The sequence below is a fragment of the Sturnus vulgaris genome, chromosome 13, assembly GCF_052056855.1.
Source record: "Sturnus vulgaris isolate bStuVul1 chromosome 13, bStuVul1.hap1, whole genome shotgun sequence".
NCBI lineage: Eukaryota > Metazoa > Chordata > Aves > Passeriformes > Sturnidae > Sturnus > Sturnus vulgaris.
In genome coordinates, this window is record NC_142255.1 from 498446 (window position 1) to 610960 (window position 112515).

Sequence of the window (112515 nt, forward strand, 5' to 3'; positions counted from 1 at the left end):
GATAGCTATACAGGCCAAATCTTCATTCACATACCAAAACACAAACTTTTTAATTGAAGTGCAACCTTCAATCTGGTCCTGAAACCAGTTCAAAGTAGAACACCTCTCAATGCTCTAACTGTTTTTACAGATGGCTCAGGATCTTCTCATAAATCTGTAATGACTTGGAAAAACCCTGTGATAGGTTGACTTAGGAAGAAGAAACTCAGAAGAGATTCTTCCTAAGGGAATTTCCTCTGTGGGGGTTGGGATACCTGCAACAGCCAATTAGAGAAAGTTAGTTCGCTCCGCGAACACACATTTTGAGGAAGGTAATCCGGAACTGACCCTCTTTGTCTTCCGGCAGTTGAGCAGGTAACATCAACCCGAGCTTCCCCCTCTCCCATGTGGGGGGGGAGGCTCGGGAGGCCGCTTGGGCCCCGTTTGCCAACGAGGGGGACCCGATGGCCGGAGGGAGAAAAAGTTGTGTGATAAGACCTTCACGGCTTCCTCCTCCACGGGCCTGCGGCTCTGGCGTGGGGGGAGGCTGACTCTTGCTGCTGCCGGCCGGGCCTGGCCTGCCCGGGTGGTCATGAGCAGTGTGGGGCTGCAGCCCAGCCCCAGAAAGGCTCATTAACACCTCAGCCGCCCTCCCCCAGCACAGCCTGAGCCTGGCCCAACTTTAGTAGTTGTGTTAAACTTTAACTCTTTAGTGCTCAGATAAGATTTGCAAAGCCTCCAGCCTTTCCTTTGAATATGAAAGGGAATAAGAAGATTTCTGAAGTCAGTGATGTAAGAGCTAAGTTTTTAAGATGGAAAGAGAATGAGAAGATGCTGAAATGGCTGAAAATCTTTTTGTGAAATTGTAGGAATGAACTGATGTACTGAATATTCCTATAAACCATGGAAGGAGACATGGGGGGATGGAAATGTTCCATTTAATAGATGATTTGACTAAAGAGCACCTGTGTTGAGAATTTCTGTCCTGAGAAAAGAAGGGGATTTTGGTTTTCTGAAGATGAAGCCTGAGCAGAGAAAAAGGAGACAGAGAGAATCTTTGCGGTTGAACATTTCATTCTTAAAAGTAATACCCCATGAGACAGACATGGCCCACATCTACAACTTTGGGACGGCTGTAGAGTTGGGAGGAGCGTCACGGTTGCAGGTTCCCGGGCGGATGCAAATCGTGAAAAATAAAACCACAAGAGAACTGTTTTTTTCCTTCTTGTGGGAGAAATCCCTACAACTTCAACAAGAAGAAGCTTCTCTCTCCAGGAGTGAACTGAGAAAGACTAAATTGGGCACTGACCGAAGTATTTGTTATATGTTTGTTTTGTTGTTATGAAGATTGGGAGAGGGAGGGAAGGAGTGATCTAAAAAAATCTTATTCTGAAATTTTTTTATTTCCTCTCTTTTTCTTTGTGTAGTTAATAAATTTTCTTTTATACGCTCTCAAGTTTTAGGCCTGCCTTGCTCTTTTGCTCCTGGTTCTGTCTCACAACAAGAAAAATAAGTTTATTCAAATTGGCAACTCAAACTCAAGACAAACCCCAAAACTCAAAATTGGGAATCTGATGTCCAAATTGTGGAGGGGTCTCCACAAATTGTCAAATTAGCAGCCGTTGTTAGAGCCTTTGAGAAATTCAAAGACAAATCCTTTAATCTGGTCACAGATTCAGCTTATGTGGCCGGTATAGCCATGAGAGCAAAACACGCTCTCCTCAAAGAAGTTTCCAATCCAAAATTACACCAATTGATTTCTACATTAAGATGCCTAATATCCAACAGAAAACAACCTTACCATATTATGCATGTAAGGTCACACACCGACCTCCCAGGTTTCATTACAGAAGGCAACAAGAAAGCAGACACACTGGCCGTGCCAATGGAAATTGCCAACGTTCCTGAATCTTTGCTCAGGCCAAGCTGTCACATGCAATCTTTCACCAAAATGTACCTGCCCTCATCAGAATGATCAAGCTCCCAAAGCATTAAGCAAAAGTTATGTTGCAACATATCCAAACTATTAAAATTACCAAATACCCTCTATGGGTACAGGAGTCAATCCCAGAAGCCTGAACAGTTCTCAACTGTGGCAAACCGACGTGACTCATTTTCCATCATTTGGAAAGTCAAAATATGTGCAAGTGTGGGTTGACACATTTTCTGGAGCAGTTTTTGCATCAGCTCATGCAGGAGAAAAAGCCATTCATGTTATTAAACTTTTTCTTCTTGCATTCACTACTCTAGGAGTCTTGAAAAAGATCAAAACTGATAATGGACCCTCCTACACCTCTTGAAAATTAAAAAAGTTCCTCAATGAGTGGGGAATTAAACACATGAAAGGCATTTCTGCAAATCCCACAGGACAATCTATTGTAGAGAGAACTCATCAAACCCTGAAAAGAGTCTTCAGCCAGCAGTGGAGAGACACAGAAATTTTATCTCTGGTTGAAAGATTCTGCAAAGCTCTCTACGTTTTCAATTTTCTAAATTGTTCAACATCAGAACCTGGCTCACCAATACTCCAACTCTTTGCAAACTCACCCCACATGAAGCTCACTGAAAAACCACCAGTGCTGATGAAAGACCCAGAAACACATCAGGTCTCTAGACCTTTCCAATTAAGTACTTGGGGAAGGGGGTACGCATGCATCTCCCTGCCATTTGGACCAAAATGGCTTCCAGGAAAAAACATAAAACCATACCTAGGCATGGGGAAACCTACTCCAGCGGACAACAACAAAAATTCCCCAGAGTCAAATACAAGACCTCCTCAAAACCAGACCAGTTCTGCTTGGAGACAAAGATGCCGTCGAAAATCCGCATATCAAAGAAAAGACCTTCGTGTCATACGACAGCAGACGAAACAAAAACCTAAGCAGCACTCAGCTGCGTCAGGCAAATCATAAGCCAGACATGGCCTGGCCACAAAGTAATCTTTAATTAGATGTTACTACTCTTACTGAAAAACCATATTACTCCTCCCTGTAACTTTTACTAGAACCCCTACTACTATATTCACTCCCCTATCTTTAGGAGAAAAAATTAAAAAAAAAAAAGAGGGAGGGAGGGAAAGGGACAAAAGAAGGAGATGAAGGAGAAAACCCTAACCCTCTCTCCCCCCACTGTAAAGATAAATAATTTTACTTATATTCCCTATAAGAAGCCCCATCCTTGTCCAAAGATGAAAATTATCTCTGTTGATGCTGCCCTCACTGCTGCCTGGATCCTCTTCACCATGCCACATGCCTTCAGCTGGATCAGTCTATAACCCAAATACAATGTCTGAGTGACTTTAGCAAAGACATTAAAACAAGATAACATGTGCCTATCCATGGGCAACCTTGATAACCCACTTTCCACATGTTCGGTAGGAATTTTTTTGTAGCAGATGACTGGCCCGCCTATGACTCAGAGCTCCTCTGCACCACAGGTGTCCTAGGGTGATGTTACGGTGTTTGTATCTCCAATCGTGTGTTCTGTTTATGTTTGGTATTATGTCCTGTGCTTTCAGGACTGACTCTGAAAGTGAAGCTTTGTTTTGTCTTGTTATCAGCTGGCTCACATTCCCCATGGTCTACGTTTAGGGGAGGTTTTAGCTTTGCTTGCTTGATTGCTTGTTTGTTTGCTTGCCTGCTTGCTTGCCTACTTGCTCGCTTCTGCCTCTTTTTCTTTCCTTTGCTTTCCCCTTGCTTTTGCTTATTAGTTAGTTCAGCTAGGCAGTCCAACTTTTTCCCTGGACTGTTTTTTCCCACCCCCCCCTCCCCCGTCCCCCCCCTCCTGGATACCATCTGAATATGTTCCGAACGGGGACCCGGGAAACACCAAAAAACACTGGGAGTCTGCATTCTGTCACCTGCAGCAGTCATCCCCAGCGCCAGAGACTGATAACTGGGCGACCACTCGCCGGAGAGACTCTCTGAGTTTGTCATCCCTTCAGAACGGTGAAAGAGTTTTTTTGTCAGCTGCTGTTGTTTTTTCTGTGCTGGGGAGTGTTTTGCTTGTTAACTAAACAGGGTTTTTTCCACTCTTCTCTGAGGAAATTCTTCCCAAACCCAGTGGTGGAGGGGAGGATTCGTGGGGGTTTGCTGTCTGGGGGCTCCTTCTGGAGGTTTTCCCCCAAATTTGCCCTAAACCAGGACAACAGGTAAAATGCCCAATCCAGTCGACACTTGGGACCAGTGGACAAAAATATTGCCAAATGCTCCAGAGGAACCCCAAGAATTAGATTTGCTGGGGTCCTCCAAAGCAACATACAGTGTCAAATTCTACTTCAAAAGTCCAAAGCAAAACTGGCCAGGATTAAGTCAAATAAGAAACACATATCAAAAAGACATATCACCCATTAACAAAGCCTATAATTATCCAAATTGGTGCAATTACACCACTCACGTACTTTCTGAATCCTCTCTCCACCCCAAAACATTACCCCGGGGAATGTTTCTTATCTGTGGTGATCGAGTTTGGCTGGAATCCCCTCTCATCTTCAGGGGGGACCCTGTAGCCTTGGCAAGCTTTCTACCTTCACCCCCAATATTACCTTATTACATAATTGGAAAAAGAAGAGCGAATCAAAATGCAAAAAAAAAGATCTTACACTGAAATTGATGAAAGTTGTGACCCTAAATTGTACAATTGGAACAAACCCACAGGGCTGCTGTCTCCCTGTTCTTACCATGGGTAACTGCAGCAAAGGCCCTTGGTGAAATTACTCATTTGGGGTGTTGGCTCAGTAAGCAAGCCAGTGTTACATCTGCTGCCTTGAGTGATCTTTTAAAGGATGAAGAAACCACGAGACACTCATCCCTGCAAAATTGAATGGCAATTGACTTCCTGCTGCTCGCCCACGGACATGGCTGTGAAGACTTTGAGGGGATGTGCTGCTTCAACCTCTCTTCACGTTCAACATCCATCCACAAAAACATCCAGAAACTGAGGGACCTTGAGAAGGATTTGAAAGTGGAGACCACCCCAGACTGGCTCAATGACCTTTTCGGACAATGGGGACTGACGGGGTGGGCTGCATCTTTGGTCAAGGGACTTTTATGGATTTTGATTGTAATTGTCACTGTATTAGTTATGTTTGCATGCCTTGTTCACTGTTTTTTAAAAGTTGCCAGGAGTGCCATTTTTGTAAACACAGAGAGGGGAGAGAGGCCCCTGTGGAAAACTTAGATAAGAAATCGTTTACTTAGAGTGACTAATACCAAAAAGCATCTCCCCCCTCTGTAGACCCCTATGCTATCTTTCTGTAATTCTAGTGGTCCATTTTTCTCTTAGATAATTGGTTCTTTTTCCTAAAGTCTTTTGTAGATTGGTTAGTTATAGAATTCTTTAGTTTGTTGGTTCAAATACAAAACCCTTAAAACCTATAAAAGTCTCCTTAGAACCCCACCCAGAGGATTTGCTGGACAGGACCCCCTTCATAGAAGAAATAAAGATTCGATGGAATCTCCTCAACTGCATTTCTCGGTCTCCTTCTCTGCTGACTCAGAGGTACTTGCAAGCCTGATTTCACAAAAGAGCTGAAAGCCTAACTCCAGGCATTGCTTGCACTTGTACCTTGTAGTCAGGAACTGCCTGGGACTCCAGGGGAAGCTGTTCCTTGCGGGATAACTGACTCTGGCTCGAGCAGGCAGTTTTAGGGTCTAACAAAGACCCCCCCCCACCAGCTACACCAGTCCTGTTTAGTTAGCTGATCCTCAGGGAGGGCCAGTCAGGCTGCATACCAAAACAGATCAGTGTCTAAAAGTGGAGTCACTTTCCAGAGATGGTGTCTATAAAAGGGATGCAGATAATCAGACTTGGAATTTTAGTGTGGCTCAAGAAGTGTTGAATCTCTCCTTTGTTTTCTAACACCTGCACTTAGCCTCCTTGGGAATGACCCACATCCTCTCAGCAACACAGGACGCATAAAATCATTACTCTGAAAAGTTGTTTTCCACCATCCATGCTATTTCAGGCTCTTTGAATGGAAAAGCAACATCCAGGAAAAAGAAAACAACCCCATGTAGAAACATCATAAAAGTAGGTCCAAGAGGAGACTGGGGCAGAGAACCATGCCACCCATTTAGGATGCCACCATCCCAGCAAATGTGGGTGATTTTTGTACTCCTGAGAGCTGTCCTGAGGCCTTTATCTTTGTAGGAACTGTTAAGTTCTACATCAAATTTAATCATCAAAGCACCCAGTATAAATCCCTATATGAAGGGAGGCAGGCATGTAGGTCATATCTGATTGCATCCTGGTGCAGAGGAATCAGTTGAATTATAGAATCATGGAATCACAAAAGGTTTGGGTTGGAAGGGACCTTAAAGTGTTCCAATCATCTGTTATGGAGAGGGATCCTTCCACTAGACCCCAAACCCTGTCCAACCTGGCCTTGAACAGGGATGGGGCAGTCATAAATCTTGCTGCTTCACTTGATTAGAAGTGGATTTCACTGATTTCACTGCAGAACTTCATATTATTTCTCCCTATAGATAGTAAATGAAGGTCTGAGATTTTGTTCTAAATTCTTTTCTAGGAAGATTTATCCTGTTGTTCTTGACACCCACTCTGAGGATGAAAGGAGGTCAATAGCAGATATTCTTATCCTTCTCCATCAGCTACAGATAGATCCTGAGTGCTGACCTGAGACCAAGCTCTTGACTTGTAAGCTGCTAAAAGTTAGGTCAAGGAAGTCTTCTTCTAGGGAATATTCACGGGTAATTTCTGCAATTTTACTTGTAGTCCATTTCCTACAGAGTCTTAGTGCCAATTACTCCTTAGAAGAGCATGGAATCCTTCTTTCTGAGGCATAGCCAGCTCTGAATAACATATTGAGAATTTCAGAAATCAGTAATTGTCTGTGACAGTTACAGCTGGTGTGTAAGCTGCACAGATAGACAGACACCAACTCGACCAGCCAAAGCTCATTAGAGAATAGTAGTAAACAAGCTCCCAGGTATGATAATGATAGGTCAGAATCAAATTCAATCAGGGGATCACAGCCAATCCCATGGAATCATGAATGCATACATATCATTGGCCAGTAAGCTGGGAGGAGTTAAGACATCAATCAATCCTGTGTAAGCACAGGAAATGTGAAGCCCCTATAAAAAGGAAGCGCACATAAATAAACCTTGGCTGTTGCTGCATGAACTTCAGTGTGTTTTGTCGCATGCCTGTCTCTGAAACTGCAACAGTTGTCGGTTCTCTTTGGCAGAGATTTCCCACGAAAGCAAAAGAAAGCAAAGAAACAAAACTCATTCCACAGAATCCCGCTTCATGAAAGTCCTTTTAGTCTTATATTCATCCTCTGATCATAGGAAGAATATAGTAAGGAAAAACTAATCCAGCCCTCCAGAAAACAGCATGAAAATATGATTTTTCTGCCAGTTGTGCTGCAAGGTCACAAAAGTTCTCCTCTACAGGTTAAAGAATACAGCAGGACAAAGACTAGAAGTGGTTTGTTGTCTGTCTACCAGCTTATCTTGTGGTTCTTGACAAGTCAGGTAATTGGCCAGATTTATTTTGGTTAGTTGCTGTCATTTACCCTAAAACAAAGGATTTTATCTTGTTCATATCCACTTAACGTCTTAATGTTTATTTTATGTTTTCATAATATTTTATTTGTAAATGAAAAGTTGTTGTTTTCAAATTGAAAATATACAATTCTGATAATAATCATAGTTTTTCCCTGAATTTTAATCCATTAATTTAGTTGCTAAGAATACTTTTCTAAAATTGACTAAAATCTAGCATATATTCCCCATGATTCTACAATTATATCTTTCATTTGTTGAAAGAAAAGGTCCATATATGCATTACAGTTTTGTTCTTAATACTTTAGCTGGCCTGCTATCCACTATGATTTCTTTCTCTGCTAATACAAGTTCTTATATCCCTGCCTGTCTATGTCTCAAATATTTTTTTCCACTAGCTTGATACTTGTCTTACAAAATAATTTGTGTAATAATTTAAATTCTGGGAGTAGTACCATCACTGAGCTCCACCTTTGGTCTCTCTTGGAGGTTAGGATTTGTTGCTTTTTTCCCTCTTAGGGAATTTTTCTCCCATTTGTTGCCTAGGAAACTGGAACAATGCGTGGATGCCTGGAGGAGGCTGTGATCCAGTGGGAGACCTGGTGGAGAGAGAAGGTCCCTGTTACCAGGTTGGAGCAGCCTGTCTTTGGAGGACTGCATGGTGTGGAAGAGTGATCCGTGTTGCAGCAGTTTGGGGAGGACTGCTGCTCATGAGATTGGAACTGTGCTAGAGAAGTTCACGGAGAACTGTCTCCTGTGGAAGGGATGCCATGGTCTCACAGAGGGAGGATTCATTTCCTGGATCAGCAGAAGAAGATCTCGGTGGTGAACTGACCAAAACCCTCATGCCCTATCTCCCTGCACTGTCTGTGGGAAGGAGGGAGAGGCTAGGGGGAAAAAGGTCTTTTAAGGGCTTATTTTACTTCTCATTATCCTCCTCTGATTCTATTAGTAATAAAATCACTTTGCAACTTAAGCTGAGCCTGTTTTGCCCTTGAAGTGTTTGTCCTGTTCCTTAACTCATGAAGCTTTCGTTATTTTTTTTTCCTCTCCACTGTTCAGCTGTGGCAGGGGCAGGTGAGAGAGCAGCTCTCATGGGTGCCTGGTGTTGGGCCAGTGTCAAACCACGACAAATATTTAAGAAGTATTTTCTATGAAAACAACAACAAAAAAAACCATGGAAAAAGGTGGAAAACATCACTTCTTCATCTTCCATGTGTCTTGACATATTTTCAAGGAGAATCTGGTCCATCAACTTATTAGGCACAGAAAGATTGACTGATCTGTAACTCCCCATGTCTTCCTTATTTCCCTTCTTAAAACCGGGATTGTGTTGCCCCTTTTCCAGTCAGTAGGAACTTCACCAAACTGCCATGATGTCTCAAATACACAGCTCTTTCCATAGTTCCCCTTGGAGGCATCTTGTAGATCCCATGGTTATGTGCAACTCCAGGTTCCTGAGAATGGTTTCAAACCTGATCATTTCACACCTTCGGCGGTTTGTCCTTCTTCCAGTCCCTGCCTTTGCCTCCTGTGACTCAAATGGTGTGGCTGGAGCACTTGCTGGTGAAGACAGAAGCAAATGTGATTGAGTAGTTCAGCCTTCTCCATGTCCCAGGTAACCAAGTCTCCAGTATCTTTCCAAAGACAGCCCACTTTACCCATTGTCTTCCTTAGACACTTAAAGAAACTTCTCTTGTTGCCCTTGATGTTCCCGCCGGCTTTAATTTATCAGGGCTTTAGCTGTCCTGTGAAGGCCTTCTGGCACCAAGAACAGATAATTGCTTTCTGCTGTGTCTTGTCCTCCAAAGTAAAGCCTCTGTATAACACCCACACACAGAGACCATGGGGATGAGGTAGCTGAGCCCTTCTGGTCGAACAGAAACATTTTATTCCTTCAGTAGAACAGATACAGTGGCTACTTGGTGGGAAACCACGGATATCCCATGGGAAAGTCATCAGGCAGATTTTGTAATTTTGAGACAAATTTATTCAATATCATGTTATCAATCAAAATGGGTAACATTGTGGCCCTGTATATCAGCAAGGATCAGCTCTGTAGAGGCTGAAATCACTGTGGTGGAAATTGGTTTTTGCTGACTGGTTTGACTACAGTCCCATCTAGTGGTGTTGCCTGATACAACTCCCTCTCAGATTTGGGAGACCACTTTTTTTTTATTTAACATGGTCTTTGAATTTTCCCTTCTTATTATCATATTTTTAATTTTTGAGGTTCACCAGGTAGACAAAAAGTTGTGCTTTGCCAAGAGATGTATTTATTCATCAAGCTGTGTCTGTCTGGCCTTGCAGACCAAGCAGCCTGAACACCGTCTAACAAATAGAGTCCACCTGGCCTCAAATGCGAGCTAGGAAGCTGTGGTTAAAACCTAGGACCTGGAACAGTCATCTCACTTGTTTGCAATACACAGCTAGATCACAGTCACCCTGCAGGAAAAGAAGATGGAGCAGCATCTCCAGAGGATGCCTGGAACAGCAGCACAGGCACCTGCCTGGTGTTAAGTTCAGGTTTAGATTTCCACACATCAGTGCTGACTTGATCACAATGATGACCATCATAGTAATCTTTCACTCAGTTGTTGTCTTATCTATCCATCAAATTCCATCCAGGCCCAAATGTAGGCTAGGAAAGTGCTTATTCCAACCAGAGTACACAGAGAAAGAATGTTTATTTAGATTCATATGAGGCTAGTGACAATGACCTCTCCAAAACTTTTGTTTTCTTGATTATCCTCTGGGCTGTTTCACTGGTCTTAGCTCTGAAAAGGTTTTCAAGGAGCGAGGTGACAGGAAGAACATTGAGTGGAAGAGTTGGTATATTCTGTTGACTAAATAAAAAAGGAAAATATGAAAATTATGTGAGAGCAACACATGATACGTCTTTACCAAACAAGGAGCTCTAATTCTTTTTCTTTTAAATTTTTCCTAAGAAAATCAAGATTATGAAGACAATAAAGATGGATACAAAACCTTGAGAAGGCAAGCTGGATTAGCTGGATTTCAATGTTCCTGTAGTTTCAGGAACTTTAACAGTGTTCAAGGGTTGCTTGACCAACACAGAAACAGGCCATACTTCAAATATTTTCAGTGGTCAGATGTTGTCAAATTTGCTAAAAATTAGAGTTTTGAATGGATAATAGTTTAAGGGGAAATCAAAATTAAGCTCTGTGGAAAGACAACGTGTAAGTTTTGCTAAGTTATTCTATCATAAGTGGTCTAGATTTAAGTTCTTGGGGGGCTGTCCTTATAGGGCCTTCACTGCTCTAACAACTGGTAACCTCCCTATGGTATCTTAATATTGTAATAAATCATGCATGACTCCATTTTCTTCATGCGGGAAAAGCCAATTCTTTATTTACACAACTCATTTTATACAGTTTTTACAGATCTCGTGTGCAAGTGACAAGCCAGCTATTAATTTAGCAGAGCAAGGCCTGATTTTATGAGGCCTTTCTCTTTTAATTTCTCTACCTGTCTGTGACATCGCCCCTTTTCATTGTTTTAAAAAAGGTTCATATGGAAAAACATAAGGAAAAACAACGTTTTGCTGAATTGAATCTATATTTGTAGGGGTTAAATTCTTAAATTTGAATTTGCATCTTATTAAGGTTATTACCGGTTATCTATGAGATATGGGATAAGATACATAAAAGACCAATTACAATCAATAGAACTTATTAAATCAAATCATGTCATTGACACAGGGTCTTGTAGCATGGGAAAACAAGACAATGTCCAATGTCTCCTAGGAAAATAGAATCCATTGACCATTGTTTTAAAGTCCAAATAGCTGAGACTCAGGAATCATGCTGCAAAGGTATGATGAATTTCATTAGTTGAAAATGCTGACCTTAATATCATTGAATATCTTTTTTTGGAGCCTTTATTGATGATTGGGTTATTTTTTTTTCCACCAGGCTTAATTTTTCAGAAGTGATCAGTGTCTGATTAAATGAGCAAGTGACCACTTTGAACCTGTTGGTTGTAAAAACACATACATTCTTTCTAAGTTAGTGAATTAACTAGGCTTTGCTATTGTATACTTAAGTGAAAATCTTTACATAAAAGACTTTAAATTTTTTTTATAAGTATTGCATTATTGAAGCATTCTTGAGACGCCAATTCCTTCTTTTTGTTTTAAAAGAACTAATATGCATGCCTCTTCATATGAACATAAAGGGAACATCAAAACAATATATGTACTGAAACCAAAAATTTACAGCAATTAGGAATAATTCAGATAATTAATAACACATATGAAACTGGGTAATTAGCAATCTCTGAAACACTGTGTCATCACCCCAGAGTCTGCAAACAGCTGAGAAGCCTCAAAACAGCTGAGAAGCCTCAATTCAGTGGGGACCTGGGTAATTGCCTCTGGATGATAATTTCCAGGTTCACTGTAAAAATAGATTCAGTTATCATATATATTATTATATGTATGTGTATATATATATATATACGCACAGTTTAATTGCCAAGTAAAAGTGGCTTGAGTATGGTTTTGATGCAGAAAACACCTGAGTATGTTGGCAATTTCCCGTCCAGGCAGAGCCAGGGCACAGCCAGAGCCCAGGCCCTAAGTGAAAGAGAATTCACTGCCATATTTTAGAAACAAGACTCTTAAGAAAAGAAGTTATGAGTAAAGGTCTTGGGGCGAAAGACTAATCAAACCTATCCAATAGCCGGTTTCCTCCAAAATTTTCCTTAGGATAGAGATGCCTCAAAAGCACCAAACTGCTGGAGTGCTGTGGGAATGCAGCTAGAGAGCAGAACTGCGAGCACTGCTCAGCTTGTCACAACCAACATGGATGTGTTAGCCACAGGAGGCTGCAAGCCTTGGCAAGAGTAAGCAGGATTTTAAGAAGGAATGCAAGAGATAAGAAAGTGCCTGGTATGAGGTGCTGAACTTTCAATATTATGGAATATCACACGATGTACCTGGTCACCTTACAGCAAAGCATAGATTGAGCAATGTTGTTTAGTTACGAGTAAGCAATACACCTTGGTAACACAAATATTATTGGTGTGCTATTTTTAGCAATAGTTGAAAAAGGTATATAAACTTTGCTTTGTGTATCAATAAACGGCTTCATGCATGCAACTTATGAAGACCCCGTCTCTTCACTTCCACCGCCGTCAGAGTGCTTCTGTAAGAAATGACTGGGATTGCATTTGAGCTCTGTCCTCTCTCACAAGGACCACAAAACCATTAATTTAGAGGAGGCTTTTAACGAAGCTCAGATAATTTCCCTGGAATTCTGAAAATACTGAAAATCACAAGACAACACAGAGGTAGCCTGGTTAAAGGAGATGCACATGCAACTGGACAAAAACAAAGAAAAGATCCTGAAAATGACACATCTCGGAGATAATTACACAAAGAGATGTTAAAGCATATGAAAAATCCAACTATAAATACAAAATTAAATCTTATGAATTATGCCTATTATAAAATCAGTAATTTCACACCATGCAGTCAATATTGTTGCAGCAGACCATCCATTTGAGAGAGAAATTAATGACTCTTGTTCAACAATGTGGAAAGGTCCTGGCTTGTTCTTCATCATAACTCAGCCTTCCTGACAACTAATCACTGACTGACTGCAGCAAACTCCCACTGTAGATGTCATTTGCAGACTCTGCTGGTTATTTCCTGCTGGAATATGACTGCAAGCATTTCCTTGCTGCCTCTGACCACAGGCTTTCACCTTGCTCGACTCTGACTGCAAGCATCCACTGCAGGGTCTAACTGCAGACCCAGCCTGACCTCACAGCACATTCCTCACGGCAGCAAGTCTTTCTCCCATTTGCTCAGTCCTCCAGTCCTTTTGAAGCGTTCCTTCAGTACCTTCAGTTCCTTCTTTCTCGGGATTGTCTCCTGACTCGCCAACCCATCCTTTTATCATGCTCATAAGAGAATGTAGCTTAATTATCACTTCAGTAGAACAAAAGCACACTTAAGAGAACTCAAAGTTAATCATTATTAATACTGAACATAACATGATCTAAATAAAACTGAAACAGAACATTGTCCAAACTTAACGATACTGAAACTTAACAGAAATGAAATAAAAATTTCATTAATATAAGTTCTTAATAGAACTTAAGACTTAGTTAAACTTAACATCTTTTAAAAGTTAGAGACATAATATATCCTAATGCTATTAATATAAAAGGCACATTTTGTATTAATTTATATTAATCTAAAATTCATATAATATGAAAATTCAAACCATCCATGCTTAGAATAACAGCATGGTGAAATTACTGGAGGGTTTAAAAGAAGAGGTGTGATAAAGCCAGTGTAATTTTATGTCATGTAGATTTGGGTATAAAGATGAGCTTAAAATTAATTACTGCTGCAAATATTGTTTGGTATATAAATTTCTGATTATTATAGTAAAAGCCAATACCACTGTGCCACAGTGCACACAGTTTTTAATTCCTCCAGTAAAACTATAAAAATCACTTTTTTTCCCTTTTTTTTCTTTTTTTCTTAACTGTGAATTGTGAGAAAGGGATTTGATGAGACAGCCGCCTCTTGGCTGCAGTAAAGAGAGGTAGTTTAAAAGCCTGTCAGAAAAAGTTGGGAGGGCAGCTTCGCGCCACCGCGGGGGAAAATCTGGAGCCTGTGCTGCTGGGGGAGCGAGGCCGCCGAAGGAGGGCGGGGAGCGGGGTGGGGAAGCGGCAGGGGGAGAAAACTCAGGGTGCCACTATCTTGTTGCCACTACCGGGGAAAGGGAAAAACCTTTTACTGAATTGCATCTATATTTGCTGGGGCTAGATTCTTAAATTTTAAACGACCAGGCAGCGATGGCGGTAGAAGCCATGAGGCCCTGCTCTCCGCCCATGAACTGAGCTCGCCACAGCCGGGCCGCTGCACGCCCAAGCATGCGTGGTGAAAAAGAGGCGGGGAAAAGCAATACAAACCAAACTCTTAAACTGCACTCAATAGCGGGGGGAAACACTGAAAAACGAACGCAGAAAAGGCTAAAAGGGCACAAAGCGGCTGCGGCTCTCACTTCTCACCCCAGAGCCCTCAAGCTTCCCAGAGAGGGGCCGCTGATTGAGGGGCTCAGCCAGGCAGAGGTGCTGGGTCTGCTGAAAACCTCGCGCACTGAGATTAGGAGAGAATGGGATTGGAGCTTTTTGCTCCGAAAAAGAGTTATGTCGCAGGAAATGTTGTCCGCTTCCTACCAGCATTAGAGCCCGGGCGCTCTGTGCAGGGCTGGGGCGGGGGTTTCTGGAGGACAAGGCCTTCCCGGATGGCCACCACGCCACCGCCCGCCGCCCCCTGCAGCCGCTGTGGCTCCCCAGAGGTCTGTCCTGCGCTATCCTGGGGGGGAACTAAATTGCGCCCGAGTTATTTCTGCAAGGTGCATGCACTTCGAGTTCCAGTTTCGGGCTTCTTTGCTCTTCTCCATGCATCCTCAGACGGCTGGATTAAAACCAGTTTCAAAAGGGATTATAAACTTTTTTAGCAGTCTTTTCAACATGAAAAACTGACTTAAAAGGTAATTTCCCCGTTGTTCGTGGGCAAAGGGAACAAAAGCGGACCGACAGACAGGGGCAGTACCGACCGAAGGGTCTCTGGAGCCAGTGGGTGGAGAGTTGTAGCAGCGGCTGCAGTCCCTCCGCTGGACTGTAATTTTTTCAACGAATTTTTAATTTGATACCATATAGGTAGCGATTTTGTGGCTATGTCCTCCCCTATGGCCACTGCCCACAAAACCCGCCCTAATTCGTCCCACCTCTCCATAGAAAAGGCATTTTATACATCTATTCTGAAGCTACGTTTTCTACACCATAGCAATAAAGTTGGCTATTTCTTTTATCCTGTTTCATCCCTCGTTTGCTCAATGTAAGTGCCCATACATATATTACCGCTTTTGCTTGTTTCAGCGACAGCAGCCGTCCTGCAGCTGGCTGTAGCCCTAGCCTTTTGCTACTTTGCATATTCGCTGCTTGAATTTCGTTTTCGCTGCGTTGATCGTGCGGCAGCAGCAGATCTGTCATTTTCCTATATTTTTGCCTGAAAGCCCCTTAATTTTAAAGTTGTAATAATTTGGATGGGAGTCACATTTTCCATTCCAAGGGAGGTTCCCACCTTTCTTGGCAGACACGTGTCTTTCACACCAAGACAGCTGAGTAGAAGAGTTCACTCAGAAGAAAAAAAGAAGTGAATTTTCTGTTCAGTTCCTTTCATAGAATCACAGAACAGTTTGGGTTAGAAGGAACCTTAAAGTTCATCCCATTCCACCCCTTGCCACAGGCAGGGACACCTTCCACTCTCTCAGGTTGCTTCAATCCTTATCCAACCAGACCTCAAACATTTCCAGAGATGAGACAGCCACAGCTTCTCTGGGCAACCTATTTCAGACCCTCACCACTATCTCACCACAGGGAAGGATTTCTTCCTATTCTCTAACCCTAAGTCATTCCCCCTTTTCCTGTGTCCAAAGTCCCTCTCCAGCTCTCTTGGAGAGCATTTAGGCACTGGAAAAGACTCTAAGGTTTCCCTGGAGCCTTCTCTTCTGCACTCCAGTGCTATCAGTCTGTTTTCACATCCTGTGACTCGGACAGTGTTGCTGGAGCACTTGCCAGTGAAGATCAAGGCAAGCACGTTGTTGAGTCCCTCAGCCTTCTCCAAGTCCTGGATAACCAGATCTCCTATCTTTCCAGAAAGAAAGGCCCAGAGACAACCCACATTTTCCTTTCTTTTATCACCAATGTACCTATCGAAGTTTTTCTCATTGCCCTTGGAGTCCCTGGCTAGGCTTAATTTTATCAGGGCTTTAGTTCTCCTAACTTGATCCCTGTTTGCTCAGACAGTTTTTCTGTATTGCTCTCAGGTTACCTTTCCTTGCATGCACTCTCTTGTCCTGTGCCAGCACACCCTTAAGGACCATATTGGGACTAGCTTTAACTACTGAATTTTTTTAAAGAAATCCAGAACAATTCCGTCAAAGCCTCAGGAATTTTGGAAAATCAGACTTACAAGGCAATCTAGAGAAAGCTATTATGCCATACACGAGGCAAAAATAAAAGAGAGCACTATGACAAACAGTAGGATTTATCTGAACTGTATTTTTCTGATTAAGTATCTGGCGACTAAAGTCTCTCTGAGTTCTTAATGACAAGAAATAGGTACTTTTGGAAGATGACTTACTCTGTCTATTTTAGCTGAATTAAACTCCATAAATTTGGTGTAATTTGTTCTATGAACAATAAACAAGACTGAAAGTTGAGGTAACTGTGAAGTGCTTTTGTTTGTGAGTGTTTCAGGGTTTCAGGGTGTGGCAAGGTGGACATATGCTGCAGATGGTATAGCATCCTTCATATTTATTTACATGGATGGAAGTTGGATGTTTTTTTAACTTTCTTCAAATAAGAAAGACCTCCATGTTCTCCACCTTCATTAGCATCTGCAGTGGCCCAGTTCTTGGACCCAAAAGTGTCTCAGAGGTGAGAGGTCCCTTACTTTGGACATACCTCAGTACTGAAGGGGGCAAGATACTGATGGCACAAGGCAGAAACATCTTAATAGGGTCGACAACTTTTGGGGGATGTTTATCCCAGGACCAAGAAAAGGAAAAGGTTTAGCCAAAAAAATCCATGTAACTCCATTGTTGCAAAATACCAACCTCCCAGGGGTCCACCCCACTTCCTTGTGCCTGATAGAAAGAGGCCGTGGGACTGAAGAGAGACGAAGTCACAGCCAGCAATCCCTCAGGGCAAAACATTCTCTGTGCTGAGTAAGCACATGGGTGACACCCTCAACTTCTCCTCAAAATGAGGAGTCATATCGCAGTACTGACAGCCCATCCTCTTTTTGTGTCCGAGTCCTGCTGCCACAGGGCTGCTGTGAACACAGTGGCGTTGTACAAGGCAGACACAAGGTGTATGATGTGCTGAGTAGCCCCAGTCCCAGGCTTTATGTTCTCATCTAGGTTTTTCCCCAAAATACTTGTATCTCCCACTGACAGCAATTTGGGAAACCATGCTCTCGAATTTGTGAGAAATGTGTGCAAAAATCCACCCACCTTCCTTCTTATATGTTCCCTGTAAGATGCTTGCCTGTTTTTCTAAAATCTGTTGGATGGGTGGTTGTATATGAAAGGTGAATGGCAGTTCCTACCAGGCAAGCCAAAAAGCAGAAGATACCAGATGGGCTTTGTCTCTGTTCTGCTTTCAGCAGCACAGTGGGGACTTAGCCTGTGGTTCCCGGGAGGAGGTCAAATCTGTAACAGCAAGTGGGGCATGACAGTGCATTAATTAATTGTCCCCCATTTTGGGGCTAACAGGGTGTTCTCATCACTGTGCACGGGCTGTTCGTGCAACCACTACCATATACCCTGGAGCAGGGTGGAATTACAGATCCCAGTTTGTACTTGTAAACGTTTCTCACAGCAGCAGCAGAGTGGCGCAGCGGAAGCGTGCTGGGCCCATAACCCAGAGGTCGATGGATCGAAACCATCCTCTGCTAGTGCTATTATTATTTCTCGGGTGGCGGAGCCGTTGCCGGGCCACCAGGTGGCAGCATGGAGACAAAGAGCCGTTATGTGGCCCGCAAGTTCAGTTCGTTAGAGTGTGGTGCTAATAATGCCAAGGTCGGGGGTTCGATCCTCTTAGAGGCCATCTTTTCCCAAATTTCAATTTTTTTTTTCCCATCCTGCTCTCCTTCTTTTTTGTCAATAATGGTACAGGGAACTAGTCTGTAGGAAAAGAGACTCTAGTGATCCTGCCTGCAGTGCTCATCCCTGGTGGATGGTCCAATGGGAGAGCTCCTGGGCTCTTTACCTGTTTTCCCTACTCCTCCCTTGGCAAGTTTTCATTCCAGTTTAAGGATAAACTTCACTGGGTGCTTGTGGCAGGCACACCAGCTCCAGCAGCCCTCCAGACCTGGGACTGACCTCGGCCATGCCATGGCTGGATTCAGGTGTGCAGCAGTAACCATTGCACCTGCTGGTGCTGTGGAGGGGCTGAAAGTCAGATCCCGGTCAGCAAGGTTTATTGTGACCATCTGAGGACAGATAAGACAGATGGAGCTGTGGTGGGCAGGCAGGACAGTGGAGTCAATTGCACTGAGAGGACTGTTGGGTGTCCCCCCTTGAGCCAGAATGCTGCCCAGGGTCACTCTGTGAGACTGAGAGCCTTTAATTTATTGGGTGAGTGTTTGCATACTCTGTGTAACCCTTCTAAAATCTTGAGAATTCTGAAGTCACTCAGGTAGTACAAATTGCACTTGACATCACACATCTCTGTGCAAATATTGACAGATATTAATTGGTTTGATTTTCTTATCTGCTTTAACTGCTTTATAAAAGAAATCTAATAAAATTATCTGAGGATTTTATAAGCCTTCTTGGCAATGCTACAGTCAATATTGCCCATTTAAACAGTGAATAATTGTCAGAAACCAGATCTGCATAGAATGTGCATCAGTCAGTGTCCTGCCCATGTACCTGATTAAGCACCCTAAGAGTGACAAATGTCCATGTCCCCTGCTTTCAGCCCCCAGTGAGGCTCAGTGTGTAATGCCAGGAGGCACAGTCTATAATCCCAGACTGGTAGACGGGCATTAGATGCCACACAGGCCATCATATCCTTATCCCTCTATTTTCCCACATTTATGGCTCCCCAAAACCACCCTGATCCATCCTTTTCCCCACCTTTAGCTCCTCCCCTGAACATCCCGTAAGTCACAATACAAAAATGCTCTTCCCTTGTATCCCATAGCGTGACCTTTGCCCCTAGTGAGGGACCATTGCCTCTAGAGATGTGACCTGTAGAGACCATTCACTCTCTGGATGGGAGCCACTTCTGAGCCCAACAAGGGCCTTGGAAGCAGCCGGGGACAGGGAAGCCCTAGCACAGTGGAGGTTCCCAGGGCTACTCCACCTCCTCTTGCTTGTCTTCATTCCAGGAGATGAGCTTTTAACCACATAACCTAAGGCTGTCTCATGGGGTACGAAGGTTCCCTGCAGCCCTGGCTGACCCTAACACCCCTAAAAAACATCCCATATCCTGTCCTGTCCTTTCCAGTGTCCCTGGCAACCTCAGGGGACCTACAGCCCCCTGGACATTGAACTGAAATGCAACAGAGGACACCTAAGGTGGTGCACCCCAGTCAAGCCCCTACTCACTGCAGCCCCCAGCAACATCTCCAGCTCTGCAGAGCCTGGAGGGAACAAGGCTGAGGTTATGAGAGGAGTTGAACATGGGGTGGGCGGTGACAGGGGCCAGGGACGTGGCTCGAAGGGATGTCAGGGTTGTAGCTGGAGCTCAGGCATGGGATGCAGCTCAGGTGGGACCACTCCTGAGCACTGATATTCTAGACTATCAACCTTCTTCCTTGGGTGCCACTTCCTTGTAGAGCTTGATCCCAAGAGACATTATCAAGCAGATCCCCACAGAGGCCAAAGTCCACTCTCCCGATGCCCAGCATTGTGACCATAACTTGTGCCTGGCTACCTCCCTTCAGGCCTCTGAACTCCACCACCTCAGTTTTACTGAGGGGAGCAGCTGCACCTCATTATTTGATAAGAGTAGGAGAAACCCAGATCTTGCAAATCTCATTTTAGCACCCGCTGAAGCAGGCCTGTGAGAGGCAGATCTTGAGTTTAGGAATCACCATCTAACTCACATGGAATGGAGGCACTTTCTCCTAATTAGGGACATAGAATTCATCAATAGCCATTAGAAGGCACCCTCCTGCCTGAAGACCCTCTGGAACTATGCATGCTAACACTTGAGCTCCAAGTGTTTTTTAGGTACTTGTATGTGTCTTGTTCTAAGTGATGGAGTTGTTCCCTTCCTTATCTGGCACAATCTCCTCATTTGACCTGGCTCCTGAGGCAAAGGGGGCTGTAACGCTTTGTAAATGAATAATCACATCAGCACCACTGGGAGGACTGAAAATGGGATTATGTCTTGGGAGAGATGAATGTGGTCTCAGATATAGGTGCTAGAATGCCATGAACAGGCACATGGGGAAGCAGGGCAAGCCAAATGCAGGAACATTTCCTAGCAGTCTGCATGGCCAAAGGAAGTTTTGGAAATGAAAACCAACAGCTCTGTTTCCAGTGTTACAAATCATGGTTTTAGGTTAATACATATAACACAAGCAGCTTTAACAAGCACAATTTATATACATTGTCAAGCATGAAAATACATCTGTTCTAAGGCCTTATTTAGGTACTGTTGCCTCCCCCGCTGTTCTTCCCAGAGGTTCCTGCCTTCTGCATACGGCTTGCACTTGGCTGTCGGGGCATCCTCTGGGCAGATCCTTCCCGGTTGCTTCTTTCGGCCAGTATCTGTGACCCACTGACAGCAGAGCTGGTTTTATTTCTCCCTGAATAAACAAATTCATCCATTAATTTTCACATCCCAACCCAACCATCACCACACAGCAGCTAGTCACAAGCTTTCCCTCAGGAACCATGCAGGAGGCAAAATTCCATTAGATCTCACAATCATCTTCAGCATCCAGTGCAGAAAGCAACTTGGTGAATTCAGCCCAACAGGTATCAGTGCCACGAAACCCAAAGAAGTTACAGTAGAAGCATTTTTAATTTTCATGAGGTTTAATCTACAAAGTAACCAGCCAGTTTGTTCCAGTCATTCCACACAGGAACAGCAGCATAGCAAACAGCACTACTGCAACACCAAGAGCTTCCAACACCTCAAGCTGGGATAACTGAAAGGATGTGCCAGTGTCCACTGGTGTCTGAGACTGTTACCACATCATCAGATCACACACACTTCTCTCCATATAACTTCTGTCACTCAATGAGCAGATTTGAATTCCCTGTCATTTTCTGGGGTTTTCAGGAACTCAGACTTCTACACAAGACTTCTACATGTTCTTACTGAGTTCAGGAGGTGAGAGTTCCCCTCCTGGAAGCACAACTGACGGGCTCTAAGAGGCAGAGTGGGAGCAGGGAGCAGCAGTAGGTACAAAGGCAAAAGCTGAAGGAGGCAAGGGGCAACAAGATCCTGTCAGAGGAGAGAGTGACAGACTCACTGCTGCTGAAACAAATGTCAGGAGGGGATAAGGGACACTGACTTTTCCTGCCACTCCCTCAAGTGAGAAGTAGGATTCACTTTAGAAAAGAGAATAAAAGGAACATGAAGTACAGCTTTTACTAAAGATGGCAACCTCCATGAAGCATCATAAAAATGAATAACAGCAACAAGAAAACAAAACAGGAATACAGTAGGCTGTAGTTATACGCATGCAATTAAAATGAAGAGTGACATTTTGGCAACCATTAACAGTGCAATTTGCACGATATCATCAGCTGCTCTGCACTCTAGAGTCTCCACGGACATGGTTTGGAAATCATTATCTTGGATCATCTGTGGTATGGACAGTGCACAGTTCCTTACCAGACCATCCCTTCTCCTTGGAGTAGCTGTCTGGGAACAGGACTCACATCAATACTACCAGTTAACACCTTGATGCACCAGAAAGACAATCTGAGAACTTCCAAGTAGGAGCAGGTGGCCATTATTAATATGTAAAATTTGTGTGGTACAAAAATCCATTCACTTATCCCAGCCAAGCCAAGTGCTCTTGAAAAACTCTTGTCTTGTCAAGCATGGGCAGTGATGTGCCAGCAGTCACCATCCCATGTCAGCCAACCAGCCTTGCCAGCTGTGTTGTAGCTCGGGCACTTTAAGCAGCTTCCTAAAGCAAGTGCTGTTCATGAAAACAAACACACTGCACAAAAGTTATATGTGATCTCACAGTATTTGAGAGAAAAAGTGGCAGGAATAAAAGCATTTTTCACCATGATGCTTTTAGCAATCCTGGACATGTCCCCAGGTGAATGTCCTCCCCCTTCTCTCATGCATGTCTGCTGAGAGGGCAGGTCCTCAACCCAAGTACAACTCCTGCTATATGCACACACACACAGGTACCCTTAAGCACTACAGGCCCTCAGTGTTCTGACCCAGCTGAAACAACCCGGGGAGAATGAGTCATCTGACTGAAGAGAAGCTGCACTCAAAGCATGTGCCCTCCATCCCCCTAGCCTTGAAATCACAGTAAAACAAAGCAGTTAAACTGCATAAATACCCAGACTATTTTTGGAAGCAGCCTGTGCAGACCCATGTACCAGACAAGGACAGCTTCTGAAGTGTGCAGGGACAGGCATGGTTTATACTTCCCTAAGTTACACTATCAGAGATAACAGATTCAATTACCACAAAGCACAAAAGCAGCTCAACGACCATAAATTCTTTGTAATTCAAGTACTACAGATGAAAAAATTTATTTCACTGATATTTTCCTTGGAGACTATTATGGTTTGACACTGACCAAATGCCATTCACTCACCCTCCCACATTACGATTGGGCAGAGGAGAGAACAAAGGGTTCATGAGTTGAGTTAGGACCGGAAGAAAACACTTCAAGGGCAAAACATGCTCATCTTAGAGACACAAAGTGAGTTTATTACTAAGAACATCTTTTTTTCTCCCCCAACCCCTCCCTCCTTCCCACAGACAGCACAGGGAGATTGGGGATGGGGGTTTTGGTCAGTTCATAATCCAAAGTCTTCTTCTGTTTGGCTCAGGGAGAGGTCGTTCCCCTGTGAGACTGATAAGAGATTCTTACCTTGAATGTGTCTGGCTGCCACAGAATAACTGCACCCCAAATAGCTATGGAAGCAAGAGACAAGTCAAGAGAGAGACTAATCAAATACCTGCCCCCGCAAAGATGCAGGAGCTGTTTATCTCCTCGAGAGCCAGGCACAGTTTGGGAAGAATGGTATGTGCACACAAGCAGTCTTAAGTACCAGAGAGAGAAAGGAGCACTGCCTTATGTCAAGCAGGAGGCAAGAGAAGATCAATCAGCTTTAGGAAAGAACAGAACCCCAACCCCAAATATGCTTTCAGAAGTAAAAATCTAAAGCTCTTCTCTTTCAGTTTCCTCTCTACTCAACCTCCTGCTTTCCTCAAGGGATCCTTTCCTGCCTCTTAGCAGTAATAAGAACTACAGATTTTTCTCTCATTGGTAAATAAATAAATAAATACATAAATGTCTGTTGGTACATTCACTTGTAGCACCATCAGGCTTACCAGAGCTGCAACACTCTCAAGATATCTCCTGCAGTGTATATTGACATCAACCCCACAAACTGTCCTCTTCTGCAACACAATTCTCAGATCTTCAAAGCTGCTGCCACATCTTCAACAGTTAATACATAACCTGGGCTCTTTGCAGAGCCAAAACATCACTCAAGAGTCCAAACCATTCACCTCTCCTGCTCTTTTGATAAATGGCTCCCTTCAAGACTGCTCAGCAGAGCCACAGGAGCTTCTCTCCCACCACTGATCAACATGAAACACACCAGCCTTTTTCCTACAAATTCTCACATGTCCCTGGTTTCTCCTCATTTTGCTAGTTTTCACCACCACACTTGGGATATCTCTTTTTCTCTCTTTCTCTTGCACATAAGATTACAGAAAGAGAAGACAGGGAAGAAGTCCCTCACTTTTCTCTGATAGCTCTATTGAGTCTGATTTTTTGAATGTTTCTTTGGTAGGGCAGAGGGAAAGAATGAATTGTTACTCAGAGTTATCATTCAAACTCATATTTCATTACTGTGCAACAAAACCACACGACAAATCTGGCATTTACACTATTCCTCTAAATCCCTTTCCTTTCTGTCAGGTCTTGCCTTGCAGAGCATGAACAAGAGAAAAAAAAAAGCTTAAAAGCTTGATAATCAGCCTGAAAAGACATATTGAAAAAATTATCTCAATGCAGCATTTAGCTCGATGTCCCACAGAGAGGAAGCTCAGAGCCTCAGGTAACCTTTCAAACCTCCTGTGGGAAAAGTGTGACAGGAGAGAGACCTCCTGTTCTTTTGGGTTGTGAGCATTCCAGCCTAGACTTTTTGCAATTTATTCCCGGAATAAGGAAGAACAAAAAAAGCTGTTTGTCTACTGTTTCTGCTGAAGTAGAAAAGACTGCTTCACTACCCATCCCCTGTATTTTGAGAGAATCAAAATTTATTATTACCTCCTGGGAGAGAAAATGGACAGGAACTTTTAACCAAGGCAATTTCAGCCATCCAAGAAAGCACAGTACAGCTGAGAAATATTTTGTCAGTTCTAAAATAACTGGCATAATGAAAATTTCTGTACCAGAAGATAATGGAGGTCTATAAATTGAAGCTAGTTGGTCGCCTATAATACAGAAAAAATATTCATTTTGGAATGTGAACCTGGGAGGAAGGGAGAGGAAGAGCAACATCTTTGCATCAGGAATGTTTTGTGCACAGAACTTGTCCCATGTATTGTCACAGTATAGGCTGGCCTGTACTGGGCAGTTAATCTGACTACTGATCGGATAAGTAGTCTGGCTGAAAAAGCCAGCCCCCAAAGAACAGAGACAGGACAGGATTAGAGACAGACAAGGATTTAATCCAATGAGTTCCAGCCCTGGCTGCAGAGAGCTATTGGTCAGAGGGCTGGGCAGCCTGACCTGGGAGCCAATCACAGACGCTTGCCCGGGAACATTGAAATGGGTATAAAAACCGAGGTCAGAACTGAATAAAGGCTTTTTGTCACATAGATCACAGAGTGTGGAGTCTTCTGTCTCGGATCCCACGCCGCCCGAACTCAACAATGTATTTACTGTGTCCATTATTTCACAAAACATAAATCAAAGCCTCTAATTCAAAAGGCTTAAACTCTAATGTGTATGGTAGGAAAAGCTGGAGGGAGTGAGAGTTGCAGGATAAGATCCAGAAGGCAACCTAACTGCTCCTCAGCGACTGTAGGAAATCCACTAATTGGAGTGGTATTGATGGAGTGCTGGAAAAAACCTGAGTATGAGCAATTAAGTAAGAAAACCATGATCAGGACTCTATTAGTCCTTTAATTAGCCCTATATAAGTCACCAATAGGTCATTCTACAGATCTTTTTCTCAGAGAAGACATGCAGACCACGAAGTGTCTGGGAATATTTTCAGGTGCAAGGCACACATTGCTGCCACTCAGATCCCATGCAGATATTTAATTTACAATTAAAGCATAATAGCCAGTATAGCCTGCAGAAAAATTCACTGTATGATGTATAAACCCCAGATTAAATAAGATAAATCCTTTGCATCTCCAAGGGAATTCCCTCTGCCATATCAGAGCTTTACACAAGAATTCTCCTTGTCAGCATTATCCTTACCTCCTTATACAGAAGTCTACACAACAAATCCCACATCAAGTTGAACCCTGAGATAACTCAAGACTGAGTGAAAGAGTAATGCAAAGCAGCTGGCACAGCCAGCCCGCAGCACCCAAGAGTGCTGACAGTCACCACTCCAAAAGGCTGGTCACAGCTAAAGACAGACTGCACAAAAGGAAAGAAACAAGTGAGAAAAAAGGATAGATAAAAAGGGAAGGATTAAAAAAATGCAAAGATTGCAAGAAGAATACATAAGCACAAAGTTGGTAACAAGCTGTGTAATACACGGAGGAGTGTTTGCAAAACAATTGAACAGCAACACTTAAAATTCTGAGGCCTTGACTGTATCTAGGTATTTACATAGGAAGAAAGTAGTTAAAAATGCAGTGGCAGAAAAGGACCTGTGATTGTCCACAGCATATTTTTCTACAGACCATAAAAACTCTCTGTGTGAACATTTGACAGAGCCCATGGCTGGTGATGGGCTCAGTGTTTTTTCCAACAGGCACTGGAGTTTGTGAGAGTTTCCCTGGGCAGGAGAGCAGCCCAGATTCTGACCGCAACTATGCACAACTGCTTTCTTCCTGTGTGAATTAGTTCCTTGCAGCCCTAAAATCCACCACACCAAGTGATAGGCTCACAAAGGAGACAGGTTTTGAAAAGCAAGCTCATGTTAACAACACATTCAGAACAGGAATTAGCTGGGGCAAAGCTCTGGTAAGTAATTTTATGGGAAGATACTCTTTCTGGGGAAGCAGGAAATGTGAAAAAAGAGTTTAGAGTGCAAAGAGTGAGAGAAGCATCAAAGACTATTCAATAGCCCAAAAAAAAGAGCAGGGTGTTGACATATGCGTGTGTATAGAGAGGTAGAAAACTGCAGGGGAACCAGCAGGGACTTGAGGGCTGGCTGATGGAAACAGAAAGCACAGAAATAGTATGTGAGAAAATGGGATACTTAATTATACATATGTCTAGTCTAGGCCAAACTCAACACCACTGTCCTTAACAGAACCTTCTCCCTCAGACACACAGAAAGGATATCTGGGAAATTCTATTTCAAAGCAGCACTTTCCTTCCCAAATGAAATACTGAGGCACCATTTTGAACGTAACTCGAATTAAGCTGCATCTAGCTAAATATGCCAGATGGATGCTCCAATACCATACACAGCAATTTGCAGGCAGCTGTCATAGATTCAGTTACCAGCCAACACAGAACACCACGGCTGTGTTCTGTGGGAAAATAGAGAGCTACTAATTTCAGACTCCCTGATGCTTCATCAGCACAAAAGCTGAAATAACTACAAGGCATCCCCCCCACCAATAGTGCTGATCAGAACTGCTGCATCAGCCTTATTTTAGCTGTTTTTAAAAGCCTCCCTGCACCATGAGGCACTGGGAAGCCTAAGCCAGAATTTCATTACTGATACAACTGGAACAGTGCAGGCTTGGGTGATCTTCGGTGAGACTAGGTGATTCCTTCAGCCACTTGTCTGCCTTCTGACAGGGGATGAAGTGCAGGGACTGAGCTGAAAGGCATGAAGCAGCTTGAGAAGCTTGCGCAGGACAATCGCTGTTCTTGTTACAAGCCCAGAACTTGGACTGTAACCACACAAACAAGTCCCAGCAATGCAGAAGAGGCATCTCCCCTAGCCAAATGCCTGGTCCTGCATGGAAGCTGCACTGTCCTTTTCTTAAATGGAAGCAGCATCTTCCAACAAGAGATTGCAGAGCCAACAGCAGGTAGTACTAAGGATCCCCTTCTTTAAAGGAGCTCCTAAAGGGAAAGGAGGCAAGGCAAGGCAAACCAAACACTCCTGCAGAACAGATCCAGCCCCGAGGCCAGCCCCAGACACCCTATTAACACTTACCCAACTCCTGAAGGATGGACTTGGACTGTGCCCAGAATGAGAAAGCTCAGAGAAAGAGAAGTGGTTCTTTTTCAAGCTGAAGGATGGTAAGTTTAGATCAGGTACTGGGAAGAAATTCTTCCCTGTAAGGGTTGTGACGCCCTGGAACAGACTGCCCAGAGAAGCTGTGGCTGCCCAGTTCCTCGAAGTGTCCAAAGCCGGGTTGGATGGGGCTTGGAGCAACCTGGGATAGTGGAAGGTGTCCCTGACCATGGCAAGGAGTGGAATGAGATGAGTTTTAAGGTCCCTTCCAACCCAAACCATTTTCTGATTCTGTAATCCTTACAAGGAGGACTGGACAAAATACATCCTTCATATTAACAGGATCATACCAACATTTCTTATACTCACAGAAATGAAAACACAGGACTAAAGTTGTGATAAGCCCCTGCTAAGCTTAAATTCTGCCTAAAGCATTTTCTGAGCATTAACTTTTCAATGATAATTTCATTCACAAAGGAATTAGCTGATGTCAGTGGGTGCTGTGTGACAGCAAAGTCACCTGGGCTGCCAGAAACTAAAAAGAGAAGCTTTCATTCAAAATGAGTTAAGGCTCTAATTTAACACAAGCTTATAGAAAACAAAAAACGTTACACAGCTGGGAAGATCAAGCCTTCAAGTGCTTGTCCATCAGAATTTGGACAGGGATGAATGTGAAGAGAAAGAGGAGGCCCAAATGCCTCTTTGTCACCATTACCAAGCAACAGCTTGCAAAGAGGGTAAATCCAAGGTCAGCATTTAATGTCTGACCATATCTACAGCAAAACTGTGGCTTGATGGGCACGATCTTCCTGTTTCAGCAATTCCAGGGCATTAACTTGCACTGAGGACATATTTTAACCTTGAGACATAAGGCAGCAATTGGCCAAACTGGCCACTGAAAGCCAAACTAATACCAGATATATTTACCGCAAGCAACACCATCTTTCCCTGAACTTCACTACATTTCACCTTTGGATCCAAGGGCTTGTCCCAGAGCACTCCAGGATATCAACATATAAATTTTAAAGGGATAATACAAAGAGAAAACCCTGGCTGGACACACTAGGACTAAAATCTGACTCAGATCAGGAGATGCTCTACTAAAGATGCAGAATGAGCACCAAATTAACCTCTCAAGACAACTACTAACTCCTGCAATCTCAGCCTCTCTGTGGTGCCTGCAGCAGGGTGGTAGAAGGCAACAGCTAAGGGCATACCAACTCTACCTTAGGGCTTCTGGCTTTTCCTCTTGAGAAATGTAATGCTGATAAAAAAAAACAAGTGGCAATTGGCCTGTCTCAAACCTGAGTGAGCCCACTACTAGCTAAAATTAGCTCACAGCAGTAGCCCAGTGCTAGAAAGTACCACTCAAAAAGCATACACAAGAGAACAAAAGCTGCTCCACATTACAGACAGACTGGAATAAAAACCTCAGCATTCAACATTCCTTCATAGTTTGAGCTTCCAGCCTGTAACAGCTGGAGCACCAACAGAGAAGAGAGAGCGAAATTTAACATAATCTTTTGTTCAAAATCTCTGCTCTTTTGGGATGTTTCCTCTTAATGTGGTACCAGAACAGCTCACTGCTTCACACTTGAAAAAATCCAAGTGCTGCACCTCTCCCATTTTGTTTAAGAAAATGTAGTCAGACAGGTGTTTTCCCTTGCCCCATGCATATTTCAGAGTCATTTCTCAGTCACATGTGAGGCGGTTCTCTTCACCACAATCACTTTCTCTACAGGAAATCCTTAACCAAGATTATCTCCTGAGAAAGGGAAACCTGTTCATGGTGAGTCCAAGGAGTCCTGGACACTTTACCCATACACTCCATCAGTTCCCCTCAGCTGCTCAAAGACACGATTCTCCTTGAGCTCTGCCACTAAGAAGGTGCCAGGTCCCCTTTCTGACACACTTTTGAGCACAAGAGAAATGAACTTTTCCACTGTGAACCCAAGCTTAGTGACAGCAGACTTACTTTAGTTACTTATTTTTAAACCTTTTGGAAGTAATCCACAGCACTGGCAAACCAATAGTCACTTCAGGGAGTATATAAAATTTTTATTAGAACTGGTTAGGAATAGAATTATATATATATATATATATATATATGTATGGCACAAGTTCAGGTTGTTACTCTCCGTGGACATTAGAGTAATAAGGAGAGATAAATGCATTCAAAAGCAGTAAGTATTTTAGCTGACAGTCTCCCACAGCCTTCTACTTCATCTTCCCACACAAGTACCATCTCTAGAGGATGGAAACCGCTGGATGACTGTTAGAAGCCACCAAGCACATAGGGACAGAATAAAGGAAGCAACACAGCTCTCCTCCTTTTCCAGAGACTCCTCATGGCCCGGAAACTAACTTTTTTAAAGTTATATACAGACAAAGCAGTACTGAATAATATTGTAGGGTTTTTTTTTTTTCTGTTAAGGGCTTGGCGAGCAGAGCCAGGAGGCTACAAAAGGCAGCACAAGTACTGCAGGCAACCTCCCCCCCGCTCCCTCGCTACCTAAAAGCGATGAACATTAGGCCAAACGGGGCGCAGGTAGCGGTCGGGTCGGGCCGGGCCGGGCCGGGTCGGGTCGGGTCGGGTCGGGTCGGGCCGGGGCTCACACCGAGCGGGCCCCCCGGGCTCGGCCGAGCGACCCGCGGGCCCCTTCCCGCGGCGGCCTGGACGCGGGGCAGCGCCAGGCGCGCTCCGGGCCGCGGCAGCCGCAGTGCGGAACTAGGGGGCGGCGGGTTCCGGCCATCCTCGGGGGGCTCCGCACGGGAACACAGCGGGGAAAGGCCCGGCACCGGCACCGCCCCCGCCCCGCCCCCGCTCAGCGCATACCTCGGGTGTCGGCGGAGATCGGCATCGGCGCCGGCGCGGCGGGGCCGCTCTCAGGTCCAGGTGGGAGCCGCTGCCCGGCGCACATCGACTTCAGCACCTGGAACACGGCAAGCGGCGCCACGTTCATGCGCAGCAGGTCCAGCAGCACCCTGGGGGTAGACAGCCGGCACCGGGAGCACCCGTCAGAGGGGCCTCCGGCGTCACCAGCGGCTCCCGCGGGGGCCGCCCCCGCCGCTCACCGGAACACCTCCGGGTCCAGCCCGCTGCCCGCCGCCTGTGCCAGTTCGAACAGCTCCGCCTCCTCCGAGCTCAGCAGCTGCTTCCGCCGCAGCCGCGCCTCCGCCATCGGCACCATTGCCGCCATTCCCGTCGCCCCCTCCGACATGGCTGCGCGGCCACGCCCCCAGCCGGGCCAGGCCTCCCCACACCAGACCACGCCCCCGCACAGTTCGGCCCTGCTGCTCCCGGCGCGGCCGGCAGGCGGCAGCCGCGCTCCAGCCGCGCCCCCCTGCTTGGTGCCGGCCGCAGCGCCCGCGTAGTGGCAGTGTGCGGTGTCCCCTATCCACCTCGTTGCCCCCCGCACTCGTGGCGCGGCCTCCCCGCGGGCGCTTCTGCTCCAGAGCAGGGCAGGACCCAGCGGGGACCGCTGAGCGCACAAAGGGTAGTGCAGCAGGTTCGGGTGCGGAGATGCTGTGGGGACCCACGGAGCTACACAGAATCCGTGTTCTCACCCCCAGCTCTCCCCTGGGCCGGGCGGCAGCTCCCCGGAACGCGCTGTAGTTCCTGAGCCCAGAGAGCGTCTGGCGTTGTATGGGGAAGAAAACTGGAAATTTGGGTCTTGAGATGCACCGTGGTGAAGAGCTAGCAAACTGAGATTGAAATTCCTCTATCTTAAATGGAAGTGAGCTGTTGCCATCAGGGAGGGATGGTCCGTCGCCACTGCCCCTGGCTCAGCACACACAGGCCCCGGAGCTGCGCTGTTAATGGAGAGCAGAGCAGTGTCCTGTGGGATACTGTGTCCTGTCCCCCTGGCAAAGCCATGAGAGACCCCATCCCATCCGTACACCAAACCACAGGAGACAGATGCTCCCACTCCACATCCCAAGCAACCTGTGAGTCTGTCAAAAGGTGACCCGACCTTGTGCTCCAACGGCCCTGGTGACAGATATTTACTGCAAATGCCAAGGCAGGAATGACATTGATGATGATAAAAGAAACATCTTGCTCTTTATGGCCCCAAGAAGGACCAGCTCAGCAAGAACAATTATGGCTGTGTTTGGAGTGGGAGCAGCTGCTGCCAGCACGAATTACTGTGCTGTCTGCAGGGCTGCCAAAGCCACAGAGCCTAAGGTTGTCCCAAAAGCTGGACTTTCAGAGCTCTCAGCTGAGCAGAGAGTACAGGTCTGTGATGCAGGGAGACTCAAAGACTGTGCTTGCTCTCTTGCCTGTTCTGGCATATGATGAGCCGCTTCCTTTGGGACAGGCTGGAAGTCGAGTACAAATGCAAGAGCCCTCGTTGTGTGGGTGATGCAGTCTCCAGACTTGGTCCCATATGGACTACCTCCCCCAGCCAGTGGCATGTGAGCGTTCAGATGCAACTCACAGCAGAAGGGAGCAAGATGCTTTTTAGCTCAGCCCTTCTCTAGGAAAAAAAAAAGAAATTAAAAAAAAATAAAAAAGAGGAAAGCCAGGAACCACCTTCTGTACAACAAACTGGACAAGTCTCAGCTTGAACCTCCCTCTGTCCCAGCCCAATCTGTTCCAGCTGTCAGCTCTCCCTGCATGCTGTGGTCACCAGCATCACAAACAGGGCTGGAGACTTTCCCAGGGCAAAGGACAGGAGACCCTGTCCCTCCCATAGTGCCTTTATAGGTCACGGCTGTGTCACATCTTCCCCACATTTCTTGATGTAAGCCTGGATGGGCCTAGTCTGCAACTTGGAGTGACAACCCTCTCCTCTGGACTTCAAGGCTTTCTCTGAAGCATTTCTGGGGGCTCTGTTATCTCAGTTTCACCCTCTTGCTCTCCCGATCCAACAGGTCAGTAGACTAAGTCCTTGGGAACCCATAAACTTCCCCTGAGAAGGCCTCAGTTACTGGAGCAGCAGTCTGGGACTCTGGCTTAAAAGACACTGAGCAGGACCCCCAGGTCTTGAGGCACTCTCCATTACCTCTGGCAGGACTTTAAAACCTAGTCACCACTCAGTCCATAGTTTCCAGAGAACGACGAGCCAGGACAGCCCGGGATGGTGATGCCAGGCTGCATCTCAGCCTTTGCAGGACATATTTGTGAGAGGGGCTGAGCAGATGGGGGCAGGGGAGGCTCAGACATCCTGCACGTGCAGAAGGAAAAGAGAGTTAGGTGCAGCAAAGAGCCTGCAATCCTTACAGCGAGTTACCAGAAAGAGCCGTGGGTTGCTCAGACATCAGCCTACATGGAGGCAAAGCGAAGCATGAGCTTTCCCTGTCAGCCAGGACATGCTGTGAATGTGCAGAGGTACCTGCGGGCAGAAGCTGCGACACTGCACTTGGGCAGTAAATCACAGTGCACTGTGGATGTGCAGCAAGGCACAGGATGGGAAGAGGGGACATGCAGCAAGCCTGCCAGTCCCACACAGGCAGTCAACACTTGCCATTTAATGGAGAAAAATATAGCACACACACGTTCATGTGGAAATTAAGAGAAAGATTGGGAGCTGTACAGGTTATCAAGCTGAGTGAGATAGGAAGGACAGAGAATGCCCACTGGCTGAGGGCACACTGTGAATGCATGAGATCAGGCTCAGCCAGGAGGGGCTGCATGACATCAGGGAGGGAAGGAGCAAGGTCACCTTCCTATGAAAGAAGGGCCAGGTTTAAGAAAACCTGGATATGGCTCAAACCTCCAACAAATGCAGCCAATGTGCCTTCCACATCCAGAAAATGGAAAAGAGGGATTCAAACAAATCTGGACTTTGATATTTTCTGAGGCTTTTTTGAAAGAAACCCAGCTCCCAGACAGAAAAGCGAATGTAAATAGAATTTATCACAGATACATTGTCTCAGGATAAGGTAATGATTTCTCTTTGATAATTAACTTTGACGAGGTGATGCAGAGCATTGTAGTAGGTGTCTCTGCCCATGACAGAGGGCTGGAACAAGATGAGCTTTAAGGTGTCTTCAAACCCAAACCATTCTATGCTTTTATGATTTAGCCTGATTATATTTAAGGAAGAAGTTTGATTTCCACCCAGTATGAACCAGTTTCTAGTGCTGGAAGTCATGGGTATGGATTTAACAAGAGGAAGAACCAGCTAGCCAAGTAAAATGCTGGGCTATGTTAAAGGAATGTCTCTGAGCACCTTCCAGCACTGCTCCCCACCTCAGTCTTGGGATGCCCCCACTAATGTTAATAGCAAGAACTGCGGAGCTGATAGTGTGGAATCATCATGCCTGGGATGTTTTGGGGAGTGACACAGCCACGCCACTAGCAGGTATTGGGATGGTCTCACCTGCAGGATCACAGAATCCTAGGTTTGGGTCAGAAGGTCATCTAGTCCAACCTTCTATTGTGAGCAGGGACATCTTCAATTAGATCAGGTTGCTCCAAGCCCTGTCCAATCTGGCCTTGAATGTTTCCACACATGGGACCTCCACCACCTCTTTGAGCAACCTGTATTAGGGTTTTACCACCCACACTGTAAAATACTTCTTGTGTCTAATCTAAATCAGTATTCCTTTTAGCTTAAAACAATTTCCCCTTCTATGTGCATGAACATGGTGGTTTGGAGACAGGCCTCCAAATTGTCCATGGAAAAGAACTGCTCATAGGGCTAGACTCAAAATTAGGTGGAGGCATCCAAGCAGAGATGTCTTGGGACAATTTCCAAACAGGACACCAGGAGCAAGTAAATGGTTGGGAATGATGCTGAGAACCATACTGAAGGGACTGAGTGAGGGTGGTCTCCAAGTCAGAAGTTGAAACTTGTCCTTTGGGCCAAACATTTGGTCTCTAGGAAAAGACTAGAGAGGAAGCATTCAGCTGGGCCATGTCTGTGCCAGTGCACATGTGTGCTATGGATGTGCTACCCTGCACATTCCACTGGCAGCCTGAAGGGATCGGGAGCAAATTTCTCTCCTTTGCTCTAAACTCTGGCAGCTGAGCTGCCGAGTTATCTGATCCTCCTGTAGATTGCTGTGGTTGGAGGCAAAACAGAGGGCACAGCATTCTCAGCTGTGAGCTTAAGCATCCCTGCTAGGGCTGGGGTTTCAAACTAATCACTAGGCTTGGACTTCAAGGAACTTCTCCAGGCCAGAGGGGCAGGAAGGGTGCATGGATAACAGTGTGAGGGTTTAGCCCAGTCCCACAAGGATCAGTTGCTGGTTCTTTCCAACCTCTGAGGTATTTAGGAGCCTTGATGACTTGTGCTAGGATGGGTAACGTGAGGCTTGTCACTAACCAAAGGGCTTCATTTCTAGCAGGTGGGAGACATGAGGGACAGAATTCAGTGAACACACCCCAGATTCCCAGGTGGGGAAGCTCCAATTCTACCCTCTATCAATCTATCCCTCTTGGTTTCCTCCATCTTCCAAAACTACATGTTTTCATAGAATCATAGAGTTGGAAATGACCTTAAAGAACCTTATATCATTTGGGTTGGAAAGGACCTTAAAGCTCATCTGGTTCAAATCCCCTGCCATGGGCAGGGACACTTTCCACTATCCTATGTTGCTCCAAGCCCCATCCATCCTGGCCTGGAACACTTCCAGGGATGGGGCAGCTTCTCTGGGCAACCTGTGCCAGGGCATCACTACCCTCTTAGCCAAGAATTAACTTTTATCTCATCTAAAGCTGTCTTCTTTCAGTTTAAAACCATCCCCCCTTGTACTGTCACTCCAGGCCCCTGACCAAAGTCCCTCTCCAGCTCTCTTGGAGACCCTGAGGGCACTGGAAGGGGCTTTAAGGTCTCCCTAGAGTCTTGTCCTCTCCAGGCTTAACAGCCTGAACTCCTTCAGCCTGTCTTCGTGGGCAACAGCCCTGTGAGCATCACTTTGGTCAGTGATGTCCTGTGCAGGGGTAACACAGCCCCAAGCTGACTCACAACCAGGCAGAGTGGCACAAGGCCAGGGCTCCACCAGCTAAGCCCCGACATTGTGCACGAGCTGTTCCTAGCAGTGCTAATCCAATTACAAAACAAACTTCCTTCCTCCATTATCAGGACCTGCAGTATGCTAAACCAGCCCAGCGATTATGGAGGGCTTAGTGAAGGACTAGTGATCAGGCAATGAATGTCAGAGCTGTTGCACATACCAGGAGGACGGATACAGAACACAAGCAGTTGGGAGGACACGGGGGATTGCTGGGACAAGTGGATTAGGAATTATTACAAACAAAGGTCTTTGGTCTAACGTTATGCTCCAAACAGGGTTAACCTTAAAGCCATAGAAGATTGTTCACGCTCTTGTCCCTCCCGGGGATTAGCATCCTTATGAATGGAGATCCCTGTCACTTCTCTAGCCCTATTGGATGCCTGTCCTCACCAACCCCATTCCCAAACAATGCTCACTTCAGTCACAGGATGGCAAAGGCAGCACTAAAATACCCTTTCAAGAGAAATTCAGTCCAAATTTTCTGGGGAGCTGCTGTTCACCTCCCACCACTAAACTGCTAGAACTGGAGTCATGTATTTTTGGTGGTCAGGACAAAGGAACGGGTTATTTCCCTTGATCTAGCATTGGTGAGACGGCACCTGGATACTGTTTCCACGTACATGGAGAGGAAGAGAGTCAGAGAGTCCTGCTGAGGATGATCAGGGGCAGAACAAGGGAGTTTCACTTCTTTAGCCTAGAGAAAAAAGGGCTCAGGAGGGATGTAATTCCCACAGCAGTGATCAAGAGCTACTTTGCTGAAGCACTTGGACCCACAGCCCAGCTGCAGGGCAGTCCTGCTGGTCCATGACTGGTTCTAGGGAGCTGGTGCAATGCACACAGGTCTCATCCCTCTCATCCCTGTGCTCAGCAGGGATACTCCTGAGATGGAGCCAGGCTGCTTGAGCAGGATTTCACCATAAGGCTGCACAGCCAGCACTGGCTCCCAGGTAGTTTGCTCCCTGCCACAGCTCAAGAAAACAGCCCCACACTATGTGGGGAGCTGCATGGACACAAGAAACCTCTTCTTTCCCACCTACAGCTTCCAAGAAGGCAGAGGATCCCCCCACGATGAGCTCTTCATTGGAGCCATCAGGACACAGCAGGGCTGCTAAGTGGCACTTGAAACCTTCAAAGTGCAGAAAGGGCACCCAGCAGCATCACTGCAGATTTCTGCATCTCCAGCCCTTCCTGCGTGCTCTGGGAGAAAAGCCCTCTCACTTGAGTCACCTCGATCCCCACAGGACTAAGTGCCTCCCTGGGATGGAGAGAGGCAGCCAGAGCTGCCAGCAGCCAAGTGGGCAGTAAGGAGACACCGTCCAGCTCAATCCCCTGCCTTTTAAGGAGTGGCAGAGGCTGAGGCATCCTTGAACAACCCACCACACTTCTGCAGGCTCCCAGTCGCGGGGTGCATTCACAGACCACACTGGCCATGCCCCGTGGGCCCCACAGCAGCTCAAGACTGTGCAGGGCAGCCAGGACAGCCAGCTCTCAGCTAAGATCGAGTATGAAAAGCCCCAAAGCCCCGATAGCAGAGCAGGGTTCCTGCAGTGGATGCAGCACTCACCCACACAAAGTGCCCCCTCAGCAACCAGCAGGGACAGCTTCTTCTGGGGAGCAGGCGGAAGGATGATGCTTTTTCACAAATCCTTCATCAAGCTACTGCTAACTCATCTCACCGATGCCCGAGGGCTTTGTTCCACTAACAGAAAAGGTTTTGCTGGTCCAGCAGTGAATTTGCTGCTGTCATCCCCACCCAGAGAGCAGAGGGCAAAGGTAATGTGCTGCTGGGGAGTAACAGCAGGATGGAGCTTAGGCTGAAGCATGGATAGAGGAAATGTGCATGGGTATAGGAGCAACACCAGGAACAAGATTAAAACACACAGTATGTATGAAAAAGTACACAGCACCAGAGAGAGGTTCAGCCAAAAAAAAGAGCAAGCTGACCCAAAGACAAGATGTCAAGAAGACAAACAATAGGACTGGAGCCAGTAAATTCTCAGAGGAGATCAGGAGCTCTGTGAAATTCAGGGACTTTACCTAAGATTTATGAGAGGTGAAGGAAAACAAGGATCCCAAAAGAGCACCCTCTTCTACAGGGAGTAACAGGCAAGTCCAAAAATCAGCTCATCACTGCCCACAAAGGGTCTCAAAGACATGGCCAGGACATGACCACTACCATCCTTTGTCCCCTGTGACTCAGAGGAGTGCACTGGCTGGATGGGCACACCAATCTCAGTGTATGCAAGGGCAAAGGGAAAATCAATTCCTTTAAAGCTTTTGTGTAACAAAATTTTCCTTTCCACTGCTTTGCTACACTGATCCCCCACTCGTAGTGGAATGTGGGCACACAGTCCCATGAAGCAGGAGACAACAGTGCACCGCTTTATTAGGCAGTGGTGCTGCACAGACAGCCAAGGCTGGTCACTATTTACGTTTGGCAAAGGATGGCAGTGAGTACTGAGCACCAGTGCAAGTATGGGCAGCCTTGCCTCACACTCTGCATGCCTTGCTGGCCCCAGGCAGGTCCTGCTCACCCCTGCCAGCCTCCTTACCTGCAGGCACAGCCATTTAGTCTCTCATGGGTAGAGCTAGGCACCCTCATGGAGGTACCTCAAGCCTGCTACCAGATGATTTTATCCCCGTACTTGCATACAGTGCCCCCCTCCCTGGACTCTCCAAGGTCCCAGCTCCAGTCCTGGCATCCCAAGCTCTGCCAAGGAGGCAGGTGTGGAGATGTGGACAGCCGGCAAGCCCCACTCAGCTCCTCGCACAGGGGATCCTTCCAGCATGCCAGCACGCAAACCAGTGCATGGGAGCCCCTGAGAGAGCAGGACAAGGGGCCCGGCTGCAGCAACCCCCAACAGCAGCAGCTGTGCCCAGCAAACTGCTCGTGGGCTGATGGTCTGGAGCCCATCCTTGGCATGGCAACGCTCAGCCCTGTGGCCAGTTTTGGGTGCACCCAGCCTTGAGCCTGGCTCGTGGGGGTGATTACTATAGGGTTCGGATAGCCACCGGGTAAAGCAAGGACATGTGCTCAGCCCCCTTGATGGGCAGCTTGCGGCTGGCGTAGTGATGGATGATCTCTGGCACGCTGTCAAAGGGCGGGCTGTGCTGTCCCAGCACGTACTTGTTCTCCTGTGTCCGGGACAGTTTCATGTGCATGAAGCCCTGGCTGCTCCTGCAAAGACAGATTAAGGCAGGGTTAGGGAGTACAGTTGGCCCCAGCCTCCCCTCATCTTCTGACCCCCTGACCCAGGCAGCCTACCCCTGCCGCTGAGGGGGACACTGCTGGCTCCTGTCTGCAGCCACGGCTCTGCCTGCACCATCCTGCTCCTGGCTGACTCCGACAAAACCCACAGAGCAAAGGAGGGACATGTCGAACAATGCTGCACTGTGTCCCCTTGGGGAGCGCTCCCATGCAGTGGGGTGTGTAGGGCCCATCCAGGGTGAGTGTGTGTAAGGAAGGCATCACCTGGGCAAGAACAGTAGGGACACTTGCTGTGGGGTCACTCAAGGGTAGTTTTTTTTGCTCCTTGCACATGACAAAGCCCCTTTTGCAACTGCTCTGGCTCTCACAGGATCCTCTCAGCTCCTAGGACTTCAGCTCCCAGATCTCCAGCCTCACCACAGCAAACCAGTTTTTTTTTCCTTTGGCCCACAGCCAAAGGATTTTCTCCTTCCCCTCTCTCCTTGCCACCAGTGCAGGCTCCATAAAACCCACTCAGCATAGCAAGACCATTTCCTTGCACAGCACGGGCACCAAGCCACGCCAAGCTGTGCAGTCAGATCCTGCCACAAACACTGATTCCAAGTGACGGACTAATGGCCCCGTTGCTATTAATTTGCATCTCTGAGGAGAGCTGCAGCCTGTCTGGAGCGTCTGGATTGCACATTATAGCAAAATATTGATGACTTAAAAGCAGACAGGACCTCATCAGTGACGCTGAGCTGCTTCTAGTGCTGCACAGCCCAGTCCCATCCCCTCAGCTGGAGACAGGCCATAATGGACAGCCCAGTTGCATTAGCAGAATGGGTTTGCAATCCATTTAGAGACAGAAGCAAGGAGCCAGGTGTCCTGGGAGACAGCCACAGCCCCCCAACATGGGCTGAGGAAAAGCAATAGCTTGGCCGTGTTTTGTGTCCCAGTGGCAGGGAACCAGAGCACTGCCACATAGAACTATCGAGAGATGATACTGGTGGTGTTTTGCCCAAATTGCTCCACAGATATTTGTCACAAGCTCAGGGATGTGATGAGATCACAGCCCTAGAGAGATGACTGAGCAAACAGGCTGCAAACACCAGCAGCCAGGAGAAGGGGTGGATACTGTTCCTGCTGAGCACTTTTGCAGGCACAAGGAAGGACACAAAGCTTTGCAGTGTGGCCTCAACCACTCTTGTGGAGGCACAAGCCAGGAGGGACTCACTCTCGAAGCACCTGAGGCAATGGATTGACCCTGTCCATGAGAGGCAGCCTGAACTAGCCAGGACTGTTAGGTTAAATCCCTCCAGCTACCTGATCTGCTCCTGGCTGCTCTCTCTTGTGCTTATTTTCCTTTAAAGCAACACCAAAGAACTTTAGGTCAGCATTGGAACACTTTTCAGACCATCTCCTTGGCTATGCCTCCTTTCTCAAGGAGAGAAAAAAAAAAAAAAGAGTTAAAAAAAAAATAGAGCTGCAGACAGCCATCTTACAGCTATATAAAAAGCATCCCATGGGATTTTACTTGAACAGGCTCTACAGGGAAAAGCAGTGGAGTAAAAATCCTGCTCCCAGGGCTGTAGGTTCTTTGCAAACTCCACAAGGACAGGCAATGCCCATGTAACTTCTTGATGGGCTGGGGAAGGTAGGATACCACTGCACACCATGGCCTAGACACACATGCCATCTGAGAGGAGGATTTTGCCATAAAACTAAGGATGATGGCTGGAAGTAAGGGAAAACCACTAAGAAACAGCTTGTGGAGAGGTGATGGAATGCCACCTCCCAGGCTCTCCAACACACATGCTGGCTAATGCCACTCACAAGGCAACGGCGAGACCTCTCACAGCTTCAAATGCAGCTCACCAACCAGAAGAAGCTATTGTTCCAGAATGGCTCACGAGCCAAGGCAAGGAAAAAACACAGAAAATTAAAATATCAGTAAAAATTATGACAAAGAGAAAAGGAGGGAGCTCTTCTAGAAGGGTTTGTTGGCTGATCTGAAAGCTCTAAATGCATAAGGAAGAAAGTATATTTTCAGTGGAGCTCCTGCCCTTGTTTGGTGCTGAAGGCAACAAAAAGAGTGAAAAAAATGTGGAGAGAGACAGAGCAATCTAATTCACAATTATGCCACTAGGAAATAAACAGAGGCTGAACCCCCTAGGGAGCAATGCAGGTAGAGAGACCACTGGGGAAACTCAAAATACACTGAGAAAGGCATAGGGTTATGGGCCCTGTTGTTGGGCACAGATAGCTGAAGTGCTCAATGAATACTTGTTTCCCATCTGGCAGGAACAGAGCTAATATAGCTGTCCAGCAGAAGAGCAAGAAGGTATTTGCTCATCCATCATTATCTTCAGACAGTAACAGTGGATCCGTGCTGCCCCAAGAGCCAGGAAGGAGCTGGATGACGAGCTGTGGGCAGTTCCCCCTGTCAGGACACATGCAGAGATGCTTCATGCAATTTTGGCATTCAGAGACTCTGGAAAACTTGGGAGTATATAAAGATTCCCCAGAAACCCCAAGCAGAAACCAAGCTGTGCTATGGGGATGAGGTTTCCCTACTGGCAAAGCAGATCAGGGTAAAGCCCTCTCTACAGCTGAGCAATGGATCTGTGGGGCTGGGGAGGAAAGGATGGATACCCACATTTCCATCAACAATGGGCTCATACAAACTTTCTTTTCCCATGAACCTAAGCTACAAAAAAAAAAGAGGGAACAAGAAAACAGAGCTGGAAGCTGTAGCCAGACACATTTTACTGAGAAGAGAGGCACATCATTTGATCCATCTGAGGGATTATTAGCACTGCCAAGGAAAAGCAGTTGACCTCCAGATCTTCCTGAGAGATGTTTTTGCTAGACATCAAACCAGAAAACTATGCCACACCACAGAAAAGCGTGGACTTCATACTGCAGCGTTTCTGCCCAATCATTGTCATCTCATAGTTAGCCAATTAGCATGGGCACAATTCACTTTGGGCACCCACCTAAGGCACCTGGTCACCTCTGCTGTGGGTCCACAACCCCCCAGCCCGGCCAGGCTCACTCACTTCAAGGAGAGGGAGAAGTCATTCTTGCTGGTCTCGCTGTTGCGCACCAGGTAACTGGCCTCCTTGCACAGCCTCAGTAGCGTCTCTGCATCTGTCCGACTGATGGCCCCGTGGTACCAGCTAGAGGAGAAGAGGGATCAGCTGTGCTGGGCACAGAGCAGACACCATGGAAGAGGCTCTGCCCTGAGGCAGCAGCCATGCCAGCACCTCTGGCAAGAACCTCCCCAGGGACTGCAGCCACATTCAGGGAGAAGGAAGGGGGTGGCACCACTGGGGTTGGGAGACAAGGGGCAGGGGCAAACAGGCTGAAATGTGGAGCCAAGGAAGAAAGGAAGAAGTAAGTGTGCCTCAGGGTGCCTCATGGTGGGGCCACAGGGCTCCCTTGTGCAGGTGGAAGGCTCGGGCAACCACTCCAGACAGGCAGGACTCACCACTGACTCTCCAGGGGCAGGGCAGGGTCAATCCTCTCCCCAACAAAGGGGCCAGGCTCAGTGGTCAGTGTCTTTGTGCTCTTGAGACTGCTGGAGCCATGCCTGAGGACAGCCCTGGCCTTCTCCTCCCTGCAGGGCGAGGTGCGGCCATACCCCAGCCCCTCTGATGGACCTGCAAGACAGACATGCATCACATGCTGGGATCCTAACTTTCTCTGGCAGGAAGAGTCAGAGCCACTTACATCACACTGGGTCACCTCACACTGCCCCATTCCCATGGTCTAAGCAAGGGCAGGGCAGCCCTTGGGCTGCTGATCACTGCCCAGGCTGAGTCCCCACCTCGCCAGGCCTGAAACCAGTAACTGAGGCCATGGAAGACATTTCCAGGGAGGTTTCAAAAGCTCAGGCGGTTTTGCTAATGCAAAAATAAATTCAGTGGCCATGGTACAGAGTTAAGTGAGACACAGCAAAAAAAAGAGGTTCCCCAGTCTCAGAGGAAAAACTTAAATTTAAAAAAAAGAAGAGGGGATAGATGGAGCTAAAGGAAGCAGTCAGTTTGGAACCAATGGACACATTTCTGCTGGCACAAGCATAAGATGAAAAAACAATTCCCTGAGGTGGGAAGGGGATATTTTGACTGCAGGTACCTCCCTGATGCTGCCACCTGCTTGTCACCAGCCCAGCCACAGCCATGAGCGCAGAGGATTGACCAAGATGTACCCCAGGGACCTGGCCTCCCACTGCCTGTTATTTCTGCACAGGATGATTTCAGCATTAACAATGTTGTTTCTCCTGCCTCCCAAGAGTCCATTATTGCTCCCTGTACCGCCAACCTCCTTGCACAAATTACTTATTGATCGGGCAGAGCTCCCACAGTGTGGAGCTGCCAGGGGCTGACACCATGGCAGCACAGTCACCCTTGAGGTGGCTGAGCCCATAAGTGCCCTGGGACTACTAGAATGCCCCAGACAGGACAACTCTCCATGCTTCCTGGCTATTGGAGGAGGAGGCAAAAAATAGCCAGAGGGATGTTTTTCTCTCTAGCAGGGCATGCTCTAAGGCAGCTGTTTGAGTGACACCTTGTCCAGGCCCTATGCAGGTGAACAGGACTCCAACCCCCCAGCACTGCAAGGAAGGGAAGGTAACCAAAAGCAAACCCAGCCAAAATTCTCTGCAACTTAGCATGGTGTAAACCACCCTGAGCACAACTCAAGGAGGAGGTGCCTGGCATTATGGCTTGATAAGCCCTGCTTCTGTGGCACTGTGGCTTTCCACCAACCATGCTTGCTCTTGTACATCACATACAGGATTCAATTTCAACTCATTGCCTTAAAAAATTAGGGCAATCATTAAAAAGCCAGACAATCAAACAGCCCAAGTGTTTGCTGGCAGCACAAAGTCGTGTTACAGGCTCAAAAGAAATGCATTGCACTTGTCAGAGGGAGACAGAGGCATGTGCATGATTAAACAGGATATTAAAAACAAGCCCTCAGGAGGAAGAAGACATCCTTCAAGATATTCAAGTCACCCCCAGACATGAGAAATAAAAAATGAGACAAAACTGGCAAGATAAACTTAACACAACAAAACAAGTCAGAGGAGAAAAAAAAAAAATACTCTGTGTTGCTAAAACCAGGAAAAATTACAAACTTATGTGTTCATCAGGACCAGGATGCATGTCAGAGTGAGTGTGGAGATAATAAATGATGGGGGGAAAGAAAAGGCTGCATAACAAAGAGATTAATTTTTCTTGACACCTGCATTCATTGCAGGAAGAGAATCGAAAGTTCTCACCTGCCAAGACCTTTCTTCTTGAGGACTGATCTCAGCCTGCAGCATCCCTACGGATTTGGGAAATACCCAACAAAGCCCTGACAGAGCGGCCACTTTGCTCTCGAGTGCCCCCACCATCAGCACCAAAATAAGGCATCACCTGCAGCCTGCACTCAAGCCCACCCAGGAGGCAGCAAAGGCCACACTGGCTTTATCTTATGAAGCTCTGCAGGGATCTGGGTAGCTGCAGATAAGGAAATGAGACATCTGCACCTGGCACACTGCAGTGCCCACCTGGACAGCATTAGAGATGCATAGCAGCCATGGCACACTGCTACACAGGAAAAGGCACAGCTTGCATCCCAGTTCCCCACTGGTAACAGTCCAGTCATGGCTTTCCACAATGCTTTCCACCTAATGCTCTTGGCAAAATCCCAATTTCACCACAGCACAAGAGCAAGGTCCTTAAAATATTAATAAAGGGTTAAAAGAGAAGCAGCAATATTTGGCTTTCATAAGTGAGACTGCCAGCAGCATCCAAAGGAGATTTACCCAGGAGCTCTGCTCAGCACACACCAAAAAGGCTTCACAAGGCAAACCTGAGATGACAAAGTGTTCCTGGGAGATTTGGCTGCTCAGAATAGCAAACGCAAGAGGGGAGAATCCACTGGGACCACCTGACACTAAGCAGCAAGGTAATAAAACATCAGAGGAAACAGAGCAGTGCTAAATGATGAAGAGGGGTTAAAAAACAGCCCCAACTTCAGCACTGAGATCTGAATTAGCTGTTACCACATCCGTAAGGGACTGGGCAGTAAGAAAACATCAGCTAAATACTCAGTTGCTGAGAATACCTTAAAAGCAGCCATCAAATGTTGGGAATTTGGAGGCAAAGAGGAAAGAACAAAAGGGAAAGTAATGACTCTGCCATGCCATGGAATAATCCCTCAGAGCAGCTCTGCTGCTTCAGCAAAGAGGCACCAAAGAGCCAGTGCCTCTTTGCAGCAGGAAGGTGCAGCAGGACCAACACCTGATGTCCAGCACATAAGAACTGAAGGGGCCAGGAGGATCTGGGAGAGGGCAGAGGAGGAGGGTTGTGTCTAGCACTGCCCAGGGCAAGCCCCAAGGCATCACAGCGGTCCAGAGTCACAGCAAGCATGGGCTGCAGCCCCCCCAGACATGCCGCTGTCATGCAAGACCCACCATTGGCGTCTTCGTAGCTGTGCTGGCTGTGCTGCAGAGGGACGGGGGCACCAGCCTCCCCATCCAGGGGGCTTTCACTGCTGTCCAGCTGTCCCACCGGCGGGGGCCATGGCAGGTCTTTAATGACCTTGATTTCAACTGGATAGGGGTGGGAAGGGTGTGGGAAAGAGAGAGAAAGAAAGGGTTTAGAAAAAACCATCAGCAACACCAGAGGCCCACAAAGAAGGACAGCAGTTGTGGGGGGAAAGACCTCAGGACTAAATTCCTGGGAGCCCTACACCAGCTTGGCCATCTCATCTCCTCCACAGTACCACGCAGAGACAGACCTGAAGTGGGGCACATTCCCAATGGAGAGACCCTGCTCCTCCATCAGTTTTTCCAGCCAACCCTCTCTGGGGTTTGGGGGAGCCTGCAACCACCCTGTTCCAAATACTCGCCTGTCTGGGGGTCTTGGCCATCTGTCCTGCCCGTGCATCTATTTTGCCCTAGGAACCTCCCAGCAACCCACAGGGTCCACATTCCCCTGCCAGTGGGTTGCAGCCTTGTGCCAGTAGTAACTGCCCATCAGCAGGAGTCCCATGGACCCCCCGATGGGCCAACAGAGATATTTTGGCATCACTGGAGAGAGAAAAAACACCCCACGAGACACAGCAGGATCTGCTCTGGCTTCAGAAAAAAAACAGGCAGCAGGCCCCAGCATGGCCCAGAGAACAGCAACCTGACTCCCTTGGGACTTGGAGCAGGCCTGAAGGGCCCTGGGCAGCATCCACATGCATCTACATATGAGCAAGACCTGTGAACACACCACCTCCACCCAGGGATATCAAGCAAGGTGACTCATCCAGAGCACAGACACCTCAGCACAAACTCAGCCCAACAGAGCATGGTGTTCCATGATTGAGCCTGACACGCTGAATCCTTGGCACAGGGTGGCCGCAAGCACAAGTAGGCACTGTGACATTGAGCCTAGCACACATATCTCCAGCTCACAGTGCCCAAACCCAAAAGGTGAACCACTCCTCAACCCCAAATTTCCACATCTCTCTCTGCCATCATCTCCACACAGTGCCACCAGTCTGAGCACCCTCAGCTGCAGCACAGACACACAATGCTGCAATTAAAATGCATCCTAGATAAGAGCGTAGCAATTAGCCAGCACCGGCAAGGAGCCAGCACTAATGCACAGCATGGATTTCCTCATTACCAAACACAAACAGAATCGATCCCACAGCACGGATAAATAGGTTAGGGGGGCTGGATGAAGGCTCTTTGAGTATCCTCCTGCCCTGAGGAAGGAGGGATCTGCTTGAGCCCGGGCTTAAACCTACTCCTGCAACACAATATTGAGGATGTTAGTTTGCACCAGAGGCTGTGATCGGTCAGAGCACAGAAGAGGCAATGGGAGACAGGTGTTGGACAGGTTACTAAGGCAGCTCAATCCATCATTCTGTCCAGCCTGGCTCCCTGCCCAGAGAAACAGCTTCTGCAAGAGCTGCACTCCCTGAGCTATGGAAATGCAGAGACCAACATTATTGACCCTCAGAAGATGAAGGAACCCCAAAGATCCAGCTTCACAAAACATGTTGTTTGCTTTATGGCAGCTCCCATCACTCACCTGCAAAGGCTTTGGAGATCCGCTCCTTCTTCCATTCCCAGGGCTGGTCATATTCCTCCGGTGGCCGCTCATCATCCTCAGGCAGCCGGGACTCCCTGGGCCTGGGGCAAGTTGGGCAGTCACTGTCCATGTCCAGTACAGGCTCATAAGGAGTGTCGTAGAGGTGCAGTGGCCGGGCGGGAGCCTCCCGTAAGCCCTTCTGGCGGATTTCTATCCGGAGAAGAGGGAAAAGACCATGAGCCTTCTGTCCAACACAGCCATGGTCCCCAAAACTGTGCTAGATGACAGGGCTCAATGTCACCCATGGGTAAAATGGGGTAGGGAGCATCAGCAGAGGAAGAGACAGCAAGCAGCTGCCAGAAGCATGAGAGCTGCTCAGCAGCACCAAGATCCCCACAATACCACACCTCCACTTCTGGGCAGCCTGGCAAAATGCCAGTACCCTAAGCCTGATTTCCTGCAAACAGTGAGGCTGAGTTTCTCCCCTAGACACCCAGAATGGTTGGTTACATGCCCTTCCCTCAAGGAAAACAAAGTCTCTCCCACAGGCACAAGCAGCCCCTCCACTGCTTGCTGGTTTTTCCAAGAAATACAATGATCTACTTCAAAAAGCCACATGAGCTTTCCAGAAACCACTTGCTCCAGGAAAACCACAGAGCTGCAAAGCAGAGACAGAGCCAGTCTTAGCACTGCCTTGAGGAGCACATGCTCCCAGTTCACCAGCTTTCCAGCCCTAGACAGTCCCACTGGGGGCCCCACTGCTGCAGCAGACACAGAATATTCTGGCCGAGTCCTAACTGAATTAAAGAGCTCCCACATTTACCTTAGTTTTAAGCCAAATGCATGGAATGTCAGGTCTCTCCTAGCTCAACCTGGCAATTGGGGTCCTGGAGGACAGCATCGCAAGGGGAGATGTGCCTGTAGTGCTCAGCTAGTCTTTGCATGTTCTTGCAAGCCCAGTGCACAAGGATAAAGCTGGGAAAATTTGCCTGCAAAATGGCTGTCCCCCACCACAACCATCACCCAGGTTTGCCTTATGTGGGGGAGCTGATGCTGTCACAGGCTGCAAGGAACAGAGTACAGTGGCCACCAAACTCAGGGACCAGAGGTGTAAAGAGTGGCCTTTGCGTGACGCCTTCCACCTTACCAGCCATCATCTTCTGGGCTTCATATGGCTCCATATATCCGTCATTCTCCATCACCTTCTCCAGCCCTGCCTGGCTACCTGCCACCTGTGCTGCATCAAAGGGATCTGCATAGTCCTCCAGAACAGCCAGCTGGAAGAGGGGAAGAATAGGAAAAGGGTTAAGACATTCTCTGCCTTTATTGGGAGGTGGAAGGCACAGTTCACCTCCAGCAGCAGCCACAGTGGCCACCGAGAACCCAAACCCACATCACGGCAGCCTTGCAGAGCCCTGCAGGCAGCTGACAGCTTTCCAGGCACTGGCACTTGGCTGTGGAAATGCTCCAGCCTTTGTTCTGAAAGTTGAGATGGAGCCAAGTACAGCAGAAGACAACTCTGCCCGTCCTTCACCATCAGGCCCCAACTGCCAGCACCCATATACATGCCCTGGCCAGGTCCCACCGTGGCACAGGGCTGCCAGCAGTGACATACCCCTCCATGGCACACAGATACTCTCCTGCACATAGCTATGTTTCCTTTCCCAAGGTGGAGAAGGGGCACAGATCCCAAAATAGGGGTGTCAGCTGGCACTGGCACAACTAGGAACTCACTGGTTATCTTCCAGGGCTCCTGTGCACTCATTTGAAGAGCTTTTCTAACAAAAGGGCTAAGAATAGCCTACGGCTTCCTCTCCACTCCTTCCCAGGCCTCCACAGCACCTCCAGACACATCCTAAGTCAAGTAAAACGAGATAGAACCTTCCTCCAGGAAGCAGAACCAGGAGCTTCTCAAGTGCCATGTCACAGGGTCAGCACTAAATTCCTGCGATTTGCACTTATTAGTGAAAAGGAGAGGATCCTGCAGTAGGATATGGGCCGTGCCCCAGAGCTCAATCCCCTCCAGCACTGGAACCACATGCCCGCTCTAGTATCTCAGCAGCTTCCCAGTCAGAGCACCCTATCACATGACACTGCAGTCGCCAAGAAGCTTGGAGCCGTTCATCCCATCTCCAGCCACAAAGCCTGCTCCCAAAGTGGGGCCAGGCAATATTTCCATCAGCAACTAAGTGTACCCAAGCACTTTAGCAGGGTCTGGTCACTTACCAGGACGCAAACCCACAGCTTGGGGGCATTTGCTACCACAAAATGGGCTATGCAATGTCCCACAGCAAAGACAAAATGTCCCAAGCATGGTGTGGCAGCTGCCTAACCCCATCTGGTGACAGGCTCCATCCTCACCACTATGCTGCCCCTACTCCTGGCCAGCCACAGAGACCACATCTGCTCACACATTCCTCTGCAGCTCAAACAATCACCTTAAAACAAAAGATTTCTCCCTCCTTTCTGTGTAAAATGCCCAACAATGGCCTGTGACAGAAAACCCAGCAGGAAAAGAGAACAGGAACTGGAACTGTAAACATCTCCACACAGTCCCAAGACTTGGCATCCCTGTGAGCTATATGAGGCACATGGCTCTCCACACCCGGCTCACCACCTCCTCCCTAAATGTCCCAGCTCCATGGGCAGCCGATGCATGGGGAACCGAGTCAGCTCTCCAAGCCTGATCACTCCATGCCTGGGCATGAGCAAGTTGTTGATCATCTCCAGACCACATCCCAGCTGCTCCATAGGAGTAGAACAGGGTTCAGACATGGGAGCTGCAGACGTTCTCACCCCTCGGCAAGGCAGCAGAAGACAGACAGTGGCAGAGTACTGGCACCATCCCAGGCAGGGGGCAGTAAGCTAGGACAGGGCTGCAGGAGTAGCCAGCCCCCAGCTTTGCAGTGGGAGACAGGCAATCTGCTCTCACCTCTATCATCCAAGGGGTGACATGGTATCACTGAGGCCCCATCAGGCACTGGGGACACGAAGGAGCAGTGCTGAGCCCAGGGGTTTGCAGCCCTTTGCTTGCCACCACCAGAGCGAAATTCCCCAGGGGAAACGCAAGTCGCTGGTGACTTTTACGGTGGCTTGGTCAACCAGGACCTGTTTCCTACCTGCTGCCTGCGAGATCTCAGTGAAGCTGCTCCAAACAGCCAGGAGATTCCATGGCCTCTCCCATGCCTTGAAAGCTGCAGAGGCTCTTGCTGCAACTCAACACCTGCAGAGCACAGCCCTATGACAGCAACAGCATCTTCACACATGGGCTCAAGACAATGGAGGCATGGGCATGCCAGCAGTGTCCCTACACATACAAATGCACTAGCTCAATGGCCAAGGTGGGTGAATGGCCAGCATCATGTCCTATGTTAACTTTTAGCAGAGCTCTCATGGTTCCAAGCATGCTGGGGAGCTGTGAAATGCAGTTTGCTGACCCTCCTGGGGTTAGTTGTCTGTTCCTCAGGCCCAAAGCCCAACCTGACCACATTCAAGCCTGCCATGAACCACATTTCTTAGACAGGCACAGACCTATCTTGCTGCTAGTTCCAGTCCTGGACCCTCCCTCTGCGCCATACACACATAGCAGTTTCAGACCGGCCCAAGAGGCATCCCTGCATGCAGTGGTCACTGTCACAGAATCATTAAATCTGGCAAAGACCTCCAAGGTCATCAAGCCCAACCTTATTTCCAAATGTATTTCCCCGTGTTTAAGTCTGGGTTCCCAGGGAGGAACACATGACGTCCAGCAGGCCCACAGAGTGGCCCCCCACACAGATGCTTCCAGGTCTAGAAAGCAGAGAATCCTAACAGGTCTCTCAAGACCCCTGAGTATTTTGCCTGCAGAAGTTCACACAGGAACTCAGCAGAGATTAGATGGACTCTGTTGGCAGAGGTTGAAGGTTTGCTGGGTTCAGCTTGGACCCAGAGCAAGCGGCTCTGATTAGAAGGAAGCTCCTTGGGTTTGGGGGGAATTTGCTACACTGGTTTGCATCTCCACTGCCTCAAGGATGCCACTTCATAGGAGCAAGGTCGCCTAACTGTAGGGTGATGAGAACATAAATCCATTTGTTTTTTAAATGGTTAGATAATACAGCAGAGAGCCACAGAAAAGGTGGGAAGGCAATTACTGCCTCCAGGAGCATGACAACCTCGGGATGTACAAGCAAGCCCACGAGAATGGTACCTCAATCCCCAAGACTGAGGGGTTGCAGGCTCCAGCCAGTGCCAAGAATGGGGCAAACAGCAGGGATCATGCAATTACTGGGCAGATCCTAATGCCCTTGCATATGGGGCTGTATTATGTTGCCCAGGAAACTCCATCTCTTGACATTTCCTAGTCTGAGTACTGGACTTTATGAGCCATGCAGGGCTCTCAGCAACAGCCACAGGGCAAACAGCTGCGCCCAAGAATGAGAGGGGGCCACAGCCGCTGGCAGGGCAGCTCCTTAGGGGTGCCCTAAGCCCCTCTCTCCCTTTGGTCAAAGGCCACGCATTTCCATGCTTGACTCATGTTCAATGTTGCTGAGGGAGCTGCTCACTGCCTGCCAATCCCACCATACGACTGTGGAGGCATTACCTGCTTATACATAGCACAAGCTTTGCTAGCTCTGAAATATTTTGAGTGCAAAGGCATCCAGGGCACCATCCCAGGGCAGCTCTTGGTGCAGACCAGTCCTTTGGGGAGCAGCCAAGCACCACCGGCACCTGGAAACATATCCTGCTTGAGCACAAGTGTTTTTCACGTGTTTATCTGCCACAGCAATACACATCCAGATCCCTGGGGCAGCACTGAAGCTGGTCTCGCTCTATTATACATGCCAACAATAAGGGGAAAAAGAAGAAAATCAAAACAAAATTAATGCAAAGAACCAAATTATCACTGGGTTCTTGCAGTCAAACAGCTTTTATGCTGCCAACCAGTGAAGGTCACAGATTACAGCTCTTCAAGAGCATTCACAGTTCAGACACCAAAATCCCAGGGTAGAGCTGGGGTTCTTTGTCCCATCTTGGCGAGAAACATTCTACCTTCCATCACCTTCTGCCACAACAAGATGTTCCACTATACAGAGGCTTGCAGAGGATTCCTGGGGAGATCCTCCATCTGAAAAACGAGTTTCCCACCCTGGAGATAAAGCGCATTTGGGTTCTCCTCAGCCGATTGGTTAAATTGAGCAAACTCTGTCAGGTGCAAAATTCCTCCAGTTTTACACATCTGGCAGCTTGGCTTTTAGCAGACACTGAAGCTAAACCCAAAAGCAAACACAGCACTGACCCTCCAAGAAGGGTTTGGTCCATAGCCCACAGGGAATGGCTGGACCAGGCAGGGAGCCTAGGGCTGCACTCGTGGCACAGGAGGAGGGCACATGGGACAGCACAGCATCAGCATCACATAAGATGACTCAGTTCAGGGAGGCTTTCACAGGAAAGACACACACCCAAGAGCTTCCTGACTGGCCATTCCCACACCCTGCGGCACTGACCCTGCACTCCCAACAAGGACAGCAGTGACTGGTCTCGGTGGGCACAGGACAAAGATGTCCTCAGGCAGGCATCCCCAAGCATGCCCTGGATGCAGGCAGCAGAAGGTCCCTCATCACGTCTCTCCCCACTGCATCCCACTAGCATAGCTTCTTGTGCCTAATCCAAATGCAGCAGGAAGACATCTCCAGAGTATCCACCTGGCTCAGGTCAACCACACAGGGCCAGTCCATTGTCCACTGCTGTGGGGAAAGGCCTGGCAGACCAAACAGACTGAGGAGGACCTGTGCTGTCCACATCATCTCCAGCTGAGTTTGGAAATCAGCACAAGCCACTGCAGAGCTCGCTCTAATGCATCCCAACAGGATGCTGCAGAACCCACAGAAGGCACAGAGATGTGACGGCTCATGCTACAGCAGCAAAGCATCGTGTGGCCCAGACAGGAAGGATTCCTGTGCCAAGACGTTCCTGCCCGTTCCATTCTTCAGAACAGGCATGACAGCTACAGCAGGCATGGGGTGCCCAGGGAACATAGCCCACAGCCACAACAAACCGCATGGTCTCAACCAAACCACACAATCAGGAACCACTGACTGCTCTTCCCACTTCTCTCCATCCTAATCACCCCCACTTGGAAGGGCTGCATATTTCATTAGAGTGATTTTCCCCATCAATCATTAACAAAAACCCTCTCTGCTCTCACAGCTTTGTCTATACGTAGAACTATACTTCTCCTTTAAACTCCAGCATCACCACAACCTAAGGGGTCTGCAGTCTCAGTCCCTGCACCACGTAGGGAACAGTGCGCAGACCCTCTTCCTAAGTCTGTGAGCACAATCATCTCAGCAGAGGCTCCAGCCCAGCTCCAGTATCCCTGCCCTGTTCCAGGACAGCTTGACATCACCAGAGCAAGGGTCACAAGCAGAAGCAACCCTCCAGCAGGCACTTCCATCCTCCTGTACCACCTCCAGGAAGAGCCACCATGATGTTGGAGCAGTTGGGGAACCCTCCCACTGCTCAGCCCAGTAGATGAGAGCTGCAACGGGCTTTTCAGCCCAACAGAGTTGCTCCATATGGTGGATGCTCCCTGGCTCCTCCAGGAAAACTGTATTAATGGACAGCTCCAAGCACTATCAAATATTTCCACTTTTACTTCGGTTTCACCCAGGCTCTGGAGCTGTGTATCCATCACATACCAGACCCGTAAAGAATTAGAAGCCTCCTCCCTACAGTGGCATGTAGAAGACTATCAGTAATCTAATCACCACCAATCTTGGAAAAATGAAGGGTCTTCATCAGCCTAGGGTGATTAGCATAGTTTCCCAGAATGTATCCCAGATTCCAGCTTTTCTCTAAACTTCTCAGATTCTCCCCAGCCAAATCCAGTTTGGATCCCCAAACAGCCTGGCTGTACTGCCGGCAGTCCCTGCTTCCCACAGCTCTGGCTCAGCCCTTTGCACATCACAGCCTGAGTCCACATGCTCCTGCTCTGATCCTACAACACATGTTCCAGAGGAGAAACCATCCAAGACTGCCTCAGCAAACTACAGCACCATGGTGGCACCTCTGGTCCCTACTACCAGTGCCACCCTCCTCATCCCCCTCTGCTGCCTGCAGCAGTCAGTTTACCCAGCTCAAATGGAGAGCTCTGCTGAGCCACTCCAGAAAGTTCCCAAAAGCAATTAGTCAGTACAGGCAAGTTCCCAAGATCCACCAGCAACAAGTTTTTCTATCTGCTTAAAACATTCTCTAGCAGATTCTTCCCGGTACTCATTTCATTGTGCCGCCTGGCAGTGCCAGGACCATGGATGGCATCACTGACTGGATCCACGATTCCCTCCACCAGCCAGACCTGCAATCCCGTCGAGTTCGCCTGACAAGCCCCGTCTTGCAGGCGGCAGCGCTAGCGGGCACTAATTACCCCCTCCTGCCTTTATTTGCGCAGTCCCCGCATCAGCCTCTCCTCCAAGACGAAGCCTGGCACCAACAGCCGCAGCCCCGGTTGGGCTTATCCTCCACCAGGTCTCTGTGCCACTCAGAACCAGTTTCCCCATAGGTAGCTTCTGCCCAGCTTCTGCCTCTTACCGGGAATGTTTCTCGCCTCCTTGCCAGCACCGGCAGCTCCAGGCTGTCCTCTCAACCATGGAGAAGCCGCGGGATAGGGGGGGGGGGATGGGGGGGTGCGGCAGACAAAGAGGCGCTGAGGCTCCCTGACAAAGCAGCACGGCATCTCTGGGGGTCCGGCCGCCGCCGTTGGCACAGGCACCCCGGGCAAGCGGGCAGAGGGAGATCCGCCAGGCACGGAGAGATGGAAGGCCCAGGGTCACCAGCCCCAGCGTCGGAGGGCATCGCAGATGGTCCTGTGCTCCTCTGCGAGCGCGATTCCCGCTGGAGATCATACCTGCCTCTCCCGCGGGAGCCGGAGGAAAAGCCGTTCCTGCTTGACGTGTGCCCGGCATGCCAGTGCTACCGGGGCATGGGGGACGCGACACGGAAGCCCCGTGGAGCCTGGCCGTGGCCCCCCCTCGGTGCTCGAGGATCCTAACCCTGCTCCTTACTGTGGCTACCAATAGGCTGGCGGGACCACCGAGGGCATCTCCGTGACTGAGGCGCTCAGGCTCCACCTGCTCCTAGGGTCCTGGTCTTGCTCCTCAGGGCAGGGGCCGAGAGTCCGGCGCGGTCACTCGGGGCATCGCAAGTGGCGGGATACCGCGAAGAGAGCACCGAGGCCCCGTGTCCGGTCACTCACCTCCTGCGGCGGCTCGTCGGGTGGTTCAGGGCCGGCCGGGGGCGAGATGGGGGGGACCGGCACCGGGGGGCTGGCAGGTACCTTTTCCACCGCCTCCACCTTGATGAGCCGGTGCTTGGGCGAGACGTAGCGGGCCCCGTCGGGGGCGGCGGCGGGCGGCGGGCCGCTATAGGGGTCCTCGAAGTCGCGCTCCTTCTGCAGCCGGTAGGCCGCCACGATGTCGGGCTGGGCGGCGGCCAGAGGCTCGGCCGCGCCCCCGGGCGGCAGGGGCGGCTGAGGCGGCGGCCCAGCGCGGTAGTCAGGCTTGGGCGGCGCGGGTGGCGCAGGCCGGGCACTCCGGAAGCCCAGGTGTTCGCGCAGCCAGCGGGCCATGGTGCCCACGCACTGCGGGGCCCCGCCGGTCCCCGCCCCGCCGCTGCAGCCACCGCGCTCCGAGCCGGCCGCTCCGCTCAGCAGCATCGGCGCCGTCAGACTGAGCGCGGCGGCGGGGCTCGGGGGGGCGCGGGGGAGGCGGCCAGTGCCACCTGCCGGAGCGCCGGGTGCGGGGCCTCCCCCGCCCCGCCCGCGCGGCGGCCCCGCGCCCCCTTCCCCCGGCACAGCGCGCCGCGGCCCTGAGCGCGGCCCGGCCTCCCCGGCCCGCCTCCCCAGGGGCACGCCCACCCTCGGGGCCCGCCCCGTTCCCCGCCGCCTTCCGCCGCGCCCCGGGCGCGCCGGTCCGCCTCCCGCGCTCGAGCGCCTGTGGGCTGCCGGCGGCCTTGGGCCCGATCCAGCCCCAGCACTGCCCCTAGCCCGCCGGAGCGTCCTTCGGCACCAGGGGAAAGGCCACCGGGGAGGCAGCCAGCGAGGTAGGGCGGTAAAGGGTGCCTCATGGGGTCACAGAATGCCCTGAGCTGGAAGGAGCCTCCAGGGCTCCAGTCTAACTCCTCGGTGGAAGCCCGCTACCTGGGAGGTGTTTGGTGGGAGCAGCCCCGTGCAGGACCCCCGGAGCAGTTCACTCCAGGGAGACACTGAAACACAAGGCTGGCGCTGTGGACCGCCGCAAGAAACACTGCGGGAGGGGGTGAGCAAGTACAAAGCAGGGAAGTGCTTGGGAAGAATGCTGACTTCAAGCTGGATGTGCAGAGACATTGGAGCCAGCATGCAGGGCTGATCCCCAGTACACAGGCTGGAGGACATCCCCTGGGATGCAGTGGGAACGTGGCACTGGGAGCAGTGTGTTGGAGCATGGCAGCAGAGCCCGAGGCCATTGTAGCAACAAAAAGCATGCTAACACACATTCTGACTGTTCCTGGACGCATAGCCATCCCCAGCCAGCAACCTTCTCGGCTCACCGACCACCGAGACTGGGTTCCCATGCTCTCCCATGCCCCAGCAGCCCTGTATCCAGACCTAGCCCCCAAACCCTCCACATCCCTTCCTAAATACACAGCATCACCCAAAACTGCTTCCAGGCTCACAGACTGAATCCCCTGAAGGCCATGAACAAAGAAAAGGGCCAGAGACAGGATGCTCCAAGAGCGAGACCTCCACAGAGGTCCCACTGCAAGCTGTGAAGCTGTGCAGAGGCATCCAGTGGGCAGGGAGAGATGCCACAGTGTGTTCCTGGATGTTCTCACACCATTAGCCATGGTCCTGCACAGTGTGAGGACAGATGCTGGGATGTTGCTGTCAGAGTGTCTAGCTGGGGAGAGAAGTTTCTCATGGTGACATGTTTCCTACCAGTCGTGTGCAGAAGGGAGAGTGAGGGTGGGGCTGCCAAGGAACTGCGCTTCCTGTGCCAGCCTGGCACAGTACATGCCCAACATGTGCCCAGGGAGCCCACTGAGTCCCAGATTTGCTGAATCATTGAGCACACTCCTGCTTGAGAAATCCATCCAGATTTGCCAAATCCAACAGGACACCAAAGGAGCTTCCTCCACAGGGAGAAGACAGCCATGAAACCCAGAAAACAGCACTGGAAATTTCAAAGCATAGGGATTGCAAGATGCAAAAGGCATCAGGAGAAAAAGCATCTGTAAGGAATGAAGTGATCACCAAGGCAGTGTCTGCAGTCTCGCAGCAGACCTTGCTCTCGGCAGATGGTGATGAAGAGACTTATTAAAATGCAGAAAAGACAGAGATTCTCAATAAATTTGCTTGTCTGGCATTTGGAAGGAACCAGGGCTAATGGCACTTGAGATTGAAAGCACTTCCACCCTCTATCAGTAACCAAGGAGGATGTTCAGCAACAGCTGTAGGAGATGGCTCTTGTTAAATCCTCAGGCCTGGAAAACACACTCAGTGTCTCCAGAGAGGGGACCGAGGAGGGATGTAGCTTGTGGTGGTGTTTGTATTTTTTAAAATACTAATATCAAATTTAAATACTAATACCATATTAGAGGAATGGCAGAGATTCTTCCTTCTCATCCAGTCCTGGCACATCCCTCACATTGCTCCCCCCTTGGAGAGGCAGCTATGCTGGGATTTGACAAAGGTCTGTGGTCCGCTCTCATGTAGGACCCCGGCACTTCCTCACCATTTGTTGGGCCTGTTTCTCTTCCAGATTAGCCCAATGTAGCCCTGTGATCTGTGATTCTGATCTGTGCCTCTGAGGTATCACCTTCTCACCTCAGGCTTCAGCAGAGCTTGGAGAGGCATCAAAGTCCCTGGACTCACCTGAGCCCTCAGATTTGAGCTTCCCCTGGATATTGGCTTCCCCTTGGCCATCCACCTGGGCAGCAACACGGGCAGCAGGTGAAGAGAGCACAGCCGAGGTGAGAGGCCCCTTGAGAGATTCTTTTGTGCTTGGGGAGCTTTAAGGGGCCCCCAGAAGGAGACCAAATGACCTTGGCACAGCCACAGGCTGCTCATATTCTTTTCTGCAGTCATGGGCTAGTGACATTGTTCTGTTCACAATGGTTCACTTCAGGTTTGGAGGAGCAGTGGCAGATTCCTACATTCCCACCGCTGAAGCCAGAATCTATCTGCATCTCGTTCTACAGCTGGTGCTGCTCCAATCCTAACTGTTTACACGGTCCATATCTTAGGCACACTGGGACCCAGGTTTGACTGCACTGTAGAGACTGACCCCGATACCATAATGGTGACTGTGATCCCACTCCACCTGCGAGTCACTGCAGCTCACCATGACAGATGGCTGTCAGAGAGTGTTGCGGGTGTAGGAATTGGCAGGGGACGTGGGGTGTTACTGGTAGATGGGAGAGGATGAGGGAGCACACGCTGCACCACTTGTGTGCCAGACTCCACATTTTAGCTTCTCTCTCATGCTGCTCCAGTGGGAAGCATCTCCAGGTAGGATGCACAGCCTTGGGGGCTGCCTGCTGCTGGCACTGCTCAAAGCCCATGGAGACCCCAGGAAAGAAGGAAGGACGGCTGTGAAGCCATTTGCACACAGTCCTCAGATAGGAAGAGAACAACCCATGGCTGTGCAGAAGTGATTTGTGGTTCACTCGGAGGGACCATGGGAATAGGGGAGGCAGAAGAGCTTTATGTAGTTGTGTACAAGGATGCAGAGCTGGTCCTCTGCACTGGAATATCTGCTCCCACCCTCTTCTCCTTCTCTGAAGAGTCCAGGAGCTCTTTGCTGAGATCTCCAGGCTGGTGCTCACAGCATCACCCTTCATTTTACCAAAGGAGCTGCTTGCCTGTGTAAATCCAGACAAGTCAGAGCACACACCAGGAAGAAAAAGCCACGCAATGTCCTCTGGGCTCCTGCCGGCCCAGCAGAGAGCTGTGTGCATCCTCAGCCCTCATCCATCCTCCCGGGCCTGAGGAGCTGCTTCAGCTGCCCTAAATGCTCCTGGTGCTCACTCCCAGCTGGGGACAAAAGCCCTATTTGGCAGCTGGGCCAAGAACAGTGCATAGCACCTTCCCTGAGCTGAGGAGAGATCATGCCACTTCTTCATGGTATACCTTCCCCTCGAGTGTAACCTTGGGTGGTGCGGACACAGCCCAGCGTCCCCCAGGCAGCAGCTTCCGGTGACTCAGAGGAGAAGGTCTCTGCCCCCGCACACTCCCGGGTGACTCACCCCCAGGAAATGTGGGGGCCGAATCTGACACTTGCCAACGTGTCACTTGAGCCAGGTGCTAGGTCGACTCTTTCCCCTGATGCCAGCATCGACCCTGGCTTGCAGAGAAGCCTGCAGCTCCTTGTATCTCTAGGTACTTCTTCCACAGCTCCAAATAAAAGCTATTTGCAGGAACTTTGGAATGCCTGTGTGCCTACTCCTTTCCTCCCCGGGAGCAACCCCCATACACCCCATTGTGCAGCACAGAGGATGTCACATCTGCTGGGTGACAGCCGAACCACCTCTGGGGTTTGGGTACAGCAGGGGACATGAGGACTGGAAGGTGGCAACTGTGACACCAGAAATGCTTCCTGGGAGGCAGCCAGGGAGTCCCAGACTGATAAATGACACATCTGTTCTCTGCAAATGAACAAAAATTGGCATACGGAGGAGGAAACTGGCATTGTTAGGGAACAGATGGATAAATATGACATATTGGGGAAGAGTCAACACAGCTCTCTTGCAGTGAATTTCTTTTCCATAGCTAGTGACTTTCTTGGAAAAAGCCAGCAGGCCCCTGGGGGTGATCCAGCAGAAGTCCCTGCATTTCCACTCGTAGATCTTTTGACAAGATGAGGTCAATGGCAAAATCTGCAATAATATTGAATTATTCTGGAAATTGAGGACGCATGCTAAGGATGCAGGAGGACTTTGAGAGGCTGAGCAAGCTGACAATAAAATGAGACAAAAGTCAGTGTTAGGGGAGTGACACACATGGGGAAACCAAGCCCAGGTTCTTGTTTATAGTGATGAGTTCTGAGACTGGAAGCTCTGACAGTCTGTAAAACTGTCCCCTCAGCACTCAGCAGAAGTCAGAACCTCAAAGACTCCCTGTGAAGCTGATAGGAAGAGCCAGGAAAGAGGACAGATGAAATCAGAGGTGTCACTATTCCCTAGCCAGTCCCAGTCTACATGCACTTCTAGTCCTCCTATTCCAAGGATACAGCAGAGCTGGAAAATGTGCAGAGAAGGGCAACAATAGGATCCAAGGTCTCTCCACATGGGGTCTGTGAAGTACCAGGGCTCTTTGGCACAGAAAAGAGACAGCTGGGATCACAGAGCAGAGATCTGCACAGCTGGGGGAGGCGGGAGAAGCTGAAATAACAGCGATAACACAAGGAGGAGACTCAGAACACAGTAGTCCTCCCTGCCAGGGGCTACTGCAGATGCTACGTGGTTTAGAAGCAAGACCAGACAAATCCACAGAAAAAAAATCCATGAATGCATATTAAATACGAGGACTAACACAAAGGAGACTTGTGAGTTTTTAGAAGCAGGGATCGTGTCCAGGGGAAGTATTGCTACACATTTGCACTAGGAGACCATCAAAGCCTGGGCAGGATATGCACAAAGCATGTGTCTTTACCAAATGGAGCAAATTTTTGCAGGCATTTCTGCAGCTCCCCAGCCCTTCTGTAAAAAAAACAAACAAACAAAAAAAGAAAACCATTATGCAGTTGATAGTATAATTGAGGCAATGGTAATTGACCAAAAGAAGAGACGACAACTCGCTGAAAGACATCTGCCAGCTTAGAGCCAGATCCATTGGTCATCACCTCAGCCATGCCGAGCCTGGTCTCTGCCTCTGCTTTCGGCACTGACAGCCCTCTGCACATCACGACCCCGAGCGTCACAACTGCTCTGTGTGTGGTCCATGGTTTCATTAACACTTTAACAAGGTGTGGAGAGCCCTGGAGAACTTAATTTCCACAGGTTCAGGTGCAGCATCCTGGAGACAAACCAGTGAGAGAGCTGGGTGACAAGAGATGAAAGAAAAATGACTGCAGGACTGACACCCAGGGGGTGTCACTTCTTTCATTGGCAAATGCAAGGTTTGAGGGAAATATCCAAACAGCCGTTATGTAAACTCTTTGATGTTATTTTTTACTGCAAAATCATTTTGTGTGGACTCAAGTCCCAGAGAGCTGAATTCTCCCCACTCAGCTCCCGTGGGGACAGGGGAACCAAGACACAGGAGCTTTCCTGCAGCAAAGCCAGGATCATAACAGGAAAACCTCATGACAGATGCTGGCTTGGTGGTAACAGCTCTATTGTATCATGCAAATCGCATGGCCTCACCCAGCCACCCACTTGCACAGTCTAACAGCCAGGGGGATGCTCTTTGGGCTCCAATCATAGCACAAATTCAGTCCCTTCATTTCTAGCCCTCCATGGTGTTTTATTTGCTCCTACTAAAGAGTTTGATCCTGCAAGGGCAAAACAGCATCCAGCTGGGATAAAATGCCTGAATCCCTTTTCTGAATGAATGGAGGAAGCAGGACCAGCTGCAAGAGCATAGATCTGAATCAATAGTACGTGGTAAAGTGGAATTGATTGGAGCTGCCTGCACTCATCGATCTGAGGCTGTGCAAACTAAGGAGCTGGAGCATTTGCAGCTTAATCAGAGCAATGTGTGGGTGGGGGCCTGTGCTGTGGTGCTGGCAGGGGACCTGAGTGCCCCAGGAAGAGGTTAATCATGGGTTTGATTAATCCAGCTGCCACAGCCATGCTCACACAGCTGGGTCCTTCTCCAGACAGACTCACTAACTTGTGTTGCCTGTGGGGTGTGACCCACCCCTGGTATCCCCTTATATCTCTTAATAGGGCTGTCATCAGCTGTCAGGAAGATGGGCTCAGTGCACAAGAGCAAAACAGTGGCCATTCCTCCCACAGAGAGGGGATCAATTGCAATTGCCACCAGCCCAGTTTCTCTGAAAGGGCTGAGAGGCAGGAAATGAAGGTGAATTCAGAGACGAGTGCAAGAAGTGGAGAGGCTAGGGCTGGCAGGCTGCCTGGCAGCTCATGGTGGCCTGTTTTCTGCCCACAAAAAAACACAGTACAAAGCTGGTTTAAGAGGTGGCTGTGTGCAGGTCATAAATCCCTGCAGTGGGAGAAGGTTCCTGCTGTGCACAGACAAAGGCAGAGTGAGAGCTAGGACTGGCAGCTGGAATCTGGCAGAGCACACAGCCATGTGGCCGCATTTATTTAGGGCTGTAGGACGGCTGGTTCTCCCTTGGGACACTTTCCTCACATTCTATCTTCAGCTGGATGCTGGATACACAAGGAAAGAGCTCAAGAGGCTGCTCTGGGCTGTGCTCCCTGGTTTTGAACAGGAGAGCTTTTATAAATCCCTGCTCCATACCTTTTGGGTATCATTTTCTTTGATTTCTGAGCATTGGAGCCAGGCAAGAGCATTCCAAAATATAACCGAGCAGAAAATCAGTCTGTTATATCCTGTTTGTCTTCCCTTCCAGTTTTCTCACTGGCAGACTGGAAAATATCCTTTGAAATTCAGGATTTGGAAGAATCAGGACCTGCCTCATGTGCTGTTGTGGGCTCATAAAGCCTCTGGAGAGCATCAGCTGAGCACTCATGTCAAGGAATGCTCAAGTTCTTCTCATTCAGTCCTCGATGCATGTCTCATCAGCTACAACCATAGAATGGTTTGGATTGGAAGGAACCTTAAAGCTTATCTCATTCCACCCCCTGCCATGGGCAGGGACAACTTCCACTAGACCAGGTTGCTCCAAGACCTCTCCAGCCTGGCCTGGAACACTCCTGGGATGGCACAGCCACAGCTTCTCTGGACAACCTGTGCTGGGGTCTCAACACCCTCTCAGCCAAGAATTTCTTCCCAATATCTTATCTAACCCTGCCCTCTGGCAGTAGGAAACCATTCCCCCTTGTCCAGGCCCTTGGCTTTCCAGCTCTCTTGGAGCCCCTTTAAGCATTGGAAGGGGCTCTAAGATCTCACTGGAGCCTTCTCTTCTCCAGGTTACACCCCCGACTTCTCCCAGACTGTTTTCAGAGCAGCGGGGCTCCAGCCCTCAGACCATCTTTGTGGGCCTAGAAGAGGATGGTGGGGACAATATGAGGTCAGGTTGATTGCAATTGTCTCCCAGTTCAGGGGTTTTGTCCTTCTCTCCTAAAACCCACACAAACCTTCATCTTCATATTGTCCCAGCCCCAGAACCTTTCCCTGCTCTTGCTCCAGCATCCAGTTCTGCTCCTGTAGTGCCTATGGGTATGGGAATATGGAATGCTACGCTAGATGGTAGAGTTGCTCTGATTTCTGTAGGAAGGAAGGTGGGATTTCCACAGTAGAGCAATTTCCAAGTTGGATTAATGGCCTCTGAATAGCCAGAGAGGACAGTATTGGCCTGCACCACTGCTTTTCCATCACCAGTAAAACATAGAGCAACTCCCCAGAGCACTGCCATCCATCCTGCCTCCCCAGTGCTGCTCCTGTGGCTACTTTAGCAATCTGCAGGAAAAAGAAGAGGTGATGGGGATTCGTCTGCCTCCCATCTGCCTTCCTGAGACTGGGAAAGGAAGCTAGGGGCTGGCCCAGTGAGGGAACAGCTGGAGAGGCTGCTCAAGGGGCACAGCAGCCGAGACAGCCCTGCAGTGATGAATTGCACTTGTCCCTGTGCCAGCTGCAAGATTTGTATTTGTGCCACAGAGTGGCAATGTCTGGGTGCAGCAGGACTCTCTGTCTGGCTGCAGTGGTGTTTTGACATTCCAGGCACCTTTAAAATCCGACTGAATGCAACCCATAGGCATCAGAGGGCTCAGAGAAAAGACATCGAGGGACAGAGCAGGGTGGGAAGAGCAGAGGAGCCTGCCTGGAGCAGCCATCCTGCCTGGGTGCTGGGTGCTGAGCATCCTATAGGGATCAGGTTACCCAGTAGACAGATGGGGCTCTCAATGCTCCCACAAGCTCATCTCTTTTCCTCCATGCTGTGCGAACATATCCTGCCAGGTCCAAACCATCTGGACTAAAAAGCATGTGGCAAAGGACAGTTGGGGCCCTGACAACCTGTCAAGGTTTTCTTTGGAGTGCTCACATCTCAGTTCTGTTGGGGAGAGCAGAAAGTTGCACAGGGACAAGCCACCACTGCCAGTGATGGGTGGCAGCAGTTTCTTGACTCCTTCTTCTCATCCACACCCTGTACCTTATCTCTGTGTCCTTTCGCACCTCCCTGTTTACTTCCACGTTTGGCTGACTCCTATATCACTGCAGTGTTATCTCAGCCATACCTGTTCCAGCAGCTGAGGTCATTGTAATTCCATCAACTTCCACATTCTAGAAACATCTGCCAAACAGCCAAAGCATGAGCCCCACTGCCTCCTCCATGCCACCAAGGAGCCCACACTGTGTGCCCTTGTGTGAGCAGTGCCCAGCATCCACCCACCAACCCAAACATGGGCTCTGCATACTGCCAGGCCAGGAGTTGGGATAAGGGCCATGGTGACACCAGTCTCAGGGGTCCCACTCTGCCTGCCCATGCGAATCCCCAAGGAGGAATGTCCTGGTCATCTCATGTGCCACTGTAGGTTCTTTGTCCCCACCAGCCGTGGACAGCATGTCCTACCAGAGCATGCCCCACTATCTCCTGTGGGTCCCACCACACTGTCATGACCCATCACAGCAGTTGTCCAGGCTAACATGGAGCTGGGCTTATCCCTTCACCAGTGACATGGCCTGGCTCATGGCATTGTGCCAGTATGGAGGAAGGCACAAGAGACCAGGCACAGTGCAGCACAAGGACTTTTTCCCTTCACAAGCTCATAACCTGGGATTCAGAGGTTGCAGTGATGCCACCTCTACGGCTCAGCTACACCTGTCCTGCAAGTGTGTGTTGGTTGGATTTGTGTCCTTGGTGCAGCCAAGGGGATAATGATGGTGTCAAAGTCCTTGGGCATGGGAGGAGAACCATCAATCTCCCTCCAGTGCCACTGCACCTACTTTGTTCCAGCATAAGGACACAGATGGTGACAGGGTTGGACACATGAACAAAAGCAGTATCCCTGCAGCCCCATAAGAGGCATGAACTGGGATCTTGGCACATGGTCAAGAGAGGGAGAAAGGTGGGACTGGAGCAGGACACGTGGACATTCAGGTCATGCAGATACCCCTTCACCATCCCCTGATCAGCCAGTTTGACATAGGAGAGCATCTCCAAATGCAAAGGATCCCACCATTGCTGAGGGACCACTGGTGCACACCAGCAAACTGCTGAGGATAGGACAAGGTGGGCATAGACAAAGGGAGGACGCAAAAAACCATTCTGTTTTCCTCCACTACTCTGAGCTCTTTGGGACAATTATGAGCAAGATGGGCTCGGAGTGGTAGGAGCAATTACTTCACAGAGTAATCAAGGCGTGCAGGGCATTTCTCCAGTTTGCCCCAAGCCTCAGGAAGACTGTTTTAGATTTAGGATTTTCTAGCTGCAGCAGATACAGCAGGACGGATGGGGTGCAAGGACATGGCCAGAACGATTGTAGGAATCCCCTGCCACTCCCTGTACTCCCTTCCATGGGAGGTGCATATGTATGACAAGCGATGAACTCATCCCATATGAAGTTTCTATGACCAGCTCTTCAGAAAGAATGAGTCTGCAAGAATGCTGCAATCACTCTAAAGTATTTTATGTCAAGAAATCTTTTTGATCCCAGGTGTTTGGAATTCTTTGCATATCTGTGAAAATGGAAGAACCTTTAGTACTGGGAGCAGGAAAGCAGCAGCAGTGGTGAGAGCAGAGTCATTAGGTATTGATATGTGCTTGAGCAGGAGAAACAAGGAGTTCGGCTCAGATTGATACCTGTTGCTGTTTCAGGGGCATAAAATCTTTGGTCTCTCTCTTCTCCTCCTATCTGTGCCCAGTCGTTTGTTAATCCCGTGGTTGGGAGAAACTTAACTCCCTGAGAAATACGCAGGGGAGCAAAAGGTGAGGTTACAGCTCGGGGAACGGGGTTGCCCTAGGATACAGAGGGCTGGGAGGAGGGGAAGGGTTAGAGCAGGGAACTGGGCCGAGGCCAGAGGATGAAGATAAGTCGAGGAACACCGCAGCTGGTGTCAGACACAGAGGGAGACTCAGGGTTGAGGCCAAGGGAGTGGGTGACGGCCGTGAGAACGCGGGGGCCACGGGACGGGCGCAGGGCGGGGGTCCCAGGCTGGGGCCCATCACCCCCGCCTCGGCCGCGCGCGGGGAGCACGGCACGCAGCTCCAGCGCTGCCTCGTGGGAATAGCGGCGAGGAGCGGAGCGGGAGCACCCAGCGTCGGTTCCGCCCAGCGCGCGTCAGCACCCACAGCGCCTAGAGCCGCCGCGCCGCACGCTGCACGCAGAGCCCCGGTAGCGCGCCGTGATCGTATAGTGGTTAGTACTCTGCGTTGTGGCCGCAGCAACCTCGGTTCGAATCCGAGTCACGGCATCGCCCGGCGGTACCACGGCATACGGGCTCTGCGTTTTTTGCGATTTTCCCCTCAACTACCGTGCAGCCCCTGATTTTTTGTCACGTCGCGCCGATATTTGATTTTTCTTTCTTTTTTTCTGCCGGTTCCCGGCGGGGCTACGGGGCCGGGCCGAGCTTGGCTCGCCCAGCGCGAGGGGTCTGCAGGCGCCAGGGAGAGAAGGAGTGGAGGGACAGAAAACAATAAAACAGCATAAGATGAAAAAAATAACATAGAAGTAGAGATAATAAACAAAATAATAAAATTAAATTTTGAAATAGACCAAATAAGACGAAAGGAGAGGACAGGATGAAGAACAAAGTAAGAGTAAAATTGAAATAAAAATAGAATTTAAAAATTAAGTTAAAATAAAATATAAACATAAAATAGAAAAATAAAACATAATAAAAATTATACCAATAGATTAAGTAAAATAAAATATAATAAAAGAACTAAATAATTAAATTTAAAATAATATAAAATGAACTATTAAAATAAAATTAAATATAAAAATAAAATATAATAGAAAAAATAAACCAAAAATAACATTTGATGACAAAGGTAAATAAATAAAATTTAAAAATAGAATAAAGACAACATTATTATCAGAATAAAACAAAGTAAAAATTAAAAATTAAAATGAAAATTAAGTTACATTAAACAGATAAAATTAAACAGAAATAAACGAAAATAAAGAAACGTAATTAAAAGTTACAAAATATATGCATTATATTAAAAATAATAAAATTAAATTCAAAATAATAAGAACAACGAAATTAAATTACGAAATAAACCCATGCAGAAACAGCGGGGGCAAAAAACGCAGAGCCCGTATGCCGTGGTACCGCCGGGCGATGCCGTGACTCGGATTCGAACCGAGGTTGCTGCGGCCACAACGCAGAGTACTAACCACTATACGATCACGGCGCGCTACCGGGACTCTGGGTGAGCAGCGCGGCGCGGCGGCTCTAGGCGCTGTGGGCGCTGACGTGCTCTGGGCAGGGCCAGCTATGGGCGGGGCCGGCTCTGGCTAACCCGTGAGTGTTTCATGGGCGGCCTTGCGAGTGCCTCGCATCGGCCGGGCTCGGCGAGGAAGGTTAAAGCAGCGTCGCACCCGCAGCTTTCATAGTTTCCCCTTTTGTCACCCACATACTGACCTGCGCCATGGCGCTCTCGCCCCTCCCTAACTCTGGGTAGCTTTAGAGGCGGGGTTGGCCGAAATCCGCAGGGAGAAGGCGCGGAAGTGGAGGCAATGCGGTTTGTTTACGGGCCGCGTGTGGCACGTGGGTGCCCTGAGTGCTCCGTGGTATCATTAATCACCAATGTCTGAACTCTGAACTGATTCCTGACAACCCTGGTTTGCCATTCTCGGAGCCACATCACTTTCACCGCTCCCTGTGTAAACAAAGAGCGGGAGATACCAGCAGAGTGCACAAAGCTGTACATGCGATTCCCATCATCCCGAGTGCAAAGGTGGCTTCGAACACACAGTACAAAAGGGACGTTTTTGTTGGCTTCTACCCCGGCCTTCTCAGGGACCAGGGCACATGACTTCATGCCACTGAAGCTTTGGAGGCCACGTATGCCCCACTCTGGTTTTTTTGGGGAAGCATTTCCTCGGGTTGAGGGGGGGTAAAAGCTTGATTTCTCCTTTCAGTATCTCTCCTCAAGGCTCTTTTTGCCTGGGGGGAGTCTCCCGGCTGACCTTTCTTTGGATGGCACGGTGCCATGCCGCTGGGCTGCCACGCATGCCCTCCCGGGCACCCGCGTGTAAGCCTCGAGAGGAGCTGGGGCGGCCCCGGCGCCGCAGTGCCCAGCCCAGCTCTTTGGACCGAGCTGTTAATGGGTAACCGAGGCACTGGACCGGGAGCTGCGGGGCCAGCGGGGCCGGTGGGTGAGTGCGGGGGGACGGCGTGTGCCAGGGCAGAGGAGCCGTGGGGACAGGGAGGGCACGAGGCCACCGGGGGTGTGAGGACACGGGGGATGAGGCCATCGGGGGTGTGAGAGCGTGGGGTGCAGGGACACAGGGCAGAGGGTCCCGTGGCCACGCTGCTGCAGAGGCTGCAAGGGACACAAGGAACAGGAGTGCGTGGGGATGCAGGTACACGGGGGGCACTGGAGGCACCGCTCTGCTCCCTCCCTCATTATCCACCTGTCCATGTGGTCCCGTTCCTGAGGGGACGGCAACCAATGGGACTGCAGCAAAACAAGAGATTCTGGGGCTGGCAGGGTGGGGGACAAGGAGGTGGCATCAGCCCGGGGGTCCTAGGACGCAGTGAGCCCGAGATGGGGCACAGCCAGGAACCTGGCGTGGTCCTGGAACTCCATGAGATCCTGGAGGGGTCACTGAGACCACATGGGTACTGAGGAGTGTCCTGAAATGGAGGTGGACTCGGGGAGGAGGGTCCTGCTGATCTCTGCCAGAGTCCTGGAGAGACATCTGTGAGCACCAGGAGCACCAGTGATGTTGGAGGCCCTGGAGGGGTGTGTGAGGCCCTGGGTTCCCACCATGGTCCTGGGTCCTGCCCTGCTGCTGAGGAGCCATGAACCCAGGGACACATGGGAGCCAGCACGCCCCAGTGGTTACCCATGGTGGCTCTGCCAGCCTGTGGAGCCCTGACCAAACCACCTTCAGCTGCTATGAAATCCCACAATGAGGGGGATGTTCTCCAAAACTCCCCACCATCACCTGTTGCATTTGTGGCTGAGTCTTTCCCTTCAGTGGACACTGCAAGAAACTGGCAATGATGCTGTAATCTCCTCCTCCACACAGACCTCTACAATTCGCCTCAAAGCCAAGACAACATCTTACTGCCTTTGTCCTCACACAGAAGTGCTTCTACAGTTGATCACTGCCTTGCCTGTGACTCTCTGCTCTTCCCTCATCCTTTTCCAGGTAGAGGAACTGGGAGGGTGTGCAAATGGGATGATGTTCCAAGGGTTCCTGCCCTGGCAAAACACTGGTTCTTCTGGCTTTGCTGGACGAGTTCTCCCAGTATGATTCTCCTTTAGGACCAGTCCCTATGCAAACTACCAGTCATTCCTACCTCTCATTCCTTCAATGTGTTAATTATCAGCATGAAAATTATCAACCTTCATCCTACTTGGTTGTACCAAGACCTTTTGATGAGGAAGGATACTCTTTGAAAAATCTGTCTTGCAAAGGGGCTTACAGAGGCTGATGGACACTGTCACCAACTTGGAGGAGGAGTACCAGCACTCCCTGGTGCATGTAGTCCTCTCATATTATTCCTTGGAAGCACAGCAAAGATCTCTCCAGAGTTACAGGAGAACAAGGAATTCAGCACACCAGCACCATGGCCTGAGGACCCCATAGGATGGTCCATTGATGTCCTGGGGCAGGACCTGCTCTGAATACTGACTGCGAGGGGCCTTCTCCTCTCAGAAACCCAAAACTGAGAAGCAGAATGGGACATTTGAGCTTCCCAGAGGTGATCCCATCTTTCTCTCCTCAGCCAGCATCAGGCCCTCCTAGTGCCGCTTCCCATATGCACTGAAGCAAAGCAGCTTCTGGAGATGGAAGGAAACCAGATAACCCTGCACAGCCTTGAGAAGGGCACAGATAACCCATCTTTCAGCTTCGAGGTAAGGTCCCCTTCCCTTCCCTTCCCTTCCCTTCCCTTCCCTTCCCTTCCCTTCCCTTCCCTTCCCTTCCCGTTGGAGTACAGGGTGTTCCAGTTAATTATGTTTTCCAGGGAGAGAAGAGACACTATGAGAAATGTGGTGGACCATGCAGTGAGAGCCAAGAGGACAGAAGAGAAGGAAAAGGGAGAGTGTCCTCCTACTGCAGGTGGGATAATCTGCATGGATGTGTGAGCTCTTCCAGAGACAAACCTGATTTGGGAGCAGAGTAGGGTGGTATTGAGCACACAGTGTCTGATAGCTCCATGTGGCCTTGTAGGGTGCCACTGACAGGTCTGTTCCTCATAGCAGGTGATGGTGAGTGTGCTGGGGTTTCTCATAATGAGCTACTGTACCACCTCCTGCTACTGGAAGTGCCCAGCAGGCGCCATGTTCATGGTCTGGCTCTGGTGGGTGCTTTGGGGCTTGGGCTGCAGTTGGGGTGCTTTGGCTTGGCTTGGGCTGATCTTTCATGTCCATCTTCTGCACCTCTCATGTCTCTGGCATGTGATTCTCCCCAGGAAGGCCCTGCAGCCAGCATCCAAGGCAAAACATTTCTGCGAGGCTCATGCCAAGGTGTTGAGAAGAGTCATCCTGGGGCTCTTTGGAGTAGGTGAGGACTTCCTGTCACTGAGACTCCACATCCCCTCCCCTTTGGCTCGCTGTGCCTCCAGACTTCTTATTCAACACTGTCAAGTGTGTGGAGGTTGTATCCACTCCTAGCAATCTCACTGACCCCTCCTCACCCCACCACTGCTGCCCAGTTCTATCTTCACCTCACTGTCCCCTTTCTCTATGTACCCAAAGGGTTTACTATGCCCCTTCTGCTCCCTCCTGGGGTGGTGCTCTTAAGGTCTCATGCAAAGATGGGATCCTCAAGGGTGGCCAGGAAAGGACATTGGGAGGAAACGAACTTCGTGGCTGGCCCCAGTGAGTTATGAACCCGTAATCCTACAGCCCTGATGTTTCTGACTCCCAATGTGCCTTCTCCAGCCTACCTATGCTACTTCATTGCGGCCTGTTACCTCAACTTCCAGCGAGCCCTTGCCTTGGTGGTCATGACTGCCGTGGTTGCCTTCTTCATCTGCTGGGACATCTTCAAGAAGCACTGTGGAGCAAAGGTTCTGCTCCTCCTCCACCCCATTGGGAAGTGCTTTCAAAAGTCCTGGCCATGGCTGAAATGGTGAGTCAGGAAAAGGCAGGGCCAGATCCCTCCCAGGACCTGGGTTCCCTCCCATGGCTCTGCCAGCACAACCACAGCTGACGGCACCAGGTCTGTGCTCTACTGCCATGCTGGCACCTCACAAATGGTGAGCATGGCCCAGCCTGGGAACCATTTCAAAGCCGTTGCAGAAATGTCTTGCTGCTCTGCCTCAGTAGCATGATGGCTATTCACAATTGTGCCTGAGCCCCATGTTTCTTCAGATGCATGGACCTTACAGTGGCAATTCCAATCACAATTGGCTCCTACCCTTCACGAGCTTCTCTCCCTACGGGGACATCATCTTGCTGACAGTCTGGGGTTTCCTCTGCAGGCTCCTGTGGGTGGCCCTCCTGGCAGGCCTGATTGTGTGGCTGGCTTTGGACACTGGCAGAAACCCAGAGCAGCTCATCTCATTAGGTGGCTTCTGCTTTTTGGTGCTGTTCCTGTTTGCCTGCTCCAAGCACCATGCTGCGGTACGTGTTTCAGGTGGGATTTGACCATCAGTCCCCTCACAGGAGGTGCCCCCCTCCCTCCACCCAGCACTGGAGAACAAGCACTTCATTCCCCTGGCATTTCCTTCTCTGGAGGAAGCAGAAGCCCAACAGAGCTGGGCAGAGCTGGGCACAACTTGGGGATCTGAACTGGTTGGGTGGATAGACCCCAAAGCCACCTCACTGCTCTTCATTCCATTGCTCTCCTTCCCACTTCCCAACCCAGGGCTCCCCTGCATTGCCTCTGTCCTGTTTTCTGCCATGTCCCTCATAGTGGGTCAGACCCAGAAACCCAGCACCAGACCCACACCTGGGCTTCAGGTGCCTTGGGAGCCTTGGTCAGAAGTGATTAAAGTCCTGGTGGCTTTCAGCTCAAACTGCTGCAATGCTTTGGCCAGTCCCTCCATCCTACTCCGCCAAAGGGTTTTTGAACAGACATTTTCAGTCTAGCAGGTCTGTGCTATCAATCATCATAAAGTCTTTGTGTTTGTATCCCGGGTCAGCCTGGCAGGTTATGTTTCAGCCAGTTCCAAGTCTCACCAACTCATTTCTGGCTCTGTCACCAACCCACGTTTTTCACTTTCTGTGACACTTTTTCGGTCTCCCCATGATCCTCACCCCGGGGCAGTGTGTGGTGTTTGCCATGTGCTGCTGTTGCAGCAGCTGGAAACCAGAGGGGGAAGCCTGTAGGCCTTGAAAACATTTCAGCTCCTGTTCTGCTTTTTGTCCCCAGGTGTCCTGGAGGGCCGTTTTCTGGGGTCTTGGTTTGGAGTTCTTACTCGGACTCTTTGTCCTCCGAACAACTCCTGGTACCCAAGCTTTCCAGTGGCTGGGAGACCAGATCCAGGTACTGCATATACTATCCCATCTTGTGCTTGTACCCTGAGATTAACAGGAAAAGCAAGAGTGTGGCATGGGGAGGGGACATGGCAGGGATTGCATGCTCACAAACACTTTTTTTCAGGACTGGAGGGAGGACAACTCTTCCCTGGTTTTCTGCAGCAGCCCAGAGCCCTTGGTGTGCTCTCCCTTCCAGGCTGTAGCAGAGCCCTGTGGCTTTGGGACAGCCCACCAATATCTCCATCTTAGGTCTCAGAGGGTCATTCTCTGGTGTGCATTGAAGTGAGCTGTGGGACTGGGGGCACAGCTCCTTACTAGGCAGAAAGAAATATCAGGAAAGGACCTGATGGAGATCTCTGTCCTACTGTGTAACTTCTTCCCTTGCAGTACTTCCTGGGCTACACCACAGCTGGCTCCAGCTTTGTCTTTGGGAACACACTCATTGAAGAAGTCTTTGCCTTCCAGGTCAGCCAAGGAGTGGGGCATGGGGAGGTTTTCTTCTGGTCTGCCTCTTTGCTGGGTCCTGGAGAGCACAGAGCTAAATGCAGCCAAATCTGCTGCAGCAGAGCTCTACCATCTCAGAGATAGATCTCCCTCAGCTGTGTATCCACCTGTGGACTTCCTCAGTGCCATAGAGGATTTGCACTGGTCCCTGTCCCTCCTGCCAGCCTGGCCAAGTGTTGTGTGTACCCCAGTAGTGTGGGCTGGCTGTGCAGTACAACTTCATGCCCAGCCTGGTGCCCATGGGTGCCAGGATATGTGACTCAGCTTTCCTTTAACCCTCTGTGCCTTGCCTGCAGACCCTGCCCATCATTGTTTTCTTCAGCTGTGTGATGTCCATCCTCTACTATCTTGGTGTCATGCAGTGGCTTATTCTCAAGGTAAGGCCTCACTCCTAAATCTGGGATGGCAGTGGAAAGGAGAAGAACCTGTTGGGTTCTCTGTGTACTATGGTCAGCTGAGAGGTGCCTCAGGAAAATTGTCATGGTACTAATTTGGGGTGATTTGTCCTACTTAAAAGAACAGATACAACCCCCTAATGTGTCTTTCTCAGAAAGCTGAAAAAACTGAACCCTAGAGCTGATGTTTCCACCCAGTCTGGGGGTGCTTCCCAGGATCACCTCCATGTAGGGGCCAAACAGTGCCTGGCTTCATGGGTAGAGTGGCAGGGTGCCAGGAGCCTCTGTCAACACAGTGGTCTTGGTTTTCCCCAGATCTCCTGGCTGCTTCAAGTCTCAATGGGCACCACTCCAACTGAGACTCTCAGTGTGGCAGGGAACATTTTTGTGGGACAGGTAAGGTCCTGGGCAGCAGATCCAGCTACTCAGTGCTTGCAGCTGAGCCTGCCCTGGAGAAAGGGTCTTCTCCCTCCCTATGAGACCTGTGGCCCTGTATGGCCCTATCCCAAGGACAGTAGGGTTTTCTCTTCCACAGACTGAAGCCCCGCTGCTCGTCCGCCCATACCTCGCAGACATGACCCTTTCAGAAATCCATGCCGTGATGACTGGTGGCTTTTCAACCATCGCTGGCAGCGTGATGGGTGCCTACATATCCTTTGGGGTGAGTGCACGAGCAGGTGGATCCACATGCTCCCTGCTACAGGGTATTGACCTGCAAATCTACCCTGAACTTGAGGATGAGAGAAGACCCCAAGCAAGTGCCTCGTGGTCCCCTTCCATAAGCAGGATGAGAGCAGGGTGTCCAGACTCACCTTGTCCCAAAGACATCCAGCTCCACCTTTTCTGGCCTGGCCAGAACCCTAGAGCCCTGACAGGTAGAAGGCAGTGCTATGGGACCCTTACCGTGTGTCCCTGCACAACGAGGAGGGCAAATTCCACAGAATCATGAGATAATATAGCCTGGAAAGATGCTCTGGGGTGAGTCTCTGATCCACCCTCTTGCCAGCTGAGGTTATGGCAACTGAGGGGATGCCCAGGACCTTGTCCAGGTTCATGGTGAACATCCCATGGATGGAGATCTCCCCCAGCCTGTCTGGTTTCCCCTAGAGGTGCCTCAGACACAAGAAACAATTTTTCCTTACATCCAACTGGAACTGTGCCTGTGATTCCACCTTTTCACTGGCTATCATTGAGCAGTGTCTCTCCTCCAACCACCTCCAATACCCACCTCCTTCCCTCTTTTCTCTCAATGGAGCAATCCCTGCTCTTCCAGCATTGCCTGGGCATGTCTGGCACCAGGCCCCCAGGGATGCCCTCTCCAGTTCATCAGTAATCTGAATAGACCTTCCCCTTAACCTGCTGCCTGAGCTCCTGCAATTTAAACATTAATTAGTCTCCTTAAATGGGGAACCAAAGGTGGAAGGTCAGAGAAATGAGACATTGCCAGGGATGGGTGAGGCTGGGAGCTTGGCCCTTCATCAGCAGGTAGAAGTTAACAGTGTTATCCAACCTATTGCTCTGATACTGGTAAAAAGGGACAAGGAAGGGAAAAGAACTATTATGATTAAGTCAAACAGCAGGAGAGATTAACATCACCAAGGCTAAAATCGCTGCAACTCCAGCAATCGCCTCCATCCAGGCAAGCTGCCCCACATGCATGGCTGCTTAGAGGGGAAAACTAGCCAATTTTCTTATCTTGAGCAAGTGGAGAGCCCTAAACTGCTCTGAGTGTCACTGGCTGATGCCAGCCATGTGCTGGGGTGGCAGGTCATGGGGCACAGCCTTGCGAAGAGGTGCCTATGCCTCTGGTCTGCATGTTGCAGATTGATGCAGCATCGCTGATCGCAGCTTCTGTGATGGCTGCACCCTGCGCCCTCGCCATGGCCAAACTTGTCTACCCTGAAGTGGAGGAGTCCAAGTTCAAGGGCAAAGCAAACATCCGCCTCTCCACTGGGTGAGTGTGAGGAGAGGGGCAGTGGAGTGAGGCTGCATGTGTCCTTCTACTGCAGGGAAGCTGTGGGGGCACTTTGAGGCACAAGTGGACACTGCAGGTGGCCCAAGGCTGGGAGAGCCTGTGGTGTGCACACATCCATGAAGTGAGTGCTGACCTGGCATAGGGGATGCCCAGCCAGATGAGTACATTGTGGTCTTTTTTTATGCAGCGAAGAGCAGAACATCCTGGAAGCTGCTAGTAATGGGGCTGCCACCTCCGTGGGGCTCGTGGCCAACATTGCAGCCAACCTCATCGCCTTCTTGGCCGTGCTGGAGTTCATCAATGCTGCCCTCCGCTGGTTCGGCGAGATGGTAGACATCAAGGGTCTTACCTTCCAGGTATCCTCAAAAACAGACACATGATTTGAGCTGCAAGATGTTGCATCCTCCACCCATCTCCACCTTTGCCCACTGCCTCAGTGGGCTGCTGAGACCCTTGATGTGTTTTGGCAAATGCTGGCAGTGGATGTCACATCTAGGGGCTGTGCAGGTCAGCTCTGAGTCATTCCCTTCTGGGATGCTTTTCCTAGGTGATCTGCTCCTATGTCCTCATGCCTGTGGCCTTTCTCATGGGGGCAGACTGGGCAGACTCACCGGTGGTGGCTGAGCTCCTGGGGATCAAGATCTTCCTGAACGAGTTTGTGGCGTACCAGCAGCTGGCCACGTACAAGAAGAACCGTCTGATGGGCCTGGAGGAGTGGGATGGGAACCAGAAGCAGTGGATATCTGTGAGGGGCACCTGCCACCCTGCCAGACACAGGGCAGGGACAGAGCCAGCTGGAATGTGGCACGGAACCTGGCTAGGCAGATGGGTGGTGGGCAGGCAGAGGATTATAGAACCATTTAGTATGGAAAAGTCCTCTAAGATCATTGAACCAGGATGATGGTGCTGGGAGTGGGAGGGCACCTATGTCCAGCTACACTTGGATGTTTGCTAATGTCTGGGTGTGGGAGGAAGCAGTCAGTGAAGCCCTTTTCCATTTATCCTGCTCCTTGATGGGACTGATCATAGTGCTACAGGGCCCCTTGTCCCCTCAGCCCAGTCTCTTCCAGGAGAGCCTTCATCGTTGCTCCCAAAAATAGTTGACAGAGAAGGGGTTGGGGTGGGGGACTTCTCTCTGTTGTGTCTATCTGGGAGGTCCAATGTGGTGCTCAGCTCTGGGTGCTCTGGGGCTGCTCCTGGGCAGAAGTGACCATCTCCTGCTGCTGTGCCCTCCAGGAGCGAGCCGAGAGCATCACCACCTTTGCCCTCTGTGGATTTGCCAACCTCAGCTCCATTGGCATCACTCTGGGAGGCCTGAGTGAGTGTGACCTATGTCCTGAGTGCCTGGACACTCAAGAAGTGGGGACCTGGGTCAGGGAGTGAGAGCTCAGCTGAGGCAGGAGGAATTTGCTGCCCTCAAGCCTCCATGTTTGGTCGTGCCAGATAAGAAACATCATTTGCATGAGGTGACCAGGATGATTTTGCACTCCATCCATGGGCAAGAGCCCATGCATGTCCCCTCAAGCCTGGGTGTCATCCAGCCACAGGGGAAAGAGCAGAGAGACTCCAATGTTGGGAGTGCTCAGGGCTCTGGTGGATCACCCATGGTTGCAGGGTGGGAACAGTGCTCTGCCAGGATGGGCAGACAGCACACTGGGTGCTGGCTGGGATCACCACATCCTCCAGACAGCAGGAATTGGGGTGGGCAGGGCTCTATGTGGCAGAGCCAGCTCAAGACTGAGGACATGTCCCTATCTGTCCCACACCCAGCAGAGAGCCAGAGCAAGCATCTGACTCACCCCACTGTCTGTTTTTCCCCCACAGCTTCCATGGTGCCCCAGCGCAAGGGTGACTTTGCTTCCGTAGTGCTGCGGGCCCTGCTCACTGGCATCTGTGTCTCCATGCTCAATGCCTGCCTGGCAGGTAGATCTCTGCCACTGCCACCAGGGCCAGAAAGATCCAGGGAGGGACAGGCACAGGGCTGAAGACCCCATAAATGCTGCCTTCAGGGATGGAGGTGGCTGGCCTGTCCCCCCATGGCTCTGCCAGAGCCTCCAAATCTGCTTTCCACTCATGGCTCTGCCAAGGGCAGCCCAAGCCCAACAGCTCTCCTGGAGCCCTCATCCTCCTCTGGGCTGGAACATTTCAAGGGCAACTTTTGGAGTATTGCAAGGAGCTCCCTGAAGTCTTGGGAGGGGAGGTGGGATGGCTCATGGGACCTGCCAGGTACAGGATTGGCAAGTAAGTATAGTCAGGGTGTGGGACTTGTGAGCAGGCATGGAGTACAGGACTCACAACTTGCTTGGGGTATGGAATTTGGATCCATGGTCCCTCTTAAGTCCCAACAGGAGCCCTTGTCCCCCAGGTCTCCTCCATGTGCCAACAAAGGTGGGTGACTGCGCAATGTTCTTCAGCACCACCAACTTCAGCTCAACCAGCTACACTATGTACACCTGCTGTAAGCAGCTCTTTGCAAGGTGGGTGTGAAGGGCCCCGGAGCCATATGGTCCTGCCCAAGGACCCAGGTGGTGGGGCGGCAGCTTGTCCTGACCCTGTATCTCTCCTTCCAGCTCAGTGCTCCAGAATGGGACTGTCTCCTTCACGGGATCCTGGGCTGAGCAGGCAGAGAGCATGCTGTGGCTCACTGAGTGCTGTGTGTACTACAACCATACGTCCTGTGCAGGGACAATCTAGAATTGGGGCAACACCAGGGTCTACCCCAAAGGCCTATCCCCAAATGTAGAAAAAAACCCAACAGAAACCTGAGCATTTGGTCTTCTCCACTCCAGTGCTGATGGACAGCTGTGTGCACCTTGCAACCTGCAGCCTTAGGTTCTGGCCCTGTGGACACAAGGGAGCAGCTCCCAAATAAATTACGTCAACTCTTGCGTGCTTGCCCTCAGACCCCTTCTGGCCCCTGACTATGGGTGTCCCACACAGCACAAGGTCCTTTGCTGGGGCTGCACCCCATGCCCACTGCAGACCTTGCAAGCTGAGCCTCTGTCTGCTGCCAACCTTAGGCTCTGGCCCCAGCCCCCCTCTTCTCCCCCACCAGGCATGGATGAGGTAAAGCCAGTGCTTGAAGATGTTTCCTTCCCCCAAACACAAAGCCAACACATCCCACTGTACTTGGGTGCACCTCTCCTGGAGGGACCACAGTGCCAGGGAACAGGCCAGTCCTTCTCGCTTTATTGCACTTGAGAGCACCCAGTCGCCAATGCAGTCATGTTATGTACATTGGTATTTTACAGTCACCCAATGACACAGGACCAGGAGCCCAGACCATGCCATGCTCCCAGCCTGGCCCTTTCCCTCCATCAGGCTGCACTGAGCCACTTCTTGGGACCCCAGCCTGCAGCATGGTGTCACTGGCACTCAGCATCCTCCTGCAATGCCCTGAGGAAGGGGATGCTCTGCAGGGTGATGGAGCAGACAGCTCCTCTGCCTGTCCATCACTGCCTTGAGGCAGGGGTAGCAGGATTTGGAGTGGGTACTGCCAGCTGGTGCTGGAGTCCAGCATGTGCCAAGCAGCAGATGAGCACCAGATCGTGCTGTGAGGCTAGGGCGTACAGGGTCTATGAATGGCACAGGGGCAAGGAGGAGCAAGTCCTGTGGGCTAGACACTCCCATGTGCCAAGATAGAGCCTGGTATGGAGGGGAAGTCGCCCCTGTGAGTATCCCATGTGAGGTAGAGCATCCTTACCGTAGCACTGGCCACCATCCAGAGCAGCATGGCCCCCCATAGCAGCCACCCAGCAACACGGTGGGAGACTTCCCTGGGAAGCAGGGGAGGGCAGGTGTGCAAAATCCCATCCCTATGAAGCTGCTGGTACCAGTGCAAATACCCTGCCCTGGAACCAGCCAACACTCCAAAGTCCCACCTGCTGGAACCCTCTACAGGTAAAAAGGTGTGCCAGGCCACAGGGGACTGCCTGGACACTGGTGGGGTTCTCATCATTGACAGTGCTGGCAAGGCTTGGCCCAGTCACTTTATGGGGACACAAAGAGGGACATGAGGTGCTAGGAGCCAAGAGCATGTCCAGGACTCTGCTGGGGAGCCAGGCAAGGACATGATGCCTGCAAAGCCCAAGGGAGAAGCTCTGCCCCTGCCTTAAGGAAGGCCTACGAAAGTTGAGAGAGGAAAGCGAGTCTGAGCATGGAGAGGCACACGGCCCCACAGGTTTCAGCAGCAGCCCCTGTAGAGTGGTACTGGGGAGGTAGCCTGTGGCTCACAGCCCCCTTGGACCCAGCCTAGCCACTCACAATTAGCACACACCACACAATGCAAGCGCTGCGGGCCAGGAAGGAGCCCCAAGGAGAAGGCCACTGCCAGGGTCTCCCTTTCCCACACTGGTCATGTGCTGGGCCCAGGTTGGGGGCCAGAGCAGGAATCTCAGCTGCAGCAGCTGTGACTACTGCGGGCAGCCAGCTCTGTTGCTCTCTCCTGACCTGGGTTTGCAGGCTGTTGGGGCCTCTCCTGTTTCTGCAGCTCTCCGGGAGCTCTTGGGGCTCACAGAAGCCTTGCGGGTGCTCTGAGGACTTGTCAGCACCTTCTTCTGGAGCTGGGGGCTGGACTGGGCAGACTTCCTTCCCAGGCAGGGACTTTTGGAGCCCTTGGGTTTGGCTGGCTCCAGCATCTTCAGGCCCAGGATGCTGCAGTAATGATTGCACCTGTGAGCGACCGGGAACTGCTCCAGCAGGGAAGGGAAGCAACTCTCCTTCAGCCCCTGGAACCTGCCAACACAGCTGTCCTCAGCTCCTGCTTTGCACCAAGGAGATGTCCCACCAGAGCAGGGAGGTGGGGATGGAGCCTGACCACGGTTATCACCATGACCCTTGCCAGGTAAGCGGCAGAGCTGGGGACAGCCAGGGCCACCCTGCTCCAGAGCTGGAAGTCACTCACCCCTTCAGGTTGGTAGCCATCCGCACGTTGGTCAACTTCCAGCCCACTCCTGTAATTTAAGAGGACAACCAGTCTCTGTCCAGAGAAGGATAGCCACGAGCACCAAGGGCAGATCATTGCCCTGGGTAGAGGGTTCCATGGCATGGGGCAGGAGAGAGAGGCAAGAGGGCAAGCCTGGGGATTTTCTTTCTTTCCCAGGCTGGAAAGATGGGCCCATGAGCACCACACAGGAGATCCCTTTACCTTCCATGTCAGTCACGAGGATGTTTCCATTTGTCCACTGGTAAACCCAATGCTGGAAGGTGCAGCATTTGAGCACAATCTCCGAGGTGCCTCGTGCCACCAAGCTGCCATCTCTCTCAGTGACACAGTACTGCTCACAGGGCCTGCCGAGGTCCTCCTCCATTGTGGCATAAGGGATGTTGTTAGCCGGACGATAAATCAAGTACAAAGGAATTATCCTGTGTGGGAGTTCACAGACAATGTCATAATGGTGAGCTCTCCCTCCTCTTCAAGTGAAGATTCACCATGGTCTGCAACCCTGTCTTTTACCTTCCTCCCAATATCCCTTCCATTTGTGGGAGTAGAGTGCACTGCCTTTGGGATGCCCCACCACCCATCTTCCCACCATCCCTTGCAATGCTCTGCCAGGGCATTAAGCCAGTGGAGCTGCAGCATATCACTTACTCAGGCACTGCTCCAAAATCAGGCACGGCTCGTGCCTCAGCAGCAAAGATCTTGCAGTACTCACGGCTGGAGTTTTGGACTTTACATTCCTGGAAGTGCAAACAGAAGAGTCAAGAACCTGTCCCATCTTGCACCAATATCTTCCTGGGACCACTGCCAATTGTTTCCCCGTCCCGATGGTCAAGAGGTGATGGGAAAGTCCTGAGCAGCTCCATGTTGTGAGCTGCAGCCAAGAATGACAAAGGCATGTCCAACCCCCTGGCTAGACCACTCCAGAGCATTCCAAAAGTGGAAGGAAAGAGCAAAAATGGGCACAGAGCTCGAGACCATCTGGGGACCAACTCACAGGTGAGGAAGATAAGAGGGAGAAAGGTGAATAGTAGCCCAGAGGGATGCCCACCTGGATGGTGATATCATAGTTCTTCTCAATAAGGCTGTTCTCATTCTTGGTCCCAAAGACGATGAAATTGTGCACTTTGATGATGCAGGTGTGGCCAGACTCAAAGATAGGCTCCAGGCCATAAATGGCTCTGGCACGGCAGGCTTTGCGCAGGAAACCAGCACCCACTTCCATGTCCTCGCTCACCACACGTCCGAAGAGCTTATCCCCCCAATAGCCTGCATCAGCCAAACCCTTGGCAAACACCATGGGTGTCATCTCGATCTCCTCTCCAACTGGTGGGGGGAAGAGCTGGTGAGGGAGGGACAACATGGGCACATCCTGCTTCCACCCCAGAGCTGCCTGCCCCACTCAGCAAGGGGCAGAGTCACAGCTCATCACATGGCCCTTACCTTCCATCTCTTCCCGCAGGATAAATCCCGACAACACTAGAGGAGACAGAAAGCAAAGAGGTGTCAAGGTTCTGCCAGGATCCCATCCTGACAGGACCCCACCTTGCCCCATGCACTTGCACAACTAGGGATGGCAGGTAGGATGGTGGGAATCAATTGGCACACAGAGGCAGAAGCATCTCACAGAGGTGGTGTTACAGAATGTACCAAGGCTCCCCCACTGCAGCCTGGCACCGAGCCTTTTCTGCAGTTGGCCACACCACCCCATGGCACACCCAGGAAGCTGTGAGAGATAGCTGAGGGCTCCTCACCTTCTGGGCTGAACAGGAAATCTGTGGAGTCGGTGCCATACTCATTGCTGATCACACACCGGTAGACTCCGCAATCCTTCTGGGATGCCTGCACAACAGCCAAGGCTGCCTGGCCCTCATCACCAGCACTGGAAAAAAAACATGGAGCACGGCCACATCCCCGTGTGGTGGGGGCCACATGGGAGCCCTGTGACAGGCACTGTGGGTGGGCAACGTACTGCCCTTGGGGGGATGGAAGAATGATACAAATTAAATTATCCCAAGGGAAGCCCAGCTGCTCCCCCAACATGTCACGGCACCAGGAGTCCTGCCCTGTGCTTTGTACTAACAGATGCTTATCCTCCAGACAAGCCCTGCAAAATCTGGCCGGAATTGGGCTACAGACTGATAAAGGTACTTGCCCCTGAGTGAGCTTCACAGAGGGAAGAAGTGGGACCTTCATCCTGAGCCCCACTGGCTGAGCAGGCTCTGCTCTGGTCTGCTGGCAGGCAATGGCCACTTGTGCCCATCTGCCTCAGTTCAAATATCTGCTCCAGGAGACAATCTCTGCCCCACAATCACCTAACTTATCATCTACTCATTATAAAGGGAGCTCAGGGGACACCAACGGCATCAGTTAAATCCTAACTGATGTGGATGATCTTCCTACACAAATCCTCTGGGCTTGAGAACAAATTGCTCTTCATAGTAGACCCAAAGGATACAACCAGATACCCAGCTGTAATATGCCTTCCCTGTGCAAGGGCACTGCCAAGGGATGGAGAGGATACAGCCAGAGCTGCTTTTTCACAGCAGTAGTTGCATGGAAGACCCTCTCAGCACTGCTGGGAGGCTGCCACCCTCATAATGATCCTTTGGGGTCCCAGTTTTGCAGTTCACATCCAGCTCTTGTTTTCTGTGATGTGCATAACACCTTCTCTGCCCTCCCCAAGGTTTGCATTTGAGTACACAAAGCAGACACTCCGTATGGAGCATCAATAAGATAAATTTAGCAGCAATTCCCCATCTGGGCAATCCTTCCCTCCGTGGGCACTGATATGATGAAGTTCACAGTGTACTGTGCCATGCACTGAGCTTCCCATGCTGCCTTAGCAAGAGGGGCTCCTTCACCCCAGTCAAGGCAAGGAGCGAGATGTGACAGATGCCAACAAGGACTGCACTGCCGTGGAGCCGACAGGTTACCTCCTTTGGGCTTCAGCTACAGGGATCTCGTCCTTGTACCACGTCAGCTTAGAATCACTCAATATATTGAAGAACTGGCACCAAAGTTTCAGGTTTCCTGATGCATCAGAAAATTGTTCTGCCCTGATCTTACGGACCACCTGTGGAGCTAAGAACAGGGTGCAAAGAGATGGGTGGTGAGACAGAGAGCTCTGGGGACAGGCCAGCCTATGCCCACACTGCTGCTCAGGGCTTTGGGTATCACGTGTTTGTCAGCACATGTAACACTGCCTTCCCAGGGAAGGTCTCAGAGCTCCACTGGGATAAAAAGATGGGATACAAGTCGTACAAATTTGTTCAACAGTGCAGCACTGCAATACCCAGTGAGCCTTGGCCAGAGGAAAGGCAGAAAAACACTACGGAATATTGGAGGAAACATCCATCTACTGAAGTAGGGATTTATCACGATTACCCTTACTTTGCAAGAGTGCTGATTCCTGTGAGAATACCACCTGGTTCATTCAACCCCATCATTAAGCCTTTTTAAATTCGATGCCACAAGGAATCAAATCAGCATTGACCACAGATGTGGAAGAGAAGTGTGTGCCCTGTGATGTCCACTGAATAATGGACTCACAGTTTGGGTCTGAAGGGACTTTAAAGACCATCTCATTCCGACCTTCTTGCCATGAGGAGGGACACTTTCCACTCGACCAGGTAGCTCAGGATCCCCAACCAGCATCAGGCTTTATGAGGACAGAGACCAAAACCAAGATGATTCTATGACCCTTGGGGCTGGGGAAGGCCAGACTGTAGAGACAGCCAGTGTCAGAGCTGCTGCCTCTTGCATTCCTCATCCCCCCCTGCACTGGGAAAGAAGTCTTGGGGAAGACTTTTGGCATTCACACAGCCAAAGGCTGATGCTGAAAACCCTGCAAATGCACAAAACTCATGTGGCACCAGCTGCTATCACTGATTCCCTTTGTAGGGAACCAGGGAATGCGCTTCATGGGGATTCTCTCTTCTCTCACCTTTAAATGGGTTATTGGTTTTCTGGGACTCTGCTGACTGTGCTTCTGGCTTAGCATCTCCAGGGACCTCTTTGTCACCAGTGGTGTCACCTGCAGGCTCCTCGTACAGCTTAGGAACCTCCAGTGTGGCCATTTTCCTCATGAGGGTTGGAGAGCACTGCTCTGAGGGAGAGGATGGAGCTGGGGCAGGAGAGTGCAACAGGGATGCATTCTTCCTGGATTGCTGTGGTGAAACAGTCAGACTTCCTGCATGCCCTAGGCTCCCTGGAATTGCCTCCTCTTCCACCCCCACTTGTTTGGGTTTTGGCAGGTATATTTTGCGCCGGGCCCCCAAAGCAAGCTCTTCTGGTGTGGCACAAGGTAGCACTGCCAGCAGGTCAGAAGGGCTCTCTTCAGAGCTCACTGGAGGCAAATCAGAAAGATGAGGAGCCACTCCTGCTGTGGGCATGCTGCCCACCACAATGGAGGGTACAGAGAGTGGGGGTGGCCCCTCAGCCTCAGGAGACCCCCAGGTGCGTCTCTTTGGTGGCACAGGCCTACAAGCCAGCATCTCCTTGCTGGTAACAAATTCCTTGTTAATCATTCCTGTGATCCGTCTGGATGTCTTGGGGGTCAGAGGGAAGTTCTCTGCTGTCTGGAAGAGCTGATTGTTTTGTACTTTTTCCAAAACTTTCCTTGAGGTGCGAGGGCTAAGGCCAGCAATGCCTATTTCTGGGATCATGCCTTCCCTTGCATTTGGCTGCTCCTTGTCCCCAGAGTCAGTGTCTCCTTTTGTGGCATCCTTACTGCTATCTGACATTTTTAGAAGTAGCAGCAGGTAGTTCTTTAAGGAGGAAACCAGGTTTTTGTGCTGCATTTTCTCCTCCAAAGACATCTCCTGAGAGCCAGGCAGGACCAGCGGTACTTGTGGCTGAACCTCAGAGACTCCTTCCCAAGTCTCTGAAGATGTTGCTGGTTCCTGGCATGGAGCTGTGGCTGTCAGGAGTCTTCCCTCCTTCCCTTGAGGTCCCTTGGACACTGGCTTGGCATCCTCCTCCTCTAACGTGATGGATGAAAACACCTCTTGTGGGGCAGATCCATCTGTTGTTGTGATCTCCGTTTCTCCACTCACAGGAGGCAGCAACTGGGCTCCAGACCAGACCTCTCCTGCAGTGGCCTCCATCCCTGGGCTTCCATTAGATTCCAGCAGTGCCTCCTGAGCCACTGATGGCTTCACTGCAGGAGCAGGAAGCAGCTCTTCCTTGCCAAGAGGAACTGAAGCAGAAGCCATTTTGGTGTTCTGATGGCACAAAGGTGTCCCTCCTGACCCCCTGTGCACAGCCCCAAGACATGGCTTTGGTGCATCACTCCCTCCAGGATGGCTCCCAGACAACTCTGCTCCTGCCTCTTTGTTCTTCCCACCCCTGACTGTCTGACATGGGATTTGTTCAAGAGGAGTGTTTTCTCCAGGTTCTGGAGGAGTTAATTTTTTCAGCAATGATTCTTCCCCACCTTGGTTTTTGTTCTCTTGATTTAACAGTCCTTGCCGAGTCTCTCTATCCTCAAGAGCAAGGAAATGTCCTTCTGCCTTTTTCCCGGGGGGTAGGTGCTTCTTGTTAGACTGTACATGGTCTGGAGAAGGTGCTGGTGGCTTTGGTGGCTCCTGAGGCCTAAACCGAGGATTTGTCCTTTTTATAGCCCCTCTGGTTTCTTGGCAAACAGTCCCTTCTTTCTTGACTTTCTCCTCTAGTTTACTGGCTTGCTGACTGGTCGCTTTGGACACTGGATGCTTTAGGTCACCAGGAGACTGTCCAACTCTTGCTGCAGCCTAATTAAAAAAAAAAAAAAAAGAAAGAAATTAGCATAATGTTATGGCCTGGGTCTGTGCAGTCACACTTGTCCACCTGTACCATATGGCACTGCCCAACTTCTTGAATCATGGGAATTGCCCTGATACCAGTGTTACTCTGTCATCCAGGATCTTCTGGTTTCACCATCATCCCACAAGAGTGGGTCCCACCTGTTAGGCTGCACAAAATGTTTCTTCTTTTAATCAGCTCCAGACCTTCTGCCTTCCAACACCCTTGCCGTGCAGAGAGGCAAGAGATCTGCCTTTCTAAATCATTCACTGGTATTTAATCCAATCTCCTGTGACTCAGTGCCTTTCCAAGAGCAAAACTTTCCTATTTTCACCAGCCATTGCATACACCTTGCAAAATTGCCTTGATGTTTTTAAAGACTGAATGCTCCTCTATCTCCACTGAGAGATGGGGCAGTCAGCATGTCACACGCTATCAGAATGAGGCTGCCCAAATGATTTATAGTGAAACTGTACACCCTGACATTATCAGCACTATTCGACCATTCTCTGACATTCGGGAAGCTCAGATGTTTCAGACTGCAGCTGCACCCAGCAGACGTGTCAGCAGGCTGCCTGCTGTGATGGCCAAGCTTTATCAAGCAGAAAAGCTGCCGAAATCCTCCAGACAAGGAGCACGGTATATTTTTGCAGGGGAGACAGGGATACTGTGGTACATGCCCTGCCCGGCTGATGCTCTGCAAGCATCGCCTGGACAATGGCCTGGGGACAAGGCATGCACACAATGGGTCTCCCTTCCACCCTGGAGGATCTGCTGCTAAGGATTTTCTCCTGAGGTCCCTGACTTGAATGTTAAGCCCCCAAAATGAACAGCATGGGAAAGGAGGGCCCTGGAATGGGGCAGCCACAGCTTCTCTGGGCAACCTGTGCCAGGGACTCACCACCCTCTCTGCCAAGAATTTCTTCACAATATCCCATTTGACCCTGTCTTCTGACAATGGAAAGCCATTCCTCTTTGTCCTGTTACTCCATGCCCTTGTCCAAAGTCCCTCTCTAATTGTTAGGGCAACATGAGTATTGAATGGCTGGGGCGAGGGAAGTACCATTAGAGGCCATTCCACCCATAAAATTCAAGAAATATAATCATCAATTTAAAGTTTAGGAAAGAGTGATTACCATGCAAATCTAGTTTCTTCTCTGCTCTTGCAGAGGAGAATGTTCAGAGCCTGGCTACAGTCTGGCATTTTGCTACAGATAAATCCAGCTCAGAAGAGAAGTCCTGAGCATAAGGCCCAGCTATGTCCCAAGGCTAGGAAAACACTCATGTTATCACCTCCCTTGTTTAAGAGAAAGAATAAAAAAGAAAAACAAGTAACCCCTGTCCTGGGGGGTGAAAATATCCTGAAACATGGTTAGAATTGGCCTTAAAGGCTTTAAACTAGCTTATTTGCTCTCACAAAAACTTGAGGACTTTCTCCAGCAGCACCAATAAGCTGAAGCATTCAAATTCAAATCAGAAGCATTCCCTTTGGTCTCCTCAAAGGCACACCAGCTGACAAGTCACAGGTTTCCCTCTGTGAGTGGGGCTTTTAAAGATAAAAAAATCTTCATGCATGTCAAAGGCTCAGGGATGACAGCCTAAGCTTGGCTGCTGCACACCAACATTTTTGCATGTTTTTGAGATCGAGAGGTGTTAAAATGAGCAGAGAGGAGAGAAACAAATGGCTTTGCCATAAGATGGCCTGAACAGCAATAATTTCTGCAGCAGTATGTGATACTGGTGGGTCAGGTTGAAGACAAGCTCATAGCACTGTGCAGCAGCAAGGCCAGAAGTCAGGTGTGCACTGCACAACACAGCAAGTTCTTACCAGCAAAGCTGCACCCACCAATGGCTAAAGAAATTTAAGAGAGGAAGAAAGGATTTTTTTTTTTCCACTGGAGTACCCATCAGTCCCTTATGCATAGCGAATTTTCCCACATTCTGAAATATGTGCATTACCTACCAAGCAAGAGGTGATGCACCTGGAGCCTTGTCTGTACTGGAAGTGTGCACCTACCACAGCCTAAACTCCAAATTCTGACAGCACCTGCAAACTGGACTCAGACAACCTTTTATGACAAAAGGGGTCATTTAAAAAAATGCAGGGAAAATAGTCCCATACCTTCCAGTCTAGTATTTTCATGGCAATACTTCAGGTTAGGTGACAAAAATAGCAGTTGACTAAAAGATGCTCTGAGGGTCAGAAGCAGGTGCTGTGCCCTGGCACTTCGTCACCACCACAATGAGTCTCCCAACATAGTTTTTCCAACAGGGATGGCCAAAAAAAATAGTCCAGACCTATTATATGTATACACATTGCACTGTAAACAAAACTCAAGGCCCTGAGGGTGCAGCTCACATGGTACCTCATCTGCATGGGGGGCTTCTTAACTAAAGCTCCCTTGTTAAATGGATCAGATGCCATGACAAGTCACCCACTCCCAGCTATAAATACCCATTCAGTGCTCCCTGCCGACCTGATTTGAAAATATTTCGCATGAGGTCAGTCGATTAAACCAGAGAGCCCCAGGCCACCGAGACCAGCTGCTCTAAGGGCACCAACTTATATCTCTCACCACCTCAGCTGACATTTGCTTGGAGATGGGGTGAAAGCTCTGCTGTCTGGGCTCACAAAATCAAAAAAGGCCTTCTGGGTGCTGTCACCAGTGGAGACCTGCAGAGCCTTGGCAGCAGATCCCGTGGTGTACACACAGCCTCCCAGGCCCAATGCCACAATACAAATGCTCAGCACAGATATTTTCTCGTTGTCACCCCTGTGTTGGCTGTTGTCTCTCTTAGTTACCTCTTTGTTTCCCTCCAGCTTCTGTTCTTGCTGCTGGCCTCTCTGGCCCTCGGACAGCACAGGTTCTGCCTCCAACATCTCAGAGGCCAATGGAGCATCCTCTGTCTGTCCGCTGACTGCCACAGGCTGCAGGGCAGCCTCACTCCTGGCCTCGTCCTTGCCTCCCACTTCCTCCTTCCCTGCCACTGGCTTCACTTGCTTATCAAAATACATGTCCTTTAATGAGAAGTACATGTCATCATTAGGTTTAATATCCTGTTTCACAGCTTTTCCAGGCTCTTTATGTTTTGGACTGGTTTCCACTTCTTGGTCACTTGCTGCCCTCAAACGTGCATTCCTGCGTAACGGGACAGGAGGAGCAAACCTGGGATTTGAAGACAGATTGACCCTGTCTCTCCCACTTTCTTCTCGCTTAGAAACTTCCTGTGTAGCTGCTGAAGGAGTCTCCACCTTCTTTTTCTTTTTAGCTGCGGAGTCTTTCGCCCCTGGCTTAGTCACCAAGTCCTCCACTGTCTCATAGATGTATGTGAGAAAGTTGTTCCCATTCTCCTCCCCACCTTCCAAAGTGGCATCTCCATTGGTAGTCACCTCTGCTTTCAGAGGTGCCACCAATTTGTTTGGGAAGCCTGGCACCGCACTGAGTGGCTGCTCCTTTGTCTCAGCAATATCCTTGTGTAACCTGGACTGTGAATCCGCGACATGCACTTTTGCTGCGTCTTCCTTCTCCCATGACGAGTCTCCTGACCGGAGATTCTGATCTCTAGCCAGCCTCCGCTTCCTCTGGAGCCGTTCAGGGCTCATTCCTTGCAACTTCTCCACTTCCACATTTTCTTTGCCTCGTTTCTTGCCTTGTTCTATTTCTTGCATCTTTTCTTCAGCTTTTCTCTTGATTTTGTCAAACCACTTCTGATGGATTTTGAACTCTGTCATGGTTCCCACTTCCAGCACACCAGAGCAGGACACGATGCCTTTGTTATTTCTAGCTGAGGCCTGGTAAATGCCTGCATCCTCTTCACGGCACCTGGAAATCAAAAGCTGTGTGTGAGATCTACCCATCCTCCTCAAGATGCCTGCTGGATGCACAGGCATGCATACTCTCCTACTTCTTGCTCCACAGAGTCCAGAAGACGTGGCCCAGGAGGTGCCCACAGGACATGTGGAGGCCTTGGGCTGACCTCCCTCCCTGGCTCTGCCTGCTCTTCGCACTAACAGATAAGCAAGTTTGATGATAAATTTGTTCTTGCTCCACCCTGGGCTGGAATTCTGGTATGAGGGCTGTGATGGAAGATGAACAGGCAACACCAGGCTTTTCAACTGTTCTTGGTCAGAATCCTCTGCAGGATCTTTTCCTCTTAGCTATACACAGCCCACAAGATATTCCTGTTCTTCCTCTACCCTACCATGTCACCAAAGTCTTCCCACCCCATGTCACAGGCACCAGCACAAGCACCTGCCTGCACCCCTATTGTCACCCCTTGAGGACACCTGACCCACAGAGATCCCTGCTCCTGGAAGAGCTAAGCCTCTGATAGACACCTAGGGGAGCAGAAAAGCTCAGACTAGAAGCACAAGGATGGCAGAAGTATCAGCAACACTGATATTCTGCATTTTCATTCAGTGCCACACCTGTCTGACATTCCAAATCCAGAACTCAATGTGCAACAGATCTATGCCTGCTGGGGACAAGGTGTGCCTGGCTCTCCAGAAACCTGATTCCCTGGACCACCATCTTGGAGGCAGATAGTGCTTTCGCCTTGCTCACCTTTGTCAGCCCTAATGCTCAGCACTGGAACGCTCCAGAGACAGGGACTTCTTCCCTTCCTCTTGCTTCCAGCATGGCAGCTATCCCTGGAAGCAGTAATGGATCCCATACTGGTGTGACTAGGGAGCCACAGCTCGAGGGGCAGAGTCAGCTGTGAACTCACAGTGGGGAGCAGAAGGGGCCAGCCAAGTGGTGGGGGGGACTTCACTGTTGACAGCTTATCCAGCTACTGAGAACTCAGAGCTCCCATCACCAAACCCAGCCACTCTCCAGCTCCTTTACTCACTTGTAGAGCTGCAGGGTATGGCGGTTTCCATGACGGAATATCTCATACTTGGGTAAGCCACAATAGCGATCCATCTCCTCATCATCCTTGTACCATGTCACCTCTGGCTGTGGATACCCTGGGGAGGACATGGAAGGTACATCAGAGAGTGAAACATTCCACACAGAAGCACAGACAGCAAAACAATCTGGCACACCAGGACAGATGCTATTCTGGGCTCACCACGTTCCTAAATTGCACAACAGAAACAGTGGAAAGTTAATGGGCTTATCTCAGACTTTTATCACTCCTAGGAATAGGTCTATTTTTGAGAAAAAAATCCTAGCACTTCATTCCTGAACAGAGGGGAGTGGATCACACGCTCGTCTCCTGTAACATTGGCTGGGAGAAGGTGAGCATGCCGTCACTTTTATGTGAAGAGGGATGTTTTGATGAGGCCAAGGCCATGGTTGGAGAACAGGCATTCGCCCCTCCATGGAGCTCAGCATTTTGCACAGTGTCACAGCCTGTAAGCTGATCCGAAACTTTCCACGGAACAGAAACAACCTTGATTGCATCACAGTCAGCTCAGTGTCCTACAAATGTCACTTGACAACAGATGTCACCTGCCTTTTCAGTAGAATGACATCATGATGTGTGTGACTGGTTGGCTGGCAGGCTGGGCATGCAGCCATGTTCTCCACCACTAGCAGAGGTGTAGGATCAGCATGTGAGTCCCACATGGACCAGTGCTAGCCATAGCCTTCACTGCTCAATGACAGCAGATCTAGTTCAGATTAAGTGCAGTTTTCATGCAGACTGCTCAAGCCAGCAGCCAGCAGGGGTTCCTGCACTTCACTCAGGGCTCACCACCCAGCCAAGCCAACCTCCAGGGCATGGGATGGAAATTTCAATGATCACATCATGCCTTGGCTATAGTCAATTATTCAGGAGCTTATCTGCTGCAAATGTCCCTGCAGGCTTTCTGTGGGGCCAAAGGAAGGAGTCCAGCTCCTCAACTCCACTGGACCCCAAGGATCACCCACAGCACCCCAGGATATGGCCAAGGGTCAGCTCCCATGAACATCCTAGGCATGGGCTGATGAAGGCTTTCCAGGAATATCCAGTGTCCCAACCCAATGGCTCTGGAGTAATGAGAAAGCAGGGGCAAGGTTCTCTCTGGATACTTCCTAGCTACCAAGCCACAGGTTTCAAGGCTAACCAGGACCTCAAATATCCTCCTTGCACCAGCCAAAGATGTCGTCAGCCCATAGCAATGCTTGAGCCCAGCTTACTCCTGCTCTCATGAAGGTCCTAGAGCAGGACAGAGTCCAGAAGCAGAGACTCATCAGCAGGAATTCACCCAGGTTTTGGCCAATCCAATATGCCTTTGTCCAGAAAAGCAGCATATGCCAAGTCTCCTCCTGCACTGCTTTCGCTCCCCTGTCCCCATCCTTTGCTTGTGGTGGCTCCTCAGTGCCCACTGGCTCCTCAAGGGTTTTAGTCCACTGTGACCAGACAGGGCTGGGAAGATAAGTCTCAGCAGCTTTTCCTTCCTGTTTTCCTCTATGAGAAGCATCCATCCCCATAGCCCAGACACCTCACAGACTGGATTTTACTCTATTCTTCCGCCCTCTCTATGGTCTCTTACGCTGCACTGCCCCAGCATCCCCCCTCTCTCTCCTCACTGTGTACATCTCCCACATGCTTTGCTGCCTCAGTCCCCTCCCACTGCTGCCATCAGCAGCCTTGGCTTTCTGCTGCGTAGTGTGTCATTTCTCCTCTTCTACAGGAAGCCAAATCATTACTTTCTCCCAACACCCTTCCTGTAAGGCTCTCTGCCCTCCCCCTCTGCCCCACTCTTGTCACAGCCTGTTATTTGCTGCTGCTCTGACCCCCTAAACCAGTTTCTAGAGACATGTAAAGCCCTCAGGTACCTGTGGCTGAAGAAAACGAGCCCTGAACTGGGAAGTGGAGAAAGCCATGAGAGCATTCCAGTAATGGAATAATCAGGGATTGATGCTGCTGCTTGTATTTTTCATAAAATATTAAATATTGGCAGCAGGAGCCTGGGCTGAATGAGCCTGTGGTGAATTCTTTCTGCTCCAGAGATGATGAACAAAACAATTTCCATACACAAGCTCACACTGTGCCCAGAGTAATCCAAAGCCCTTCCCAAGGGCTGTTCTGCAAGCAAGATCTTCAGAAGGCCCCCAAGGTCTATCTTTCAGGGAGCTGGCAGGTAGATTTTCCTGACACCCTAAGAAACAGCAATCACAGCCCTTCATTCTGGGAACTGCCAGCAGATAGTTTCCAAGAAGCCCTGTGATGTCCCGTGTGCCCCCCCTCCCCACCCCACCATGGCCTCCACAGCTGATTTCCATTCCCAGCTGACATCTGCCAGAAAGAGCTGCAACTTCTATAGCTATGCAGTGTCTCAAGGAAAGGCTTTTCCTCTCGCTATGCTTAAACTCCCTTTGACCTGTAGCACTTGTGTCCTTGAGGCTGCCTGCTCCCTCTGAGGAGCTACGGCCATGATAGCCCAGTGCCAGGACCAGCTCACATAGCACGCTCTAGCCTGCAGCCAAAGAGAGCTGTGGGCAAGTGCTGGCTGGAAGTCTGCAGGCAGGCGGATGCTGAAAGGCTTCTACCTCCCACGCAGGTACAGTGGCCCCAGCTGCCTGTCCAAACACCATCCATCTCTTCCCAGGGGCTGTAATTAGAGTCAAGCAGGGGATGGGAAGATGCCTGTGCAGGGATGAGTCTCCCTGGCATGGGGAGGGGAGCTGCTGCTGATGCTGCTGACATCCATCTTGACAGCATTTGGGCTGTTGAGTGAATAAATTCCCCCAGTCCAGGGTGGGGGGAAGAGGAGTCAGGCATAATTCCCGGCACAGCATCCACAGCTTGACAAGTGGGATGAGGTGGAACTGAGGGTTCCATCCGTGGGCATTGCCATGCTGCAGGTACCAGATGCCCACCCTTAGCATGAGACACCCTGAGCAGCCACTCATAGATCTGCACTCATCATTCCAAAACCTGCCACTGCCACATCCCCCCCATGCAGCTGGTGTGGAGAGGGATTTGTCAGCAGGTGGGCCCCAACATCCCCCAGCCAGAGCCCTGTAGCTGCAGACAGAGTGGTGCCAGGTGCTCCTGGGAAGAGGGCAGGCATCTGCTCCGTATCTTCAGGGTATGTGTCTTCAGCAGCACTGCTCCAGCATGATGGCCAGCCACCACAGGATCCTGGAGACTTTTCAGAGTGGGGATTTTTTTTTTTTTTTTCATGGAGATTGCCAGGTTTAGATCAAACATTCTTTTTCTGAAAACTGTCAAAATCTGAGAAGTCTTCAAAGCTTGGTGACCGTAATCAAAACAGTTCTGAATATATCTATCCAAAATCATCCAGAGAAACTCTGTTTCAAGTTGCTTTCTACTTCTTCTTTTTCTTTTGGGGGCGGTGGGGGGGCAGGGAAGGAGAGGGAGTTAGTCTTCTGAGACTTGGGAAGGTGCTAAGAGTTTAGAACCATTACATAGTATCCACAGTTTCTGCTCTACATAAGCTACATGGAGTAGGGGCTACAACAGTCTTGGAATACAATTCCCTTGTCCTTGGCCCCCAAAGCCAAACCTCCTCATCTCCCAGCAGCCTACTCTCTGCTTTTGTAGTCACTATCCCATCCCCAAACCCCACTCACAGATCCTGCATGTCTCCAGACATTTTTCATCCAAGCAGTTCAGTCTCATCCTTCAAACACTTCCCTCAGAGGGTCACCACAAATGCAGCAAGTGGAATTCCTTTAACCTGATTAAAAACTGCATCCACTAAGCATGTGAATGTCTACTCACCCTACCCCAACTCTCTTCCCCAAGCCATGGGCAGAGCTCTTTCCCCTCTGTACTCTGCAATATAACCATGGAGGCAGTGATGGGATCAAGCTCCTGAGACAATGATTTGTGAAGCCAGATCAGAGGGGTTGAACCTGGCTAAGGAGGGTGGAAATGGCACTGAAGAGGTAGCTGTACAACACTGGGCTGGTGCTGATATACAGTGGTCTTGGCTAGATCCAGCTACCACCTGTCCTGGCTGGACTCATTCCATAACAAGAAGCCAGAGATGCAGGCTCCTTCATCCAACTTCCCCCATTTCATCAGCTGATATCTATCCTTCCCAGGCAATGCTACATAGAAGCAACTAAAAGGCTGGAAAATCCTTGTGGCAGCACCTCCATGAAGGGCCACTCTGAAGAGAGAAGCTCGACATTCACTCACTGCAAATGAGCTGTGATGATCCTTGAGACCCTGACGTCCAGACAGACCCACCAAGGAAAGCACTTGGTGCAGAGATGTGGGATGAAGCTGCACAGTAAATGGAAATGTTCTTGTTTCCTTTTTCACATCTCTTAGAGAACAAAGGATGAAAGTAATTTTGTCTGAAAAAAGAAAACATCTCATAACTGATGCAGGATTTGACTCAAAAAATCAAATCAGACATAGCAGGGACACCAGTAGCAGGCTGAAACTAGGCATCAGGAGGAAAGGAAGGTTTGTGCCTCCACACACAAGAATCTGCCTCTGCCTGACCTGCTTTTTCCCTGCCTGCACCACTCACCACAATCTGGAGATTGGTTCTTCAAACGCTTGCGTCTTTCTGTGTTCCTAGGACAGGCCCAACAAGTCCTAGTCCAAGTATTCCCAGATGTGGGACTAGCCTGTAACTCTCATTATTGGTCAAGAAGCAGCAAAAAAAAAAAAAATAGTAAGATGCTATTCTAGGTCACACATCCATATTTGTGGCTTGACCGTCAAAACAGGAGCAAGTGACTGTCTGCCCTTTGCTTCCATCAAAGGGTCCCTGGACTCCAGCCATAGTGCTGGGACAGAACAGCTTCCACTCTGGTCACTCTCCAGGGATGTCACTGCCATTTCCTTGCTCCCAGCAACACCTCCCTGTTGAACACAAACATCATGGAAGGGCAAGATACCTGAACTACCAACCAGACTCTGCAGTCAGAGTACACTTTAGACCTCCTGGCCTTCTTTCCCAAAGAGATCCTGAGCTCCTAAAGCAGTCCATAGGACTACATACAGCAGAAGCCCATCTGGCAAAGGTGGTTCAAGGACGATTTTAATAACATTTCCATGAAAATTTCTAAGTGCATAGAGGCATGCATCCCCCAACCTAGTTTACCAAGCACAAAAATATCATGATACAAGCTGAAAGAGACTCATTGACAATTTCTTCACTTGAGTAGGAAATTAGGCCAGTATCAGGTCAAGTTTTCTACCTGGTGCAACACATCAGGAAGAGATGGAATTTGTTAGAAGGAACCATCAACCTCAAAGGTGCAGCTGGTGAAGATTTAAGCCAGTGAGAGAAGCCAGGACTTTTACTCTGGATTTCCTGGCACACCTAAACATTTTCTCACCTCGGACACTTGCAGAATGGTACATTCCAAGGTACTGCACAATATGTCAAGCTTTTGCTTCCAGAAAACTGAAATTGGGAAGAGCCCTTCCAATGACTCCCCAAATAAAGTGGTTTGGAGGCATCTCCTAGCAGCCCCCTTTGGCTCTAGAAGCAGTAAGAAGGGGTCTGCTGAAGTTAAGTCTCAATAAAATCAATACATCAGCTGTACCCCTGCAAGTTCAGAAGGTCAGCCTTTAGAACAAGGGAATCCATAAGAGAAAAGCCAAGAATTCATAGCTGGCAGTTCTCAGAAGAACTGAAACTGTGCTTCCTTATTTCCAGCCTGTTTCTAACAGCAAACCAGATTTCCTTAGGAAAGCTTTGGTCCTTTGGGCTTGTGCCTAAGAGGCTCACTGGATATACTCTCCACCTTCCAAAACTTACAAGCTTGTTTCATGTCTCTCACTGAGTAACCTCTTGGAGTAATTAGTACCAGTGAAGTCAGGAAGGATCATGGAGTTGTTAATAAGTACATCAAGAGAAGATGTTTTAGAGTTTTAAAATATTTTAAAAGGTTTTAAAGAACAAAATCTCATCAGTAGAACCCTACTTGCCTCTGCACCAATGTGCTGCCATGCTACCATGCCTTAGCACCAGCCCTCTTTTTTGGCCTCTCCCTCCTCCTCCTCCTTGTCCTTGTCCTTGTCCTCTTCTTGACTTAACCCCTTCCTGCCCAAGGGGAGATTTTAGCTCATTGGGCAGTGACCAGCTTTTATTTCAGATGTTGACAGACACAGAAGTTTATCACTGATACAAGTGTAGCTGTGCTCTAACCATCTACAGTCAGCAGTGTTAGTTCCAGCAGGACAGCTGTAATCTCCAAAACTGCACATTCCTGACTTTTGGAGTCCAGGATTAGAGAAGCAGAGATTAGGACAGTACAATGTAGCTGGTCCAAGCAGTAACGAGCATATCCCATTTTCTAGTCTTTCATTTGCCCTGTTTGAGATGTTAGCTTATGCCTTTGCCTCTTTACACTCTAAGGTACTTCCCACCTCCATTAAATTGAAGCTAAAATCACCATGCAATTGCTGAACCTCTGCTTGGCATTCTGATTGACAACAGTGGGCTTGTTATCCTTGCTATCACTTGCTGCGGAGTTTAACTGTCACAAGTCCAGCAGATGAGGCAGGGCCAGGTTATTCACTGAAGACACTGTTACCTGTCACTATGCACGTGAATTTAGCATCACAGTCCTCGGACACAGCATGGGATTTGATAGTGGTTTCAAATAGTGGCTGTGTTTCCTCCGTCAGCTGAGAAATGATTGCGCAGAAGGTGCTCCTGGAAGATTCAAGAAGCATTTTTTAGAGATAAAAGCACCAGAAAAATCAAAGGGTCCACCTTGTGTCTCACCTCAGCAGCCTGTGTTCTTGGTGTCCATGCCCTCTTCCCTCCCATCATCCCTACACTTGCTCACAAGTCCAGTCCCATTTCAGGGCATTTGATTGATTTCTCCCTCCTAAGATGATTGTCAATTTAAAGTGACATTTGGGAGCTATTCCCTTTGTCTTAGCCGTTATGGCTATAGGGGCAATGAATGTTGACCCATTGGATGAATGAAGACACATTTTAGCTCTTGATTATACCAAAACATCTCTTTGGCCAGCCAGCAAGCTTAGACCTCTACCTAAAAAAGTCAATTCCCAGTTCTGAACCATAAATGTTTCAAGAGTTGTCCTGTTTACTGGGATTTTCTTTTATTTGTGAAGAATTTGTGTCATTTCAGGCCAAGTGTGAATGGAACATGTCTCCTGAACACAGCAGCCCTCTTAGAATGAAGAATAGTTTCCAGCTGTGGAACAGCTCACTGAGGAAGACCTGAGTCAGGAAGTAGATGGGAAGGAATTCCCTGTTTAATCTCTTACTTCTGCAGGTAGGCACTCACACTCCCTACTCCAGGAGTTCAGGCTCTGACCTTGAAGTTTGTGCTGGGACACCCAAATAGGCAGAACTATCCTAACAGTGCAATCCATAATGCTCAAAAGCAGACCATGGATTCTTCAGGTATTTCAGCTGTTCAATGACTGCAATAAATCACCATATTCATGCACACTGTCAACCCTGCTGCAGCATCACTGAGAGAGGTCCCAGAAAATCTGGGCTTTCTTAAATAAAAGGAAATTATTTAATTCCAAACTGGGTTTTCATTCAGATAATGCTAAGGGTCTTGGAAGGGAAGAGCTCCTCACTTCATTTTTCCCTCTGCAATTAAAACTCTACACATTTACAATACAAGAGGGGCCCCCAAGGTCTCAAGTGCAAAGACGCTCATAGAAACAGCTAACATTGCAAGAAAGCCAGTAGCTGGCAGCTCTATTTATATAATTTTCAGCAGTGAAAGACATTCCTTAAACAAGTGATCATCTCCCAGAAACATGCAAGGGGTGGAACAAATGCCCAAACCACTCCTGACACAGCTCTACCATGAGCAGAAGGGCTCAGAGTGTGTGGTGAGGGTTCCGTGAGGAGGACCCCAGCCTCACAAGCAGCTCCGGCTTGCAGGCAGGATGCTGGTGCTGCTGCCACTAATGCTCTACCTGCTAAGGAAGCAAACTGGTTCAGGGCAAACCAAAAAAATCCCACATTTAGCATGACCCAGCAAGGGCAGGTGCACTGACAGGGACTAAGCATGCATGGCTGAAGGTGTCAGGAAAGCTACAGCCACAGCAACTGCCTGTTTCATCCATCCTGAAAACTTACCTGGAAGCTGCAGTGTCATTATTTTCCCTCTGCCTTCCCTCTAGAACGGGATGCAGGGAGATAAATCCCTGAGAAACAACTCTCTGGGACACGGCAGGAACCTCACCCAGCTCCCAGGAACCTTGTGTTGGATGAAGGTCAGGACAGGGGAAGCTCGGGATGTTGCAAACCTGACTCATCTACTGAATGAGGGTTATAAGCATGGCCTGTATGCAAACACATGTGTGGGATGGAATAAAACTAACAGATTCCACAGCTCAGACTCTTTTCTGTGGAAATCAATTGATATTAGGACACTGGACCTGGCAATCAACTCTTCACTCAAATGTGGGGCCAAGAAAGGGCTGTGGGAGTCAAATACTGTTTCAAACCAGAGCAACCTTTCCAAATTCCGATCCCAGAAAAAAAATTCCCATTTCCACTGAGTAAGGCAAACAATCTAATACAAGGATCCCCTGCTCCATACCAGTAAATGCCTTTCAGATCCACATGAAGGAATTTCCTATAATCAATCAACATTTCATACCCCAGCAGGAAGGCAACCGAATCAGCATCCTATAATCAAGTGATGCACACACACATAGTGGCTCTTGGGACCCAGTTTATTCCCAGCACCATGCCACCAGCACCAGCAGGCAGCACCAGGAATAAATCTGGTCCACTTAGTACAAATCCCACAACCAGATGAAATACATACAGCAAAGGCTACTGAATGGCTTTGGAAAGCAGCTGTGGTTGGAAGCTGGGGGTTCCACAGGCTTGGCAGATGAATCAGAGACTTGCCCAATAACACTTGGCAGGAAGCCTGGAAGGCCTGTTGAGTCTTTCAAAGAAACCATTGTGTTGGTCACAGCAGGATTTGAAGGCTCTGGCACTGTAGGGCTCTCAGCTGACTCACTCCAGCTGCAAGGAGGCTTGTCCAATTCAAATTGCTTTCTAAACCAGTAACTCAGGGTATTCGAGGAACTGGACACAAAGCACTAGCCACTTTTTCTTTGGGCCTTCCTGGGGCTGCAACTTTGGGGCAGAAAAAGCCCTGGACCCTAGAAGAGACCACTGGCAATTCAGTAGCCTTTTCAATTAAAGAGGGATTTCCATACAAAAGCCTGGTGGAAAAGGAAATTTGAGAACTGTATTCCTCTTGTCATGATTTTATTTTTCTGACTTTTTGGTTAGAAATCCCAGAGCTATAGAGGTGTTCTGGAGAGGCCTTTCCCTCCACGGTCACTCTTCTACCTGCCACTCCAGCAAACCAGAAATGCCAACTGATTTCCAAATGTGTTCTTTTGCCAAAGGCAAAATACAGCTGTACAAGTGTATTTTGGGACAGAGTCCAAGTGAATGAGGATGCTCACAACAATGGCAGGGGGAAGAAAATCTTTTTCTCTGGATGTCTCAGGGCAGCCACATCCAATTTTTAATGTCTCTGTATGGAAGTCTCACTTTAATATAAAGAAGTAGCTGAACACCCATCCTTCGGCTAAGAAAGAGGAATATTTCTTGCACCTTAATACAGGAATTATGATGAACATTCACTTTTCTTTCTGCAGTTCAAGCAAGTATTAGGGATCAAATCATGCAGAATGAGGCTGTTAGATCACTTCAGGGCTCTCGACTGATTAATTAATTAGTACCAAAGCATTATAAGGTAATCATGTACAGACATTCAGAAAAGTGTTTGGTCAGAGGAGTTTAATGCAATGTAGTTTTACCTTCCTAAACTGGAGGGAGAGAATCTGCTGCTTGATAAGCTAAGCAAAAAACAGCATAAAAACCATTAGAGAGAGAAGCACAGAAAGGAGCTGAAATAAACAAACCGTTACAGAGACATATTAATGATGAGTCATTTTGCAGAGGTCAGAGTTCCTATTAAAAGAAGGTACAGCTGCCTCAGGCTGCCTGCCAGGACGAGCAAGCCACATTGTCAATTGAAATCAAAGGCTGTAAAAATGAAATGGGCATTAACCACAGAGAATCAGTGTCAGGACATTTATACAAGTAGGCTTCCAAGAAGCAGCACCTTGAGCCTTCCATGCACCATCTGCAGCACTGTGCTCAAAGCAGGCAACTCTTCCACAGGAGATGTCCAGTTAAATGTAGGTGGAAGTAAGGATGAGACCAGCCCAATTCTCTGCTGGCAAGCAGGTGGCCTGAGCTGGGTGCCCTCTGTGCTTCCAAGGACAGCTCCTGGGAGAAGCTGAAAACTCTCTGATCACACTGCTTTCCAGCTTGCCAATCAAATCACTAAGGTCTGGCAAAACATCAAAATAAAATAACAGAAGCAGACTTTACAAGAATCTACACATCTTGCTTTCTTTGTGGGAACATGTAGCAGCATTAACCAATTCAGGGAACAAAATCAAACACGCAAATCCTGCACAAGATATCTTGATGAGCTACTTACCAGTGGTCACCAGCTCTCCCAAAGGAGTGTCTTCAGGGACTCATGTCCTAGCCAAAGGGCCACACTGCCAGACTGTGGCAGCAGCCCCTTGCAGGCTGTAGGAAACAACCTCCATGCATTGACCTGCAGCAGTCAGGGTCAGTTCCTCAAGCCTTGAGCTCACCCACACGGCAATCAAAAGTCTAAAACTAACAGGGACAAGCTAGTCAGCAGCATGTAAGCCCAGTGATTTAATTGCACTGAGGTACATGTTACACCTGTGCAACAACCTCACCACAAAGCCTTGGAAATGACGGCAGCGTGAGCATCCCCTCTGGGATGTACTACACCAGACTGCCACATCCCTACATGCAGAGAGATCAAACCTTCTCAGCCTCTGCTCTGAAGACCAGTGAACCACCAAAATTCAGTGCTCCAGGATGGTGCTACATTAGACAGCAGAATGAACCACATGGATGGCCACCGGCAGGTGCACCTCTTCAGGTCTCCTACCCAAATGTGTGAGTCCCAGTCACGTGGAAGCCAGCGGGACTCCAAGTATTGCCCTAAAAATGACCACAGAGAGACTCTGAAAACTGGTCCTGACAACTGTACATTCCACTTGTGAAGGCAGAACCTCCATGTGAACACTAAGAAAAAAAGTAGTTCAGCTTGAAGTCCTGATACTTTACACAAGTAATTGCATATTTCCTTTGAGAAGATAAACCTGAGGAGCTCACTAACTCTTCTCCTTCAGGAGAGCAAAGACAGCAGAAGTTTTGGACTGTTGCTCAGGAGCAGCTTTAACCTAACAAACATAGGTGGCATTTGGCCTTTTGGCAGCAGCTTCACCCTCTCCACCCGCAGCCACACAATCCTGGTCCATTCCCAGTGCCAACTGCTGGTCATGCAGCCAAAGGATGTGCAGGTTGGGCGTGATCCAGCTGGGAAAATCAAATGCTCACAGTAACAGGCTGAAGATCACTCACTCACCTGATCCATCTTTCATGAGCTGTGCTGGTCCATGGAAGAAGGCAGACAGAGGAGCTGTGTCCTCTGAGCTGTATCCTTCCACCTCTTGCAAAATGCCTGTGAGCTCCATGCCCTTTCTGGCACTGCCAGGCACAGCTTTGCCTTACCTGCCTTACTAAGACCAGCACCTCACCTGGTCCTCAACACTCACAGACACCCTCAGAGCTTCTATACCTCAAACTGCACCTTGTGCTGTTCTCACCCCATCCTGACCTTCTCCTCCCACACTCCTTCCCAAGCACAACCACACCAAGTGATCCCAGGGGCAACTGTATCCCTGTGCTCTAGGCTCCAGGCACCTCCGTATGTCTGGAAACACAACTCACGGGTTTAACTTGTCTCAAAACATTTTGCTTACCACTGCAAGGGAAAAGCATCTTTTTACCCTCCAGGAATACTAAAGACCTTCTTAAAGGGAAGTTCCCAAAATCCTTGCTAGTTAGAATGCTAATGTAGGCAGTAGTGTGGTTTTAATCATGATTTCTTGCATAAGACAAATGGAGTTGTGTCTTGGCTTGGATGTAAAGAAAATAGCAAGAGTCAGAACAAAGGCTGCTTGTGCCATAAACCCATTGTGCTCATGGATGTGATCAAACAGTAAGCACTGACAGTGCTTTTTTTTTATCCCCAGTATTAAGACAACATGGACTATATTCACTACACATCCTGAGACAGTGCTGAACACTGATCTGAGGGTCTCTTGAGGGTCTCTTGATATTATCAGAAGAAAAAGGCCATCATGTATTAATTGAAGTTTAACCTCAATATGCTAAATTTGCTTTTCAGACTAGAGATTTAAGCCCCAGAGAGCACGATCAAATTGTGGATCCTGCAGCCAGCACAGCCCTGCCTGCAGGCAGCTGGCACTTCAATTACATTCCAGCATATCCATGTAGAGCTGTGACAGCACAGCTACATCACAACCCAATCTACCCTGCTGGAAACATGGGGCTCCTGAGCAGCGCAGCAGACGCTCCAGCTTGCCTGGTCTGATCCTCTCTGGGACTCGGCTGTCTGTGCCCCGGGCTCCCCAAGGACTTACTAGCACACACAGCACAGGGCTCTGCTAACGAAATGCAGCATTAGCAGCAGGTGTGTCTCCCTCGAGCAAGCTTGGGGCCATTACAGTTACTGGATAAAGGCAAATGCTTATGTTACCCTGAGAAACACATCTAAAGCCGTGAATCAAGGCCTCAAGGATAATCTTTCCTTCCATTGCAGAAGTGGACTTTTTAAAGTCCACTGCTCCAGGCATGTCCAGCACTGGTGGGATGAAGCCTCCTCAGGCACCTCCCATTGATGAAGAGAAACTCAGCTTTTTATAAGCTAGTTCTGAAAATACAGAACTGTTCTTAAGTGTTGGACCCATTATACCTGTCCACCACATCCTTTCTACCAGTCTCAGTTCTTAGTTAAATTTCATTTTATCATATGCTTTCAAACTCCTTTGGCCATTCATCCATTTAAAGGTTTTAGCCCTTCAAGTACTTATCATTTTCTCTGGAAGAGAAGACAGCCTTCCTCATTTTTCATGCACTTGCTAAATTTCAGTCTTGCAAGGGCAGGAGGCAGAATGGTCAATCCCATTCACTTTTTTTAACCAGTCAAGTTGATGATCTGTGCTAGCATCCACTGGCACCAAAAAGTTAATCGCTTGAAAAACATAGATTTTCAGTTTGGCACCTTTTTTTAACCCTCTCATACAATCATCCATTAAATTACTCTTTTTTGGTATTTCTTATCACTGAGATAAAGATATCTTTCCCCTTCCAGTTCATTCCTCACACGGAAGTGAAGAGCTCAGGAGACCCTGATATAGGTTTAACAGTGGCTCCATCCTCATATGGACAAGCACCTGGATTCAAGCTGCTTGAGCTGCAGCAGTGATCGATATTTTTCAGTACTCTTCCACAGCATGAAAATTGACTCACACAAGCTGTCCACTAAAGGAAAAAAACCAGCAAAATGCATCCATAACAGCAAAGCTGACATGTCCAAGTTATATTTTGAGGGAACCAGCATTGCACCAAAGCTCCTCGAGAAGCCCATGGAGAGCTGGGCAGCCTGTCCACCCCAGGAGCTGGACAGAGGGACTGGCAATTTCCTACAGGTATTCCCCCTTGCTGGCTCTCTGATCCATGACATTCTTTGGCATGTTTTGCACATGCAGACTTCCAAGTATAAGGTTCCCTACAAACTTGCCTGCCTTCAAGGTTAATACTACTTGAGACAAATACAAGCCACTCAGAATCCAGCCTCAGCTACCAGCAGTGAACCCTTTTCAACATTTAAAAGCAAGTACTGAGGCTTTCATGTACGCATGGTTGTGCTCATGGCTTTCCTGCCATGTGTCCCTCTCCTTATCAAGCACTCCCTGCACATGCAGAACAAGTGTGCTGGTGCTCATATACCATGCCAGAAGCTATCAGTAGGCCTGTGATAAAGCAGCTCTGAGTGTTGTGTTGCTGTACAAGACACATTGTTATTTCACAAACTGGAAAACAGATATATTGAGCTTTTGCTTGTCAAGGTCACAGACCAAATCGATGTCAGAGATGCAGAAATATGGCAATTTTTTCTGCAGGTAACTTATTTTCTGCTTAGATGAACACAGACTCGTGTGTAACAATTCAGGCTAGATTTCATTAACAGAGAAGGTGGAAAACAATAAATTAAGTTACACATTCCTGCATCAGCCTCTGTAATACTCTGAAGATGGCTCATATTTGTGTGTTTTAACTCTGAATTATTGCTGCCTCTATGGCCCAAATTAAGCTTAGAAACACACCAAGAAATGAGAAATGGCAAAAAAAATGCAAAGTAAATATTGGATAACGAGATGCCCAGGAAAGGTGACATCCTCCTGGCAGTTGACTACACAGAGAAAAGAAAAAAAATGAAAATAAAATTGCCTGTAACAGCCCTCCCATCTTCCTCTTCTTGGACCAGGCAATGCTGTGAAACGTGAGACTGAGTCAGTGTGAGATAACAACCTCATTCACTCAGGATCTTCCTCCCCTCGTCGAAAGAGAGAGAGGGTAGAGAAGGCTTTAATTCCATCTCCTGGGAACTGCCTCTGCTATGGCATGAGAAGCGTCTTGTTTGGAAACGACCATACTCTCCCCTCCACACAATGGTATCCTTGGCCTGGAAAACATCTCCTTTTATGAGGTTTCCTGAGAAGAGCACAGCTCTCACATGTGATATACTCTGAATCTCAATAGTGGCCCTGAAGGGCATGGGCTCATCAGCCTACACACTTGGCTTTCTAGATGATATGGACATATGGGCAGGAGGCTACAGAAAGGGAGCTGAAAAATCTCCCTTTGGAATTGCTGAGGACTGTTTTCAGAGCGCACAACTGCCGAGGAGCCCCACTCAAACCAGACACTCCTGTGCAGGTAGTTATAGCAATGGGAAACAGACACCTCTGTCCTACAGGTCACAGGGTGTGGAGATGAGTCATTGACGCCTTTAGCTTTGCCTTTCCAGCTGGTACTGACTGTCCCTCCTTCCAGAGTTTGAGATACTTCCACCCCACAAATCAAAGTGACTGAGTGCTCTCAGGTGCCTCAGCTGGCATCTGACCAGAGGGTTACACCACTCTTTGCCAAAAGTCCTGTTGAACATTACAGGTGCCCTACTGCTAAAGAGGGAACTCGATTGAACTAAACCTGCTTTTCAGGAACCAAGTGCTCCTCAGTTTCCTGCACACTTTATTATAGCAACAGAGCTTTCTCCTTCATTTGATATTATGTGCAAAGCAAGAAGGACAAGATTGGGAATGGTTTCTAGCCGAAGAGCCAGGTGGCAAGGCTGAGCTCAACTGCCACCCCGAGCAGAGTTATCCAAGAAAAGATCAGAGGCAATGCCAATACACTCTATTAATATCTGTATATGATGCAGCTATGACAGTAGAAAGATATTCAAGCAAGGAAGCAATGCTCTAATGAGACTGAAGAGCAGACATCTGTATGAGGTAAGAGGCACAGATTGCTTCCAGCAGAGAGGTTTGCCTAGCACTCAGATGAAGGTTTCATATAAAATTTCATCTCTGCACAATACACTCTCCAGACTCACTAGTTCTTACAAAAAGGATACCTAAAAAGATGTCTTGAGAGTTGTGGCCCATGAATGGAGCTAAGGCAGTCCCTGGACAAGACTGACAGCTCCTTCTCCCACTTGGGAAGAATTTCATTCTAATAACCCAACTAACCCTGCCCACTAGCAGTTTGAAGCCATCTCCCCTTGTCCTGTCATTCCAAGCTCTTGTAAAGAGCCTCTCTCCATCCTTCTTTTAGGTTGCCTACAGGTCCTGGAAGGCCACAATTAGGTTACCTAAAAGTTTCTCCAGGTTGAACAGTTCCTGCCTTTTCTCATAGCAGAGGTGCTCCATCCCTCTGACAATCTTAATGCCTCCTCTGGACTCGTTCCAATTGCTCCATTCCTGCGCTGGGAACCACAGAGCAGAATGTGTTCATAAGTCACCCCAGAAGCAGGGATTTCCAACCTCAGTTTCTTTTCTTAAAGATCTCTCCATGTCTTCATGTACCTCTACCATGTTATTACACTTTCTACTGCTCTAAAGAAGCAGTGAAGAGAACAGGGAAATATTTTGGTTAAATATACTCCATATATATACATATAAAGACAGAAACAGAGAAACCTGAAAAAAAAACACATTTTCTTTGGATCAGAATATCCATTTTTGTTTTCTAACCTCTACAGCAGCCTCCCACAGCAATCCTGCGTCTACATCACTTGTCCCACTGCCTTTGTTAGCTTCAAACCCAGCAAATCCAAATCTATTCTGTGCTAAAGAGAGCTGCCCAGTGTTATCTGCTGTTCTGTATGTTGCTCATCATAGTTCTTCCAGGCAAGCTTTCCAGATGTTCCTGGATTTAATTAAAGTCATAATTGCTTTCTGAAAGTCTCCTTGCTACACCATTCCACTCACTTGCTTTCCAGAATTGTTATGATACATTATTTAATTACAACATAAAAAGCCCCACTTCATTCAGGCCCTTGCCCTGCATCTTAAACAACAGTTTCCAAAAATCTTGGCTCAAGTCTTCAGCACTTGTAGGGCTCTGCAGGGAACCAGACTTTTATATACCTCCTCCCTAACTCATTAGGGAATGTAGAAGTTGCCATGAACTCAGGGAAAGGTCAATTTTGCCATTTTGTGATTATTTAGTCACTGTTTCTTACAACAGAAGAGGCAGACAGTGGAGTTAAGATACAAAATGAAATTGCCTTGCCACAGGCTTTGATGATCATGTACCTAAGAGGTTGGAAAAATGATTGGAGAATTTGTGGAAATTGAATGTGCTGCTAATAAGTGGGGCAGCACAGAGTCCCTTTGCCAGCACCGGGCTCCCATGGATGGAAATTCGGGTGCAGCCACAGCATCTTTAGGTTGACAAGCTCAAGAGGTTCAGGGCTCACTGCTCTGCAGCCATGGGCCAGATTTACCATGCCTGAGCCACAGACTCAAGTGCTGGTGCAGCCAGAAGATACCACGTGCACTGCATGCATGGGTGCTACACTGCTCCATGCCTTCCTCAACAGAGGAAACTTTGGGAATCTAGGTGGGAACACTGAAGGTATGACCTGCAGGACGGATGAACCCTCCTTTATGGTTAAACTGATTAAAACTGCAATTTGAGTATAGTCAAGGAAAATAGAAGTTAAGCTGTAGGCAACCCAAACACCTCCACATCTTCTTTATTAAAGCCTCTCTCTGCTTGTAATCTGCAGAATAGAGTCACTGGGCTCAGTTATGAGATTTCCAGTTCATAGTACGATCTGAGGCCACAGGCTATGGACCCTGTACAGGCATTTGGTGGTGCTGAAGATGTCACGGTGTGCAATTAGCTCACACCCAAGCACAACATGATACCACCACAAAGGAACTGAATTTAGGCTTCACTTTGGCGTTACCCCAGTTTTAACACCTGACTTCCAAGCAGCACTTCTTTAATCTCTTTTGGTCCTGTATTTATTTTTATGAATGTCTGACTCCTTGAGACATCAATGCTTGACATGCTGGAAATGGATTATTTATAAACCATCAGCAGGGAAGAGGCACACTTATTTGGAGACCTCATAGACTGAAGAGCATTCCCAGTGAATTCAAAGCAATTTCAAGGCTTTTGTGAATGCCTCACACAATCACCGACACCTTGGGCACTGCTGGCACATCACCCTGTAATTTTCTGTTTGCTAACCTCAGTCAGGCTCAGCTGACAGCATGTTTATTATACCCTCTCCCTGCAAACAAAGCCTTATTCCTACCCCAGACCCTGTGCTGGAGGCCATTCTGACCCAGGAATGCTGATCTCACTGCTGCTCAGCCCTTATCTACAGTGTAGAAATGCCTTTTTGGCAATAAGATAAGGCACTCGCGCATGGAGCCCAGTGGGCCCCTCGCTCTGTCTGGTGAGCTGCTTCACTACAATGAAGGCAGGAAGGTCAGTGCTGTTCCCCGAGTTTAACTGGAGACATTCATGTTTGTCAGGATTTCATACAGATGGCTTGGACTGAGACTTCACTGGGGTCTGCAGTTTTCTCATACAGGAAAGAGGAGAGGCAGCACTGATATCAATCTCTGGTCTCTGGTGACCAGCGATAAGACCTGAGGGACCAGCATGAAGCTGTACAAGGGGGGTTAAAAAAGATTAGATTATTGGATATTAAGAAAGGGTCCTTCACTCAGAAGGTGGTGGGTCACCAGAATAGGCTCCACAGGGCATCAGTCATGGCCCCAAGCCTGCCAGAGCTCCAGGAGCGTTTGGACAACCAGCTCAGGTGCAGCATGGGACTGTTGGGGTGTCCTGTGAACGGACAGGAGCTGGTCTCGATGATCCTTGTGGATAGGATATTCCATGATTCTATTCTATGATCACTTCACACACGCGCTCAGCTATACACAAAGTGCAGTGCCGACAGGGCCTGCCCAGCAATAGCTGCGACAGCCTCAGCTTTCTTTGGGGTGGTGAGGGACTGGTCTACAGCACACCAGCTCCTCTGGAGAGCCCGAGCCAAGAAAACTTGGTTTTCTCCCCTGGAGCAGTTCCCCAGGGATGGCCAGGCCCATTGGCTATACCACTGCCAACTGGCTGGCCTCATGCTCCCTCTGAGGCCGGTGTAGCCTGGTGGCTTGGGTGAGGGCCAGCCCGCCCTCCTCACTGCACCCCCGGCCGGCGCAGCTCGCCTCCCCTACGCCTCCGTCCCCCGCCTGTTGCCGGCGTGTCCCCCACAAGCCCCGCACCCTCTGTCACCCGCATCCACGGGAGCAACAACCTCGGGGATAGCACCCACAGCAGCGCCTTCCCCTCTGCCGGCGCTCACCTGTTCTGGGGCCGGATGCCCAGCAGGTAACTCCGTCGGTCCGGCCGCGAGGCCCAGGCTGCGCTCTCGGCCTCCTCCACCCCGTCAATGTGGCTCGTTCCCCGCCCGTAGAGGCCCGGCAGGGCCCTACGGGTCGAGCTCATGGCCGGAGTGCAGCTGCCCTGCCCCGCGGCTGTCACTGCCCTCCCTGTCACTCACCGCCGCCGTTTATAGACGCTCCACACATGCCGCCGTCAATCGTGACGCAGAGGCCACTGCCCGGCCTCCTCCTCCTCCTTCTCGTCTTCCTCCTCTTGCCATCGCTGCCATCTCGAGTCCAGCTTTTGAGGAAAAAGTGAACTTTTCCTTATAATAACCTCTCCACCAAGGGCATTTCTCACACCTCAAAGATCTCCCTGGTGACCACTGACAGAACCTGATGGTGCAGCATTGAAATTGTGTCAGGTTTACGCTGGATATCAGGAAAAGGTTCTTCCCTGGAAAATGGTCGGGCACTGAACACACTCTCCAGGGAACGGTTATGGCCCCAAGGCTGCCAGAGCTCCAGGAGCTTTTGGACAATGCTCTCAGGCACAAGGTCAGATTGTTAGGCTGTCGTGTGCAGGGCCAGCAGTTGGACTCGATAGTCTTTGTGGATCCCTTCCAGCTCAGGTTATTCCATGATTCTGTGATCTATCAGGATCAGCTACAACATCCCTCACTTCCTTGCAGGCACAAGACTCCCACCCTGGCTAGCTACACCACTCAGTGTGGGCATGGCAGTCACATCCTCCCATCAGGGTCTCATGACTTGGCAGCCTGTTTTTTTATACCAGACTGCCCAAGAGAAAGTCTGTGATGGTATTTATTCAGTCTCCATAAAAAAAGACAGCACAAAATGGAGATGTAAAATGTGTATACATGTCACAAACCATTACTAGCAGTGATTTGATACCAAATGAAAATATAATGAGTAATAAAATAGAATTATTTTCTTGTTCTACCTTTCTCTTGCCTGTCAAGTTGTTGCATCATGCACTGCAGACACGCCACTGGTGGCACCACATCCCTCCAGCACTGGAATGATGGATGGAGCAGATTCTCTGTGGATTAGCTGCCTGCCCATGACTGCACAGCAGTGATTGCAGCAGAAGCGGGGAGATGATGGCAAATTGCTCCATTCCAGGAAATACAACATGATTAGAGCTGATCCTCCCTGAGCAGGAGAGGCAGCATATGTGGCAGCAAGCAGTGGGGCAGGTGACAGATCAGCTGGTGCAGGACACTCCTCGTTTTCCTCAGCAAATACTGTGATCTGGAATGTGACTTTGGATAGGGACTGGCACCAGGGTATGCACAGACACACGGACTCACCTATTCAAGTGTCACCTATACAAGGTGACACAACAGGCAGGATTTGTGATACTGGAGAGGATACTTGATCTTGACAAATGCAAAGGAGATGGACCTCCTAAGACACTTGGATGTGGTCCTAGGTCCTTCTCCTATGGAGAAAGGTGGTCCCAGAGGGCTGACTGAAGGCCTCACCTTCACCAGGCAGTGAAATAGCAGATGAAATAGCATAAAACAAATGTAACATCATCAATGGGGGAAACCACAACACTCATTTTCAATAGGCAGCAGTGGGGTCTGTGTGAGCTAATGTCACTTAGAAATAATCCATCTCAAACAGAAAACAGCAGACCCTCAAAAAACCCAAACGTGGAACTCAGAGAAGAGCAACAAGGACAAACGAAAGTCTAGGCTGACTCCTGCATGAAGGGTAACTTTGTGGACTGGGACTCTTCAGCCTGGACGAAACTACTGAGATGCCCATGACTGAGGTACATACAGCTGAGAGGGTCAAGGAGAACAAGTCAAATTAGCAGAAGGTAAAATAAGTGAAAGGGAGATGCTTCCTCTCTCCCCTTGACTTAAGGCTACTCCCATGGCTGTGGCTGTTCAATGTCAACAAGGATTAATAAAATCCACAGGACAAATCTGTGGAAAGAAAATCCCCTGAGGTTTATGCAGTATGAAGGTATTACCTTCAGTTCAAGAAATATTTGAACTGCATAAGAATATTCAGTTCATGCGTGCCCTGATCTCACACCCTTTGCTCTGCTCTGGCTGCTGCCCAAATGTAGGAGGCAGGATGTTGGGCTGGGAGGATCCAAACTGGCATTCTCCTGCTCTCATCCCTTTCTCTGAAAGGAGAAAGAGGACTTTCAGGTCCCACAACTTCAAGAAACCTGAAGTCCTGGCATATGAATTACATATTATTTTACCATGAGCCCAGTCTCTTGGGGCATATTGATCTGATAGAACAGAGACTAGCTAAGAAGGGTGTCCAGAACAGGTAGGTTTCTGCTTTGGGCCTGCAACTGTGTCTGGTTTCAGATTCCCAAATACAGGAAAGACACTAATATGCTGGATCAAGTCCAGAGAAAGCCACCAGAAAGACTGAAGGAGCTCAGACACCTGATATAGGAGAAGAGGGTGAGAGGAGCTGCTTTTTAGGTTTCAGGGAAAGGCTAAATGGAGACCTCCTTGTTTTCTTCACTACCTCATAGGAGGGCACAGACTCAGAGGTGCAGAGTGATAGAG

At 49.3% G+C, this 112515-nt stretch overlaps 4 protein-coding genes, 1 long non-coding RNA gene and 3 other non-coding genes across 13 annotated transcripts; 4 read left to right on the forward strand and 4 right to left on the reverse strand.

The window, feature by feature from the left end:
• Nucleotides 1–17943: 17943 nt before the first annotated feature.
• Nucleotides 17944–18015, forward strand: TRNAM-CAU (transfer RNA methionine (anticodon CAU)). Its single transcript has one exon. It is a non-coding gene; the product is annotated as a tRNA-Met (tRNA).
• A 2593-nt stretch (nt 18016–20608) lies between these two features.
• On the reverse strand, nt 20609–30872 carry LOC106861571 (mitotic-spindle organizing protein 2B-like). The gene is made up of 3 exons (XM_014890029.2): nt 30692–30872; nt 30453–30601; nt 20609–20883 (listed from the first exon to the last, which is right to left on the reverse strand). Exons 1-3 carry the CDS (start codon nt 30835–30837, stop codon nt 20723–20725), a joined length of 456 nt encoding a protein of 151 aa, XP_014745515.1. The 5' UTR covers nt 30838–30872; the 3' UTR covers nt 20609–20722.
• A 725-nt stretch (nt 30873–31597) lies between these two features.
• On the reverse strand, nt 31598–55693 carry SHF (Src homology 2 domain containing F). 6 transcript variants are annotated; one of them, XM_088172268.1, is made up of 9 exons: nt 55083–55688; nt 48000–48129; nt 46853–47062; nt 45238–45375; nt 42262–42433; nt 41831–41950; nt 38709–38759; nt 32623–32784; nt 31598–32094 (listed from the first exon to the last, which is right to left on the reverse strand). In XM_088172268.1, exons 1-8 carry the CDS (start codon nt 55539–55541, stop codon nt 32643–32645), a joined length of 1422 nt encoding a protein of 473 aa, XP_088028394.1. In that variant the 5' UTR covers nt 55542–55688; the 3' UTR covers nt 31598–32094; nt 32623–32642. The 6 variants fall into 6 exon arrangements, 5 of the variants coding, with proteins under 5 accessions (XP_088028394.1, XP_088028398.1, XP_088028397.1 ...); XM_088172272.1 differs by lacking the exon at nt 45238–45375 and having other exon boundaries at nt 55083–55693; XM_088172271.1 differs by lacking the exon at nt 32623–32784 and having other exon boundaries at nt 55083–55687.
• A 128-nt stretch (nt 55694–55821) lies between these two features.
• LOC148222202 (uncharacterized) lies at nt 55822–57239 on the forward strand. Its single transcript, XR_015806443.1, has 2 exons — nt 55822–55927; nt 57004–57239. It is a non-coding gene; the product is annotated as an uncharacterized LOC148222202 (long non-coding RNA).
• A 9054-nt stretch (nt 57240–66293) lies between these two features.
• On the forward strand, nt 66294–66365 carry TRNAH-GUG (transfer RNA histidin (anticodon GUG)). The gene has a single exon. It is a non-coding gene; the product is annotated as a tRNA-His (tRNA).
• An 874-nt stretch (nt 66366–67239) lies between these two features.
• Nucleotides 67240–67311, reverse strand: TRNAH-GUG (transfer RNA histidin (anticodon GUG)). The gene has a single exon. It is a non-coding gene; the product is annotated as a tRNA-His (tRNA).
• A 925-nt stretch (nt 67312–68236) lies between these two features.
• On the forward strand, nt 68237–78325 carry LOC106861572 (sodium/nucleoside cotransporter 1-like). Its single transcript, XM_014890030.2, has 19 exons — nt 68237–68274; nt 69158–69280; nt 69861–69990; nt 70101–70195; nt 70548–70639; nt 71020–71209; nt 71562–71703; nt 72455–72568; nt 72949–73026; nt 73362–73442; nt 73776–73856; nt 73996–74121; nt 75284–75414; nt 75623–75791; nt 75983–76180; nt 76672–76753; nt 77260–77358; nt 77801–77912; nt 78006–78325. Exons 3-19 carry the CDS (start codon nt 69922–69924, stop codon nt 78127–78129), a joined length of 1983 nt encoding a protein of 660 aa, XP_014745516.1. The 5' UTR covers nt 68237–68274; nt 69158–69280; nt 69861–69921; the 3' UTR covers nt 78130–78325.
• Nucleotides 78326–78602: 277 nt separating this feature from the next.
• On the reverse strand, nt 78603–110072 carry ALPK3 (alpha kinase 3). Its single transcript, XM_088172273.1, has 14 exons — nt 109930–110072; nt 100874–100912; nt 97621–97742; nt 91010–91127; nt 88962–89982; nt 84321–86127; nt 83311–83458; nt 82129–82256; nt 81818–81853; nt 81426–81700; nt 81026–81114; nt 80582–80799; nt 80339–80387; nt 78603–80169 (listed from the first exon to the last, which is right to left on the reverse strand). Exons 1-14 carry the CDS (start codon nt 110070–110072, stop codon nt 79848–79850), a joined length of 4515 nt encoding a protein of 1504 aa, XP_088028399.1. The 3' UTR covers nt 78603–79847.
• Nucleotides 110073–112515: the final 2443 nt, after the last annotated feature.

Bases quoted from the DNA above. Each gene is read 5' to 3' on its own strand.
- LOC106861571 (XM_014890029.2), bottom strand. From the start codon at position 30,837: ATGTCGGAGGGGGCGACGGGAATGGCGGCAATGGTGCCGATGGCGGAG. The intron at 30,602-30,691 runs GTGAGCGGCGGG...GTCTACCCCCAG, and splicing joins CTGGACCCGGAGGTGTTCCG to GGTGCTGCTGGACCTGCTGC. The intron at 20,884-30,452 runs GTATGCGCTGAG...TTGTTTATTCAG, and splicing joins GATCTCCGCCGACACCCGAG to GGAGAAATAAAACCAGCTCT.
- SHF (XM_088172268.1), bottom strand. From the start codon at position 55,541: ATGCTGCTGAGCGGAGCGGCCGGCTCGGAGCGCGGTGGCTGCAGCGGC. The intron at 45,376-46,852 runs GTGAGTGATGGG...ACCCCTATCCAG, and splicing joins GATCTCCAAAGCCTTTGCAG to TTGAAATCAAGGTCATTAAA. The intron at 32,785-38,708 runs GTACGTGCTGGG...CTGCACGTGCAG, and splicing joins TCCCGGACACAGGAGAACAA to GATGTCTGAGCCTCCCCTGC.
- LOC106861572 (XM_014890030.2), top strand. From the start codon at position 69,922: ATGGAAGGAAACCAGATAACCCTGCACAGCCTTGAGAAGGGCACAGAT. The intron at 71,704-72,454 runs GTACGTGTTTCA...TTTTGTCCCCAG, and splicing joins GCTCCAAGCACCATGCTGCG to GTGTCCTGGAGGGCCGTTTT. The intron at 75,792-75,982 runs GTATCCTCAAAA...TGCTTTTCCTAG, and splicing joins TCAAGGGTCTTACCTTCCAG to GTGATCTGCTCCTATGTCCT.
- ALPK3 (XM_088172273.1), bottom strand. From the start codon at position 110,072: ATGAGCTCGACCCGTAGGGCCCTGCCGGGCCTCTACGGGCGGGGAACG. The intron at 97,743-100,873 runs GTAAAACTACAT...TGAATCTTCCAG, and splicing joins TCTCCCTCCAGTTTAGGAAG to GAGCACCTTCTGCGCAATCA. The intron at 86,128-88,961 runs GTAACTAAGAGA...TTTTTTAATTAG, and splicing joins AGCTGGAGGGAAACAAAGAG to GCTGCAGCAAGAGTTGGACA.